This window comes from Serinus canaria, chromosome 15, assembly GCF_022539315.1.
Source record: "Serinus canaria isolate serCan28SL12 chromosome 15, serCan2020, whole genome shotgun sequence".
In the NCBI taxonomy this organism is placed as follows: domain Eukaryota; kingdom Metazoa; phylum Chordata; class Aves; order Passeriformes; family Fringillidae; genus Serinus; species Serinus canaria.
The window spans coordinates 55831-167811 of NC_066329.1; the positions used below are offsets into that span (position 1 = coordinate 55831).

General features: G+C 45.4%; 1 protein-coding gene and 1 long non-coding RNA gene across 19 annotated transcripts; one reads left to right on the forward strand and one right to left on the reverse strand.

Moving 5' to 3' along the window:
• Positions 1 to 44979: 44979 nt before the first annotated feature.
• MORC2 (MORC family CW-type zinc finger 2) lies at positions 44980 to 94424 on the reverse strand. Of its 18 annotated transcripts, none has more exons than XR_007778887.1 (26): positions 94262 to 94424; positions 88028 to 88081; positions 86437 to 86471; positions 85412 to 85501; positions 77231 to 77321; positions 75599 to 75707; positions 74238 to 74397; positions 74045 to 74156; positions 72671 to 72796; positions 68342 to 68421; positions 63421 to 63503; positions 62461 to 62546; positions 59417 to 59557; positions 58836 to 58990; positions 58580 to 58708; positions 57209 to 57314; positions 51580 to 51712; positions 51116 to 51190; positions 50629 to 51003; positions 50061 to 50201; positions 49915 to 49969; positions 49002 to 49143; positions 48486 to 48677; positions 48275 to 48391; positions 46720 to 46908; positions 44980 to 45883 (listed from the first exon to the last, which is right to left on the reverse strand). XR_007778887.1 is itself a non-coding variant. In XM_050980359.1 (26 exons), exons 1-26 carry the CDS (start codon positions 94345 to 94347, stop codon positions 45815 to 45817), a joined length of 3099 nt encoding a protein of 1032 aa, XP_050836316.1. In that variant the 5' UTR covers positions 94348 to 94424; the 3' UTR covers positions 44980 to 45814. The 18 variants fall into 18 exon arrangements, 17 of the variants coding, with proteins under 17 accessions (XP_050836316.1, XP_050836315.1, XP_009090447.2 ...); XM_050980359.1 differs by having other exon boundaries at positions 48298 to 48391; positions 74247 to 74397; XM_050980358.1 differs by having other exon boundaries at positions 48298 to 48391.
• A 210-nt stretch (positions 94425 to 94634) lies between these two features.
• Positions 94635 to 100019, forward strand: LOC127060179 (uncharacterized). Its single transcript, XR_007778888.1, has 2 exons — positions 94635 to 94773; positions 95147 to 100019. It is a non-coding gene; the product is annotated as an uncharacterized LOC127060179 (long non-coding RNA).
• Positions 100020 to 111981: the final 11962 nt, after the last annotated feature.

The following is a 111981-nucleotide window of genomic DNA, read 5'->3' on the forward strand; positions in this document are numbered from 1 at the left end:
TACATCTTCCTTTATGTCCTCTCCCTTCACAGTAACACCTGAGCCTGAGCACTCAAATTCACCTTCAATTTTGCCGAGTGCATCAAATTCTATAAATATTACTCAGAGTACTCCAACTCCAATTGTAATTCCTAAAACCTTCCAAAATCCTCCTTTTTATTTTTCCCCTATATTTCCACCAACCCCTCAAAATCCTATTTTTAGTACTCCCCTTTATATACCCCATGTACTTCAGCAACCTAAAGACCAACGAGAAGAGAAACAATTATTAACAGAAATAGCCTGCTGTTGTAAAAATAGGGAGGAAAATAAAATAAGTGAACCTGACAATCAAGTAGGGGGTCACCCATATAATACTAGATTTCAAACAAGGAAAATGAAGGAAAACCCAGAGAAGGCTGAAAAATTATTTCCTCTAAGAGAAGTACCTATGGGTGGAGCTAGGGGAGGTATAGGGTTTGTGAACGCACCATTGATTGCCTCAGAAGTCAGAAACTTTAGGAAAGAGATCAAACCTCTATTGGAAGACCCCATAGGTATCTCCCAGCAATTGGATCAGTTCTTAGGACCAAATATTTATATGTGGGAGGAGCTAAATTCAATTTTAGACATATAATTTTCCTCGGAAGAAATACAAATGATTAGAGCAGCAGGCATGAAGATATGGGAAAGAGAAAATCGAGGGTGTCCTAGGGGGGAAGATAAAATGCCACTTAATGTACCAGATTGGGATCCAAACGAGGAGGAAGGAAGAATAAACATGAGACAATACAGAACATTAATAATCAGAGGGATATGAGAAGCAGTGCCAAGAACAAATAATGCTAGATTAGCTTTTGACAGTCAACAGGAAAAAGAGGAGTCACCAAGTGCCTGGTTGGAAAGGTTAAAAAGGAATTTCAGGTTATATTCAAGTGTAGACCCAGAAAGTCCAGAGGGACAAGTGTTAGTTAAGATACAATTTGTTACAAAGGCATGGGTTGACATAAGGAGAAAGCTAGAAAAGATAGATGATTGGCAAGAGAAGGGAATGAATGAATTATTGAGAGAGGCACAGAAAGTATATTTGAGGAGAGATGAGGAGAAGACAAGGACAAAGGCAAAAATCATGGTGGCAGTGGCAAGGGAGAGTGTGGGGTTTGGAAACGATGGATCAGTGGGGGGAGAAGGAAATAATTATAATGGACCTAGGGGAAGTGAGCTTAGAGGGGCTAGAACAAGAGAAAATGTAAGATTTGGAGACATGGAGACACCTAAGGAGGGAAAGGATAAATATCTTGGACCAAGGGGACCATATATTGGAAACCCTGGATATAATGAGGACAGTAGAACACAGTGGATAGAAGAGAGACCACCATGGGCAGAAGTTATATGTTTTTATTGTGGAGAAAAAGGGCATACCAGGAATTTTTGCAAAAAAAGAAAGATAGATGATGCTATGTCCCAAGAACAAGATGCATTAGAAAAGAAATTAAGAGGAGATGATTAGGGGTGTCAGGGGCTCTATGCTCTGAGGGATGGAATAGGACATCAAAAAGAGCCCCTGGTAAACTTGGAAATCGGCCCTCAGAGCGAAGAGATTGAATTTTTGGTAGACACTGGAGCAGATAGATCAAGTGTGTCAAAAATACCAAAAGGATGCAAACTAAGTAATAAGACTTGTAAAGTTAGGGGTGCTGAAAATAACCCTTTTGAAGTACCTGTCATAGAAGATGTAACCATAAAAGGAAGTTTTAGAGAAGGCTGTACTGATCTTCTATATATGCCAGAATTTGATTCAAATCTTCTAGGCCGGGACTTACAGGTGCAACTAAAGATAGGAGTGGTACCCGAAGGAAAGCTAAAATGATGGTATTAAAAGAAGAAGATGAGAGAGGAATCAATTCGAATGTGTGGGCAGAGGAAGGAGGACATGGCTTGCTAGACATTCCACCAATAGAAATTAAAATGAAACTGAACCTTTCTCCAATCAGGGTCAAGCAATACCCAATTTCAGTAGAGGGAAAACAAGGACTGAAACCAGTTATAAAAAATCTGATAAAGGAAGGTATATTAGAACCATGTATGTCACCACACAACACACCCATATTACCAATCAAGAAACTGGATGGCACATACCGTCTGGTTCAAGACCTACGAGAAGTAAACAAGCAGAAGGTCACAAGGTATCCCGTGGTTGCCAACCCATATAATCTACTGAGTAAAGTACCAGCAAGCCATGCGTGGTTCAGTGTGGTAGACTTGAAGGATGCATTTTGGTCATGTCCACTAGAGAGAGAAAGCAGGAAATGGTTTGCATTTGAATGGGAAGATGAGGAGACGGGGAGGAAACAACAATTACAGTGGACAAGGTTGCCACAAGGGTTCACGGAGTCACCTAATTTGTTTGGACAGACTCTAGAAGAAATAATGAAACAATTTAAACCAGAAGGTAATTCTCAAGTTCTGCAATATGTAGATGATTTATTAATTTCTGGAGAGCAAAAAGAGGAAGTACAAAAACAACAGTTAACTTGTTGAACTTCCTAGGTGAAAAAGGGTTAAAAGTATCAAACAGAAAATTACAATTTGTGGAACCTGAAGTAAAGTATTTAGGACACTTAATTGAAAAAGGTTACAAGAAATTGGATGCTGATCGGATTCAAGGAATACTCTCGTTACCAGCACCCAAAACAAAAACAGATGTAAGAAAATTATTGGGACTGGTTGGATACTGTAAGTTGTGGATTGATGGTCATACAAAATTAGTCAAATTTCTGTACAATAAATTGGTTGAAGATGAACCTATCAATTGGAATAAAGATGATGATGAGAAATTAGAAGAATTAAAAGAAAAATTAGTGAATGCTCCAGTTTTAAGTCTACCGGACTTAAATAGACTGTTTGAACTGTTTGTTAATGTTGAAGATGGAATAGCTTATGGAGTCATAACACAGGACTGGTGTGGAGTACGGAAGCCTATTGCTTATATTTCAAAATTACTAGACCCAGTTGTCAGAGGTTGGCCTACATGTTCGCAAACAGTAGCCACAACAGTAATTCTCGTAGAAGAAGGCTACAAGTTGACCTTAGGCAATAAAATTAAAGTGTACACACCCCACGATTTGAAAAGCATATTAAACAAACGAGCGTGCCAGTGGATCTCTGATAGCAGACTGTTAAAGTATGAACTGATTTTAAATAATAGTGAAAATATAGAACTATCCACCACAAGAATACAGAACCCTGCTCAATTTCTATATGGAGAACCAAAGGAAGAACTAGAACATCACTGCCTCGAGACTATAGACAAATAAAAGTAAGAGAGGACTTACTAGAACAACTTATAGCAAATAAAAGTAAGAGAGGACTTACTAGAACAACCATTGCTAGAAGGTGAAATACTGTTTGTAGATGAATCATCTCGGGTAGTAGATGGGAAGCGAGCCTCTGGGTATGCTGTAGTAAATGGACATACCATGGCGATTATAGAACAAGGAAAATTACCTGTAAACTGGTCTGCTCAGTGTTGTGAAATCTATGCACTATTAAAAGGACTAAAATGGCTTGAAAAGAAAAGTGGAACTATCTATACTGACTCCAAATATGCTTATGGAGTAGTCCACACCTTTGGCAAAATCTGGGCGGAAAGAGGGTTTATTAATACAAAAGGTAAAACCTTGATTCACGAAGGCCTCATAAAGGCAGTTTTAGAAGCTTTGAAAGGACCTAAGGAAATTGCCATAGTCCATGTAAAAGGACATCAACGAGGGGATACTAAAGAAATAAAAGGGAATAATTTAGCTGATCTTACAGCAAAACGGGAGGCTCTAGAGGACTCAGAAAAGATCTTTAAGCTGAATGAAATAGGAGGTGGGAAAGAAGAGGATAAAGGAATAGAGGAAATTCCTATATTTGATGAAAAAGAACAAGAAGAACTACGAAAACAAGGTGAACACAAAAAGAAACAAGGAAATGGGAAATGCCAGATGGGAGACAAGTACTAAACAAAGCACTCACCAAAAAGATAATGGAAGATCTGCATGCGTCAACTCATTGGGGGACCCAAGCATTGCATGACCATTTCATGAGGACCTATGTATGTATTGGGGTATGGGAAATTGCAAAAATAATAACTAGAGACTGCATGATTTGTCAAAGGATAAATAGAAAAGTGATGAGAAAACCACCTCAAGGGGGAAGAGAGCTAGCTAAAAGACCATTTCAAAGTGTCCAAATAGATTTCACAGAACTACCACAGGTGCAGAGATATAACTATCTATTGGTAATAATAGACCACTTGACCCACTGGGTAGAAGCATATCCAACTACAAGAGAAACTGCAGAAACTGTAAGCAAGATCCTATTGGAACAAATCATACCTCGATACAGAATCATAAATACCATCGATTCAGATAGGGGTCCTCATTTCACAGCTAAAATAATACAACAACTCGTAGAAGCTCTGAACATCACATGGAAATTTCATACACCCTGGAGGCCCCAAAGTTCTGGAAGAGTAGAAAGAATGAATCAAACTCTTAAGAATACGCTTACCAAATTAACAGAGGAAACAAAAATGAATTGGTTAAAATGTCTCCCTTTGGCTTTATTAAGAATAAGAACAAGACCGAGAGCAGATGTAGGAATTTCCCCTTATGAAATGATGTTTGGGCTACCGTTTTTGACAACCTTAGGACATGCAGGAACATATGAGGAAGGAGAAGTGAGCACAAGGAAATATATAAAGACTATCACCACTACTTTAGAAGAACTGAGAGTAAAAGGATATCTCCCTCTAACTACGCCTATAGATTTCAGGCTGCATAGACTTCAACCTGGTGACTGGGTGTTGATCAGAACCTGGAAAGAACAACCCTTAGTCCCACAATGGGAGGGCCCTTTTCAAGTACTATTGACCACTGAAACTGCTATACGGACACAGGAACGGGGGTGGACACATATAACCTGAGTAAAAGGGCCAGTTTCCGCACCCAAGGAGAAGGACTCATAAACTATAATACCTGGAAATTGTTGTATGAGTTTTAAATTAAAAGTTGTTAATATGTTCTAAATGAAGTTAATATTTAATGTAAAGATGCAAAAATTAGTTTCTGGTATCTCTTGTTACAGATCAGAAGATTCAAGAAAAGAGATAGAGCATTCTCCCATGCATCTAGCAATCTGGCCCTAAAAAGAACAGAAGAAGCAAGTTGATACAAAAAGGAAAAAGTGAACTCCTGCCACGGTAATGGGTAAAAGTAACACGTTAAAAGAAAAAGGGGGGGGCGGAAACCGGATCAAGTTACACTCTCGCCTCAAAGAGTTGCTGATCCTCTACGGAGGGGAGACATGACTGGGAGAGTGGCTTGTACTGGACCCCCATTCCTATGTATCCTCCTGCTTATGATCAATGAAGGAGGGACAGAGCCATGCGAAAAGTGTTACTATCCTTTGTATGCAGGAGAATCTCGGACTGCTGTCCTCAGATTTCACACTAACCCAAGTCCAAATTGTATCAACTTTTCATCAGTAACAACTTGTATAGAGGACAGAAGAGCATATTGGCTATTCGAAAATATAGGAAATTTTAAACAAAAATTGTTGGGAGAATGCCCTATGAAAGAGAAGTGGATTTGTTCTGAAAGGAAACCCATGGAAAGACAAGTAAAACATAGAAATTATGAATCTGACTTGATAAAAGAAAAAGAGATAAAAGGGGTGATTAAACAGGGACCGGAAATCCCAACTCTAGGAGGGAAAAATCTATTTCTTGACCTAGCACAGAAAATTAGTCATGAATTTAGCATTTCTAACTGTTGGATTTGTGGGGACACTCGTATGGCCGAGATTTGGCCATGAGAGGGGATTCCTATGAGTCCACAGGATATACTTAGAATTCTAGACAAAGAAGGATCCGAGCAAGACAGCAGACCAGAAGAAGTATGGAACCTGAGATCTGAAGTGATCGGCGAAGAGATCGGAGGCATCCAGAGTACACCGTGTATTTAGGTGAGATCTATTGCAAAAGGTATTTGGTCCAGAAATTAACCCATGTCCCAGTCCAAAAGTGGACCCCATTGATATAAGCTGATTGGGAAAAATTGGTGGAATAACTTATTAAAAGGTGATTGGTGGAAGAAATTATTAATTGTATTAAGTGGTGCTCTAATAAGTGTTATTTTTCTTCCATATATGACCCCATGCCCCATCCGAGTCGTTACGAGAACTGTAATCAACTCCCTCGAGCTCACCCTTAAACGTGGAGAGAAAGAAAACAATCCTAAAGACATTTTAATGCTACAAGAACCAGAGATGGAAGCTGACTCAGTAGCAGAAACTGAAGAATCAGCCATGAAGACTTACAGGAGATGCCAGAAATTAAGACAGTTCAGAAACAAGTTGTTGAAAAGACTGTTTGAAGAAACTGTTTAAAAATAGTTCGAAATGAACTGTTGAAAAGACTGTTTGAAGAAACAAGCTGTTAACTGAAACCAAAGAACTGAGTGGGGTTGATGCGGGCTAAAGCCCGATCAAAGTTTTAGAGGAGGGAGTTGTTATGAGTTTGTTGTTAAAATGTTTGGGGAATGGGGAGTTACTTGTTGTGGGGGAAGGGAAAAGGGGGAGTTATCTGTTGTGGGGTAAGGGAAGGAGTCCAGGACTTGGTGGGGGCAGAAGGTGGACTATTCAGAGAGTGATTGGGCTGGAGCACCAACCAATCACTCGGCGCCCTGGAGAAATGATTGGTCCAAAATGAACATCGATAAGGACCAATCAAAGTGCCCGAATTCCACCAGTCGGTGCACGGATCCAAAACCCACCAATCCTGGACCAGGGATACATATAAAAAGGGGGATTTTCTGTTCACTGGGGCTCTTTTTCTGTTCTGGGCAGTTTGGTTCTGTTCTGTACTGTTCGGTTCTTTTGCTCCTCCTTCGAGCTGTTGTGTGGGGATCTGGGCTTATCCCGGATCCTCTGTTCTCCCCGGCTTGTGTTTTAATAAAACGAGAGCCTTTTTCTATCCCTGAAATCTGGCCTCGTTCACTTTTTATAACACAGATGACCTGTCCGGACTGTTTCGGTCAGAGACGAGACTTTGTTATTCATTCCTTTCCTATTCTTAGCTTAGCCTTCTGATGAAATCTTTTCTTCTATTCTTTTAGTATAGTTTTAATATATTATCTATCATAAAATAATAAATCAAGCTTCTGATACATGGAGTCAACTTTCTCTTCTCTTCCCTCATCCTGGGACCCTTGTGGGCAATACCACATAACTCCTTAAAAGAAGTTAGTACCAAAGAAGTTAAGACAATGCTAAAGAGGCCCAGTAGGGCTACAGAAGTAGCAAAAACTGCCGGGTGACCATGGCTATAGCTTGGACCTGAAGGCAAGGTCCTCGAGGTAAAGATTCACAACGACATCAAGGGTCAAAGAAGGCTGACAACACAAAGCTCATGAGAAAAGGGAGATGGGACGGAACTGCCCTGCCCGGCAAAGGCTCTGCTGAGGCTGAGGAGAAACCATCTCCCTTTACTTCCAGATAGCCTGTCCCACTACAGACCTCTCTGCTAAGCTGATATCAAATTGCTCTTGTGATAGTAAAGGTTTTTCCTCTTCTCTCAACTACTGGCCCCAACACTTAGCTTTTGGAGCAGACAAAATCCATCATCAGTTTTATATGTATATCAAGACATTCTCCACGAGTGTCTTGATGCTGCTGTTTCCAAACTTTGGCTCCAAACCTCCTCACGCTACTTAAGAGAAGAGAGAGAATGTGACTATTGCCCCCAAAAAGAGTAATCCCCGGGACTTCTCTGCACCACGGCCCCAGCTCACCTCAAATCGTGATTCAAATCCAGAAGCTGCCCGGAAGATACCTGCCAAAGAAAAGGTACATACTTAGCATGTTGCTGCAGAAAACTCACCTATGAGTCACCCTGCTTCAACTCCTACTTACCCTCTCTCCTTCGTTCCTTGGCATGCCTAGGGCAGCGACAGCATCTGCAAAGGAACATAGCAAAATAGAATGCTGAGATACTGTGAAAACACCACCTCCCTAATCTTATAATATGCCACACCTGTACCTGAAGCATGCATCCACCAGGCATGGGGCAGCCTCAGCCAGCATATCTAGCAAATGGACCACCTAAAATAAAAGAAGCAAAAAGAGATGCTTAAAGCTGCACCAGAATCTAAGACCTCAGCAATAACAACCACTTCTACACATTACTCAACGCTCACCATGCCCACTCGGCCTTGACTTCCTGAATAAAAAGACAAAGACCAGAGCTGTAACATATAGTTACAATTTGTGCTTCCGCTACAGATACAAATGGTGACTGACCTGTTCATGGGAAGCCCCTCACCTTGGACGGGATGCTCTGCCATGGATTTTATCCATCTGCTTTTGAAAGAAAGGACAAAACTCAATGAGCTGCAAAATAACTTCACAGCTCCAAACATCTTGTGTTCATTTACAAATCCCATCTTGAGTCCATCTACAGCCCACATTAAAAAATGTCAAGTCCTGGGACTGATCTTATTGCACCAGGCTATGCAGCAGGGTGGAGCAGCTCCGGCACAAATATGTGCAAAGACTCATGACACACGACTGGACGTGACCAACAATGAGGACACAACACAGACAGAAATCCCTTGGCAAGGAAAATGACTGCAAGGAGTGAAAGACTGCAAAATGAGAGGAGTGAGGTAAGACTGATGGCAAGCTGATGAGGCTCAGAGAGCCTTGGAGGAAGAAGATGCTAACTGAATGATTTATTCCAAGAACTGCAAAGATGGATGCCTGAAAACCTTACGGTCAGAATCCTCTACCTAACTGCATATTTTTAAAAGTCCTAAACCACCATAATGGATCTTGCAGGGGGCAGCTGTCCATACAGCTCAGAACAAGACCTGAAAAGACATCTGACTGGATGCTTCCAAAGAGAGATGAAATTCTGACAACTGGCGGAGCTTCCGAGTCAAAAGTTCTATGGCATTGGTGTCAAGCCAAGGACCGCAGAGATCGTGGATCCTAAGAATGATGCCAGGGTTTCTGATAGACCTCTCAAAGGGCTAAGGTAAAAGACATGAGATACCCAAACACACCGAATGAACGATAGACAAGTGACACGATACACATTGAGAATGCTCTGCCCTGCTCACCTCAGCTTTGTCATCAAATGTGACACTTGGCCTTTATGGGGCCTAAGGGGCCACTTCATCAACACCCCCATTTCCAAAGCAGATTCACAAAATCCTCCTGGTGGGTCCCAACCCAGCACTCCACTTGCATCTCATCTATAGGTCACAGCCCTCAATTTATCTGTCAGAAACCTGGGGATGCCAGTCCATGTAAGGTGCAAAAGAAGACCACCTCACCATGTGTGAAATTCCTGTGCCACAAGGCTGTTGTCTCTTAGTAGGCTACATTAAAGAAAACCAAGCATCAATGCATGAACTTGGCAGAACATGGGCCAAAAACCTACTGTTGCGGTGTGATGTCATGGTTTGCCTCAGATACTTTGGGTTTCTCCCTTCTTCCCCAGGTGTGTCAATCACCTCTCCTTTTCCCCACTCCTGTTGAGCGCTCTCTATCAATCCTGGCATTTTAGAAGGGCGCTGAGTATTTAGCAGAGTTCAAAAGATGCCTTACACCCCTGGAGGGACATTGGGCCATCCAGGTGTCATTTGTGCCCAGAGACTTCCCCACCTCTACCTGGTTGGTGGGATCCCTACCCTTTCCCTCCCCCTCTCCCTGGGATTAAAAGAGCCAGCAACCACGCAGTTCGGAAAGGTTCTGTTAGAGCTGTTACGGGATTCAGAGGCCTGTGGGCTGAAAGCTCTGTATCAATACCCTCTAGCAGAACCTGACTCTGTCACCAACATGTTCTATGAAAAATCCTTTCCTTAGGATTTTTCCCCTCCTGAGAAGCTGAGAGGCCTCAGGAACAAACTGTAAACAATTCTTATCTGCTGCTGTGGAATGCAACGGGGAATCTGTGATTGGTCTCATCTGGCTGTTTCCAATTAAGGGCGAATCACAGTTCACCTGCCCAGACAGTCTCGGTCAGAGACAAGACTTTGTTGTTCATTCCTTTTCTATTCTTAGCTTAGCCTTCTGATGAAATCCTTTCTTCTATTCTTTTAGTATAGTTTTAATATATTATCTATCATAAAATAATAAATCAAGCCTGATACATGGAGTCAACTTTCTCGTCTCTTCCCTCATCCTGGGACCCTTGTGGACAATACCACATGACTCCTTTTCCTTCACCTTGCCTTGAAGCTTCTCTGCCAGAGGTAAACTGGAGCTCCTACATGTCTAGGCTTGTCTCTAGCGCCCAGCTGCAGCATCCAGATAGCCAAAGGTGTCTCTGAGGTGAAAACACCACAGTTGCCGACTTTTGGTCAAGCAGCAAGCGCCAGTAAAGCCCAGACACATCCTGTCTGGCTAAATTGGTAATTTTTCCAATACCCTGCAATTCTGGTACTCTCCATTCATCTCCTAATATTGCCTAGGTGTTTGGACAGCACTCCTTGGCCATGCTCAGAAGCCGATTCTGTTCTCGCAGGGTACGCCTGGGTTAAGAGGAAGTAAGGAGATATGGATTTGCTGAAACCTGAGGGGACCATCCCTACTTCCCCAACTCACTGCAAAACTTCTGCCATGGCTAAAGGCTATGAGGGTGAAACTTTTAAATAGAAAAGGTGAAGGCTTCATTACTGAGTCCTGGACTACTTCCACAGGGCACACAAGTGCAACAAACCCGTTCCATCAGCCAGTTGGTGACAGGGGCTTGGAATACACCTAATGGATTGCCTAAAGCACCCAAATGAGAATAGATGTTTAGTGTTGCACCAGAAATTGAAACCTCAGCAACAACTACTTCTCTCCACTGGCCACTGCTCACATTGTCCACCTAACCTTGGCTGCTGATATCCAGCTTTACTTCCTAAAAAGATCACTGCTGTAAGAGTCACCATTTACAGTTCCACTGCAGAGAAAAATGGTTACTGACCTGCTCCAGGGAAGCCCGTCACCCAGATTAGGGTGCTTTGCCATGGATTTTATCCTTCTGCATCTGGAAGAAAGTTAGGACAAAAGTCAAAGGGCTGCAGAATAACTGCACAGCTCCAAAAATCTTGTGTCCATCCACAAACGGACAACAAGAAAATTTTTGGGATCTTATGCATTTCTGGAAAGTGCTGCTCACTGGTATTCAAACTGGGGAGGAACTGGCAGAAAGCATGGCACTCTGACAGCAGATGGCAAGTGTCCTCAGAATGAGGTGTGCTCCTTGAATGTAGCACAGCTACAGATCTCAGAGGCAGTATTGGGGTCAGGGTGCTGTCCTGGCAGAGTTTCTCCTTGCAAGACAGTAAAAAAGATTTTCACTGAGATGCAGGCACCAGTTGACGCCAAATATGGCACAACAGAGGTTTCTGAAGATAAGAGCCTGATGTGAAACTCTTTCGGCAGAAGCAGCGCAGTGAGGCCTACTTCTGCCACCGGAGTGACACTTTCTACACTAATACACTTTTTCGGCTCTCTGGAACTTTTGCCATTCTCAAACAATAATAAAAGCATAGGTTTCTTCCAGTTTTGACACAGCTGCATGTAATTCTATCTGCAGCACTTCCTTTTATTTCATGATCTGCTATTGACTTTGAAAAATGAGAGAATTCTGTCAACAACAGTGTTTTCTTCTCTCTGCTTCTGTCTTTCTTACTATTAAGCTTTCTTTTGAGGCACTTTTGAGGCCATGAGTGTAGCAGGTAATTTGATGCGGATGCTGCTTGTAGTTTCACTGTTACTCTTTTCACCATTGTAATGAGGAGAAATTTTCACACAGTGGGAATGGTAAGATCTGTAGTATTTCACCAGGGCTGTGAAGTGTTTTCCTGTAAATACACTATAGTGAAGGAGACCAGAAAAAGCAATTGCTTTTTTGCTTGATCTCCACAATTCCCTTCTTATCACAGTTAGAATCAAGTTACCCTTAGGAAGTGCATGATTCTGTCTGTGCTCAAACAATAAGTCAGAAAAAACACCTGCTACTGTGGGATGGAGGAAAACTGCTCCCTCCATAATTTACTGTTTCCAGCATCAGACCGCTGTTGTTAGTCTTTAATTACTTTCTGGAGGGGTTTCTCAGTTTTTCCAGTTTATTCCTTCCTGACTTGCATGCATCCACTCCAAAGAGTTCACGTTTTTTCATCCTTTGTAATCTCCACACCCTACTAGAGAAAGGCTTGCCCTCTGGAAAGGCTGCTAGGACTCTGTGTTTGTGGGAAAATCTGGACTGAGAGGCTGTGTGGTGGCTCAGAACCTCTTGTCCCAGCGACTTTTATCTAGGAAGAAAGGGGCCATTTCTTCCAGCAGCCTTTGACAGGTGTAGATGAGAGCCCTTGGCTTGGAGAACCTAAAGTAGGACCAAAATGGAGGCAGCAAGTGAGTTCACAGCTAAGCACCATTCTTTTGGCTTTGCTTTCAGTAGTATAATACCGGGTAAATTGGGAAGGAGAATTAACACACGATATCAAAGGCCCTGTGCTGATCATCCCACTAGACTGCTGCAGAACAAGGCACTAATGCCAGAGCTTCACCAGAAGTTTCATTCAGCTGCTGGTGGCATAACCAGGGAGCATCATAGAAAGCCTGAGGTGCTGCTCCCTCTGGGTTTTTGCTGGACCAGTCATCTGAGTTTCATTTCTTCTGCAATAACTCATGGCCTTTTCAAAGCATCACTCCTCCCACACTTTTCATGCTGTTTTGCTTCCCAAAGGTTCATCCTGCATGATTCCCTTGTGCTGGAAAATGAGACACTCCAGCTGCAAGCATTTATTAGCACAAACCCCTTCTACCTTTAAAATGTGGCATTGAGTGGGACAGGGCCCAGTGCCTGGGGAGAGCACTACATGACAGACACGCTGGTTTAAAAACTCTGAGCTGCAATTTGAAGCAGTTTAGGCTTTTACCACTCAACTGTAATGTCCTGTTTACAGCATTTGTCCTTTGGAGCTGGACAGAAATCGACTCTCCCCCTTGTTTGCAGCCATTCTTTTGTATTGGCAGCAGCTCTAAATATGTACCAATTAAACTTAAGTAAACCACTTCTTGTGCACATACAGAACAAATGCTTTAACCTGGATTCTTCATTTATCTTTCACTTTTACATTTTTTAATGTCCATAGCCTTGCCCGCTTTCGTGGAATTTGCCATCCCATTAAAGACCCCCAAAAAATTTAAACTGAGTATTCATGGTCTTATTGATTCATGGAATGGTGTAGGTCAGAAGGGAACCGTAAAATTCATCTTCTGATCCTCTTCCATGGATAGAAACATATTCCCCTAGAACACGCTACTCAGAGCCTGTTCACTGGGTCTCGCACACTTCCAGGGATGGGGCAGCCACAGCTTCTCTGAGTAACACCTTTGCCGAACTTGTTTTTGTAACAAGTGTGCACTAAATATTTGCTTCCACCTTTCCCAAATACTAAGGGATCTTGGCTTGGGCAACAATATTTTAGGAGTGGGAAATGTATAAGTTGTTTTATGTGAATTTTTTACTTGTAATAAAGAATTTGAGGGTTCTTTGCTTTTTCTATTTTTTTTTTAATGGAGGTGGATGGAAATCATATCCTGGTGCTCACCCAACTCTGAGGTTCATGGAAATATTTTATAGAGCCAAGAAAAGTAATGGTTACAATTTTTAAAAATACCATTACTCTAAATTCCCAACTGGTTATTTAGGTCCTTTTTCAGGTGCATTCCTCCAACAAGAGGAGGGGGAGAGCCCAGCCATAGGCAAATGAACCCTTTTTGCAATGGGTCAGATGATAACTATCCCACTTTATGGCACCCACAGCAGGTTGGCAGCTCTGAATGGAAAGTTGTCTCTTTAGACTTGTATTTCAGCCTTGACACCTTATGACAGGTTTTTAACTTTGGCGCAGAAGTGCTTGCAATATTTCACTGCTTTGGGAGCAGTGGGGGTCAGGCAGCCAGATCCAGCTCTTGCCAAGGAGGTGTCAGCAGCTCTGAGCACAACCATCCTTGCCAGTGCTCTTGGGGAGGGAATGACCTGGGACTCTTCAAATGGCCTAACAAGACCTGAGAAAAATATGTGACCTTAAAGTCAGAGTAAGACATCGAAGAAAATGACTGGGTGCTAAGACGTGAATCTGTGTGGCATTATTCAAAAAATAAGTGCTTATAGTTGCAAGACCTTTTTTGTAAAACCAAAGCTGTCTAAAAACTGAAAAACAACAATGTTGGAACGGAAAACTTCCCATTGGGATCAGGTGGTTAACAAAGACATGGGCCCTTCTGGTTTCAGCTGTGCTTATTGTTAGTGGTGGTGGAGGGGAAATAGAAGTTAAATCTTGAAAAATTACCAAAGATCAGTCTACACGTCAGAGTAGCTGAGGAGAGCTACACTTCAGTTGCCAAGAGCTGAGGAGCTAGAGCTGCTGCAGACTTCATGGTCTCAATGGCTTGTTCTGTATTTATCTTCTCAATTCTATCCAGTTAGGCACACAAGAGTGGCACCAAAAAAGGCTTTTGACAACAAGATGTTTCTGCTTTTCCAGTTGCCCTGTGCATTGCTGTGGGGTTTTTGTGGATATATTGTGCTCTGATGAAATGGTCACTGCTGGCAGAGCCTGGTTCCTGGGGCTGCCAAGCACTGGCCCATACTGTTCTCATCTCGCTCCCTGCTATTTCTTAGTCACAAAAAAGAGACTGAGCATGTGAAAGCGACCTTTGAACCAGTTCTATAACTCCAGAGTGTATTTGGGTGATGAGCCACCATGGTCTCCTGCAGCTTTTCCCATCCTGTGGTTCTCTGCATTCATGAGAACTCAATACATCTGAACACCTGCATTCATTAGCCTGTTTGACATTTTATACAACTTTTGCCTCCACCTGTAAGCTACAACTATGGTAATTACAGCAGGCCAGTACTGAGGGAAAGCAGCCATACCCAGCCAGTGTCCTACAGCTGAGACCTCTTCATCCATTTAAAAGAACGTTCTCACTCATTTCTTAAAGCCTTCACAGGCCAAATCCAGGCCAGGGAGTGAACTTGGACAACACTTTTAGACAGGGCTCACCCCTGGGTATGTTCAGCACAGAGGTAATTCTGAAGCTCATGATGGGCTGTGGGGAGCTGTGTTCTCCAAACTCTTCTATCAGCGGGGTGCAGCGTGAGAAGGGCAAGTTGGTCATGGCCAATTTCAGTGACCACCAACAGGAGAAATCTTGCGCCCTTGTTGCTCTCAGATGTTTTAGGAAGGAAAGAGCCCTTAATACCACCTGTAGGTAAGTTTTGGCTTTGGAGTTCCTCCTGTGGCAACTCAGAGAATTACTTAGATGGAGTTGTCTCCAGAGCAGCCAGGGCTGTAGCCATTTTGCCTGTTGCTGGACCATTTAATGAGCAGATTAGTTAGATAAAAGGTTAAACAAACTATCAATTAGCTCAGCTGCCATCATCAGCACTGAGAGCTTTTGATCTTCTGCTCTCCCTGATCTCCTCATGATGTTTAGGCTCCTTGCTACTCCTTCCTTCAGGCCCTTTGGAGGGAAGGAAAGCTGATGTTGCTGGATGTCTCATATGTCCTTGCATCAGGACAACAGCTGGTGTTACCCATAAGAAGAATTCATGCTGACAAAAAAAATTGATTCCTCTTCTCTCTGTAATACCAAAGCCATCCTGCAGCAATGGCAGCATAATTGCAACACTGTTGGCTTCCTCACAGCCACTGATTTATCTTCAGGTTTGATTGTATTGTGTGCTTTTCTGTGATCCATTTGTTTTAATTGAATATTGCTTGGTCTCATTGTGTCAGTAGACACTTGTTGAGTTGCTGCTCCATTTTGGGTTTGCCTCAGAAAATTAAGAGACAACAGGTCAGGATATATAGCCAGACAGACCCAGGATTTCCTTGTTTGTTGCGGGGTGAAGAATAGCATAGGTATTCCAAAAAAAGGGGGAAGATGGGTTCACCTTACAGGATAGAGTGCTGAAAGCAGTCTATGTTATGAATCATTTACGCTTAGTAGGTAATCGTAGTGAAAAACCATCAATAATATACAACTCAGGTTTGCAGCAAGATTTTGAATTGGTACAGCACAGACAAAAAGTTCATTCTAAAAATCCTGAGACAGCCTTATGGGAAGGACATGCAGATTTACTAAAGGAGAGAAGAGGTTGTATTTCTATCATTACAAAGAACCCTGTTAGACACCAATGAAATTGATTCATCTCTGACTTGAGAAGGACAATCTGATCCCTAATATCAACAATGGACCAACAACCAGAGCTATCTGAAAATATCAACTATCCTTAGAATTGTGAATGCTTTTTATTATCTTTGGGTGAGATTAAAATTGTGGATCAGATAGGTGGTGTGAATTTAAAGGAAGGAGTTTACCAAGGTGTAGAGAGTGCAGACATCGGCACTTCCAAAAATTTAAGACCTGCATGGTGTTATCCCAAATGACAGGAATAACGGTAAAATCCCCTGGAACCTGTCAAGAAGCACTGAATTTTTGTGAGTCTTAGGAACAATTGGGACAGGCTTTTCAATGTTGTCATAACAAACTTCTGAAGCTCAAGAAGAACGAGAGAGATCAAAGCCATTGAAAGTGGGAAAGGAATATTTCTTTCTGGGACATAGGGAGTTAGACCTGAGCAGTGGGAACAAACAAAGAGAAGGTGGGAGAAGAACAAAAGGAGATGGAATAGAGGAAGAGCACAAAGAGCAAGAAGCAAAGTTAGTTTCGATTTTATCTCCATTCTCATAGAGGGAAGGTTCTTTAATGATGTTAAGGATGAGGAAAACTCTTAAATTGGACATGCATTGTTTTGTATATCTCTCTCTGTTATATGCGGCAACATCTGTAGTGCAGAAGATATTAACCCACCGGGATCGCATTAACAAAATATGTAGCTTACTTGGGCCAATGCTACCGGGGTGGACTTTTTTTATTGATCCTTAGCCGTGCCGGGACACCCTTCCATCACATGCTTAATTGGTATCCCAATAAGTAACTTGACAGGTTTTGCAATCTTGATAGGGGTTGGAGGAAAACCATTTGTGAAAGAAAATAAACAAGCGATAGTGTAACACAAGCAAGGGTGACACAAAACTGGACATATGCTAAAGGCTGAAGATTAAGCTAAAAATCTTCCGAGTAGGTATAATAGCACAATCACAGAATGAAAGCAGCTTAGAGCCCCAAGAATTAGATTTGTTGGGATCAGTACCTGGAAATTGTTGCCTGTATTTTAAGTACTTTTTAAAAACTCAAAATCAAGTTATGTAATCAATGTCCTAATCCCATTACATAAAAGTAATAGTGTTATCCTTACCTACAATTATCCATTGTATGAAAACATGACCAAATATTGCCAAAAGTGGACTTATCGTGGAAATGCTGGTGCAAATGTGAATATAAGAAAACTTCCACACAGTGTCTTTTTAATCTTAAAGGACAGGGCATGGCCCGCTAGTCTGATTAAGGCATTTAGTAGCCCTTGCTACTTAGGATAAATAAAAATGTTTGCTCAATCAAATTATTTGGAGAGAGGCACATAGCAGGGGAACTAAAAGTACAATCACACGCTTAAGACCTTGTTATAAAAATTGTGTAGAGTTTTGGGGCATTCCAGCAGGAATACTATGACTCTTTATTCCAGGCATTAGTACTGCTCAAGATTTGGCTATGCTCAATTAGTCCAGACACTGGATGGTAAAAACTCTAACATCAGCAATTTTAAATCAGATGCTTGCGGAAGTAGTTAGCATTACACGTGGCACATTGCAAAAAACAGCCACTATTAAGATTTTGGTTGTAACCACTTGAGAACGAGTGGGAGGCGTGTAAAGGGACTTGTACAAAGCTCTCTGACCACTCAAAATCCATTCACAGGCAATTGAAATAATTTAAAGACAGCATGAAAGAATCAACGATGATTCAGACCGGTTTGGGTGAATGGTTTGAGAAACGGAGAAAAAAAAAATCGTGCAAGGGCAGCATGATTATTAAAATAGTCAGTATTAGATTACTATACCATGCAGCATAATTTGAAAATTTGTTGGATTTCTCCAAAACTAAAGGTGCAAGCAACTAGGACCCTGCACATCCTTTAAGCTCCAAAAACCACCTTCCATCTGACACCCAGATGCTGAGGAAATTACTTCTTTTTCCCACAGAAAAGGCCCCCTTTGCGGACACTCGGCCTTGCCGACCTTGCAGTGCCAATCTAGAAATACGCAAACTTTGCTGGATTTCTCCAAAAGTAATGCTGCCAGAAACCAGAACACTACATGTCTTAAGAGTCCCAAACACCACCTTAAATATGATACCCATATCCTGGGAAGATGATTTCTTGTTACCACAGAAAATGGTATCTGTTTGCGTCTACTCAGCCTGGGCGACAGAGGGCACCAAGCTGGAAATTGGCAAACTTTGCTGGATTTCTCTAAAACTAAAGCAGCCAGCAACTTGGACCCTGCAAGTTCTTACAGCTCCAATAGCCACCATTCACCTGACACCCAGACTCTGGGGAAATGACTTCTTTTTCCTCAGAAAATGGCCTCTGCTTGTGGCTACTCAGCCTGGAGGGGGCTAAAATGGAAATTGGCAAATGTTGTTGGATTTCTCTAAAACTAAAGCTGCCAGCAACTAGGACCCTGTACAACCTTTAAGCCCCAAAGGCCAGCTTTAAACAGATACCCAGGCCCTGGGGAAATGACTTCTTTTTTCCTCAGAAAATGGCTTCCATTTGCGGCCACTTGTCCTGGTCAACAGAGAGCACCAAGCTGGAAATTGGCTAACTATGCTGGATTTCTCCAAAGCTAAAGCTGCCAGCAACGAGGACATTGCAAGTCCTTACAGCCCTCAAGGCCGCCTTTAATCTCATACCCAAACCATGGAGAAATGACTTCTTTTTCTCTTGGAAAATGGGCCCTGTTTGGAGCTACTTGGCCTGGTTGATAGATAGCACCAAGACAGAAACTGGCAAATGTTGCTGGATTTCTCCAAAACTGAAGCTTTCCACAACTAGGACCCAGCAATTCCTTAGTGCTCCAGACAGCACCTTTGATCTGATTTCCAGACCCTGGGGATATAACTTCTATTTCCCTCGGAAAGTGGCCTCTCAGCCTGGCCGACAAAGGGTGGCAAGCTAGAAACTGGCAAACTTTGCTGGATTTCTTCACAACTAAATCTGCCAGCAACTAGGGGCCTGCAAGTCTGTAAAGCCCCAAACACCACCTTTCATCTGATACCCAGGCCATGGGGAAATGACTTCTTTTTCTCTCGGAAAACAACCCCCGTTTGAGGCTACTTGGCATGGCCGACAGAGGGTTCCAAGATGGAGACTGGCAAACTTTGCTGGATTTCTCCAAAAATAAAGCTGCCAGCATCAAGGACCCTGAATGTCATTAGGGCCCTAAAGGCCACCTTTACTCTCATATCTAGACCAAGGAGAAATGACTTTTTTTCCCAATTGAAAACGCCTCCGTTTGCCGCTACTCAGCCTGGCGGATAGATGGCACCAAGCTGAAAATAGAGCAACGTTTTAGGATTTCTCCAAAACTACAGCTGCCAGCAACTAGAACCCTGAGAGTCCTTAAAACCCCAAAGGCCAGCTTTAACTGATACCCAGATCCTGGGGAAATGACTTTTTTTTACCAGCAGAAAATGGCCTTCCATTTGCGGCCACTTGGCCTGGCCGAAGAAGGGCACCAAGCTAAAAATTGGCAAATTTTGCTGGATTTCTCCAAAACTAAAGCTTCCTGCAGCTAGGACCCAGCATGTCCTTAGAGCCCCAAAGGCCAGCTTTAAACTGATACCCAGACCCTGCGGAAATGACTTCTTTTTTGCTCAGGATATGGTCTCTGTTTGTGGCCACTCAGCCTGGCCAACCGAGGTTGCCAATCCAGAAAGTGGCAAACTTTGCTGAATTTCTCCATAACTAAAGCTGCCAGCAATGGGGATCGTGCAAGTCATTAGAGCCCTAAAGGCCACCTTTACACTCATACACCAACCATGAAGAAATTACTTATTTTTCTCTTGGAAAACAGCCCCCGTTTGCTGCTACTTGGCATGGCCGACAGACGTCTCCAAGACAGAAACTGGCAAACTTTGCTGGATTTCTCCAAAACTAAAGCTGCCAGCAACTAGGACCCTGCACACCCTTAAAGCCCCAAAGGCCAGCTTTAAACTGATACTCAGACCATGGGGAAATTACTTCTTTTTCCTTCAGAAAATGGCTTTCGTTTGTGGGAACTCAGCCTGGTCGACAGAGAGCGCCAAGCTGGAAATTGGCTAACTGTGCTGCATTACTCAAAACTAAAGCTGCCAGCAATGAGGATCCTGCACATCGTTAGAGCCCTAAAGGCCACATTTACTCTCATACACAAACCATGAAGAAATTACTTTTTCTCTTGGATAACGGCCCCTGTTTGTGGCCACTCGGCCTGGTCGATAGAGGGCTCCAAGCTAGATATCGGCAAACTTTGCTGGATTTCTTCAAAACTAAAGCTTCCTACAACTAGGACCTGGCAATTTCTTAGTGCTCCAGACAGCACCTTTGATCTGATACCCAGACCCTGGGGGTATGACTTCTATTTCCCTCAGAAAGTGGCCTCCGTTTGTGGCCACTCGGCCAGGACAACAAAGGGCACCAAGCTAGATATCGGCATATTTTGCTGCATTTCTTCACAACTAAAGCTGTATGCAACAAGGACCTGTCAAGTCCTTAAAGCCCCAAAGGCCAGCTTTAAATTGATACCTAGACCCTGGGGAAATGACTTCTTTTTCCCCACAGAAAATGGCCACCGTTTGCGGCCATTTGGGCAACAGAGGGCACCAAGCTAGAATTCAGCAAATTTTGCTGGATTTCTCCAAAGCTAAAGCTGCCAGCAACTATGACCCTGCATGTCCTTAGAGCTCCAAATGCCACCTTTTATCTGATTTCCAGACCCTGGGGAAATTACTTCTTTTCCACGCAGAAATTGGCGCCCATTTGCGGCCACTCACCCTGATGGACAGGGCGTCGCCAAGACGGAAACTGTCAAACTTTGCTGGATTTCACCAAAACTAAAGCTGCCAGCAACTAGGACCCTGAAAGCCCTTAGAGCCCCAAACACCATCTTTCATCTCATACCCAGACCCTGGGGAAATAACTTATCTTTCCCACGGAATATGGCCTTCCTTTACTGCTACTCCGCCAGGCTGACAGGGCGGTGCCAAGCCGGAAATTGGCATACTTTGCTGGATTTCTCCAAAACTAAAGCTGCCATCAGCTAGGATCCTGCAAAACCACAGAGCACCAAACACCAACTTTCATCTGATACCCAGACCCTGGTGAAATGATTTCTTGTTCCCCCAGAAAGTGACTTTAGTTTTCTGTCACTCGCCATGGCCGACAGGGCGTCACCAAGCTGGAAATTGGCAAACTTCGCTGGATTTCTTCAGAATTAAAGCTTCCAGCAACTAGGACCCTGCAAGTCCTTAGAGCCCCAAATGCCAACTTTTATCTGATACCAAGGCCCTGGAGAAATACTTTTCCTCAGAAAATTGCCTCCATTTGCAGCCAATCGCCCTGGCCGACAGGGCGGTGCCAAGCTGGAAATTGGCAAACTTTGCTGGATTTCTCCAAAACTAAAGCTGCCAGCAACTAGGATCCTGCAAGTCCTTAGAGCCCTAAAGGCCATCTTTAATCTGACACCCAGACCCTGGTAAATGACTTATTTTTCCCACGGAAAATGGCCTACGTTTGTAGCCACTCGCCCTGGCAGATAGTGCGTTGTAGATGTAGCTCTCATGCACCAACATGCCATGCTTAAATTTTCAGTGACGGTCATTCCTAGCTTCCAGTGACTGATGAATTGCATTTGAAAGATGTCATTTTCTGGATTTCCCACTGTTGCCAGAAAGATGCTAAAATGGTGGACATGGGCATCCTGGATCTTCAGAGTTGCTTCGCACCTTGTTTCTGTAGTGCCCTGCTGCTGTGCTAAGTGACATGGTTAGTCATCGATGAATGATGAGGAGGGGGAAAAACGCAAACCAAACCACCCCTGAGAAGACACATCAGGGGGCACCATACTAAATCAATCAGAAACTGGTGTGGGATTCTAATAAAAGCTGGACTTTTTTGGAGGACAAAAATCATTCCTTTTTTGTCAAACCCTGTTACATACAGGTAAAACTAAATAAAAGAAAGACCTCGTAAAAAATAGTTCAAGCCTTGCTATTCTAACTAAGCTAGCCTGTTAAGTTCCCATAAGAAAATAATTTTAAGAATGAGTATCAGTTTGCTTAACAATCTATTCTTGCGAGAAAACAGTTTGCACCTGCAAAAATAAGATGTCTATCCCATGAGAATCCATGAAGAAAGAATGTAAACACATCTAGAAAGAAAAAAGTTTGATGGACATGTACACTAGCCATTACCAACCAATGAACTGAATTTCTTTGGATTGCTGGCCAACTAAATTCAAACACGATGCCTTCTGCCATATAAAAATGAGCTGTGTGCAATAAAAATTGGGCTATTCTGCACAAAGAAACACGTGTCTTGTCTGTATCAATTGCAACAAAACCCTTGAGTTTTTTGGCTGTGATTCTAGTTTTAGGCAAGGCAATAAGCCTTGCTGCAGTGATAGGTGTTCATTCTCACAAAGGCACCAACACACCAGACTGGAGAGCACAGAGATGTGTTGGTGCCTTTTCTGCCCAGGGAAGGTAAAGGCCAGGACCTTTCTGGCCCCACACCTTTTGTTTGGGAGCAATCCCTAGATGTGTTCAAATTTTGGAGGTGGTATCCAGATTTGGGAGGTGGGCCCATGAAGGAGAAGGACAGTGCCTTCCCTTCCTGGGGGAGGAAAATACCCAGGCCCAGGGTTGGTGGGGCAGATGTTGGGCCCAGGGGAGGTAAAGGCCACTGACAGCTTTTTGCAGTGCTCCACAGTCTCCCCAGTGCTCTCAGGGTCCTCCTCAGGGCTCCCAGTGCCCCTTCCATTGCTCCCTGTCTCCTGCACTGCTCCCAGCGCCCTCTCCAGTGCTCCCAAGTTTGCCTCTGTTCTCCAGTGCTCCTCCTTCCAGTGTTCCCCAGTCTCTCCACTTGGACGGTGGCAATTTGCTGGGCAGTGACATCCCAGCAGGCATCAATGGTCCCATGGGTGATCATTGCTCCCCAGACACCTCTCTCTCTTGGTTCCATATCCCCTGTGCCAGGAAATGCACTCTGGAGCTCTCCCAGATGTCTAGATTCTCCTCCTGTCAGGTACCAGGGGAGGGTGGGGGGCCTGGGGGCTGGCACAGGTCCCCCATGAGGACCAGGGCTTGTGAAGAAGCCTCACCTACCTGTTCCTCCTGAAGAGCAGGTACCTGCAAACATGGCACCTACCTTAGGCTACCCTGAGCAGGAGGCAAAGAGGCAAACCCACTTCCTCACCCTCCTGAAGAACCCGTGTCCCCCCATGAGACCACCCTCCCCATCCCAGCCCCCATGGTCCCAGCCATTACACAGCTTCATCACCAGGCCGAGACCACTCAGTCCAGGTGGGAACAGAGGTATTTATTTTGTATCCACCTGAGGTGGACCTCAGCAGGTGAGCAGCCTCCCAGCCCCATCACCAGCAGCTTCTGCTGCAGACAGAGCTCCAGCCCCAGCCCTTCATGCGCTAGACCAGCACCTGGAGCTGAGGTGAGAGGGAGAGAGAGAAAGAGAGGTGTCAGATCAAACAGGTGGGCAGAAGGCAAAGACTTTCTGTAGGATTGGCTCAGGGCACCTGGGATCAGGTCACATTAAGGTGTCCATGGAGATGCCTCTGGTAATTTCCCCGCCCATGAGAAGGTCCCTGGTGCAGCTGAGGCAAAGCCAGGTTGGGCTGAGACCCTGGGTGTCCCATACAGGTGTCCCCACTCAGGACAAGGTGTTGTGGGGTAGGACTCTGGCAGGGAAGGACACACTCTCACATTTGGGAAGGGGACAGCCTGCCATCAAGGTCCCTCTGTCTTCAGCCAGGACTTTTCTGTCCCGCATGGGAAGCCAATTTTGGGTGTCCAGGTGGGTGCCAGGGGAGTCCAGCCCACAGGCAGCCTCCAGATCCCACTTCCGTCCCCCAGGGCTGCTTCAGCAGAGGAATGTAGGAAATTCCATTCCTGTGGAATTACCTGAAGAACTGCCTCTGCTGCTCCTGCCGCCGTCGGTTGTTCTCAGCCAAAAACATGAAGATGTTCCTTCGTGTCTGATGTGGCTCCAGCCCATGGAGCACCTGGATGGCTCGTGGGGAAAGGTGTCTGCAACAACAGGGAATCATCATCCCAGAGCTGCCAACTGCCTCTCCCCTCACCCCACCCTGTGCCCACACAGTCCCACATCCACCCACCTGGTCCCGCATTCACCCACCTGGTCCCAGGCTGGAATCTCTCTGCCATTTTCTCTGTGGGGAGGGGTGTTCCAGCCGTCCCCCGCCTCATGGTGACCCCTTTTCTTGGGGGCTGGGATGGATGGTGTGAAGCCTGAGCACCTCCAACGCCAAATACCTGCCAAGGAGGGGACACTCTCAGCAAACCAGAAATGCCACTTCCCAGAGGACCCCCAGATATGTGGGAGCCAGGAGACTTGGCACTCCACATCCATGGCTGATGGCTGCTTTTGCCCCCCAGAGTTCTCCCTTGCAGGACATATAGGCAAATTCCTGCCCTGCACCTGGGTGATCCCCAACTGCACCCCTGGGATGCCCATCTCTTTGAGTCCTAAAAGTCCCCCCGAAGCCCCAGGACACCCTAACTCCATCTGAGACACCTCTCTTAATCTGGGTCCCCAGGGACTCCTATGACCTGGGGTCCCAAGAGTCTACACCCAGTCCCTAGGAACTACACCCAAACTAGCCCAGGAGTGCCCAAAAGCCCCCTGGAACACCCTAAGTCCTCCAGAAACATCCAGCCCCTCTCCAAGGGACCTGTCCCATGCCTCATTAGTCCTCTGTGGTCCCTCCTGACCTCCAATTCTACCCTCTGTGCCCCTGTCCCAGAGGGGTTCTATGTCCAGTGAGGGTGACCTGACACAGAGGGTCTCTGCCCCTACCTGCAGCATCTGTTGGTCCTCCCCAGCAGCCCAGGCTTCCCATGCTGCCCATTCCACCTTCTGTTCTCTCCAGTGGGAATTCCCATGGTCCCATCCTGCATACAGCTGCCAGACCTCCTGGAGGTGTCAGGCATGATTAGGTTCAGCTTTTGAGGGTCTTCCTTCAGGAAGGCAAGGACTTTCTGTAGGATTGGCTCAGGGCACCTGGGATCAGGTCACATTAAGGTGTCCATGGAGATGCCTCTGGTAATTTCCCCGCCCATAAGAAGGTCCCTGGTGCAGCTGAGGCAAAGCCAGGTTGGGCTGAGACCCTGGGTGTCCCATACAGGTGTCTGATCCATTTGGCACATACCTGCAGTGCTCTCTGGCAGTTCTCAGAAGCCAGGAGTGTGACATCAGGCCTGGCTGGAGGAGCTAACTCCTGTCCTCCTGCCTCCCTCATCCTCGGAGAGCTGGCCGGGCACGGGGTGAGCGCGCTGCAGAAATACCAGCAGTCATCAGCATGAGCATGGGGCAGATAGGGAACCTGTTTCCCTCAGGGCCAAAACTCCACAGGTGTTCAGGAGAAGTCAGGAGCTAGGGTTGTTCCCATGGACCTTCCTGACTTGCTACACAGTCCGAGTGTCAGAGGGGGATTTCACCCAGGGCGCAAGGATCCCTCCAAACCATTCCCAGAAGAGTTTCACCTAGTAGGTGGCTTTGACCTTGGCTCTTGCTGCCTTGTGCCTGGCCTCTGGTTCGACAGCACGAGGGAAAACTTTCCAGGATGCTCTTGTTCCCCTGAGAAAGGAGAAAACTCTTGGGAGCAGTCTGTGAGGTTGTGTGGTCACAGCTGTGATCACCCCATGTGTGACGGAGCAGCAGGAAGACATTCCATACCTGTTCTGACACTGTGTTTCTCTGCAGCCTTTGTATGTTGGGTGGAAAAAGCATCAGACACAGTGAGCTGAAACCTGGAATCACAGAAGGACAATATCCTGAATTGGAAGGGAACCACAAGAATAAGTGAGCCAACTCCAGAAGCAAATGATGCCACAGGCTTGAGGAATGACAGACCCCACACTCTTCAGGCAATGAAGGAACCAGAAAATCAACAAGGAAATGCACTCACCTGGGGAACATGTGGGCTTGTGCAGCCTGCACACCCTGAGCAGTGGTCACTCCATTGTTGACACCTGAACCTGGCATACTTAGCCTCTGCAGAGTGACAGGGAGCTGTCAGGAGATTTCCATGGAGAAAGCAGACTGGTCTCCTGCTCCTATAGGAGCTACTTCTCCAAACTCCTCTTCCCAAATCTCATTTGTGAGCATCATGGAATCAAAGAACCAATTAGAAGAACCCTTAGAGGCCAACAAGTCCAACAATGGCCACATCCACATGTCTCTTAAATCCCTCCAGGGATGAAGAGTCCACCATTGCCCTGGGCAACCTGTGTTAGGGGTGGACAGCCTCCTACATGAAGAAATTTTCTCTAAAATCCCACCACCTCTCCTGGTGCAATTTGTCTTCTGTTATCTGGGAGAACAAACTGACCCCACCTGGCTTCACCCTCCTTTCATGCAAGATGCAGAGAACAAAAAAGGTCCCCCCTGAGCCTCCTTTTCTTCAGGCTCAGCCCCCACAGCTGCTCCTCATGAGACTTGTGCTTCAAACCCTTTCCCAGCTTCTCTGCCCTTCTCTGGGCACTCTCCAGCACTTCAATGCCCCCAGATTCCAGCTCACCGTGAGCAGCAGAGCCACCCAGGTGTCCTGACTCTCCAGTCCTGCAATGCAGCTGCAGTGGAATTGCATGCACAGGACATTGTCCTGGCAGGACAGGATGCCAATCTTCTCAAAGACGAATGCGGGGCGCTGCCTGTCCCTCAGTTGGAAGGAGTACAAGAGAATGGTCTCCTCCACGCAGCCCCTCACCACATCAGGTGGGAGGGAATTGGTCTGGGACAGCCACCAGTAATCCAGTGGCATGATCATGATGTCACCTGCAAAGAGGAGAGTATTGTCACTACCAAGCTGAGCAAACTTTCACATGAGATTAATGGCAAAATGCGAGAAAGACAGGTTTGGTCTGGGGGCAACTCAAGCTTTCCTCCAGCTTTGGAGGCAATTCCCCCCTCCCCCAAAGAGCAGAGTGCACATAGTGCTCCCATATGTGGAGCTAGATCCCTTCTTACCAGGGATCATCACTGTTGGGAACACCAGCTCCCGTAGACAGGACATGTCCATGTCCAGCTGGAACACAGGTCTTCGAACCACATATACCTCTTCTGTGCTGTTGATTTGCTCAGGGACCACAGCAAAGGTCCCAAGACCTGGGATAAGAACACCCTGCTCAGGGAGAAAACAAAACAGTTGAGATAGCTGTCATATCCCAGACCCTTGAATCCAGGGGTTAAACTCAAGGTTCCTTTACTCTAGCTGGTGCAAAGGAGAAATCCCCACCAGCTATTCTCAAAAGGTGAAAAATCACACAAAAGGCAAAAATATAGAAAACTAAGGAAATTTTGGCAAAGGAATAAAAAACCTAACAAATTCAACATAAACCCACTTATCAATCATCCCATTACTTAGCATTTACCCAAAAAGGTTTCATGAAAAGAGGACTAGAAGGAGAGACAGAAAAGGTACAGCAAAATACACATATAGCTACCAGCTCCCGGGTTCCCCCAGAGTCCCAGACAAGGCACAGTCCACATGCTGGCTACCTTGTGGTCAGCCTGTTTTAAGTCCTTGGGCCTTTGTGGGCTGGTGCCCCAGGTGGGACTGCTGATAGGTGCTATGATTGACAGCCCGGCTGGGGGCAGGACAGGGCTCTGCTTCACTATGCAAAGCCTTGCCTGCCCCTCCCACCAAACACAGACACTGGCATTACAAGAGCAAGTTGTCTTGAGTTGTTGTTCTAATCCAGACTCTGACAAAAGGAAATGTGAAAACTGTAGGAAAAACCCATGCTCTCCATTTTTTTACTTTCCCTCTTCAAAATATTCACAAAAATTCCTCAGCTAAAGAAAAACCCAAGTCATTCCAACCCAGGGAAAGATTCCCAGGGATTATCATTGGCACAGACCCAGCAGGAACCTCCTGTATCTGTCTGCTAGGTCTCTCCACCCCTGGCCAATCAGGGCACACTAAGATGAGTTCTCCAGGGTGGTGCCAGGATGCTTGGGAAGGGGGACCACAGGGGTCCAAGACACCAGCCAACCTTGTCCAGCTTCATCTGTTCTAGGATGTAGGCAGACACAACATTCCAGATGGCCACCACCTCTGAAAAATACCAGAAAGAAACATCAGGTTGCACTCATGGCATTTTGGGGAGCTCTGTGGAGTGATAGATGGGGCTGACAAAAAGCCTGGACTGGACTGTGCCCCTGGTTCTACTCCCCAACAGAGTTGGGTTCTCTCTACTCCCCAAGCAAGATTGGGGCAGAACTGGGGGAATTGGGGCTGTGAAAAGGCCTCAGAACCAGGGCTGTGGTCATCTAACTCCCAAAAGGAGATGGCTACCCAAGATCCAGCTGTCTCCTGAGAGCCCAGTAGAAGCTGTCAGACCTCCAATAAGAGCCAGCACCTCGAGAGGTCAGAGCTCCCACAGCTCAGAAGCTGGCCCTGGTAGGGGGACATGCTGTGCCCATGGGACGCTCAAAGCAGCCCCAACCCTGTCCAACCCTCCTTCTGGCCCCTGGGGGCTCCCAAAACCCTTACCTTTGGTGGAGAGATGCAGGAGTGTGGGGAACAAGTAACTCTGCTTCTTGCTGATGCTGATGGTGCAGCCCCGCTCCATCGTACTCCCCAAATTCCTCTCCGATAAGCCCCTGCCCTGCCTGTCCCTGAGGGCCCTCCCATTAAAGCTCCCACACCCACCAGAACAACCCCCCAACCCTGCTTGAGGCTACAGGCAGTGCCCAGCAGCCCCCAGTTGTCACCATGGTGGGGGGGGGGTGCCACCTTGTGATGTCACTGGTAGACTGGGGAGCTGCATTGTGATGTCAGCAGAAAGATGGCACCTTGGAGATGGGGGAGGGGGGTTGTGGAAGGAAGAGCCTGTCCTGGCCCACCTCAGGTGTCACCAGGTATCAAGAGGTGTCACTGCTGCTGAGCTGGGCTGCCTTCCTAGAGGAAATCATAGCTAACCACCAAAATAAACATATAAAAATAGAAATTATTCAATAATATCTATTAAAAATTATGAGAAATCTGTTTTATGGTCTTTTTTTTTTTGCTATGAAATATGACAGATTATGGGGTTTTATCCTGGCTCACACATTTCCAGGGGTCCTCTAGGAAGTGGCACCTCTGGTTTGCTGAGGGTGTTTCTGTAGCTATTGAGTTAGGGATGGCTGATAGAAAGCAACATTTGACTCAATGGTCAGAAGGCAGAAGAGCAAACTTTATTAGAACTTTGTGGTATTCACATTCTCTGAACAGAGAGACATAATTCTCTCTCTCAGGGTTTTTCCTGGGGAAGGCAGTGAGAAGCTCAGAGAAGAGAAAACAATTTTTATCTCTATTCACTTCTCCTGTTTTTTGGCACATGTGGAACATGTTATGGAGATTGTTTACCAAAGGTGATGGTTGATTGGATTGATTGGCCAGTTGGGTCAAAGCTGTGTTGTGGCTGTCTGCAGAGTCACAGGGATTTCTTGAGTAATTCTTTAGTATAGTTATAGTATAGTATCAGTGTAATATAGAATAGCTTAATAAAGCATTTCCTTCAGCCTTCTGAAATCATGGAGTCAGAGCACATTATTACCATGTTGGGGACTGCCCTGCATCAATAGAACTTCACGTTTTTATAGGCAAAATCGTTCACCCAGAACTTCTGTGTTTTACATTGCCTGAGAGACGCAATGCATCGCCATACACCATTAGATCCTGGATCCAAGATAGGGATTCAGCAGCTAATAAATTTATTTTTAGGGCAATCTAGGGAGATATCAGGTGGAAACTTCAGAAGCTCCAGGGATCAGTGGGAAGGAATTTGGAGGCCTTGCTGGATAAGGCATGGAGGGTTTTCAGCAATCAAGAAGGTTATAAGCAAGGGATGAGAAAGTTAATGCCAGTAGTAAAAGAGGAAGGCAAAGGAAGGTGGAGACAAGGACCACCTAGGCAAGGACCACCCCGGCTGGGCAAAGATCAATGTGCAAATTGCAGAAAATTTGGACACTGGAAAAACAACTGCCCTGAACAAAAAAGAAATGGAAGAGAGAACCAGGGAAAGGAGGTGGTGCTTGCTTGGACAAAAAATGACTGCAGGGGTCTGGGGGACCTTACCCCAGGGGATTCACTGGTTATAAAAATGAAACTGGGGAAGGAGGGAAAAGAGGTGGAATTTTTAGTGGACACAGGGGCAACATTTTCAGTTTTAAATAAAACTTTGGTGCCAGTGGGGAATGAATATGATAGGGTAGGGGGAGCAACTGGCCAATCTGAAATAGCATATTTTTGCAAGCCACTTAAATACAAATATGGAAAACAGTGGGGCATCCATAAATTCTCATACATGCCAAATTCCCTGCATTCGTTCCTAGGGAGAGATTTATTGGAGATGTTGGAGGCAACTATTTCATTTAAAAATTGAGAGGTTACTCTGGAAGTGAATGAGAAAAGATATGTAGAAGTGCTGAGTTTAATTTTGACAGCCATTAAAGCTAAAGAGGAAATTAGTAAGGAGATCCTGCATCAAGTGTTTCTGGGAGTATGAGCATCCAATGTACCAGGGAGGGTGAAAAATGCACCACCAATATAAATTAAGCTTAAGAGAGGAAAACAACTGGTTAGAATGAAACAGTATCCTTTGAGGAAGGAATTAGCCCAATAATTGAAATTCTTTTCAGCTGGGGTTATTGGAGTTCCAATCTGACTTCAACACTCCTATCCTCTCCACAAACCTATGCATCATACCCAGGTGTGCAGGATTTATGGGCTGTTAACAAGATAACTGAGGATCTCTACCCTGTGGTGGCTAACCTGTACACCTTGTTAACGTGTTCAACTTGGTTTACTGCTTTAGACTTGAAGGATGCCTTCATTTGCCTCCCTCTCCATGAAGCCAGCCATAAAATTTTTGCATTTGAGTGGCAAAATTCCAAAAGTGGACAAAAAACTCAGCTCACATGGACAGTCTTACCCCAAGGACCCAAGAACTTGCCCACCCTGTTTGGATAACAACTTGTGAAGGATTTGGAATCCTGGGAAGTTCCACCAGGAGAAGGGAAAATATTGCAGTATGTAGATGACATCCTAAGACCTACCCCTACAGAGGAAGGGTGCACGGCCTGGACAGTAAGCCTTCTTAACTTTTCGGGGCTTCAGGTGTGTAGAGTATCAAAGAAAAAACTCAGGTAGTAAAACAAAAGGTGATCTACCTGGGTTATGAGGTCAGTGCTGGACAACGGACTTTGGGTAAAGAATGCATAGAATCAATAAGCCAAACCCCAAAACCTCAAACAATAAAAGAACTGAGAACCTTCCTGGGCATGATGGGATGGTACAGACTATGGATTTACAACTGCAGAGTACTCATGAAACCTCTATATTCGCTCATTGCAAATGGAAGGAGAGTTCTCCAGTGGACACAGGAAGTCACACAGGCCTTTGGTCAACTGAAAAAGGCCCTCATGTCAGCTCCAGCTTTAGGACTTCCAGATGTGAGTAAACCATTATTTCTCTTCTCTCATGAGAAATAGGGAATTGCCCTGGGAATACTGGCAGAGGGCCTGGGCCCATACAGGAGGGGAGTTGCTTATCTTTCTAAACAGCTGGATGCAGCAGCCAAGGGATGGCCAGGTTGCCTCAGAGGCTGCAGTTGTACTGAACATTCAGAAAGCCCATAAGTTCACCCTAGGCCAGAAAATGACTGTGCTAGTGTCTCATACAGTATCCTCAGTACTGGAAACAAAGTGTGGCCACTGCCTCTCCTCATCATGGCTTCTGAAATATCAAGTTATCATGGTAGAACAGGATGATGTAGAGATAGTGGTAACTAACATTGTCAACACAGCCTCTTTTCTTAGTGGGAACCAAAGAGAGCCAATTCATCGTGACTGCCTGGAGACTATTGAAACCACTTTATCCAGTTGCTCAGACCTGAAGGATACTCCTTTGGATGATGCAGAAACCTGGTTCACCAATGGAAGCAGCTATTTTATCAATAGAAAATGACATGCTGGGTATGCAGTTACCATATCACGGGACCTAATCAAATTAGGACTGTTATCAGCAGGTACCTCTGCACAGAAGGCAGAAATAATTGACATGACCTGTGTATTAGAGTTATCAAAAGGAAAGAAAATAACCATTTATACAGATCCAAGATATACATTTGGAGTAGTGGATGCCCATGGGGCTATCTGGAAAGAAAAGGATCTGTTAAATATGCAAGGGAAGAACACCAAACGTGCACAAGAAATAATACAACTATTGGAAGCAGTCCAAATGCCTGAGAAGGTGGCAATCATGCACATTAAGGCACATCAGAAAGTGAGCTCAGAATTGGAATAGGGAAATGAGCTGGCAGACAGAGAGGCAAAAGAAGAGCAAAAGGTGAGGTAACAGTAGAAAGAGCCTTAATTCCTGATGGCCAAATCTCCCTAGAAGGTAATCCAGTGTATAATTAGAAGGATAGAAAGCTAATTGAGGATCAAAAGGGAACATATAACCAGGAAGGATGGGCTGTTACAGCAGAAAGGAAACTGGTTATCCCCTCCCATTTACTATGGCCATTAGTAAGAGAGGAACAGTGGAACATACACTTGGGAATTGATGCCTTGTATAATTATTTAATAGAAAGAATCACTGCCAGGAACTTATATGCCACTGTTACTCAAGTGGCCCGGTGTAGCCACAGCTCTCTTCATAGAGAGCAGACAGGCACAACTTCCCAAGGATATTTCCTGGGAGTTGCAGCAAGGAACCTCAGAAAAGGAGAAAACAATTCTTATCTCTATTCTCTGCTCCTGTTGTTTTGCACATGTGTTCGGAACACGTGTGTTTTGCACATGTGTTTTGCGAATGTGTTCGGAAGATTGTTTACCTGAAGGGATTTGGTAATTGGATTCTGGTGATGGTTGTCTATATTAATTAAGCAATCACTCGAAGCTGTGTCCTGGCTGTGGCAGACAGTCACGGGTTTTTCTTTTGTGTTCTTTAGTGTCTCTTTGTAGCATAGTATCTCTTTAATATAGTATAGTATAATGTAATATAGTATAGTTTAATAAAGCAATTGTTCAGCATTCTGAATCAATGGAGTCAAATGCCAATCATTCCCTGCGACAGGGGCACCCTGCATTCAACAGCCCAGCGGTATGAACTTTGCCTCAAGACTAACCCAAGAATGCCCCTAAACCGAACCTGCGCCAAATTGGAAAGGACCATGGACCCAGTCAGCAGTGGCAAATTGATTTTTTAGAATTACCAAGAAAAGGGGGGGTATCAATATTTATTGGAACTAACAGATACCTTTTCAGAATGGCCAGAGGCTTTCCCTACCAGGACTGCCAAAACCTGGCAGGTAAACCAAGGTGCTGTTGCAAGAAATAATACCATGCTTTGGAATTCCAGCCACAATATCCTCAGATAGGGGACCATATTTTATTTCTATAATAGTACAGCAGGTCAGTCAACTTCTGGGCATAGGCTGGGAATTTCACACGCCATACCATACCGAGTCAAGCAGCCAAGTTGAGAAAATGAGTTGTTTGATCAAACAACTGTGAGATCAGGACAGGAGGTTAATTTGCCTTGGCCACAGTTCCTACCACTAGCATTGCTGCAACTCCTGACTAAGCCCAGAACTAAAGAAAACCTGAGCCCCTTGGGAATGCTTTACAGGAGAACATATGGTGGGCAGAAAGGGGTATCCACCCAAAGTGGGGAAGAAAGACTAACTGCTTATATGGTAGCCCCAGGGAAGCAACTCAGAGAAATTGAAAAACCTGGCTGGAACTCAGAGCAGAGGGCTAGATGGACCAGTGCATGACATACAGCCTGGGGATTATGTGTATATCAAGTGTCTTACAGAAAAGACCTTGGAGCTGCAGTGGGAAGGACGGTTCCAAGTGCTTCTCACCACTTTCACTGTAATTAAGATCTAAGAGCAGAATGCCTGGATTCACCACTCTTGAGTAAAGAAAGTTCCTGAGGCTCCTTGGAGAGTTACACTGGGTGATGAACTAAGATTCACTCAAACAAAATGAGTATATTGCGGTCAAAAATGTTTAGCAATCTAGATTGCAGGAATTTAATCAAGAAAATTGTTTTGTTAGTGTCCTACGGTGACATTACGGTGCTTGCATCCCCAGTCTGGTGTTCTGTTTATGCTGGCTGTTATATTCTATGCCTTCAAGGCTGGCTCTCACAGCACAGGCGGGGAGAAGAAGAAGCATGGAGTTTCTTTATCAGCTGCACTCTCCCCCACAGTCTGCTGGAACACAGAACTCCACTGTTGTTGTCTGGGCAGACAGGGCAGAACACTGCACTCCTTTTGCTTTTTAGTTAGTTTAGCTAGCTGAGGCAGTCTGAGTTTTCCCTGGACTGTTTTTCTTTCCCTTTTCTTGGAACTGTTCAAACCTGCTCTGGACTGGGACCTGGGGAGCACTGAGAGCTTGCACTTTGTGGCCTACTAGGGTCTGCTTTGGGCAGCAGCCATTCCCAGTGCTGGAGGGACTGATAACAGAGTGACCGCCCCCAGAAGAGACTTTTCTGAATTTGTCCTCTCTTCAGAGTGGTGAATGAGTTTCGTCATCTGGTATTGTTCATTTCTTGTGCTGGGGAGTGCTTTGCCTGTTAAATAAACAGTTTTTTTCCACTTCTCTCCGAGGAAATTCTTTCCTAACCGTCTGGGGGGAGCAACCATGTGAGCTTGCTTTCTGGGGGGCCCCTTTGAAAAATTTCTCCCAAATTTGTCCTAAACCAGGACAGTTAGTAACCATAATTACAATCCTAGAACTAGAAAATACCTCTATCCAGGATACTGCTGAGCAGCCTTGGTCCCAAGCTTTTACTGGATGCACTGGATCCATTCTGATATAAAAAATCGAAACCTGTCAACTGTAGTCATGCAGAAAAACCAAGTATATGGAAGGCAAGAGTGGCAAAGACAAAGGTTATGGTCACTTCAAGGGACTATAGGAGAGGAAATCAGGATAGGATGTCAAATGATTAATGGAACAGATCATAGGAGAGCAATACAAATTAGTGTTTCAACCTCTCCCACAGGCAAACACCGGGAGGTTTGTAGTCCTTCAAGTGATTTAGACTGTTGGTATAACTTTACATTAGTACAGACCACTGAGGTGGTTTGTCTCTGGGCCCATGATACTATTGGGCTCACCTTGAAATTTAAAATTAATGCCACAGATGAGCCCATTACCCCAGCACAAACACAAATCACGCCACCTAGGCCTGAATCCAAAATTTATAAAATCGGCCCATATATAATAAGGAAGACAGGCCAACAGGAGTTGTTGTTTAATCCAGAATTATCTCTTAAGTGTGTTGAATTACTAATGCAAACTAACATCTCTGAAATTCAACCAGCCTGCTCTTCTTTCCTAAAGACATCCTTTGAGGGTTGGCCAACACAGTTGCAAAAGCAGGCATATACCAGAGGTAGAATGTGAAAGAGATCTGACTGGAATATTAGGGAAAGGGCTGAGAGTTCTAAATGGAATTGATTCAGAAATATTAGTGAATAAATTTGCCACTGCAACAAGTGATCTAACAAAATTAAAACAACCCTTCCAGTCATCTTTGTTAGCATTGGGAACCAGTTAGTGGAAGGTTTTAAAAACATTACCAAGTTTGAAAAAAGCGGAAGACCAAGACCATGGATTAATTATAGATGCACTTGCTATGGTTCAAGATAATGTGTCTCCAGCTTTTAGTTCTATAAAGGCACAATTATGGTTGCAATCAACAGCTTCAATTATAAGAGAAGGAAGTAAAGGAGCTTTTCCGATTGAGATTCGAAAAGCCGTTTGGGATAATGCTATGGATTTTGAAAATAAATCTCCATCTTGGTGGACTTTACTAAGCTTCACCTATGACTCAAGTGATAACATAGCTAATGCTTTTGTGCTCAATGTACACAACACCACAGTTTATGTTATTCATCCCATTATAACACTAGGACTAAATCAGTGCTCTACCCTTCAGAACACAAGACATGGGCATGAAGAGTAAATGAAAAATGGCAATCTGTGAATCTAGAATCTTGCATTACCTGGGAACAACAGGGTGATTGTGTTACTCTTCATTTGTGAGAGTAACACAATCAATGCTCAAGATATATGTCTTGATACCGAACAGGGTGTTTGTCTTTTTGAAATTCATCTGAATACTAGTCAAAGGACTGTGCTTGTATATATTGGTTAAGGTTGTGTGTGTTTGGGAACTGCATGCACTTTTGTATAAATAGACAAGAACAATGAACTTTACCTAGTGAGAATCATTTTCAACTTTGTATTTGTAACTTTGTTAAAATTTTAGGGTGTGACTTTCTGTATTTAGCATCAGTTGTATCTCACCAGCAAATTAAGTCTGACAATAAGATGTATCACAGGTTGTCACCCACACCAATTGGAACGAACATCACTCTAATTAGAAAATTAATTAAGCATCAAGACCTTGTCAAAATTCTAAAGAATATTCAGAAAACTGGAGAGAAAACTTTAATTACTGTCCATTGTGACGCAAAGGAAATAAACAAGGTTCTGCAAAAAGTAACAGAAGATGCAAGTCACAATTGGTGGGATTCATTTTTCGGATGGTCACCCACTGCAACTGGGATCCTAAATACATTATGTCACCCCATCATTGTTTTAATAATTGGTATAAGTTTAACACTGTCTTTTGTAATACATATTTGGAATTGGAGACTGTAAAAACAAATAGCAATATTAACCTCTTTATCCCAAGTACATGGTAAAGCATTAAAAAGACACATACCATAAGGATTGGAATTTATACTAAGTAAAAGAATTTACTACTTTATAAAAAACGGGGGACTGAAGCATGGGGTCAGAAACTAGAGGATATATATTAATCACAGAAATTAGAAGGTGTTGATTAAGAATAGGCACATAGATGATGGACATTGCTTAATATTTTCTACATCCTTAATTGTGTGAGAAAGAAAAGGAATACAGGAAAGGAATACGTGCAAAACAGCATGAAAGAATGCAAGGATACCTGATAAGGAGAAGGATGTTTATCAAGAACAGGATACAATATGCAAGGATACTGAGATAACAAGGCTCCTTGGGCCCCTGAAACCAGTTGAATCTGGACTCCTGGCTTGGACAGTGGCCAAAAAAATCAGTAAGCATGTGCAAGGCCGCAGGGTCAGAAGTCAGCCCTGAGAAAGACAACTTTACTTCATCCCCTACGACCCCTGAGACCCCCGAGACAACCACCAGAGACAACTGTGCACCCGCAAAGGACTGATAAGATGATTAGCATATGAAGCAGAGAGGGAGGGAAGCCAGGAAATAATCTATTGTGAAACTTGATGCATATGCGGCATATGCATATTCTAGGGGATAAAAGAAAACCGTGTGTGCAAGGGGTAAGCATGTCTTTGTAGAGATATCCCCATGCATCTGGCCAAATAAAAACATACCTACTTTAAAACTCATTTTGAGTTTTAGAGTCTCTTTCCATGTGTCAATTGAAGCCCTCTCTCTTTAGAGAAAAACAGTCATTTTAGAATATTTTTCTCCCAGAATTTGTGTCCAAACTGAGACTGATAGTCACAGGAGATGCTCTGTGTGATGAAACTTGCTTGCGTCTTTAATGGGGGAGTGTTTGGGTTTAGTATTTTTTCCTTTTGTTTCTTTCTCTCATGGAATTTTGTCCCATCTATCTCTAAGAAAATATGATTGGTACGTAAGAGATACAAAAGAAGTTACCAGACTCAGGGGGGAAGGGCACCTGGCTGCACTTCTCTTACCCTCTACTCCAAGAGGGTTTCTCTCAGAGGGCCAGAGATACTGAGAGAATTGGGCTGGGGAAAATGGGTTTGGGCACAGGTCCTAGCTCTCTTGCTTTCTCGGCTTTCAGAGGGCAAAGAGGCTGCAGTTGCTGTGGGAAGAATTTGCGACCACCACGGGGTTCAGTCTCCTGCTCCCTCCTACCATGTGGAGCTCTGCTCATAAGAATGGCTGTTGCACTGGGACCTTATTAGCACCCTTCCTCAGCGAACACAGGACCCTTCACCATCCGCTGAGGTGCCTCAGGGGAAACCCCAGGATACCTGAGCCCCTTGCCCCTCCATGGGAGCCTCTCCAGGCCCAGTTTGGGAGCCAGTCTGCTGCTGCTCAGCTCCTGCTGTGCCTCCGCTACTACTCCAGGGTTTTTTTTGCAAGACCGTAACCCCACACCCCCTGCCTGCCAAGACACACAGCAGCTCCTGCTACAGCTGCCTCTTGCTTGCTATCCCAGGTGAGCTTGTTCCTGCCATTTCAGCTTGCCACTTCCAAGGTTCCTGCTGAACACTGGGATCGGCTGCCCCTGGAGGTTTGTGGAGCAAGCCCTTTTTCCATCCCTTCCACCTGCATGTCAGCCATTACAATGTGAGAGAGTTGCCCGATCCCCACGTCACAGTGCCCGTGCCCGGCCCAGAGCAGCAGCGCCCCTGCCGGCTGTGCCCTGGACTGCACCAAAGGGGAAATGGCTGTGGCCGAGGGAGGCTGGCACTGGGGCTCTAGCTCTGCTTGTTGTTAATGCCACAGTGCTGTCTGTTTGCCTGTCCTAGGGTGACTGTTATCCCCATTCGTGTGTATGTAATTTATGCTGGATATTTTGTTCTGTGCCTTTAAGACTGGTGGAGTCAAGGTTTGTTTTGGGCCTCTTATCAGCCAGTCAGGCAGGACATCCAGATAGCACCAGTGCATGTTGCTGCTTTTTTGCTTTGTGCCCAGCTTTTTGCTTTCGCTCTTGCTTCTGCTTCGCTTCTGCTTTGCTTGCTCTTGCTTTTTCCCCCTCCTTGTCATTAGATAATTTAGCAAACAGTCCAAATTCCTTTCGGGACTGTTCCCCCCACCCGTTGGACCTGCTGACTGCTCCGCACTGGAATTTGGAACACCGAGAGAGAGTTTACACCTTGTGACTGCAGCAGCTGCCTCAGCGCCGGAGGGACTGATAACAGAGCAAACCCCCAGGAGAGACTTTCTGAATTTGTCATCTTTTTCAGAGCGGTGAAAGAGTGGTGTCTTCAGGTATTGTTCATTTTGTGTGCTGGGGGGTGCTGTGCTTGTCAAACAAACAGGTTCTTTCCACTTCTCTCCGAGGAATTCTTCCCGAACCGGTTGGGGGAGGGGCCGTGTGAGTTTGTTTTTGGAGAAGCCCTTTTTGGGGATTCTCTCCCAAATTTGCCCTAAACCAGGACATTGCCTTGGCATACATACTAGTAAAGAGCTGCTATTCCTTTTCCCACATCTTTGTCTGAAAGCCCCTTAATGTCAAAGTTAAAATAATTCCAAGGGAAGGGGGTGATTGTCACCGACATAGTTTATGAAAAATCCTTTACTTAGGAATTTTCCTCTCCTGAGAGCTAAGAGGTCTCAGGAACAAACTGTAAACAATTCTTATCTGCTGCTGTGGAATGCCACGGGAAAATCTCTGATTGGCCCCGTCGGACTGGGATAGTTGAGAGCCTATCACGGGGCACCTGCCCAGCGTCTCGGGCTGGGAGATTACATTCTTTTCGATTCTTAGGATAGCCTTGGTAGTGAAATCTCTAGCTTTATTCTTTTAGTATAGTTTTTATATCTTATATATCATATCATAATAAATCAAGCCTTCTGATGCATGGAGTCAACTGTCTCGTCTCTTCCCTCATCCTGAGACCCCAGAAAACCATCTAACAAATGGTGAACCTGAGTGAATAAAGGGACATCACCACAGAAGTGGCTTCTAGCCAGAAGCTGAAGAACTGAAGATCCTGAAATTGGACAGAGTTCACAGCCGAGGCTGGCCACAGAGAGAACCTTTTGGAAAGTCTCCGAGACAAGATGTCCGGGTGTCTTCGCGGCACAGAGCAGCCTGCTGAAGCCCAGAGCACACTGTCGCAAGGTAATGTTTACACTGCCCTTCCTAAAAATGCTGCCCTTCGTGCAAGGTGGGCTAAGATGTGGCAGAGGGTGCCTACGGAGGCGGAGGTTCCATTCTCTCCCTCAGAGGAGAAACTTATCGGCCTCTGGAGGAAATGGGGTTGGGAGGACAGCATTCCTATGCTAACGACACATTTCTATGAGTTTTTCCGGTGGGCAAAACACCATGGCTTTTTCTCTGATGTGCTGTATGCCTTTGACTCATATGTTTGGGAATGCATGGAATTCATTATCAGAGATCTTTTCTACGGGGCATTCGGCTTTCCTCAGATCTACCCGCATTTCAGAACTCTCTTCCCAGTTTTGAAACGGAAAGCTTTAGCATATCAGTGGATTGCAAATGCACGGGGCTTGTCTCCCTTCTCGCTGGAGCTGGAAAAAGGCAAGCCTGTCCAAATCCGCAGCCTGCAGTTTCCCATCCCCCCCGACTGGGCACGGGGGTCGACGCTTTGCCCGCGGCAGAAGACAAAATTTTTTCTGCGACCTTGGAGCAGGAGCCGACGGACTGCCTCCCCCCGCTCAGGGGGGAGGTGGGTTGGCTCTTTCACCTGAACCGGGGCCAAGGGCCCCGCCCTTGCCCGCCCTGGAAGAGGGGCCGGTCCCTGCAGCCCCTCCTGCGGGTCCGCCTCCGGCGGGGGTGGACCCATCGCCTCCAGCAGAGCTTGTCCGCGTTTCCGGGGCGAAAGTACCGCCTCCCGCGGCTTCGCCCGAGTTGCTAGGCGACACACTCGACAGCAGCGATGATCGACGGCAGCCCGTCCCGGAGTCGGGGCATGCAGCCCCTGTCCCTTCTCCTTCTGCATCGCAGCCGGCAATTGCGTTCACAGCGGTGCCGGCGGGGGTCGGTCCCACGCCGCGCACACCAGTCCCTCCCGCGCCCGACCCTCCAGCAGAGCCCGTGAGGGCTCTGACCGCGGCGACCACACCCCTGCCGCCCCCCGCGGCTGGCGCGCCGGGGGAGGGAGCGGAAATTGAGAGTCACCCAGCGGAACCGTCATCGGACCTGACCGTGGCGGCTGCCGCGGCGCCCGCCGCGGCGCCGGCAATCAGCCGGGACCTCCCCCCGAGGTTTCCGGGCTGTCCCGAGGCTGCCCCTGCGAGGGGAGCTGGGACAGGGGAAGGGGGTCCCGCCTTGCCCCTCCCTGGGGGGGGCTGTGGGTGGACAGCTGATCGCAGGCTCGGCCCGTCTGCTTGCTTTCAATCTCGGTGTTTTTTGCGGGCTGACCCTGGTCTGGTTCGGGGTTTCCCGCTGGGGGTTGGAATGCCTGACTCCCCCCGCGCGCCCTTGCAGCGTGGGGGAGGTGGCTCCTGAGCCTTCTGCCTCCGGTCCCCAGCCCGCAGGGGGTGGTGCCAAGGGGCAGAAAGAGGGAACACCTTCTGCATTTGCGATGCAGAGGAAGGAGAGACAGTGCAAAGGGAGCATCGCTCATCTGCTGTGGGGACAAAGCACCCCCACATCTGGGGTGTTGTTCCCTTGGAAAGCTTTTCTTCCCCAGCTGCTGGTCTGCATCAGTTCAGCGGGGCTGAAGCATTCGGTCACTCGTGCTGCCCGGATATCGGCAGCTGTGTGCCGGATTGAGAGAACACAGAGCCCGCTCTGCGGGCTGGGTTTGGGCCGTTTGGCTCGGTTCCCTGGGCCAGGGCCTCCCGGCCAGCGCCTGTTGGGTTTGGGGGCTTTAATTCCCCCTCCGGGACCTGGCCCACCGTTCTGTTAGCCGGGTCTGGGGTCCCTGTTCCCTCCACGGGGTGCAGGGCCCCCCGCAAACGGTGGCTGGTGGACCAGCCTGTTTGGGGCCATTGTCTGCTACTGCTCTTTCAAAAAAAAAAAAAAAAAGAAAAGAAAAAAAAAATTAAATAAAAAGGGTTGAAAGAGCTAGCAGCTCAGAAATTTTTGCAAGCCTGTTTCAGGACCAAAAGGGACTTTTCAGCACTGTCAAAGAAGAACATCTTCAGTTTGGACTTTTTCCTGAAACTCAGCTGTTTGGACTTGAAGCAATGACCTTTCCTTGGACTGTTTTTGCATTTTCTTCTATTTTAAGATTGTTTTGGTGATGTGATGGGAATTTGGTGTTTTGCAGGTGAAGGGTATCCCTGATGGTTCCACACCAGCATTTGATTGATCTTTTGATTGCATTTTCTTTTTAATTTACTAAAATAAGAAGGGTGAGATGTCACCAACATAGTTTATGAAAAATCCTTTACTTAGGAATTTTCCTCTCCTGAGAGGTCTCAGGAACAAACTGTAAACAATTCTTATCTGCTGCTGTGGAATGCCACGGGAAAATCTCTGATTGGCCCCGTCGGACTGTTTCCAGTTGAGAGCCTATCACGGGGCACCTGCCCAGCGTCTCGGGCTGGGAGATTACATTCTTTTTGATTCTTAGGATAGCCTTGGTAGTGAAATCTCTAGCTTTATTCTTTTAGTATAGTTTTTATATCTTATATATCATATCATAATAAATCAAGCCTTCTGATGCATGGAGACCGTCTCGTCTCTTCCCTCATCCTGAGACCCCAGAAAACCATGTAACAGGTGATAGTCTCCATTCCAAGGGATGTTCCTGCCTTCCTTGGCAGACACCAAGGCAGACACCTTGGCAGACACTTGTCTTTCAAACCAAGACAAGGTGAAAGCTCTGGTTGAGACATAAAAAGTGCTTCAAGAAGTGCTCCAAAAGGACAGGAAACACACAGTCCTCATTTCCTTGGTAAGAAGCAACTCTAAGAGGAACTCTTAGAGACAATTAACACCTCCAAAACTGCACACACACACCCCTCAGTGTTCTCCATTTCTAAAAAAGATCAGTGTTACACCTCTGCAGAGCTGTGCACACAGGACATCCTCTCCATTTCCACAGCATTTTAGTCCACAGCAACTACCAAGAATTGGCCAATTTCCCAGACTCTACTTTCCTGCAGGCGAGAACGTCAGTCATCTGCTGCTCCTGCTGCTCTCGGAAGCAGATGCAAAGGGAATGTGGCAGAGAGCTTGAAGGAAAAATGCAGGCTCCCCAGAAGAAGTGAGCTGGCATGAAGTATCCAGCTGACAGCTCTGGGAGAAATTTCAACTATGGAATGTATAAAGAAGGGATTAGGCTGGCATAATGAGGGGGACGGGAATGTTGTGCAAAATGAAACTCATGTCCTTAGTTATTTCTGCTGTAAGAAACAGATGAAACTGAAGAGGAAGATTTAGGGGAACATCTGAGGCATCAAGAGGCTTAAATGCAGGACGGAGGTGTCATGACAGGGTTACAGGCAGGGGATGGGTTTTTCATGGCAGCTGGAATGACCTTCAAGATGTGATAGGGGCATCCCTGTGTGATACCAGGGAAGAACATCCATGAGAGTAGTATGTGGTGCAGAGCTGTGGGGCAGTCTCCACCCCTGATCTCCACCCCTAATTTTAAGAGCTCAACAGGAAATGCCCTGAACCAGTTGATAAAGCTTTGGAGTATACCCCACTTGGAGCCAGGAGTTTGGATCCCCTCTGGAGGTATTCTGAGACTATGGGTTTTAGAGGTGTTACTAAAACCTGATGTTACACACAGACTTGCTTAACAAATTTACAGAAACAAAATCAAGAAAAACAAAAAAGCAGCTGCAGAGCATTTTCCAAAAGAGTTTGAGAATGAAATTTTTTTTTTACTGGCACTTAAAAGTTCTTGGCTTGTCTTCCTAGCAAAAACCTTAGTAGAAGATCAAAAAAATTAAATGCATTGAAAAACAATAGTTAAAATTGGAAATGAGAAGTTCCACAAAACAGAGGGGGAAAAAACAAACCTCAAAACAATTGCACTTTCCTAACATGGGAGAAGTAGGAAATCAAACTCTTCCAGGAAGCTCAAGAACTATGTAAGAACAGTTAGCCCCATACTGGTGCCCAATGGATGTCAGAAATTAAAGCCTACGTGCAGCAGCAGCTCTGAACTGCAATATAACAAAATCTCCTTCTTTAGAATGTCTGCTGTCTCTTGGGAAGGACAAAGACTACTTTCACCTTAATAAAAAATGCATCTTCTCCAGATTAATTTCATCAGAAACTGTAGTGTATCATCACAACTAATAAACCTCCAATATGTGTGAGGAAATGGAGACTGGTAGAACCTGTTCCTTTGCTTAAGGAATGCTGCCCCTTTGTGCAGGAAGGTGTATGAGGAGAGGGGAATACTCCTTACCTTTCACGTGGGATGTCAGGCCCAGATTCTGGACAGAAGCAGTCTCACCATGTGCTGTGACAAGCACCTGGAATTCAGGTAATAAGCAAAAGCCCTCCCCCTCTTCTGTGTTGCATAGAAACTTGGGAGTTCTTCAGGATTATAAACAATTAGCGCCAAAGATTTTTGGTGCAAGATATTTAATTTGGAAGGGTTTGCTGCAAAACATCTATTAGACATCCACGTGTCAATTCCCAGGGTCCATCCCACCTGACTTCCCTGGTAGTGGGTACCTCTTGCTTTACACCATGTTTACAACCATCTGGCTTTGCAGGGGACTTGAGTACACAGACACTTTATCCTAGCAGACCTGAGAAGCTGCTGGCCAGCTGACAAGCTCTGATTGAATCCCCTTGGCCACAAGCGGCCTACCTGGAGTTGGCTGCAGCTGAAAGATAAGAGACAGGTGTTTTCCTTGCTGCAGGCACAGGGCCAGATGCCAATTAGCGGTGTAGGGCTCCAAAGGCTCCAAAGAGCGCCCCTCTAATAATTAGAAATCTCTAATAATAAAATTACCTGGTAGAGCAAATTGATCAAAGCAACACAAAACTGAGGGGGTGAAAATAGAACAGGGGTCATTTTATTGTCAGGTGGACGAGGAGTTCTTCTGATGCTGTACTTATGTCCCAAAGAAACAGCAGCAGAAGTGAGTGATAAAGTGACTGCAAGCAGAGAACCCAAACACCAGCATTCTTCGTCTGATGCTCACAGCGCACTGTGAGCAGACCAGGAGGTGATCCTCTTCTAGAAGGACCTCAGCCTCTTAGCTGTAACCACAGAGGCAGTTTCACCCACTTGCAGAAACCTCCTGTTCAGGAAGCTCACTGCAGGCGCCAGTGCCAAATTTCTGAGTTCCACCAATGTTCCATCCCCTCTACTCATACTCATACAAGGACATCTCCTTTCTATAGCTCCAATTCATGGCTTGCCTTTCTCTACCTCAAGTTCAGTATCTTCCACAAAAAAAGCCTGACCCCCTCTGCCACAACCCAAGGCTTATTTTTTAATTACTGCCAGGTTCTTGCTGGAGAACCGGTAAGATAAGCAGGGTGCTCTGAGCTCCCAGGTATAGCATATGAATATACTTGAGTTGCAAAAGGGGTACTCACACTTCTACATCACTAAAAACACCCATTGTATCAGGCACAGTTCCCATTTCTTTTAAAAATAAATATTTATAAACAAAAGGAAGAGATTCAGAGAACTACAAAGTTAAAAATTTTCCAGCCAACAGCACAAATGTTTCTCATGTACAGTCACAGGAACAAGTTGTACACCAACATGAGCACTGTCTACAAAACTCTCTCCTCATCAGCTGCCTCAGTCCACCTGCACAGAGATCCACATCTCCCTTTGCAGCAGCCAGCTCTTCCACGACTTTTACTGGAGCTGCTCAGTCTCCTTTCATGATCAAGTCCTCAATATATGCATCCAGTTCATCATCTGTATTAATATCAATGTCCTGAAACCAAAGCAACAAGGAATACCAGTGAGAAGTGAATACTGAGAAAAGAGGAGCCAGAGCAGCTTAGCACTCTCTGTTACATCTGGCCTGCTCAACCTTTATGCTCCAACCTAAAGCACCCTCCAGCTGCTGACAGCTTGCAGTGACAGCACCCCTAGAATTCCCTGCCAGCATCCCAAAGACAACACAGGAAACCCATCAGCACCTGACACTCAAACAACACACTCAAGTGATGGATTGACTGTACTGATTTTGGTCAAGGCAGATTTGTTGGGGTTCTTTTAATATGTTTCCCTAACAGGGTGAAACTGCTTCCAGATGCTTTCAGTAGCCTTTCCAGGTTGATCCTGATTTTATTAAAGTAGTTTTTTAGTTTAGAGTTAGTTTATTTATTTAAATGTTTGAATTATATATTTTCTATTTTAATTTAATAGTATAACTAATATATCAATTTCACCACAATACTTTTTTATGTTGTTTGTTTAAAGGTTTGCATTTCTATATGTGCAGTTCAGAATCTGCCCAAGAATGTGGCAAAAATTCCCTGATGAGCACTACCTATGCCTGGGGAAATTCTCAAGCAGCCTCACAGCAGAGAACAAACAGAACCAGTGCATTACATACACACCGTGAGAAATCATTCTGTGAGAATTAACACATATCAGACTCTCAGGGCTTGGATCCCAAGTGTGGGCAGTGACAGCCAAGCCGTTCCCAACTGAGGAAGTAGGAGCCCAGTGAGACACTGGAGTGAAACACTTGTAATGCCTGGAGGGGATGAGCCAGGCGGCTACTCTGAGACAGCTCTGGGTTTGCTGCTACTCCTTACCCACCTCCTGCACTTTCTGCAGAAGGGCCATGATATTAGTCCTCAACTTCTGCAGTTTCTCCTCTGTTTCCCTCAGCTTCCTTTCTAAGTTCCGGAGGTTTTCCTCACAGGCTTTGGCCCGGGCATCGGCACGTGTCTGATATGAATTGCACAGGTTCTGCAGACCCACCTCATATTGCTTAAAATATTCTTTCTGTAGTAGACAAAATACAACAGATATCACCTTAAGAGAAAGCATCAAGCATCACAAAAACATGAGCAGTCACAGGCTGTAGAAGATCCAAACTTCTGGCCTCCATGATCAAATCCTCCCTGCAGTGTGCCCCTGCACACTCTGCCAACGCTCGTATTTACATATGATTTGCCTACACCAGCCAGCACAGAATTTACACAGCTTTTCATGTTCTTCCAATACCAGAACTGCCCCCAAAGCTGCCTGAATTTGGATTAAGGGTGCAGTGTACTTTAAAAAGCATGAACCCACAGGTGTGCTGCAGGCCTGATATTGCCTGTAAACTGTGAGTATCCTTGGTACAGATCACCCAGACATCACAGCCTCTCACTGCAAGGTAGGGACAGCTACACTAACCAAAAGCCCCAGACATAACCAAGGTGTCCTGTGGAAGAAGCAGGAATAGCAACTCCAGCAAATGGCAACAGATGCCTGAGTTAAGAGAAGGGGAGGAGACGAGAAAGTCAATACATGCACTGCGAGTCTGGGAGTGCAAAACAGAACTGGCTTTGGTCATCTGCTCATCTGCAGGTGGCTTTTTACATGTGCCTCCTTGGAAAGGTCTCGCTTGGTGGTATGTTGGAGAAGGAACAATAAGAGAGGCCAGTTCCCTTGTCCTGCATTCCAGCCAGCACTGGTACCAGGTAACATTCCTCCCAGTACCAGGCTGCTGGTGGAAGCTCAGTCCCACCTGTCCTGTGCTCAAATAAACAGAGGTCAAAAGTCTTATAGTGAGCATCTGACTTACTGCCAGTCAATCTGCTCTCCCGGGGAAGTGGGAAGGGGTTTAGTTCCATGTTCTCTCACACTAAAGTAAATGGCCCATAAAGGGATTGAATCCACACTAACGTTGTGGGCTCAAACCCTGTATGGGCCATTTACCTAAGAGTTCGGCTCAATGATCCTTGTGGCTTCCTTCCAAATCAGAATATTCTGTGAATCTGGGGATAATTATTTGTTATTATTTATAATTTTTAAGATTGTCTCCAGGTAAGTTATAAGGCTGGGTGCAAAACAAACAGATATGTCTACCTCTTGCTTCTACAAACCTGTAACCTGGTTCTCTTTTTTAGAAGTTTAATAGCAATGGTTAAGAATTTAAGATAGTAGCAGCCAACAGCATTCCCACACACATGCATGGTAATTAGAAAAATCCTCAGACAACTCTTACAAGACTCAAGGAATCTCTCAGAGCTCTCATTCTTTTCCTCAGCTATCTTAGTCTGTCAAGGATCCAAATTATTTTTTCAAGAGTGCGCTACTGCATTAGCAAGACGCACATTTGCCACAAGAATGGAATATGTGTGGGGAAAACACATAAACTTACTTTTCCAGAAGTACTGAACTCACCAAGGGAAATGCCAACAACCCTTCTGAGCTCATGGAACTCAGCTCATTCTTGGAGACTGGAAAACTTGGAGGCAAGAAGTATCGCAAACAATTCCTGTGCAGGAAAACAAAATGCAAAGCCAGAGCTGGGAGTTTAACAGACTGAAGCAATCAGACTGCAAAGCTCACAAGCTCTGCAGTGAACCTACCGAAGCATCTGGACTAATAAGTCAACTGTTTCTTGGCTGCTGCTGGGACCAGTGGTGTCAGGCTCGATTCTGATGCAATCCGAGGTAGAAGGTTCAGCCATGACCACCTCCTCTTCCTGCTGTGTGTCTGGAGCCTGGTACTCAGGAGAGGGAGGCTTCATAAGCCTTACATCCTCACTGCCCTTCTCTACCCTGAGAAAAAGTATTAAGGGAACATCAGGAATCTTTTTTTACATTGGACATACCTGAAACACCTGAAACATCAGAACCTGCACCCAAGTGTCACACAGTACCTCTAGACACACAACAGCTGCCTCCAGGGCAGGCATCAGAGTGACAGATGGATGGAGTCTGTCATACCCATTCCTTATGAAGCCCTGGACAGTCTTGACCTCACATGTTTCCTGACATGACAGCAGCGTATTTGTCTTCAGGATCTATGGCAATAAAACAGGCCTTTCCTCCCCCCCCCAAAAAAAAACAAGCCTCCAAAATTCAGTAGCTCAAGATAGTTACCAGCGATCCCTTGGTGTGGTGTCTGTAGGGACATAATCAAACTTCACCTTCCACCGGATTGCATGCCTGACCCTTTCCACAGCTGTGACACGGCCTGTGAACCATTCTTTGTTCACACGCACTTCCACGTGCAGCCCCTTATCTGTGAGGGGGAAGCAAAGGTGTTTGTAAACATTCAGCTGCTGGAAAGGTCACTCTACAGGAGCTCTAGAGATTCAGGCACCTCAGCAAGGAGCACACCTGAACCTGTGACAATGCCCTCAAACAGTTTGGACACCATCAAAACACAATGGGCACACAGGTTAGCTCCTGCTGAGAAACATGAAGATGGCATGGAAATGAGCTAGCAATTCCAGATGGAAGGTTTCTCCTGTACTCCAAACTGTTTGACATTGGCATTATAGCCTCATGATGTGCTCATGACAGGGACAATTTGCCACATGTCCCTAGTGGGCCACTTTCCAGACAGCTCCCTGGAGGCATGCTGAAAAGACGCCCTGCTCTGGCAGATAGTGCAGTACCACCCCAGCTATCACCTTTCCTGGGATCTCCCAGTCACTCTTCTCTCACAGCAGTGCAGATCTGGATACAGTCCTGAGCATTTTCAGCTGGCATGGCCACATGATCCACTCAGGATGGGTGAATATGCCATCAGCTACACCCTGCAGCACAGCCCCACCCTTGACAACATGACACAACCATTGATCACAGACCTTTCCATGCCACAATTGCCACTGGTCTAATCAAAGGATTATCAGCCAAAATTTTTCATGCAAGTTAGAGTAATCTTGGGGTTTGGAATTCAAATCTACACTATTTTATTTTAAAATCTCATTAATGAAAGCACACGTTGAACTGGTACAACAGTTCTTTTTTACGTCAGATACTGGCAGCCCAAGGGCTCATTTCTCACCTTTCTGTGCTTTCTTCAGTTCCAACAACTCTTCCTCTCCAGCACTGTCTGTGAGCTGTGAGCAGAGAGAGCTCAAATTAGTCACCTCCCACCAAGATTATAAACACCTGACAAATACCTTCTGCTGGGTAAACCAGCACTCTTACCTCAACCACCACCTCACTGGAATCCTTCTCTTCTTTCACTGCCAAAAATTTTCCTCGTTTTGTCCTCTCCTTTTTGGGCTCACCCTCCTCCTCAGACCCATCCTCTGGGATGTTCAAGGCCCGCTTTCGAGTGCTGGAGGCCTGAAGGAAGCAAACAGGCTCTAGCTATTAATTCCAGCCTGCTTCCAACCAAAACCTTCTTGCAGCCAAGTTAAAAAACACAAAAAAACCCACCCCCATCCCAAAACAAAAAAAAAACCCCAACATCCAGTATTTAATTTGGTAGTTAATGAGCTTTTCTGGAAGGTTTTAGAGGTGCTACATCATCATGCAAACACTCACCCCACCACTCCACGCACTTTTTTTTCCCCGGGGAAACAATCTGATCTAACAGGAAAGAGGTAAGACCAGTCTTCTTAAGGGGTGTAAATGGCACCCAAACCCAAGAGTAAAGTAGAAGTTCTCTTGTCCTGTGCAGTGCCCACAGTGCACATATCACAATACAGAACAAACAGGCTTACAGGACAGTCGGTGAGGAGCTGAGGGGTTTCATCCCATTGATTCTTACCTGTAAACATCTGCCAGAGGCAGATTTCCTTACTGCTGGCACCTTGGCTGCTTTTGGATTGGGTGTCTCACGTGAGCTTTTGGGGCTCTGTTGGCCAGAGAGTGACTTCATGCTTGTACCTGGTTTGGCAAGAGTTTTTAAAGTGCTGTTAGACTTCCCAGCTGTCACAGTGTGATGATGCATCCTGGAAGTGCTGGCCTCCTCCTTGAAGAGCATGCTGGCTAGCTTGGAGGAGCTGGTATTTGGACGCTCTGAAGAGCTCTTTTTCAGCTGAGTGCAGGACTTGTTAGGAGGTGAAGATCCTGGTGGCCTGCTGGGAGCATTCTTGATTACATCAGGCAGAGGAGGAGATCGTGGGCGCTGAGTTCGGGTGTGCTGAAACAAAGGAGGGTAGAAAGAGAGGAAGGGTAGAGGAGTGGGGAACTGCTGTTCAGAACAGCTAAGGAAGCATAAAAGAGTGAAAAGGCTACAGCAGGATCCCATTTACCTCCCTTGAAGGCCGTGTAGTCACTTCCAGAGGCAGTTTCTTTAAGTCAGCCTGAGATAGAATTGGAGTGGTTTTCTACAAAAAACAACAACAAAAAAACAAAACAAAAACCCAATCACAAAACCAAACAAACAAAAACAAAAATCCAAAACCAAACAAAACAACAACAAAAAATCAGAAAGTTCATGTTTACAAGCTACCAGGGGCTGCCTGAACCCATCCCAAGCAGTTTTCCAGGCTAAATCAAACAATTATATGATGTGTTCTGTGTTCTTCAAGAGACATCCCTTCAGCTGTCATTTCCATTTTCCCAACAGAAAATGCAAGCTGAGGTGGTCAATTTCTGTTATTACAACAGCCCCAGCCCTATGAAGGAGCATAGATGGTTTCAGACTCAGCAGCAGTCCTTTGCACAAGGAAGTCCATCACACCTGCTCTGCTTAGCTGGAGACCTCCAGACTAACCTGTAGAGCTTCCAGCTTTTTCTGCTGCTGGCGGATTTTCTCTGTCAGCTGTTTCTGCTTTTCCTCATTTGATTTCAAGTCTTTTTTTAGAGTTCCCAGTGGTACCTTCTGCTTCTGCTCTGCAGCCTCACATCTAGAATGGAGGGAATGCAAGACAACCTCAGCAAGGACAGCAGAACCTGTATCATATCATGCAGGATTATCCCAACATCCCATTCCAAATGCAGCAGGAAAGCCACTTGCCTTTCTGCAGTAGTCACAATCTCAAAAGCAGTGGTTTTCATCTTGGAAAAGAGATATGAATTAAGGATCAAAAGCATAGTTGCTAATAAAAAGGCATTTATGCTGGAAATCACCAATTCAGAGCCTAGGAACTGTGACAGTTGTGACAGCTTCTGTACTGCATCTGTACTCCAGACTTTTTCAGCAGTTTTCCTTCCTATCAGTTTACTTCTCCATATCAGCTCTTCTTTCTACAGGCTTCTTTCCCTTCATAAAGGAAAGCACAGTACCAGAAACCCATGACTAAGATGTTACCACAAGCCTTCCAGTCTCAGATGCCTTCTGCCTTGCCATTCAAGGCCAGGCACTGTCCTTTGCAACATCCTGTAGCTATTTGCTTTGTCCTTTGCTTTCCTGTAGCTGTTCAGCCCAAATGAGGCAGAGTGGAAATTTTCCAGGGTAGAAATCCATTTTGATTTAGGTGAAATGTACATTTTTGAGTTGTCTGTAGCTTGCTGTTTAGTCTGACTGCCTGTTCTCTCCAACAGACTGTGCTTGGAAGGAGTAAGGACTGCTTCAGCCTAAGGGCAAGAGATAAGAGAAGGGGGGGGGGGGGCAGACAGAGCAAGGCAACCTGACCCAGGAATTCTTTCTGAAGAATTAGTAGTAAGTGTCACTGAAATCAGTGGAATGAATATGTATGAACCTATTGTGAAATTGCATGCATATGTATTTGAGAGGGAGATAAAAAGAGACCTGAAGTTCCCAGAAGTACACATGTCATTTTAGGGGAAGGATTCCCACATGCGTCCAGCGCTGTAATAAACATACCAGCTTCACAACTTTCACAAAAGTTGTGGAGTTTTGTTTATCTCTGCAAAATGCATGGCCTACAACAGTGATGAGTATCGTGCTCTCCCAGGTCCTCTCAGGTGCAGAATCCTGGAAGAGTCCTTGAGAGAGAAGGCAAACAGAGGTAGGAAGAACTCCCTCAAATGGACTGGCATCACCTTTGAAGTGCTGGATGAGCAGCTGGCCTTCAGGAGCACTGCCAGAGGAGGAAGAGGAACTGAGCTCAGGCTCATCTCCTATCACCAGAGTCATGGAAAGACAGACAAGGATCAGTACTGCTGGGGTAAAGTCATGGAAGAATGATTTGAACCAGGAAAGCAGCAGAAAACCCTTTTACAACACAAGAGATCCAGCAGATCTCACTGGGCAGTGGAATCAAGCTGGTAACCTGCAGATGTAAGTCTCACTAGTAAAGGGAGAGCCCTGCTCTCACTGTAGAAGACTCGAAGCTCCAAGAGGCTGAGGAGAGATTATTCTATCAAGATCTCTATCTACCAGATACACTCTGATCAGCTTTGTGAGTGAGAAGGAACACAAGCAGCAGTTCCTCCATCAGCCTCTTCCCTGCTGAAGCACTTTCCAGAGTGGTTACTTCCCTGGCTAAGGAAGTCTGTGTCATCACTGCAAAATGACTGCCTATGACAGGAAACCTGCAGTTCCCAAAGATAAAGCTGAACAAGTGGCACCATAAACAGGTTTCCCAGCACAGAAATGCATCTTCCAGCTCATGGCAAGGCTGTAAGCATTGCCAAACTGTGTCATACAGCACAGTAAAGAACAAAAGCACCTTGAGTTCTGTGACAAGAAAAATTCAGACTACTTATGGCATCCAAACCCAGGGAATGCATCACTGGAGGCAGCAAATCAGAACAAATGTATTATCTTGGTAGTCAGAATGGACTAAAACCAAGACTCTGATAGTGCTCAAGGAGCTTTGAGACACACAATCATCTTCAGCTGCTGCTTCAGCCACCCATACAAACAACATTTGTGATCCAGCTGGATGTCAGACAGGAGAATAGAGGCAAGCAAGCCTGACATCATTTCACAGTGTGAAACAGCGACTGCCTTCTCTGCAACAAAGTGAGTGATAGTGGCACCTGGTTGCTGACCTCAATAGAGACAGTGGCACTGGAGGGAGTGACTGCTTCTCATGACGCAGACTGAGAAGGGCATTCAGCTCCCATGATCTGGAACACCATGCCACGAGCAGCCACTGAAGTGTAGGTAGACAAACCACAAGGGCAGGGAACAGCTCAGTGCCAATAGACACTGCCCTGAGGTACCCAAAACTACCATATGACCTCTGATGCCAGAAGAGTCTCAACACTTGATTGCTCTGACATTGCTTCATTTCTAATTTGGCTGCATGAGATCCTGCACAGAGCCTCACAGTACACAAGCTCGAGGATGACACCCATGTGCTTCTCAAATCCTGTCATCCATCAGATACTACAAATACCTGTAATGGTCAGGACACAGATGTGAGGGTGTCCAAACTCTGCACATGGACTCAACAGTGCAGCACCTGGAATGTGCTCCAGCCAAAAGCCAGGAGTGCTGGACAAACTTCTACTTCATATAAAGGACTGGAAAGCACATGTAAGCCTACTTAATCAAGAAATGTCCTGGAGTTATTTATTCTCCCAGAGTAAGACTCCTGAGATCCCTTTCAAATCTAAAATGACCAGAAGTTTGGCTCACCAGCGCCAAGTGCCCCACCTGCCCTTTCCCAGCTTCCTACATGAGGGATGTAGGATGGCACAGCATGCACTGCAGAGGTACTCGGACTCATTACAAACACCTCAATGTGAAAAGCAGCCACTCACCCCCAATTTTCAAGGTATTGCAAATAAAAAATCTGAATTCTTTCATCAGTAAATCAAGTTCCTGGTAGGTGATACAATAAAGACCCCCACGTCTGCAGACAGAAGTGCACAAATATAATGGCAGGTGAGGGGACCTGAATAACACCCTTCCATGGCTATCCTCAGGCCATCCCAGGAACTGCCATCTCAGAAGCTAACAGCCTATCTAGGGTCCATTTCCAGAAAAGCAGCTCAGGGGATGTGAACTGGGCTTGTTGGGAATTGTGGATTGCAAATATGTTCAGAGAAACAGAAACCCCTTTTGGGGTTCTGCCAAGACTGTCCTACGGCTGCCTCAGCTCCAGTGTCTGGTCAATGGGGGCAGCCCTCTGAAATATCTTTTGGACCAACACGAGGAACCAAAAGCAAGTAAAGGAAAGGACTGAGATTATTTGGAAAGAACAAATATGGGAAAAATACACTATAACAATGGCCAGTTGTACATAAACCTTTGACTGCTCAGAACACCTCTGTGTACTAACCTCCACATCTCCCCCTTTCCTAGGCAAGGGCCTCTGTTCTGCATGCACACCTGTGTACTGGAGTGCAAGTGTCAGCAGCTGGAGAGGGACCACCGGTCCCAGTGACTCATATGCCTGAGTGCCACCAGCTGCTGTGACTCCAGGCAAGTGAATGAATATGAGCCACAGGAATGTCAGGGCAGAGGAGCTAACCAGAAGCCTACCTGGGAGCAGGGGAGGGGATGTCAAAGGGTGACCCACAGGAGCTGATCACTGGAGACATGGGTGAGTCTCCCATCTGATGGAGATGGGTATAGGGGTGTAGGTGGAACTGTGGATGTCTCTAGGCAGAAAGCAAATGGGGAATAGCAAGGATCCCAATCCAATCTTGACAAAGAGATCCTCAGTGTGAGACACTGGGAGGTCTGGAGTGTGTGTGTGCTATGTGTAACCACAGAAGGAGGTCTGTACACCTCCATCCTGGGACTGCAGGCCTCAGGGCCCATGCATCCCAGCAGAAGTAACCAGAGGCACGGGATCTGAAGGCCAGGTACGGACACGAGTATTTCCACTAGTGGTCCTTCATCCTGACGAGCCAAGAGGGAAAAGGATGAAGCTGCTGGTGTGGTCTGTGGGAGCACTGCACATGCCCACTTGTGCTATCTGTGGGGCTGGATGTGTGTACCTACATGGTCTGTCTGTGTTTGTGTGTGCCTACAAGCACCATCTTCCGAACCTCACTACTCCTTCCACCCGAAGGGCTGGGGATGTGCCAGCCCCTGAGGTTCAGGCTCAGCCCTGCTCCAGCATTTTGTCCAGGAACATCCTCAGCACTGCCACACTCCTCAGAGCTCTACAGCAGGAGCTCTACATACACATGGAGCAGACAGAGTAGTCAGCACAGGCATTCTTCCACTGGGAGGTACCAAAAGGAAGAACCCAGAAAGTCAGTACTTTGAAATAGCATCAATATTCTGTAAAATTTTCAGGCATAGATGTTAAATTTTTTATTCCAATCAAAAGTTACTGCCTGGATTCATACCCTTTGTCTTTAAGCCCTGCGCCAAGGGACCTGAGTTACAGAGGAGCAGCTTCCCTTCCTTACACAATACAAACAAGAACTGGCTTCCAGCAGTGCTGCTTTCCACAGAGAAGCAACCTAGAGCAATCATTTTCCTCACTCAATTTTGTGACTGTAACACACATCACTGGAAAGTGAACCATTGTGCTGCTTCCTCAAGCATGCAAAATGTCCCTCCTGGGTTCATCCCAACCAACTGGAATTGCTGCAGTTTGGTGTTTGATGGGTGGGAGCAGTAAGAGCAATAAAGACAATTGCAAAGCCCCCCTGAACTCACCTAACTCCCAGCCTCCACCATGACAGTTCTCCAACTGCCATCTATCCTGTGCATGGCAAAATGAATATAATTTAAACCTAGAATAGTATTTCCAGTGCCAGTGCAGAAAAACAACCAATGATTCAAATTTCACCATATCATTAGGTTGCTAGGCTAGAGGCAGCTCTGGGGTCTACCTGGTTCCAACCTGCTCAGGCAGGGCCACCCAGGACCAGGAGCCAGGACCACATCCTGGATTGTCTCCAAGGATTGGAGACTGCACAATCTCCCTGAGACACCTGGGCCAGGATGTGGTCACCCTCATGGGGAAAAGTGTTTCTGATGTGCAGAGGGACCCTCCAGCATTCCTGTTTGTGCTCCTGGTGTCCAGTCCTGCCACTGGGCACCACTGGGAAGAGCCAGGCTCAGTCCTATTTGCAGCCTGCCTTTATATGTTTCTATACATTGATGAGAACACCCTGAGGCTGATCAGCTCTGGGATGGACAGCACACACCAGTGGTGGGGCTGTCCTCCCCAAGGACAGGACTTTGCATTTTCCTAGTTGAATGTCAGGATAGGTTTCTGCTGGCCCATTTCTGCAACCTGCAGGTCCCTCTGGAGGGATCTGTGACTGCCTGGTCTGTCAGCTGCTCCTCCCAGTTTGGTGTCACCTGTCACTTGCCGAGGATGTCCTCTGCAATTTGCACATTGCAAATGCCCACTCAGCACCCTATACAATTGCCATTGCTGCCTTTTCACAGACTGTGAGTACAACTTAAAGGTACAGAATCCCTCCAACTGTTTTCAAAGAACAGACAACCAGAAAAAAGTTTCAAAAGTGCAGATAAAGCACCTTGCAGAAAAGCCTTAATATTAACTGATTCTTACCTGTCTTGTTCAGGATCAGGGTTCATGGAACACACCCAGCTGTCAGGGTAGTTCTTCTCCACTGAGCTCAGCTGGAATGGGAGAGTCCGCCACTTCAGACAGACATCTGTCAGACAGACATTTTGCAAGTCAGAAATACACAACCTGAGACATCATTTTTTCCCATAGCCCATTTAATGTCCAAGGACCACACCAAAGTGTTTCCAACAACAGTAAGACTAGTGGCAAAAAAAAAAAAAAAAAGTGAGACAGTCACAGAATATACTGAGTCAATTACTTCTTTGTGCTCACAAAACACTTGAATGAAACCCTCAAAGACAACCCTAACAAGAATGCAATGAAGCCTGGCACCAACCAACACCAGAGGACCTCACACTCCTGCTGTAACTATGACATATACAAACTGAATTGAACAGCCAATCCAGACATCACAGCTCAGCCCAGCAGTCAGGCTGTCTCTCAATGATACCAAAGTAACACAAATCACAGACATATGCACTTAAAACACTTAAAAAAATTCTACTAAATTTCTGATGAACCAGGAACACAAATTTGTCTTCCAGAGTATTGCTAGCCTACCAGGAAACCAACGGCTTCACAAAATCAAGTTCTGCCAAGAAAATCCAAATGCCTTTAAATCAGGCTCTGGAAGGATATCAACAAAGGAAGACCAGAAGAAGGAGAGTAAAGCCCGTCCTCCTTCAGAAGAACCCTTAAAAGACTGAGACAACCATCAAGGCAGAAGAGCCTAACAAATAATTCCACAAAAATGGCTTCACACTCCTTCCTACAACCATATCCCTCAAGTCCTGGGGAGAAAATAAGGGAGTTTGCTGTCCCTCCCTTTGTCACTGTCCCAAGTGACAAAGTGACGGTGTGGAGCTTCTAGCAAGGGCTTAGCCAGAGCTGTTTAGAGGGGCACAGAAGAGAACTTGCATTAAATTCCAAGGTAACTGTAAAAGGTTCCCTCTGTGCTGACACAGCACAGGCCAGTGCATCAGGGTACAAATTACTTGGCCACTTCTCATTGCCTGTGAGGATGTTTCAGATCTTATTCTGGTGCTGGGATGGGTGCCTTTGGCGAGTTCCAGTTCATATGACATTTCCAAGCCTGCTCTCAACACTGCTACTGGCCATACGTGCCCTGCTCTGTCAGAAGATCAGTTATGAAGATCAGTTAGTGAACTGTGTAGGAAAGGAGCTTGGATGTCACAGAATACCACTGAGTGCAGACAAAGGCAAACTGCAGAGGAGACAGGCCCTAGGAAGGGATGACAGTCCATCCCAAATCTCCTATGGATTCAACTGTCCCCATCTGCAGCCAGGAGCGTCCCCCCCTTCCCCAGAGAGAAGCAGCTGGATCAGACGCACCGCACTGAATTGTGGTGGGGATCTCCATGGCTCTCCTGCGCTTGTAGCGCAGTTCATTAGACGGAGGCTGGTTCCAGTTTGCTGATAAATAACCAAATTCATCCCAGAACTTGATGATACCTCTCTGGGCTGGAAAACAAACCACATCCTGCTCAATATGGAGCCATTATCACAAAATCACCATCTACACTTTTGGCTGACCTCCAGCCACCCAAATTTCTCCTTCCAGACTCTGGTAATTGTGAAGCTTCATTACCTATTGCAACATCCTTCCAATACTGAGCCAAATGCTCTCCCATGGCCTTCAGCAAGTGTCGATACTCCTTGGCATCAGCAAAGTCTTGTTTATTATGGGTTGGCTCCAGAACCAAATAGGGCACATCCACCACGCCTACCACTCCTCCGCATGCCCTGGAAGAGGGACACAGAGTGATACAGAGGGACACAGATTAAACTGACAGGCTGGCAACCTGAACTGTCATGCAAAATGTCAGATGGGCTCAAACATTTGTACTTGCTATCAAGACCTATTTTGCTGTCTCTGGAATAAGGCACTAGTACTACCAGCACTCATCAGCACCAAATGCCAAGCACCTCATACTGCTGCAGGGTTGACTAAAATTTGTGTAAAGAACTCTCTATCAAGAAACCAGGGAAATATGCGGCAGTATTAAATATAATTTATTTGTCAGAATGCAAATTGGAGGCTGACAAAATGAGCAGGCCTCAGGCTCATGAAGAATGATTAATGCAAAACATGGTTATTGCACAGCCCACGTCAGATACAGAAATGTGCCAAGCTTAAGCAAAGACTGCAGAAAAATCTTCAGGACTCACATGCCACCCTCCAGCTGTGGGCCCACCTTCTCATACATCTTGATCAGCCGACTGCAGTTATAAATGAACATGCCATCCAGCTCACGCTGCTCAATGTTCACCCCAAAGATAAAATTCAGCTCCTTGGGTTCCTTCAGTGCCCTGTAGGGGACAAAACAGAGCCTCTAGGGATGCTGGAAATAAAGCATACTATTCGCTGGTGTCAGAGAAAGGGCATGGAAATCCAGCACCCTTGAGCACTGAACTGCTACTTCTGAAAAATACAAATCATTTGCTGAAAGAGCATCACAACCTAATATGAACAAAATACAAAAACTTTGCAATACAAATACTAATTTAGTCTGGACAGATAATTTTTCATTTGAATATGTTTCCTCCTTCAGAACAGATTCTGGTTTTTACTTCAGATGTTTTTATTCAGTGAATTAGTTTTATGAGAGCACTGTTGCATCCAGACTGGTCCTACCCCATGGTATTTTGGTTTGTATTTTCCAGTTATATATCTCTTTCTAGATAAAGCATGGAAATTCAGATTCCAATACAAAACTACAGCCTTGATATTCTGATTCTGGAAGGTTATCCTAATTCCAAATTTTGCAAGACTGCTCCTTAAGTTCAAAAGCTGGAGGATACAACATACAGCCCAAGCAGAGCTTTTTTTCTGGAATGTCAGGATATCAATTTGCATTTCTCCCTTATCTATGCAGCAGATGACTCCACCGGAAGTTGGCCTTGAGTATGTTTGTGAGCCCATAGGGATTTCTCAATCTGAATCTTTGGTTACCAGGAATTCTATCTCCATTAAGGCCAAAAGCCTTGAGATTTTCATCTCTTTGTGCTATAAATCAAACAAAATCCCTGTGTCTCACAAACAAATCCTGCTCTTCAACATAGTAAATTAATTAGGTTCCACAGCTTCCCTGATACCCATGCTGAGGATTTTTCATAAGAAGGATCCTCAGTCTCAAGATGAAAGTATCCTCAAATGTGAGGTCCAAACCAGTAACTACTGCAAGGCAGAGCCTATACCATGGTCCTGCCCACCCCTCTCAATTTTGACCTGCTTTATATCCCCCCACAACTGCCCCCATCAAGTCCTTTGCAATTATGTATCTTATCTTAATGAGGAATTTGACTTCTGCTTAAATGGTTAGCTGAAGATAGTGGAATTCTTTAAAATGTTCTGTTGAGTGTCTACTAATATCAAATATTAGGAAGACCTGAACCATACATGCATGAGCCCTACACAATGATCACCTGCAGGTATGAGATCTGAGCCTGTCCTAATGGTGAAACTTTTCAAAATAAATACAAAAAACAAATAAAATTAATATTCACTGTTTGTTTAAGGCCATCATCCCTCACACAGATGCAATGGTATCCTGTGACACAACTTCATTTAAAACAGGTGACTGTAGTACATTCCTAGGAAAACACCTGAAATAGCAGCTTTCAGTAATTTCAAATCAAAACCTTTGCCAAGAGTTTTGAACACTGCCAACTGCTGAGCTGGAATGTGACCCTTTGGTCTCAGCTCACTGAGGCAGAAAACCATGATTCAAAAGCATGAGCAAGTGTGGCAAAACACTCATCTCGGGGATTAATTTTCTTTTTCTGACTTCTGGAAAAGAATGTAGAGCCTTGTACTTCAAGAAATAGCATGTACTCACCTACAAAACAAAAAGGACATCTCATTTTTATCAGAGAGGACAGGAAGTAAAATTATCATCCAAACCATGGAAAATGAAGTGGTGGGTCAAAAGCCAAGGATTTAATTACTAGAAATTTAGTACTGTCCTACTGTCTGGATTCAGAGCCAACCTGATCTTACATAGCCTTTGGAAACCAGAAAGCACTTCTTTCATTGATGCACCCAGCATCAGGGAAACAGCAGAAAACCGTCCTAGGACATCCTCTGTAACTCAAGAATTTTCCAAAAGACAAAATGGATTGGTCAGTACAGAAACTATCCTATTATACACATCTTTCAGGATTTTTTTTTTGCTTTCTGAATGAAGTACAATGCTGTGGAAAAGCATAATCCTCTGAACTGCTTCTGATCACCAGTGATGAATGCAGGGACATAGGGAAAGCCATGTACCTGCCCAGAGCAGCTTTTTGCTGATCAGCTTAGTAACAGGAAGAAGTATTTTGCCCATGGGCAGGAAGGGCAGAAGACTATTCACAAAATTTTTCATTGCACACTAATGTCACCAAACCCAAGAATTACAGAACAAAGGTGCAGATCGAAAATATGTGGAAGCTGAAGGAAACAGGTTTTCTCACAAACTTCTGCATCATTCAAATCCTAGCTCTAGCACTTTTAACTTAAAGTTGTATTTATTTATTTCTTTTCAGCATCTGAAGATGCATTAGATCTATCTCTGGCAACAAGCCTGGGATAGTTCTGACCTAGGCAGCCATGTAAATGGGCATGCATACACATAGGTGGGAATGTAGATGTTCTGGATCCAAATCCCCAACTTCCTCAAACTTAGCATTTGTTTTAAGAGCATTTGTTTCTGGTTTTAACTTCATTTGAGAAATGCAAAACAAACATATATGAAGAGTGAAATATTCCTGTGAGTACATCAAAAACCAAAGTTAATTGTCACCAGAGCTAAGCTAGAAGAATGCCTTTGGATTTCACAGCACTGACTACACCAAAACTCAGTCTTTTTTAGAAAGCATCCCTAAAATTCCCAAAGCTGTTTCACTGTAACTTGCAAACATTTGTTCATCAGCCTGAATCTTATCTGCAAGTGAAAACGCAAGAGTGAAAAAAACTGATGTGAAAACCAGGTAAATATTTACAGCAAACAACCCAATCCAGAGACCACATGTCTTCCAGCAGGTTAGAAGGGAATACCAGAGGTAACCAGAATAGTACCCCAGCTGCTCAAGTTAACAGCCCAGGCATATAAAATGCCCATGGATATTTAAGCTTTGAGCTGAACCAAAAATACATGCAAAATAGGAGAGCTATATGAGCACCTGGAGCAAACAACCTAGGTACTCCAGAGTTTGGAAGCCCCTGCACTCACCGCTGCTTTGCATCCTTAATCCTTTTCTTGACATCAGCCTCCCGCCGCATGGTGATGGCCGAGTTCTGGACCTGACGCAACATCACCTGCAAACAAGCATTGCATAGTCAAAGTGGGAAATTCATAAAATTCACTCAATTTATGATTTTCTGCTCTTTCAGGAAGAGCTGCAAAATGTTTTAAATGTAAAGAAGTCACAACAGGTAGACAGTGACAACCAGTGTGTTTCCACATGTAGGGCAAACTTATGCTAGATTGTTTAAGCAGCTACACAGCTTCTTGGAGGAAAATGTCCACATGTAAAAAAAGGGATTAAGAAATTGAAAACAGTGGCAATGGAGCACAAGGAAACATCCAGGGCACATGGATACTATTGTTTCCATGACATACCAAAAGGAAGCTCAGTGATTTGCAACTGGTGTTACTTGCTGACCTTCCTGGTGTCCCTGCCAGCCCTGGTCCCAACTCCTGGCGCCAGGGCTCAGCCTTGCCCCTCAAAGCCACAGTCCCACTGGAAAGAAGCAAAGAGGCCCTCTCCAAAAGCCCCTGGCCAAATGCCGCAGAGACAGCTGCACAGGCAGCAGGGAACAACCAAAAAGCCCGTAGCTCTAGTTCTGTTCCCCAGGCCACGTCCATAGAGGCTGTCAGCAAACAGCACCCGGAGTCTGGGAGTCACCTTCCCACACAGGATGTATTGGGTGTGTAGGCAGGGGAATGCCAGCACACTTCTCACTTGGGCTGCACACCATCTGAAGATGGTGAAACACATCCAGTGGTGATGAAGCCATGGAGATGCCTAAATGTTGCTGGAAGTCCACTGCTGACTGGAGCCACCACCTGCTTAACCAGCACAGGCATGCTGCCATGGGGTGCTGCCCAGTCAGCATCACTCCACTGCCAGTGCTCCGAACATCCACTGGTGCTCAAAACACGACATGCTACCAAAAGCACAAGGCTCACCCTGGACTCCCGCGTGAGATCCCCTCCGAGGCGTAGCTCGAGGGCACGGGCTTTGCTCTCCGCCTCACGAGCCTTCTCTTCCGCTGAAACATACAGGGACAAGGATGCTGTCAGCCATTTGGTACAGACAGACATCATCAGGCATTCACCCAAAGAGAGCAATTCCAGAGAGCCTTTGCTGCACTGATGTGTGCAAGGGTACAAAGGAAACACAAAAAAGTACAAAAAAATCAAACCTAACATGAGAGGGTCCCACTGACATGCTCAGAGGTCACAGTCAACACTGACACAATAGCAGGGATAAACTGTGCAAAAGCACATTTGAAGGAAGGATCTGTGAGGAAGACAACAAGGAACTGGAAAGTCTAATGATGCCTGTGGCCCTGCCTGCTCTGCTTGGTAGTGTGATTCAGAGAAAGGTTCTCACAAAACCAAGACTAAGTTCAGGCTTGAAAAGGAGTTCCAAAGAGGTAATTTTCTTGCAAAGATTAAGGGAAAGGACTACTCTCAGAAACGCTTTTTTCTCTAATAATTGCCAAATTTTGACTGGAAAAAAACCAAATCTGTGCTACACATTACATAGGACCCAGCATTCGGAAAACCTACCCTGCACATGATCCCCGGATGCAAGAAACTTAACCATGTAAAAGGAACTGCCCTTTTTGCCTGTCTCCTAGACAAACAGGAATGCTGACAATGGGCACATATTACCCTTGTATTACTTAAGATTCATTCAATAAACCTCATTTTCTGCAAGGAGAATGGACTGAGAGCAGTCCTGAGTAAGAAGGAATTGGGAGTGCTGGTGGATGAAAGCTGGACCTGTCCCAACTGTTTGCTCTGGCCCCCAGAAACTTTCCATGCCCTGGGCTGATCCCACAGCATGTGCAGCAGGGGAGGGGGAGATTCTGCCCCTGTGCCCCATCCAGATGAGACCCCACTTGCAGAGCTGCCTTCAGCCCTGGGGCCCAGCACAGGAAAGACCTGGAGCTGCTGGAGAGTGCCTAGAGGAGGCCATGAAGATGCTCCAAGGGTTGCAGCACCTCTGCTCTGGAGACAGGCTTGTAAAGCTGGGAGTGTTCAGCCTGGAGAAGGAGAGGCTTTAGACAAAAAGAGCTTTAAGATCCCTTCCAATACAAGTCATCCTGTGATTCTGTACTTTGGCAATACAAAGGGTGCATGCTGAGGGATGGCATAGCTCACACCAAGGCAAACAAAGCCTGCATCCCCACACGTGCAGGTCCAGCAGACTGGTTACAGCACACCAAAAAGCCATCTCCTTCCCTGCCCTCTTCACAGGGAGACAGACTGTGAGACTGTGAGTGGCTGTGAGACACTCAGAAGGAAACACACCAGTGGAGGAACGACCTTGACTAAGATTTACATAGGATGAGGTAAGCAAGAAGATGACAGGCTAGCAATTGGCTCCTAGGGATTACCAGTATCTCTCCAAAAAGCAGCACTCGGGCGCCAGCCAGAAGGAAACTGGAGTCTGTAGCCAGTCAGTTCACTTAGACCACTACAACACAAATCCCTTTTCCTTTCTATGCATTGTCCCATTGGAGTTTTGTTCCCCTCATTCCCACAGCAGCATGCTCTGGGGTTCACAGCTGCTTACCAAAGACTGTGCTGTGTGACTAGCCATCATCAAGAGACAGTCTGGCTAAATCAAGCCAACAGGAGACTGCTTAAAGCACTTAGTCCACTTCAATCAGAGCTTGTAGGCTAAACATATTTGTGGCTAGTGGAAAGAACACAGCGGTAACTCAGAAGGGCACAGGTCAAACCTGCTCCACTAATGCAGTGACAACTGAGACAGCTGACAGGGACCGATACAGTTACAGGGCTGAGGCTCCAAGGCATAAAGATGGGTGTCCTATGCAAGACAGTGAGCACACAGCAGCTGAAACCCATATACACATTTTCCCAGGGGACAACAGGCATGGTGTACCCGTGGCACTGCCAAGCACGTCACTGGACACATCAAAATAATCTGAAATAATACCTAGAGCAGCACAGAGGTGTTAGCTTCCAGTACTTGACACCTGCATGACTCCTCACCTCTTCATTTTTTTGCCTTCCCAGCTTTGGAAGAGGATTTCCAGAAGTGAGGCAATAGCAATGCCAAGGTGCCTCAGTGCAGTACTCAGCCTCAGTTCAAAAGAACACAGAAAGCAGGTGATGGTTTTTCACAGCCACCTTGCCTAGGAATGGTAGTTTCCTCCTAGGTCTACCCACTCAGGAATCTGGATACTACAGCTTTTTGCTTGAGGCAGGAAGTTAGTTCCTGGGGAATGAAAAGTGGCTTTTCCTCATCTTAAATATATGTATGTCTTCACTCCTGAGCCATAGCTCTTTTTAGATATGCCAAAGCCATGCCACCAATACTCACTGCTGCTCATACATCTTGCCCATTCAGCTATTTTTTGGTTATCATGTTTTGATTCCACAAGCTCATAAGCTACTTCCAGAGACTCGGCAGTCTCTCAGTCTGACTGATTCCAACACATTCCCTGTAGGCAGGTATCTCTGGCATTCTGGAGCTGCTGTTTGCTCAGCTGAGACCCACCATTTGTCACAAAGTACTCCTGTTTAAAAGAGCAAACTGCAAATAATTCCTGGGTTTAAAAGAGCAAACTGCAAATAATTCCTGGGTGATGATCCCTCTGGAGTACTGGAGACCATGAGAAATTAATCATTTCTACCAGCAGGAGAACAAAAAAGCTTGGTGCTACAGATTAAATCTATTTTCCTACAAGTAAAGCAAAGTAAAGATGTAGGCCCCAGAAGATAATAACCTGAGCATGTTTTAGTCCTGGAGGCTCCATTTGTGCTCCAATCTTGCAGTAGCAGTCTGAGGTCAGGTGGGAGTTTTCACCACAGTGTCCTAAGCCCTTTCCTCAGCACCCTCTTTCTCCCAGAGGCACCAGGCCCATTCAGCGATCCCTGCACTACCTGAAGCACTGGGCTGGTTTGGTGATCCCTGCACACCAAAAGCACTGGGCCGGTTCACAGAATCACAGAATCAATTAGGTTGGAAAAGACCTCTGAGATCATGGAGTCCAACCTGTGACCAACACCATCATGCCAACTGGACCACAACACTAAGTGCCACATCCAGTCCTTCCTTAAACACCTCCAGGGATGGTGACTCCACTACCTTCCTGGGCAGTCCATTCCAATATCTTACGACCCCTTCTGTGAAGAAATTAATCCTAATGTCCAACTTAAACCTCTCCTGGGGCACCTTCAGACTATGTCTTCTCATCCTGTGACTACTTGCCTGGGAGCAGAGACCTACCCCCACCTGGCTACAGCATCCTTTCAGGTAGTTTTATTTGAGTCTCCTTCTCTCGAAGCTAAACCACCCCAGCTCTCCTCATAGGACATGCACTCCAGACCCTTCACCAGCTCTGTTGCCCTTCTCTGGACTCACTATTAACACCTCAATGTCCTTCTTGAACTGAGGGGCCCAGAACTGGACACAGTACTTGAGGTGTTGCCTCACCAGTGCTGAGTACCAGGCCGGGGGCAAGAATCACTTCCCTGGTCTTACTGGCCACACTATTTCTAGCACAAGCCAGGATGTCATTGGCCTTCTTGGCCCCCTGGGCACACTGCAGGTTCAGTGATCCCCGCACACCCAAAGGCACCAGGCTGGTTTGGTGATAGAAATGTGTGACATTTTAAGGCCAATGGGACCTGCTGTCAGCACTGGGACAACAATGGACACCATTTTTCAGTGCCATACACTGAACTGCACTTTTAAGTGTCATGAAAGCCTCATAGACTGCTTCAGGGAAGAAGCTTCTCTAAATCCTGCTCTTTGCATCTTCTTGAAAAGCAATGGGAGTATGTGCTCAAGACCTGCCCTAGCTATAGGGCTCAATGTAAAAATAAATTCACCTATGAGGACTGAGGCACACAATAAAATCTGTCTAAGCTTCATCATACCAAGTCTATCTTGCCAGGCTGTGCTTCCTAAAGGAGGAACAGGGAACATAGCAGTTCACACCATTTCACTCTGCTGCTTTTCTTTGGGGCAGGGTCACAATCACACTGCCCTCTGTGATGCTGCACAGGCTGAATGCGGCACCATCCCTTGTATATATGACCTGCAGCCACATGCAGACACGCCTAAAGCACCTCTGACACAGGGACAGAGGACATATGTCTCCAAGTGATTTATGTAGTTGATTTATGAAACCTACCAGAAGATACAGGTCACATACAAATCACAACTTCCAAGATTCTTCCTTCACTACAGTATTTTTGCATCAAGGGTTAGGGAGGGATGCTGCTTTTTGTGCTAAATTTCTGGAGATTTAATGCAGTTATAATACAGTTTAATGCTGTATTTATATGTTTGTGTGATTTCTATATGCTGAATATCCAATTATGACAAACTGAGTTTTCCCTGAGGATTACAGGACTTAACAGGAAAGGAAGATTAGATGGGCAAAAGGTATGCCTGGAAGGGTTAAAACCAAACAAACCAGGGCTCCCTTGAACACCCAGACCAATCCCCACATTAAAAGACAGAATAAAAAACTACTTTTTTAACTGCCTTAACAGGAAAAGTGCAGAATGAAAGCACAACCAAAAGTTCATAATATCTTAAAAGTGAGAGAAGAACTGTAGGATGACAGGGCTCAGCCAGGCTTCTGCTGGAGTGAGGGCAAACTGCTGGGACTCTAAGGGTTATCCTGTACTTCTGTTACTCAGATGATGAAATGGTCTCTGGGAACAATTTACATTCCTTCCATTGCATGAACGTAAGTCTGTGTCATCTCTAGTTGCTGCAGTAATTCAGTTCCTGAGCAATTCCAGTGATCCCAGAGACAGTCAAACCCAGGTCCCATCAGTCAAGGGTTTAGTCCTCCCCTTAGCAATAGATGAATGCATACACCTGATGACTCACCTATCCTGGCCATGTGCTCTGCTTTCTTCACCTCTTGCTCTGCACGGGTCTTGAAACGGTTTGAAGTGTATTTGTACATCCTGTGTCGATCAAAATTTATTAATCAGCAAACTCAGCAGTAAGGTCAAACCAAAATTTCATCACTGTACAAGAGAACAAGGTCCCCACATGTTACTTTACTACTCCCAACCGATTTAATAAATGGAGGAGGTTTACATATCAAGAACTGGACATTTTTGGATGAAGCTATGCAAAATCTTTTGAAGTCAGAGATATTTTAGTAGTAGTTCCAACCACAATATCCTCTCTTCTTCTGCATTAACCAGTGGGGGTGAAATATATCCATATTCTTGTAGCAAATCTCTAGACTTAGAGAAATAATTTCTTCAGAAGTGAAAAGGAGGAGTGAATATATAGGGAAAGCTTCTCAAAACCCTCCCAACAGAACGAAATAATCTTTCCTGTGAACAGTTCTCCACAGGTGCAGTCTGACAGGTCCATCTCACACAGGGCTATCTCAAAGTAGAACAACAATTTGATAAGAACTTCAAGTTTCAGGACACTTCTGTGTGTTTTGTATCCGACTCACAACCTTGTAAATTGTGCTGGAGATGGAGCAGCTTGTTTCACCTTCCCTGTATGCTAACATGCCAAATACAGATCCAAATTCACTCTGACTGCTGCAGAGTGAGAGATTGGTGTTCGTGAGGCAGAAGCTCATGAATGTGTATGACCTCCAAGTACGTCACAAGGAAAGATGACACCTAGGACAAGCAGAGCCTGCAGATCACCTTAAGACATGAGGATTTGGATGTACCAAGAGGAAAATCCCATCCCAAATGGATGGGATTAACTTTTCCAGTATTTATCTAAAGCAAAAGCCACTAGAAATGCTGTTTTTACAGAGAGGCAAAAACACATGGGGATGTAACACTTGACTGACCGACCGACTGGAATCACACTTAGATCCTAATGAGAGACAAAATTCCCCCCAAACAGCAGATAAACTGTCAGGATTCACAAGAAACAACCTTGCACTTATGAAAAGTTTTGTTTAGGTTTGTTTCTGTGGGTGAGCACACATGGTACTGACATCAGACATAATCTCACCAACAGGAATCCCTCACTCCCAAATCTAGAAAATTAAGACCACAAGCACAGTTCCCGGAAATACATTTTGCTAAACTCATCTTCTGCTATTTTTAAGGATTTCCTCTTTGGGGAAAAAGTAGGCTGGTGCTAAGACTACCAGAAATCACAGTTGGTGAATTCATCATGTCAGGAGCTAAAGAGTCAGGATTTTGGTGGTGTCATCTCTAACCTATGTAAGGTTGATGAAAGCTATTTGGGCCCAGGAGACAGCACACACTGAAAGCCAGGCAGCTTTCAACATGTTGGCATAACTACATTACTTCACCCACACCTGCCTCACTTCTAAGGGGAAAATAAAAAGACAGAGAAGCAGAGTGAAGCTGAATCATCCCCCCACGCCCAGCCCAGCAGACAGGGCAGCACTAGGGGGGACCATAGGGACAGCATTCCTTTGCTGTAGGGAACACTGTAAGCAACTGCCGGATGTCCTAGATGATGGCACCATGAACCATCATGACCTTCAAGTCACTCATTTCAACTGCCCTGGAGTGTCCTTGTGGAGGCACACACAGGCCTTGCATGTGGCGAGGCTATTTCTACCTGCACAGCCCATATTGCTATAAAAGCTCCAACAGCTACGGGGGAAGAGATGGAAGCAATCCTTCAGGAGACACAGGCCACTCCCAGGGAAGCTGAGAACGTAGCAACACAACCGCAAAGACTGGTGAAGGATCTGCACAAAACCAGCCAGTCCCTGTCACCAGGATATTATCTGCTCCAGAAAGGTGAGAAGCCTTTCCCACAGAAACATGGGTGGTAACGAACAGAAAACAAGTGTCCTGCTCAGGAGATGCACTGTTATTCCTGAAAAACAGTGCAAGGACTGCAAAACCTTTTTTCAGTAAAGGCACTTACATACCCTAAATCCACAGTGGATTTCCATTCATTGTCCACTAACACCAACACTGGAACCTGCAGACAGGCTGCTATGCAGGCTTTTCCTTCAGAGATAAAGGCAACCTGACTGACAGCAGGAGGGAGCCCGCTCTGAAAGAAAAGAGCCCTTCAGATGTCCCAGACAAGCACACCAGCTACTCAGGCTGTAAGGCAGCAGCACCTCCACTGTCTGTTCCCCACCCCTTTGCTTGACCAGGAAGGTTCAAGATTTACCTGGCCCAGGCTACTGGACCAGAAACACAGCCATGCTAAAGAGCTGAGCATCATGGCTACATCAGCTGACCTCAAAGGAACACCATAATGGAGGTCCCTTCCCCTGTGCACCCACACACAAAACAGTGCCAGCATAAATGCAAGGGATTAACCCAGTATTACCCTGTGGAGCACTCAAAGCCTAGTAGATAAATGGGGATGGTGAGCGCTGGCTTCAGCTCTAACGGGAAAGTGAGGGCATACGTGACCCTTTTCAGCAGGTTCAGGGAGAAAAATGTAAAAAAAACGCACACCTATGGCAGTAAAAGCAAAGTAACCACTTTCAGAATGGACTGATTTACTGGTTTTCCCTTTAGAAAGAGCCACCCAAGGCAGACTTGAGCTCTCCTAAGGAAAAAGACAGCTTCCTCAACACGCCCACAGCATGGCATCTACCCCAAGAGCAGTGCTGGCTCTCAGAACCCACAGTAAAGGCTTTGATGGCTTGTCCTGATGGCCCGCAGCTTCTAGAGCCCAAAGCTGGCAGCCAGAAGGAAGCAGTCTGGACACTCTCCAGAGAGGCCCAGTAAAGCCACAACAATTGCCACAAGACTGAGAAGATTTACACTGTGCTCTGCAGGAAAGCCTTGCAGTCTTTACTGCTCTGTTGCAGGAATGGGGATTTTAAATGTAAATGTCTTTACAATGCTCAGGAATTTGTACTGGCCTATCACTATAAGCAGATCTACAGGAGTCTGCTCAGATGTGGCACAAGCAGATCTGTCAGATACACCTGCCACCAGCACACATTAGTTTGGGGCTCCTTAGAATAGATTACTGACCACTTGAAGAAGACACTGAGACAGATGAACATCTGGGGTGACCTGGGATACCTAATATTGTCATGACACTGGCAGCATCACCCACAATGATGGCATCCTGTCTATGAGTCTCGCAAGAAGCTTGTCTCTGGTGAGATAAAAATCTGTGTCCTCCCCTGGTTTCTCTCCCTAGTACTTTTGATGGACTACAGCACAAGCAGAATCAGCACAAAGCCCTCACATGTAGATAAAACACAGTCAAAAATACAGAAATCCTGAGATTCTCTATCCAATAAATCAGGATATACAGTGGTAAGTTCCCTGCCTTCCGCAGGGAAACAACTGGCCTGGCCAGCATGAGGAGCAGTGGGTGTGTAAGATTCTTTTATTTTGGTCAAGTTTCTGATACCATTTCACACAGTCTTATGTAAGGAGCTAAGAAAGCCTAAGGTAAAAACTAGCCAGGCTCTTCAGGCACTGTCAGTGGTGTGACACTGGCCTGTGGCTGCTAACAGTGCTTAGTAGGCTGAGAGTGAGCCCAAAATGCTATACTAAAAAATCCACAAATACTCTACAAAATTACAACTATTTGATTCAAATAAATTATGCCAGGGTATCTAGAATGCGGACTGCGTGCTCCCAGAGAGAGTCTGCCTCAAGCAGACTGAAATACAGGTTTCCCTGTATTTCAGTCTGCTTGTATTTCCCTTTCCCCTCCCATCCCAGTAACCTTTTCCAGTCTCCCTTCAGTCAACTGACAGCACACCCCAGCTCACAGTCACATATTTTGTTTAAGGAAATCTAAAAGGAATATAGGGAAAGCTTTTTCTCAATTTCTATTCAAACCTGGATTAGTTACATATAAAAGCAACTCATATAAAAGTTTCAAAGCATTTGGTCTAGTTTCTTTTTGGAAATAATCCTAACACCCACCATCTATATTTCCTTCTTCTGCTCAACAACAACATAGTTACTCAACAGTTTTGTATGAATATGGTATTTCATACAACCAGGATCTTAATTTCTTTGTTTGCTATGAAAGGGAGCCAAATTGCACCAATGACTCATGCAATTTTCAAAGGCATTCGATTTTCCACTATGTATCTCTCTTCCCATGATGTCAACAGCACATGCCATTCTCTTATGGCTTGATTCTGTGGCGTTAGGAATGGAATTTTGCAAGATACACCTGGAGAGCAAAACACTACACCTTTTCTCTATCTCCAAATGGTCCCACACACCCGCAGATCTTGGATCCAACACTTACCTTGGCTTGTAGAGGCAGCATGAGAGTCGTTTGGTTTGTACTTTGTGTCCATTGATGAAGATCCTCATCCTGGGATCAATATAAAGTACAGCAGCATAGGCACGGAAGGAGCGGCGCTCCGGCTTGCTGCAAGAGAGCCATCTACTTCAGAATATGCCCAAGAGATACCCTTAGCAAAACACACAGGTGAAAACAAAGGTCTTTCTGTTTTAATTACCATGAAGCTATATTAAGTAAAGCTTTTCTTTAATTTTTTTTTAACCTATGTTTTCTCCAAACTCTTTGTTGAGCTGTACATCATAACTACTGCTACAAGACACTCATACTCATGATACTGCAACGTGAAGAGGGAGTTTGCATACATTTGGAAAATAATGGCCAAAGCTATAAACTGGCCTATTTAACACTAAAAGTGTGCCCACCTACCAGAGCGTTTCCACCCTTCAGTGAGTCAGTGGTACACTGCCTCAGAACCTGTACTACTCACCGACACACATGGTACCACAATATCAGAAAGAAGAGGCTGTGATCAGTGGCAATCACGCCTGCCTTACAAACAGGCATTAAAGATGCTGAGATCCCTTGGAGTGCCCCAAGGAATTTGCTCAGTAACGTCACTCTAATACATAGACAATATAGAGATGCTTTACAGGGTCTGAAACTTCCTCTGGAAAATTCATGCACTGTAGAGAAGAAGCATGTAATCTTATCAAAAAGGTAAAGCTTGCCAGGTGTGTCCATGGAGCTCTGGGACTTAACCAAGCACTTGGCTCATTTCAGTTCAGTTTTTTGTTTTCAAGCCTTCCAGTGATCAACTCAGCAAACACTCAGCTCACTCTAAACAGGGGCCTGTGCTCTTCCAGCTGCCCACTGAGCATATCCTTCTTGCCCTCTGCAGGAAGAAGTCCTCCCTTGCTCCCTGACAGATGTGATGATACACCCCACCTGTCTTCCATACTATCCACCCCTAGAGGCTGACCTGTGCAGCGCCTCATGTTTTGCCACAAAACTGAACAGCAATTTGGGAGCAGCACTGACTCACAACCAGCTCTCATTCTGATGAAAACATCTTTGATAGGTATAGAAAATTAAACATAAAGCTTAGGTCTCCTTTTTTTATGGTGCCTAAAGGACACCAAGTCTTCTGCTTTGGCTAAGCTGAGATCAGCCATTGCAGGCCTTTACCCCAAACACAGCCTCAACACCCATGGGCTGACACACACATGCACCCCAAACAGCTTAAGAACAAACTACAGATCTTCGAAATTCTCTAATTCACTAGAAAAAGAGAATCTTAAAAAAGCCCCATGCACACAGTATATAGCCAAACCTACACCCAATTTGATCAGGGCCAGCTACACCAGTCACACTTACGTTCCCTCTGGGGGTGTTTCTGCCATCTGAATATCTTGAGGGTCAGAAGTCACATCCAGCTCTGGCTCTCCATTATCCATTAGTTTGAGGTTAAAGATGATCACCAGAGTGCCTGAGAAAGTAACAAGTCAACCAGGTGAATCGCAACCAAACCCCAAATACCTCACTTGTGACCTGCATCATCCACATGTACCTTTCTCACCACGTATCTTATTGAACTGGTCCATCACTTCCCATTCTGATTTGAAAGGGGAATATTTGTAAATGAGCTCCGTCTCGATAGCAAATTTCTCCATGTTGTCCGTCACGGGTTCACGGCTCCGTGCGTTCCAGGTGGGTAGGGGAACGATGACCTGCAAATCCCATTGTACTGAGAGTGACTCAGGCTCTCCCATTCCAATCAGCCCCTCCTGCAGGTCATGGTCCAGTGACTTACCCCTAACTGACAGCCCCCTAAGTCACCATGAGAGCCTTTCCAGCTCTTCAGTAGTTTGCATGTCTGTCAAATGCTCACAGACGCTCTTTGCCAGCCTGTGAGTTGCCTTCTTAAAATACCAGTATCAGAGTGAACCACTCCTAAGTCACATGTATGGTACTGGCTACTCACGCACTCAATGGCTTTTTTCCCCTTGTCATGTAGCAACTTTCATAATACTAAAAAAACCACTCTGGCTTAATTCCTCTCTTGAATTCAGATATCTTTCACTCATATTTATCCTGATCTCAGTCTTTGATTTTTTTAAAGGATGCTAGCAAGGTGGTTTCTGCCATTTAGAGTAAAAATATAGATAGAATCATAAACTGCAGCTGCACATCAAGGACACAAATCCCATTCCAGAATTGTGGTCAAGCCAAAAAAGTAGAGCTCCTGTGGGAATTAGACTTACTTTACTCTTCCCAACCTGCTTCAGTCATGGGCTGGCTACCAGCATGCACTGACCCTCCCCAGCTTCTCTGCACAGGTCCCTTCACCCCCTCCCTCATACTAGAAGATGCTTTCTGAGATACCAGCCCAGTGCAAACCTAAATTATCGACCCTGCCTGGAACATTGCCTGAGTTATCTATTAAAATATACAAGTTTTTCATAAGTAGAACTACACTGACTTTTTATTAAAAATCAAAAATATCTGTAAGAAGACACACCTGCTTAATGACCTATGGGTAGCAACTTCAAACACCTTTAATTCTCTACACAAAACCAAATCAGTGCAGTAAAATTAAACACATCTCAAACTCAAATTTTGTGGGAAAAGGAAAATGCAAGATGTCTGGGCATGTCCTGAACTTAGCATAAGCACACCTTTAAGTGACTGAAATAAGCCCTTCAAAGTTGCTCTACTCTAGAGAGACTTCTGAATTAGAATTAAAACCAAAAGGAGAAAAAAAAATTGTTGACTTTGCAGAAGCCCTACAGCATAATGTCAAAAGAAAACCATACACTGATCCCACCACAGTCACAAACAGCCCTGACACAGACTCTTCTGAGAGAGCTGGGCAAGTTCAGATGAGGCAGCATTCACTATATTACTTCATTACAAGAAGCACATGCAAACCTCATCGATGCCTTCTTCCTCATGGAATGTCCGTGATAAGAGGAGGCAAGTCATGGTGTTATCTTTCTTTGTGAACAGGATAAAATCCTTCCCAATCCGCATGGAACCCCTGTAGGCAGAGGTCAAACTGTGTGTTACACCTGATGCACCATACTGTTCAGAATGCAGGCCACATTACTGAGCTTTCTTCCATTATGTTCAGTTATGAGATGCCAAAACCAGATTAGGCAGAAGGGCTGAAACAGCAACTATTATTTCTCTCTAAACATCTCATTCCTTTTAGAAGGCATATCAATCTGGGAATTTTCACAATGTTTCAAAACATTTAACACCAGTCACAATTAAAAGGTCCACAGCATTGCAGACTCATGCTACGTAGAAGGTTTAAACAAAAAATTTTTAAAAAATTTAAAAGACAACTGAAGTGAGCTGTGACAATAACCTTCAAATCTCTGAGCAGAAATGTCAGTGAGAAAGGAAGCACATTCCTCATTTCACTGTACCCAGAATCAAGTGCAACAGTCTGGAGACAGAAAATTCATTTCCTAACCTAACTAAAGCCTTACTGACACTTCAGCTAAGGCAGCTTAGCAACTTGTTGTCAAAAAAAGGGACGGTCCCTTCTTTCTCCCCACTCTCCTAAGTTATCCTGTTAACAAGCTGATCCAAAACACCTTAACAGGTAACAACATTGCATTGAAAGACGTATTGGTCTTATGTCAGCACATTTCTCTTCAGACTGCCTTAAGTCCATACCACAGCAATTCCATAACCTACCTTTATGCTGGGGCTTCAGGCAGCATTTCTCTGACGTAATAAAGTACACCTCTTGCTCAAGGTTAAGAAAGGACAGAGATCTGTCCTGGAAGCATACAGTCAGGATCTGGGATCTGTCCTGCACTGCAGCTGAACTGACAGTGTCTCAAGATGCCCTAATTTTCCCCCCAGGTTACTGAGTCCCACTGATTTCCCAATAGGATGCAAATAATCAAGCCACATGGGTGAACACAAAGCAGAACAGCCAGAGTAAGTCACAAAGCCCTGTAACTTTTCCAAAGACAGAGCAAACTTCTCCCTCTTTCCTAGCAAATCCACTCCAACCGGTAGGATTCCTTTCCCATATGTGCTCCTCTGCACTTAATACTACCCCTCCTCTCATTGCTTACATCATCTGCCTTCTCCCTGCATTTGTTTGGTTTAAGAACAAAAAGAAATGGTTTAAGTCCATCTGCCTTGCACCAGATAACTTTCCTGTTGGGAGACTGAAGCACTATTTTGCTCAAATTTTACTACCTGACTGTAACAGGGAGATGACCATTTTGTTTCCAGCTCTTCCATTATTTTCCCCAAGCTCTTCCATTATTTCCACCAAGCTCCTACCTGTACCCTCTGCCTTATACAAACATAGTCCCAAATCACTGTTGTCAGCAGTACAGAGCCTTCTTGGCCACTGGAAAACTACAGCAGATGTTGAGAGAGCTCCGGTCTATCAAACCAGGGGATGTAAGAGTTCATCTGCTTTTTTTTTTTTTTTTCCTGGGAAAAAAGCTATACACCTCTTAGCAAAAAGTACATCGATCACCTGGACTATGACCTCCCCAGCCTCAGGAGGCTGGCTCTTGTTGTACCTACGATTTCAAGCCATTCCCGTACTGTCCGATTTGAGTGGACTCAGGTGATCGCTTGGCTGATTTACCAAACTGGATAACACTGGCAGCTTCATCTGCAACAAGAGACAGGGAACAGAAAATGCTTATTTCAGTGTACAGACACACACAGACACATCTTTTAGATAAAGAAGGAAGGTATCTCCTTCACCACTGGAAATAGGGCCAGAACCCAAGCTGAAGCTGCATTCTGAAGCTGTACCACAGAGCCCTGTAAGATACATGCTACTTGAGGGCACTGATGTTACCAGAAGATCTGTACAGGTGCCATGATGCTGACAGAAAGGTTTCAGTCTAGTTCACTGTCCCATCTGAACTGCATGAAGACCATCCTTTTTGTAAAAAAAAAAAAAAAAAAAAAAAAAAAATTATCTACTTTGTCTATCACAGCTGTCAATTCTTATAAATTAAGACCCTAGGATTCAGTGGGTCTGTTGTATCCCATGTCCCACTGACACCACACACTTGAGAGCACTGGCACTACAGCATAAGTCAGGACTATTAAAAAGGTCAGGAATCCAGAATAAACACTGCTATTTCTTCACAGTGATGAACTGAACACTCTGGTTAATTAAAGCACTAGTAGGACACAAGCTAACTTTGGCAACAGATTGCTGGACCCCTGGCAGCAGGACAGCTGGGCAGAAAGTCAACACAAGCAGGTCCTACAGCAATTAGCAGAGGATTTCATTAGCACAGCAGAAAATGAAAGGACACAATGGCTTTACAGCTGAGAGGGTCTGTCATTTTTAGTTCTAGCCTTTTTATTGTTCAGGGATAAGACTTTTAACATCGTCCCTAGGACAGAATGATTCCTTTCCCTTCCCCCAAGAGATAGTAATCACTTCACCAGAGTTTACTGGGAGAAAAAAAGTTTAATTCCAGAGACAAGGAACACAAAGTGCCTTACTGTGAGGGTTAAAAACAAATGCATACACAAGCTATAAGGGAGCATAAGACATCATTCACCACACCAGGCAACTATGGGGACGCTGAGCCCGTGGACAAGCTAGATTTCAGCACGCAGGAGACACACAGGCCTATCAGCATTGACCAGTTTTACAATAAAATATTCAGTACTAACACCATTGCCTGACATGACATCTCTGAGCTAGTGTCAGAACACCATTTTTAGTTGAAACTATATTCAGATTTAAAGACACAAATACACAAGAACAACTGTGCAAACATCTTGCTGCCTCAACTGCAGCTGTTCTCAATGGAACTCCACAGCTATTCCAGAAACAGCTTTGGACTGGATAAGGGAACCTCTGCCTTCCCTTCAGCCTACTGTAATATTTTCTAGCCAAAGAAAGAAAACACTGGAATGTTTTGTATTTGAGATCTGGGTAAGGATGTTGGTGATGATGATCATCATCTTCATCCAATTATTATTACTCTAAGTACTATTACTGTGTTATTTTAAATGCCTGGTAAGGAAAGTAGATACAGGATATTAAAAAGAGAAAGACTATCAGAACTTTTTTGGTCCACAAACGTTTTTCAGTAACTATTTTAAGAAATAGTTACTGAAAAATAGTTACTATTTTAGAAAGCCTAAAAAGGGTAAAGAGTAATTATCAAAGCACTTCCCCTCTCAGGAAAGGTGACCAGATGGTTTATCACTCAATGTTGAATGTCTGAAACCACCCTATTATGACTCCTCTTTCAGGTCAGAGGGATGAAGGTGATGCTGAGCAGAGGGGAATGTGAGGTAACGACTCTCTCCAGGCTATCCTTAGGAGAGATTTAATATTTATATCCTCCCAATAATCAAGACACAACTTTTTTTTTTTCCCAGTTCTTTATAGGCTCTGGACAGTGTTTTCACTTAAGACTATTTTAGTCACACTATTTTTGTTTTGTTGTGCCTCAGAGTTACTGGATTTAAAAAAGCTAAACTCCCCAGCAAGAAAAATAGAGAAGGGAGATCTATGCAAAACAAAGAAGAGAAAAAACAAGCTGAAAAAATTCACTCAAGATGGTCAAGATGGCAGGATTTAATTCATTACCTGGGGGAAATTAACCTAAAGCCAAGTTGAACTTTCCTGAGGATAGGGGAACAAGGGAAAAGCTGTGAGGTCCTTGGTCACTGTAACAAACACAGGACACCAACCCCACATGGGGCAATGACTGGAAACAGACAGTGACTGATAAATCGCTTTGATACATGTTCCTGTAATTTGTTTTAAAAATCTGTTAACTTCAGAGGAAACATCAATGTTTAGGTTAAAGACTTAATCTTAAACAAGGTTAAAGAGACATTTTCTCCTAAGAATTTTGTAGACTGCTCTCCTAAAAGTGGCCCCCAAGAGTCACTGTCCACACACACAAGTGTGTACACACTCTAAAGTAGGAGTTGGAGTTGCAGTTAAACATCGTTCCTCACCATTGTGTGCCTTGGATAAACACTATTTTTTAAATACAAATAAAGCAACTACTAAAATACTAAAGAGCAAATACTAAATACTAAAATACTAATAAAGCAACCAACATACTACTACTTAATTAACTGCTTCCATTAAAACAAAAGCTGTTTTGAGCTTCCAAACTTCAAAAATACAGTTGGAAAAAAAACAAGACCTGATATATTTGCTTCAATCTCTCAAAAAGCAAAGGCAAGTCACACCTGACTGATTTGGTCACCTTCTACAAGGCAGCACTTTCTGTCCCTATAGAGAGAGTAGTGGGTATTGTTTGGCTGGACTTCAATGAAGTGTTGGACACAGTTTAATACAGCCTGTTCCTGGACAAACTGGGGAGACACAGACCAGGCAAGCGGTATACAAAACAAGTAGGGAACTAGCTCATGGGTCATGCTCAGAAGTGACCATCAATGGTTTTCACTCCAGCTGGCAGGCTGTCACAAGCAGAGACCCCAGGGACTGACGCTGGACCCCACACTGCTCAACATCTCCATACAGGATCTGGACAGTGGGGTGCTTTTGAATTCTCACCAACTTCCTTGATGGGGGTAAACTGGAATGCTTTTTAGACACCTGGGCTGGCTGAAATAGTGGGCAAGCAAAATTGTGTCTAAGTTCAAAGGAACTGAAGTGCAGCACCTGGGATTAAATAACCCAAGAGCCCAGCACAGACTGGAATCTGCAGGTTGGGAAGAACAGCCTTGCTGGAAGGATCCTGGAAGACAACAAGCTGAGTATGATCCAGCAGTGTCCCACAACAGCAACTGAGGCAAACAGGATCCTGGACTGTATCCACAGGGACATTGCCAAAGAGATGGAAATGTGATTAGCCCACTCAACTTTGTGTTTGTCAGGTCCCACCTGCTGTACTGTGTCCAGTTCTGTCTCCTCAATTCAGGAAAGATGCAGACAGACTCAACAGGATTTAAAGGAGATGATCAGAGGGCTGCAGAAACTGCCCTATGAGAAGAATTAGGTCTCCTTCCTTGAGAAGAGAGGGCCCAGGTATCACTTGACTATCTCATCATAGTATTACAGTACTTGAAGGGTAGCTACAAAGGCTACCCTTCCCTAGGAGCCACATGAAAAAGAGGCAATAGATACAAGTTGCACTAGGAGAGGTTTCTTCTTAAAATAAGTAAGAAATGTTTTAGAGATCAATCACTCACTTAATCAACCTCCCCAGGTGTGTGATGGAGTCCCCCATCACTGGAGAGACAGGGTGTTAGATCATCTATTCCCTTTCCCATGAAAGGTTGGAACAAATAATCTTTGAGGTACTTTCCATCCTGAGCACTTCTGTGATGAAAATGCCAGGTAGAGACTTATTTTCTTCAATTGCTTAAGAATAAAACTACAGTCACTTCCTAAACTAGTTGTTATACTTTCTCAACCTACAAGTTGATTCGTTGAATCATTCAACCTGTATTTTGATTCCTTAAATTCATGCAGCACTTCCAGAGCCAGGCATTAGGTAAAATTTCAAGCCTGACTAGTGAATTCACAGATATATGAGAAATGTGATGCACTGCATGAGACCTATTATTTGGTTTCCTATGGACTCCTATGTAGTTCCTTACAAAAGAGCCAAAGTTTTGGACCAGTACTATTATTCTGTGTTGGGTATTTACTGGATAATAATATATTTATTAATATTGGAAATCAGAAAAAGGTTCTTCACCAAAAGGGTGGTCAGGCACTGGAACAGACTTCTCAGGGCAGTGGTCATGGTCTCAAGCCTGACAGAGGCCCAGGAGCATTTGGACAACTCTCTCAGGCACAGGACACCCCAAAATCCCATCCTTCCAACTCAGAAGATGCTATAATTCTGATACCTCTCTGCAGGATATCATTGTTCCTTTGAAAAGAGCTGTCCTGTAACATCACTGAATCCTTGGACCTTATGATAACTCATGACTACAATGTGAGATGTTTCCAGCTTGAGAACAAATGTATTTTGATCTTGAGACCACAAAACCCAGAGTGATCAGTAAGAGAGCCAATGCAGTGAGTACTGAATGCAACTGCAGCAGGAATCACTTGACAAACACCCCTAATTTTTAGAAATGAGAAGTTTTTTATTTGGCTTGCTAATCAGAAGCTATCAGACAGAGCACTCAAATCTGACCAACTGCCTCACTATACACTGTTTTCAGTTTTCAGAGCCTGCCAGAAAAATCTAGAATTGCCCAAGACAGAACAAGACCAAAGAGAACAGCAACAAGACAGAGTAACACAAACTGTTACTGGAACAGTTAACTTGAGCCCTTCAGCTCTTCCCTCCATTTAGAAATGCCCAGACGCAACTGGGTTTATACACTCATCATCCCCAGATGGTGCCCCATCCAGCCTTCCAAGCCTGAGGTGTCAGGTGTTCCCAAGTCATCCTTTCAGGTGACTTGGGAAGATCCCACACTAGCACGGGCTACAACAGCACTACAGCAAGTCATGGAGGTATTCTTTTTAACATGTCAGCTTTATGTACAATAAAAACAATTTTTAATTGAAGCTATCATGCACAAAAATAAAACACTCCCAAGATCCAAGATTTCTGTTGAAGCAAAGTCTGTATTGAGGGAGAAAAGTCCAATAAAAAGTTTTCTGCTGACATCTCTTAAAGTCAGATAGGAGATCTTCAGGATACCTTTAAAACTGATAGACCCTGCATCCCTACAGCCAGGGATGAAACCAGAGCGCCCCATGCAGGAGTTTAAATGAAGACTCTCCTCAGCTGCTTCTGTCCCTGCTGATAGGCAAATGGTGCAGCACACAGAGCTTCCACCTGGCTGCCCTTGGTCAAGCATCAAGACAGTCAAACAACCTGAATGAAATGGTATTTGCTATATTCAATGCATAGCACTGTGAAACACCCCTGCAATGCACAGTATCTGCCAATCTTCTTTACTGAGCATTTCAGGCTATCAGGATAAAATTCTTCAACATTTACCTGAAAGATCAGTCAAAAGAAGCTGCCCTAGGAAACCCAAATATTTTTTTTTTCATATCCATCTGTGCTCAAAATCGAAAGTCTCTTTAAGACCCAGCGGCACAGCCAGAATCAGAACCACAGGTCTGAAGATGGGGGCAGGCAAGTGTCAAGCTTTTTGAAGTCAAGGCATTCAGGCAGACCACTGTCTCTCCCCTCATAGCTTTTGCTCAAGGCAGAGGCTCTGCTTTGGGGTTTTTTTCCTCTCTGTTTCTCTCTGACCTCCAGAGGGGGTTGTTTCAGGTAGCTTTTCTGTGCTCACAACAGTAGCAACTGTTACTACAAAATGGGACCCAGCCTGTCATAATCAAAAACTGTTTCAGAGTGAATTTTGCAGTATCTGCCTGCAGCTGTAGCAAGGTGCTAGGAGAAGTGAAGGGGCCCCGGTCCCTGCAGCTGCCGCAGCTGCCAGCAGCAGCCAGCTGACACGAGAAGACACAGAGTCTGAGTAACCTTAGAGGGCTGCCCTGCCATCCTCTGCCAAGATGAAGGTGAAGCCCTTCACAGGTTCTAGTCCTTGACCAAGTACCAGCCACCAGAGCGTGTTGCCACCAGAGAGATAAGAGGGAGGGCTGTCCTCCCTTTGTCTCCCCCACACGGTTGCACATGGCAAGTATCATCTTGGGGAAAGATGTCACTGCCATTTTGAGTTTCTCTTTGTTCCCAGGGAGTCCATGACATTTAGCAATTTTGTATCTAGTGATTATTTACTGTTAGTTTGTGCCTGTTGCTGTTTTGCTTGTTAGTAAACTGGTTTTTTTCACTTATTTTTACATATTTATTTCCTGTGGAAAGGGATTGGTTAAAACTAAGGGGATAGAACTCATTTCAGAGCATCCTCCTTAAATTGTCTTAAACCAAGACAATAGCCAATACTTAAATCCCATTTTGTCACAAAACCAGCACTACAGAAGCAATAACGGTATAAAACCTGCCATAAAATTCTGTGGCATTAGAACAGACACCTGGCACCTTCCAGAGAAACATGCAGTTTTCAACACAGGCAGAGAAGGTTGTATTTTCCTCTCTCTGATCCTAAGGACTATTAGAGGGCCACACTTCAACCTCAGAGCTTTTATTTTGTGGATGGGGCTTTACTGTTTCCTTCAGCTAAACTGATGGCAGAAAAGTATTCTTGGGAGACCTGTTTAGCATCCTTAATTGTATTCCAAAGAATATACAGAAGGTATCTAGAGTTCAAACCAAATTCCTTTATTGAAGTCACAAATCTGTGTATCAAAGGCCAAACTAAATTGAATGAAATGCTTCATATCTATATGGGTTTGGGCTGGGATAGAGTTCAATCTCTCCATGCTAACTTGCATGGGACTGTATTTTAGAGAAGTGTTGCTAATATATGGTTTCCATTAGTGCTGAACTCAGCTTACACAGCATCAAGGTCCTTTCTGCTTCTCAAATTACACCACCAGCAAGCAGGCTGGGTTGCACAAGGACTTGGGAGGGGACAAGTCTGGGATGGCTGATCCCAACTGTCCCAAGGATTTCCAGACAGTATCATAAAATCCCAGAATGGTTTGGATTAGAACAGGCCTTGAAGACCATCTGGTTCCACTCCCTGCCATGGGCAAGGACACCTACCACTAGACCAGGTTGCTCCAAGCTTCATGCATCTTGGTGTAGTGATCACCAGATAAAGCTGGGGAAGCAGGAGGAAGAGGGGCACATGTGGCCTTGCAGCATTCACTTTCCCAGGTCACTGTTTTACATGATGCTCTCCTGGGCGTGGCTGAACAATTGCCTGCCCACTGGAAGTGGGGAATGAATTTCTTGGTTTGCTGTGCTTGTGTGCACAGCTTTTGTTTTCCCTACTGCACTGTCTTTATTTCAACCCATTAAGTGTTCACATTTTACCCTTCTGATTCTCTCCACCATCCCAGTGGAGATGCAGTAAGCAGCTGTGTAGGACTGAGTTGCCAGCTAGGATTGAACTATGAAAATATCACAAGAGGAACTTAAAGTACTGAGGAATCAGTGCAAAAATGTTAATTGTTGCTTATTTACCCATTTCCTTTGTCTTCTCCAAATTCACCTCCAAGTTTCACCCAATTTTTCTGCCCTGTATGGAACTCCTCACAGGATGACTTACCAGTCCTCAGGACTCAAAGGTGGATTGACATTGCTGCACATTGGTGCTAAAGTAAAGCAGAAAAGCTTTTAGCTTTCTCCTGCTAGATACAACACCAATTTACAGCAATTCTTACAAGGCAGAAATACATTTGCTATATTCCCATATTACTAAGGTTTTATATTGTCCAGTATTGATCTCAAACACAATGTCCATGATGAAACAATGGCAAACTGTTTTCAAAGCAGAACCTTAATTTCTGCCATGGCACACCTTCTGGTTAGGGCTGAGATACACTGATCATCTGGCAGCCAGATGGGGAAAAGGCTTATGCCATCAAACCTTCTGCTTCTATCCCTTCTTGCTCCACTATTCTCCCTTCAGCCCCAAGGCCAACTTCAGTGTATTGGGAAATTTCAAGCCAGACTGACCCAACTCTATAATGCAGCAAAAACAATTTTCTTTTGACTAGTTTTCTGCAATGGAAGAGGTAAATGGTTTGATATGTAATATGGTGTGAAAGAGCAGGTGGAGAGGCAGAAACAGGCATGGAACACGTCCTTTTCAATGAACTAAGCTGTTAATTCAACCTAAACCATAACATGAAACTTCAGCTTGCAAACCCAGGTGTAACCTTCTGTCACTTACTAGAATCCATTCCTGTTCCATCATCCAAAAAACATAGCATGAATCCACCTTGTAGATCCTCTCGTCTCTCTGCAAGAGAAGAGTTATTCACTGCTCCCATAAGCAGAAGTTTGAAGTTCCATAAAATGGGATCAGTGTTAACAACAAAAGTAACACAACAAATAGGACTTTTAAACCTGCAATATGGCTAAGCTGTAAGAAAGAGCACCAGATTTTTGTTACGGAATTACTAAGAATTTCTTCACTAAAAAACTGTATTGTGTCAGTGGAGTTTTTTAGAATTCACTACAAAGAGCAACTCACTTCACCTGACCCCAGGTGAAGGCTGACTTAATTGCTTCCCCAAATATTTGCAAAGATACTCCTTTTTGAAAGACAACCAGCACTATGGCACAGAAGAAATGGTAGAACAATAGAATAATTCAGGTTGGAAAACACTCTTAATATCATCAAGTCCAACCACAAATGTAACACAGCTGAGTTCACTAAACTATGTCCCTAAACAGCAGATCTACACATTTTTTAAAATATAGGTAGATAGTGACTTTCCCACTGCCCTGGGCAGCCTGTTCCAGTGTCTGACTACACTTTCAGTGAAGAAATTTTCCCTAATATCCAATCTAAACTTCTCCTGGTACAACCTGTGGCTGTTTTCTCTTATTACTGTCTCTTGTTACCTGGGAGAAGAGCCCAACCTCTACCTGGCTGCACTCTCCTGGCAGGGAATTGTAGAATCAAGAAGACCCTTCACAAACCTCCTTTTGTCCAGGCTGAGCTCCCCAGCTTCCTTAGCCACTTCTCATCAGACTTGTGCTTCAGCCCCTTCTTCAGCTCCCTTACCCTTCTCTGGACATGCGCCAGTCCCTCAATATCTTTCTTGTCTTGAGGGGCCCAGTACTGACCCCAGGATGGGCATAAGCACTCTCGCTGTTATTCAATCAAGGACAACATACATTTGCGGCCTAAATCCAAGTTAACTACTGGCTTAATTGCTGACATGCCAGGAAGAAGCATGAGTGACTTACCAGTATAAATGTCTATTCTCGTGGCATCTGCATCTCTACAAAGAAATAAAACCACAATTGATATCCAAACGTTAAACAGAAATGAAGCTAAAAATCCAGGCACACACAAGCATTTCCAAAATAACTGGCAGTATAGATCCAAGTCCACAGGGGCCCCGCAGTCATCAGCGACAGAAAACATTGTCTTGCATTTTGTCTATTTGAACCTAAACTCCAGCATAAGATATTGCTAGCACACAAACAATTCTAGTGACAGGAAGTACCACCAGCATTCTAACAAAAGTCATTCTGGGGCTGGGAATCAAATGAGTACACACTTCTGAGCTCCCTCCTGTACAAAACAAACAACACCTATAGTTGTTTTATCGAGCTGCCAACAAAAAGTTTAGTAACTCAACATAAAGCTTCATTCCAATACATTCAAGATTGTTGCAGGAAACTGTCATTACAAGATCACTGAAGTAAGGCCCTTCACACACTGCATCCTCCTCTGTATTTGAAAGTACAGCACATACCGCACTACTGCCCTCTTCCCAAACCAACCTTGGTTTGCTGACCAGAGGCGTGGCACTACAGAGCTGTAACAAAACCCCACTTGACAAATGCCACAGACACTTTGTTTCAATTTTGTACCTCCAGCCCAGGTAAGTATTTCTTCCCAAAAGACAACCTCTCTACAGCCAGAGGGGAATCAAGAAGTGAAGGGAAAACCACCCCCAAAGACCCTACTTTTTCTTACCTTGTTGCAACCATGAACACAGCATCAGCTCACATGCGTGCACACACACACACACACACACACACACACACACAGAGCTGATTCCCTAAACAGAAGCTTTCCAAATCAAAAATGCCTGTTTCAGCTCCTTACATCACAAAATGCACACTGTGACAAATCACATTTGAGAGAAAATAATCCCAAAAATATTTCCACAGTGCTTCATGACAGTACTTCCTCTAGCTCGAGACAAAAGCATGCAAGGCTTGGGAGGCCTCTATAGCAGGGATTCTCTCCAGTAAGAGGTGAGACAGGTGGGCCAACACCTGCAATTTCCAAAGACCCTATTTCCTGAAGTGTCAAAATTCCTTTAGCAGTTCTTGCTCTATTTTTCAGCATCCCACTTCTGATTTGATTTTCATTGTCATGTTTGATACTATGACTTTTTAGATATCAGAAGAGTCACAGCTCCTGTAATATTTATTTTAGCAATTTCTTTACACAAAAAGGCAGATTAGTTTTTTCTTTAAATCTCTCTTGTGTCTGCTATGAATTTCCTTTCCAATATGAGTTGCTCCAGGATTCATTCAAACCAGCCTTTCCAGGAATAATTATTTTCTTTTAGGGGGCTGATGTGGCAATGTAAGAGGAATAAGTGAAATACTCATACTAAATTAAATTTTATTTTAATAAAATTTAATTTTATTTTCTTGTAAAATCTACAAGATTTTTTTTGCATGCATAGCTTTTTTTCTGCTACTATTTTCTTGTAAAATCTACTAGAAGTGAATATTGCTTAAGATCAACTAATACATAGGTGAATTAAATCTTAACCAAAGTTACGTTGGGAACTAGGCAGTTTCAGGTACATACCTGGCGTTATCTACAAGTTCAGCAAGGGCACCAAACAAGAACTCATGGGTAGTTCTGCAATGAAACAGAAATCAGCAGAGTTACACCAACACTTAAAAAAAGAAGAGACCTTTAAATAAATTAGAATCTCAACTACATTTTAAATCAAATCCAGTCAAATGGGTACAACACTTCAGTCTGGCTGACAGCAGATTGGGAACAAATGATTTACTGTCTGCCAGAGGCAGCCATGCAGCAGCCAGTCTGCCCCAAATTGCAGCTTACTGTGGTCTAAAACATATCTCAGCTACACAGACATGACAGAGAACATGATGATCCAATGAACCAGCCTATGACCCAGTCAACAGTTCATGCAAGTCCTTATAAAGCAGAGTGACAGGTCTTTTCACAGCAACTCAATACTGCCTATAAGTAAATATGGCCAGATAAGGATTATCATAGAATCACACAACAGTTTGAGTTGGAAGGGACCTGAAAGCTAATTTCATTCCAGTCCTCCTGCAATGGGTAAGGACACCTTGCTCCAAGCCCTGTCCAACCTGGCCTTGAACACTTCTGGGGATGTGGTAGCCACAGCCACTCTAGACAACAAGACATGAACAACGTTATGAACAAGGTGAGTGTGCCCCATGCACGCAGTCCCATTGCAGAAGTTATTTGTGACAGAAAAATGCTTCCAGATCCTGGCTAACATCCAGCAGATGCAACTGCTACTAATCCAGAGAAAGTCTTCTGACACCATTGTACCACACCACCTTCCCAAATTAACACTAAAATAATGAACCCAGCTATCACTTCAGCACAATCTCAAGAGATATGTTTAGTTTCCAGACTCTGAACTGCCACCTCTTTTAAGCAGCTCCCATTTGGAAGCCATTAGTTATATGCCTCAACATTGAAACAGATGGTGAGAAAAACTTAAGCAGCTAATAAAAATCACTATAATACACTGCCTGTTGACATAAATGCCATACCTCCACTTCATGCCCAAGCTGGCAACCTAACTTCAAAATCTAACAATTTTTTCAAACATAGAGGTTAACGGCAAAGATTTGGAGAAACAGTTGATGGAATTTGTTACTCCTATAGGTTGTTCAATGAAGAGACTAAGACTTCAGAAACCAGTTTTATCAACATGTTTCAGTTTGCACAAAACCCTCACATACAGCTAACAGGTGACCAAAAAGCAGATATTTCTTCATATTTTCAGCCTTCCTAGAACAGACACACAGGTACTTCCCACACATAAAATATATAGCTGTCCACACTGTTAATGACCACAAAACATGCTTTCATAGCCATCTTCAGGGTGATCACACTGAACTCATCAAAAGAGCTCCAGTCAGAGGAAAACACATCAGGTTTTAAAGTTACCACTAAAACCATGAGAACAGAGACTTCCATACCTCCACTCTCCTGCAGAGACAAGACCAATGGGAACAGTGTTTGAAAGACTATCTACCCAATCAGAAAGCTTCCACAGAAACACAATCTTGGAATTCCTTCCTTTGAACAGGATTTCCTGCTGTCCTGGTTTCAGCAGGGATAGAGTTAATTTTCTTCTCAGTAGGTGTTGAGAGTTGTGTTTTGGATTCAGTGGGAGTATAATATTGATAACACACCAATGTCTGGGGCCAAGCCAGGCATACCCTAAGTCAATGACTTTTCACTGTCCTGCACTAGCCAGCTATACAAGAAGCTGGAGGGGAGCATGGTCAAAACAGCTGACCCAAACAGGCCAGAGGAATATTCCATACCACAGAATGTTCTTCTCAGTTTACAAACCAGGGGAGCTGACCAAGAGGGGCCAATCACTCTTGGGGGACAAGTGGGGCATGGGTCAGTGGGCGCTGAGCAATTGTACTGAGCATCACTTGACTTTTGGGGTTTATTCCTCTCTTTCTTTTTCCTATTATTATCATATGTTTCTTCACTCTAATATTTGAAATGTTCTTATCTCAGCCCATGGGTTTTAGCCTTATAGCATTCACCTCCCCATTCCATTCAGGAGGTGAGTGAGCAGATATGTAAGATGATTACACATTTCAAGTGTTCTCTTGAGTTAACAAGTGTCTATTCAACTCCGCAGATCAACATCATCAAAGTCTATTTAAGAAGTAACCCATAAGCAAATGCATGCTTTAGCACTAATAACAATGCTTTATGAGCACTTTTTACTGCACAATTTAAGAATACTTCAAAGAAAGTCTGCAAATAAGATACAAATAAGGATTTCCAAAGAAAGATGCTGGAATGAAACAATTGATAGCACAGTTATAGATGACAAGAAAGACAAAACAAAACATCTCCACATAGCCTGACTCTACTGATCTTGACCATCTCCCAAAACTGCAACCTCTTGTGCTGACACAAGCAAAGGGAAACCTTGCTACAAGTCAATGAAATTCACTCCAGCTATTTATCACTAACAGAAATGAATATATACTATAAAAGTCTTCTATTCAATTTATGAATTTGAACACACTTGTCAACATCTAACTTAAGTCAGATTAACTGCTTTGGCCTGATTTAATCACCTAATCTTAAACAAACCCATTGGTCTTGCCTTACAGTCAAAAGTGCCTGAAATATTTCATACCCATCATAATCAATCAGTGACCATTTCTCACATCTCAAAAAAGTTCGGGATTATTTTACTTGCAGCACAACTTTAAAAAAACAAGAAAAACTGTTGGCAAAATTAAGCCTATCAGAGCTTGCTAGTAACCTGCAAACAAGGTGAACTTAATTTAGACAGGCATCATCAGAGGCCACAACAACCTGCATCAGAGTACCCAAAATACAACTATTACTGCCATACAACGGGTGAAACAACAAATAGAAGGGAGGAAAGTAGTATCAAAATCCATACTGTCAACAACAGCTCATCTGGGTAGACAAAGACTGGCCTGGATCATCCCACAACACGCACTTCCATTTGAGCCAGCTCCACGCAGAACTGGAGGCTTGATTAGGAATCTAAAAGGGGAGTCCAACAGTGGTAATTTATCGAAACAGAAGTGACAAAAGGTCAAGTCAGATGGCTCTAAAACATGTCTAACTTCAAACACCTCTACAAAGAATCATTTGGAGTAATGTCCCAAGGGAAGAAAAACTTGTTTTGTGAGAAGTTCCTACAGGAACCTCCTGCTTGAACCTAGGTGGACTCTAGACCCTGCAGTAATGAGAGACTTTAAGACTTCACTTTTCTTCTGAAGGAGGGCACATCTGGGAAAATGTTTTATTTTGGCACATGCATCAGGAAAAACAGCCATTTTCTAAATAATGCACTCTGTTTCAGGCCAAAATAGACAAAAAGCATAAGAAGAAGAGGGAATTTTGGCGGGGGGTGGGGAGGGGTAGGGAAATATTGTTTTTCTGCTATTACTAGTTTTCCTCAAGTCCATCATTTAGTCATCTTGAAGTCTATTTGAGTGACCTTCTTCCACTCCAACTGTATTCACCAGGACAATTCCAGTTACACAACACACAAGTTGCAAGCTAAAGGTCATCTACTGCCAGAAGACAATTACAGGTCCTCAACTTCTAATAAAATCATTCAATTTTTTAATTTAAAAATATTCAAAACATGCAAATACAAATTGGCTGCTGTCTGTTATATTTTTGGCACCATCTCAACTTTGGAAGTATCTTAATGTAATAGCATTTAATTGTTAAGGAAAATACCAAGGCAAAGGCAAGCAGGTGACGCTGGAAAGTCATAAAACAATGCACATGTAATTTTCATGTGCTAATGCACACTGATTTTCATTCTAGGATTTAAAAAAACTTTAACATAGAAACATAAGAGTTGAAAAACACCTTTAAAGGTCATCTAGTCCAACTTCCAGCCATGGGCAGGAACATCTTCCACTAGGCCAGGTTGCTCCAAGCCCCATCTAACCTGGCCTTGGACATTTTGAGGGATGGGGCAGCCACAGCTTCTCTGGGCACTCTGTTCCAGGGCCTCCCCACCTACACAGGGAAGAACGTCTTCCTTCTATCCAGTGTGAATCTACACTTTTAGGTTAAAGCCATTGCCCTCTGTCTCATCAATACAGAACTTAATAAAAAGTCTGTCTCCACTCAACTATTCATCAAGTAAAGCAGTTGGAAAAGCACAGCAATATTTTTACTTTTAAAAAACATGGCAACTGAATCTATTCACATAGATGCTGGAGGCTCAACTCCATGCATCATCACGTAAGCATTAAACTGCTATTGGAAAGATCTGCTGCAGGTCCTCAAGCTCAGGGACCTGATCAACTGTCTCCTGTAGAGCACTTCAGACTGAGTGCTCTGAGTCAGACATATGGAAACTTTCCTGAAAGAAGGTCTTAAAAAGGAAGGAGGAAAAAAAAAAGTTTAAAAAAAAGGCATGGTTTTCTTCTGCACCCTAGCAGCCAGATGGTTGCTCTTTCATTGCAATTTAAAGAATTTCCACCTCTTTGATTATGAGAACACACTTAGCACTGAACTCGAATTTATCTAAGATGGGATAGTCTTCCTCAGCAAAAGAGCAGTCCAGAGGAGACCAGTCTCCTCTATCTAAATCTCTATACTGGCCTTGGGTTGATTTGGGGATTAGCTTGTTTTCTTTTTTGCTCATTTTTTTTTCCTGGAAGAGCAGGAGAAGTTGTTTGTTATGGGTCAGTTTGCTGCTTTCTTTGTTTTTACAATGACTTCCATTACTCCCACTGCCATTCTTAGGGAAGCATTTCACTTACGCACTGATTCACTGATTCTCATAACCTCAAAAGGCTCTTTGCTCACAATGGACAAGGAGCTCTGGCTTTGGCTTATCCAAGCATTGGCTTACAGCTCTTTCCAAGAATTTGGTAGTGCAGATATCACTGCAGACATGCAGCACACCACAAGCAGAGAGCAGTATAATCACAACAGCAACATGAAGTAGCTTCAATATACTTGAGAACAGCAGCAACAACTCAGTCTTTAGCAGAGGTTTTATCTTCTTATGAAGATGGGCAGAGTTCTGGAGCTTTGCAGGCAAACACAAGCTGCTGAAAGAGCACTGCCATCATCTGCACAGTCTTCTTATCCATAAAGAAAGATTGTCTTCTGGAGCTGGACATGAGAATTTCACAAAACAACAACAGCAGCACAACATGACTTAGTATTGTCCATCTTCAGGCACCAGATTGTTCACTCCACATGCAACTGCCACCATCCAAGCTAAAGAGCAGACCCAAATGTGACATGGAGCCATTACTAGGTTTATTTCCCTATTCAAAGCCCATTACTTTCCTGATTCTGAAAATAAATGGATTCTAATGGTCTTCGCATATGTAAGATTGGTCTTAACTGTTCTTGCATTGCTCTTGTAGGTGTATCGCATTACCAACAGAACCAGACAAAAATCCTTTGAAATCAAGCTGCCCATATTTCTGTGCCTTCTTTAGACTGCTGTAGACCACTGTCATCCTTCACATGTTGAAAAAGGAAACAAAAAGACAAACCTACACTTTATTTATTCTTCAATTGATGGATAACAGTAAGTCAACTCTTCCACAGAACATCAACAGACAATCTTACACTGCTGACCGGCTGATCAAAATGAAGCAATGCCAAATGGTTCCAGAGAGTTCTTCCAGTTCAGGCAGAACAAGTTCTTCCATCTCTTCTATACATGCCATTACAAGGCTCAGGAGCAGCAGGCAGGTGTTGATGGGTGCCTGATCCTGCTTAAGTGCTGCTCCCTGCTGGTGCTCCTCATTTTCTAGACATGCGCCCACAAGAAACTCATCTTAAAGAACGTCTTTGCCTTTTCTCAAGACGTGTTATTTTGGGGAATTCACTGGAGACATGCAAAAATCTGACCGGAAAAAAAGTATCATAATCCTGTTAAAAATAAACCTGCAAAACACTCAGTCATACACAAAGCCAGATGCTGCAGAGGGATGGTGGCCAGCACGACAGCGCACACACACTGCTCTGCAGAGGTCAGAGCCGACCATGTGGGTTTGGGTGCCCAAGGGGACTACCCGTTCCTCCCGGGGTCTCTTGTCCCCACGCACAGGCTCTCCGTGACCCGCGGACCTGTCCGCGGTACAAAAGCCAGTCCCCAGAAGGACCACGAAGCGCTCGGGCCGGGGATAGGGAACTGCTCAGCCCCATCGGCCCGCGGGGCTTCGTCCAGGCCAGGCCCATCGCACTGAGCCGGGGTCCCGAGCAGATCAGTTGCCGCGGGCCCGCCCCACCCCAGCCGGTACTCACGAGTTGGTGTGCAGGTATTCGAAGGTAAGCTGGGCCCTGTTCAGGCTGCTGTAATTACCCAGGGACATGGCGGCAGTAGCCGCCATCGGGCCTGGGCCTGGGCCTGCGCCCACGCCGCATGCACTGGCGGCCGCGAGCGCCTCCGCCCCGCCCCCTGCCGCCCCGCCCCGCCCCCTGCCGGTTGGCGCTGCACTGCACTGCGTTATGCCGCCCCCCGGCGGTGCGGTGCGGTGCGGTGCGGTGCGGTGCGGTGCGGTGCGGTGCGGTGCGGTGCGGTGCGGTGCGGTGCGGTGCGGTGCGGTGCGGTGCGGTGCGGGCCTGCTTTGTCTCCACTGCTCTGGGATCGCACCCGGCACCGCAACTGCCCCCGCGGGGGGGGGGGGGGGGAGGAGCCACGCGGCTGTCCCCCCATTGGTGAAGAAGAGGCACATGATGCAAGTGCCTCGGTGCGGCCGATGTGTTCTCTACGCCCCCGCGTGATGGACGCGCGCGGCCGGGTGGGAGCGGCGCAGGTGGGTGAGTGCGGCGGGGCCGCTCCGGGACCCTTCGCTGGATCCTCTTTTTCCCTCAGGCTTTGTCCCGCTAGCAACGGAGCGCCTCAGCGCCGCGGGAGTGGCCGCCGCGGCCTCCTAGGGCGGGGAACCGGCTGTGGTGGGGTCGGGCTGCGGGGTGAGGTGGCCTGGGAGCGGGAGCCCCCTCCGACTTTGCCGACCTCGCCGGAGCCGGGGCGCCCGATCGCCGCGGTGCCGGCGGCGTGAGCGGAGAGTACTAGCTGGCGGTGACTGCTGGGTGCCAGGTTGGAGCGGGTAAGGCCCGCCGGTCCCGAACGGCGGGAGTGGCTCCGGGATCCATGTGGATGAAAGGATCCCGCCTCTCATCTCTTAGGAAGGTTCCGCGCGGATTTCGGCTGGTCCTGCTGCGCTGGTGAAGGCTCTGCGAGGTCACCGAGGAGAAGCTCCTGAAAGTGCCCGTACTTACCAAAAAACATTAATGTAAAGGGTATATAAAATCATAAATATTCTTGCTTCAATTCTGTGCTTTTTGTTCATCTTGAAATGTGAAAGGATTCAGCTCAAGGGCTGTCCTATCTCTGTCCTGCACCCATCGTTCTCCCTCCCTTCCACCCCTGCGAAATGCAGCCTGAACACGGGAGCCTTGAAGACTAGGAATATTTGTCTCAGCATTTGACTTGTCCAATGGAAAAACAACTCCAATCATTCTTCTGAAATGGACGCTGAAACAGCATGGCTGTGTCTTGGATAATAGGAATCTGAACTTAATATCCAAAATCTGAAGGAATTCATTCTGTGCAGAAATTATTGTGGTATATTTCTTCTTGAAGAATGTCCAGCAAGAATGAAACACGTAAGACTGCAGATTTAAAAAGGATAAACATTATCTGATACTTTATTTATAGAGCACCAAAGGGAAAAGGTAAAGGTTTTGTTAAAAAAAAGAGAAGCACTTTAATTTTGTCTGACAATTTTCCAATAGAATCTAATTCATTAGAGGAAAAAAAAAGAAGGCTATGGGAGTTGGGATTATTCAGCCTGGGAAAGAGAAGCATCCAGGGTGACCTTACTGCAGTCTTTCAGTACCTCAGGGCTCTCCAAGGGAGCTGGAGAGGGACCTTGGACAAGGGGTAATGGCTTCCCACTGCCAGAGGGCAGGGTTATTGGAATAATGAGAAGAACTTCCATGGGAGAGTGGCGAGGCCCTGGCACGGTGTGCCCATAGAAGCTCTTGCTGCTCCATCCCTCAAAGTGTGCAAGGCCAGGTTGGACAGGGCTTTTGAAGCAACATAGCCTAGTAGAAAGTGTCCCTGCCCATGGCAGGGTATATAACTAGATGAGTTTTAAGATCCTTTCCATCCCAAACCATTCCATGATTCTGTGGTATCCAAAGCATGTGGTGAAAAGTTAAATTTAAATCTGTTCCTCATTGGTAAATGGCTAAAACCTGAGTTTCATATTTGAGTTGTTTGACCCCCATCCCCAGTTGTGTATGAGCCTGAGCTAACAAGTCTGCAGCTTTGGCCTGAGAACTTCACTTCCCAGAACAGCATTTAGTTCTGTTTATCCTCAGTTTGGCATGTTAAGGCTAGCAAGTTGTATCATTCTACCTGGCAGGGATTTCTCTGTGTGTTAGAGAAAACGCCTTGTGAAGGCATCAAAAAATCACTGTGCATGTGTGTGCAGTGGCTTTTTTAAGCCTTATCTCTGAAAAGCTGTGCACAGCAGATCATTGACCTGCATGAAAGAATTAGGAAAATTACTGTCAAGAACTGTGTTTAGGTGTATTAGCTTATAACAATCAATGAGTCTATTACAGATTGTAGCATCATCTGTTGTGCTCAGTTTTTATTTTGTTACATTGTAGTCAATGTCAGCAGCCGATGTTCAAAAGTAATATAAATCCTATCAGTGTAAGGGCAGGGTAATCACCCAAATGTGTGTTCCTGAGGAACATGAGCTTGAACTTATGTATCATATCAACCTTGTCCTCTTAGGTAATCAGACTGTCTCTGTACCTACCAGGAACTTTGTCTCATCATCTTCAGGAAGGAACCAGTGTTTCTTTCCTGGTGTTGGAGAGGTTAACAATATTGTCTGAGTACTAAATCACTGTGGACAGAGCAGTTGAACACCTTCCTGCTGCTCCTATGGGAACTGACCTGTTCTGTGCATGGGCTGGCTGGATGCCAGTCCTTTCCATCTGGCCCTTAGCAGAAGACCAGAGAAATGCAGTTCTATTTCATTTGGCCAGCCCAGGTAGGAAATTGGTCATTGCCATCTCACCATTTGGTGGTGATCAATTTGACAAAAGTGAAGTGACAATTCTTACACTTTCCCTAGCTGTTCTGCAGTAGGTTTCAGACATGTTCCTGACTTCTGCTCTTTGGTCTCTCTTGCTCAAGTCTTGAAAGATTTATACCTTCATTTGCTGGCTCTCTCAGCTGCCAGATATTGGCCCAAGGTGTAATGAAATTAATTCACCTTTTGCAAAGCAGCATTTAGATTACATCACAGCTCTGCCTTGGCCACAGCAGAGCCATGCTTTGATAGGAACCTCTCTGTCCATGGATGGAGACATAACAGGCTTGTTTGGCCTGTGTCCCACTGCTGCAAACTGCTGAATTTCTCAGTACTTTAGAGATGAAAGTCTTCCCACTGGAAATTCACCTTTGTCCTCTTTGGGGGCAGCTGTTTTTCCTTGGAATCTCTCTCCCTAAACTTTGTTTAAATAGTTCTAGATCTTTCAGTTATACTGATTATGACAGGCAACCTCCCTTTTTGTGTTTTTTTTTTCTTCTGCTACCAGCACCATTTCCCTGAATTTCTGTTCCTAGAGTCCTAGGATCTCTGCATCTTACAGTAATGAGCAAAACAAGTCTGGCTGCTCAGGTGTCACAGGCAGTACTCCCTCATTTTTGAAGTCTCCAGTGCAGTAGAAGGCAGCAGTTTGCTCTGGTGCACATAGCTTTCCTCATAAATTACTTGTGGGTTGGTGGTTTGTGCAGCCGGTACAAGTGGAGCTTGGGGCAAACTGTACTGCTCTTCTTTAACCCTAAGGCTAAGTTTCTTACTCTGAAATAATCCCCAAGTCCCCTTGTTAAACTAGTCTTTTGATTCCACACTGTTCAAAATCTACGTTTCTAGGCTGTGGTGTGAATTCCCATGCAGTCCCATGTAGTGTTTGCTGGGCCTTACCCTGGCACAGCATTTTGTTAAGCCTCTTTCCACTGGAGTCCAGGCCATAGCCTGAGGTCATTGAAGAGTTTATTTATATGGCCATTGTTCTGCAAGTTGAAGGTAACTTCTTCTACATCTGTGTGGGCCTTGAGTCAACAACTGTTCTTTTTCTCCCCCATTTTTCAAGAAGCTAGCCTGCTAAGCCAATACTTAATGCAGGAGTCTTCATAGTGGTAAGTACTAGATTCTGCACCAGACAAGTGCCATGAGTGCAGCAAAGTGTCTTTTTCACACAGCTGTGAGGTCTCCCAAGTTAACTGTTTGTAGCTTTATTCTGTGTTTATGTACATGAAAAAATGTAAAACTTTGCATTGTAGAAATGAGGTTTTCAGTGTCCAAGTGAAATAAGCAGGCAGTGAAAAATAAATCTGAGACATCACAAGTAATCCCCAGGTGTTTACTGGTCCTGCCTTTATCCTTTTTTTTTCTGGAAGGAAAAAATGGCATTGCCTTTGGATGCAAAGTCCTCTGTCTATCTCATGATGGAAGCTGCTGATGTTCTAGGTCAGTGCTGGTCTACTGAACATTCAACTTGGTACTTCTAAGAAGACTGGGTGCAGTTGCAAGCCCCAGTAATCAGATTGGCATGGACCTCTTTTCCATTGCCCTGAGTTTGTAGAAAGAATTTCAAAGCAGTTTCCTGTAATGAGCCTGAAGTCATGTTGCCTCACAGCTTTTTGGTTCATTGTTTCATGTCATGCCGTATGCTGCCTCTGCTGTGTGAGGAGTTCTCATTGTCTTCCAGTACAGAATGGGAACTTCTGCTGTGAAAACAGAATGCTGCTCCCTCCAACGTGGGGTGTTCTCCTTTAGACAGATTATGCCAGTCTCACTCCACAGAGAAGAGCTATGTCAAAAAGCATCAGAAGCATTCCTTTTCTTGGGCATGAGTTGTATCTCCATGTCAATTCAATACAATCCAAGAACACAACCCTGAAGTCAAACATTTAGAAGGAAGTGTTTTCCTCCTGGCTTCTCCTAGTAAGGACTTATTCCCTATATGGCCTGGGGCAGCCCTATTTCTTGTGTTCATAGTTAACACAAGAAACAGGGCTGCCCCAGGTCATACAGGGCAAGAAGCTGCACAAGAAGCTGCCCAGTTTCTCCATAGTTTGTATCAAGTAACAGAGCAATTTGCTAACTAAATGTAAGTATCATGAAGTTGGAACTCTCTTCATTGAAGTGTCTTTCTCTCCTATGTTGGAAAGCCTAAATCCTGCAGTCCTTCTCTGGAACAGTAGTTCTATAAACAGTCTGTGTATCTGTCCTTACAAGACATGCAGAGCAAGATGTTCAAAGATGAGCACCTAAACATGTACTGGCATAGCAGTTCAGAGACCTTTTCTGTAGTGCCAGGTGTCACTCTCTCGATGTTTTGTTTTCAGGGAATGTCACGTCATGGATTTAAATTCATTAGTTCACTCTAGGTACCATTCTCAGTGAGACACTGTTTGTCAGAAATTACTTTGTAAATGAGTTTGCCGAAGAGTGGAAAGAGTGATTGAGAGCAGGGAGACATCTTGGAGTGAATTGTCAGCAGGATGGTGAACAGAGAGGATCTTCTACTGCCAGTCAGGCTCCCAGTGTCCTGAGCCCAGGTTTGATTAATGAATTAATAACATGAAAAAAAATGTCACAGCTGTTACAGCATTATGTCACCACCTCAGTTCCACTGCAGAAAACATTCTGTGCCTTGGCAGGAAAGACAGGCAGAAGAGCCTATGAGAAGATGGTAAAAAAGGAGCGATTGTGATGTCTTACAAGACTTTTCTTCACAAACTTGAAAGAGTTATGGATGGCATGAAGTCATTGTCAGAAATTAATAGTTTGGTCAAGGTTGGTCCACAGGGATGCTGCAAAGGACCTGAGCCCAGAGGCTTTCTGCTCTGAACTGTAACTATGATGTTTTTAGTGGCTTTGACCAATGTAAGGTGTGCAGGCTTCTTAACAAGGTAACTAACTAGTACAATTCTTTTTATGAATAAATAGTTTTTCCTCTCTCGTTATTTGAAATATGTGGACTGTGTTTCTTGTGGGTTTGGTCCAATTCAGAGTGTCTGTTTAACCCAGGCTGATGGATGTGTGCCTGACATGGGTAGTTCAGGTAATTTCAGTCTGGCAACTTGAAAGCAACCAAAAATATACTCTTATAATGAAAAGCTTATGGAAATCTCTTGGATATCTCATGGAAGCAGCATCCAAGTAGATTGAGCTGTGGTACCAATGAAGAGATGAACAGATGTATCACTACATGTGGTACAGAACACACATGGGGAGTGCTACAGAGAGGGCTTTACCAGTCATTCCCATCAATGCATCTCTGAGTGGTGACTAGATAACTGCTCCTCTAGCATTTGCTGGGAATACCACCATGGATCAAATTTCTTTTGTCATCTCTGAAGGCATTCATCTCTCCTAGCTTTAGCTCTAGACAAATGCAAGGTGCACAAGAACCCCAGGCTGCCCTTCTGCCTTATAGGAATCTGACATCAACATGAAGAGCTGACTGCATGGTGGGAGAGAATGAGGGGAACTTCGCAGATGTGTAATATATTCCCTGGAATGTCATGGTTTGTGGGAAGCTGGTCAGTCTGGCAGTCAAGAGATGGTGTGAGGAGCAGAAGTACTGCAGGAAAAAGCTGTCAGCACTCTGTCAGTAGACAGCTCTGGGGACGGTCCCTAGCCTGAGCTAGTTCTATCAGGAAGTTGGGAAGTTCTTGGGAGGCGAAAAAAAGAATCTGTGAGGCAGTGTCATTTTTTTAGCAGCTTCACCCTGAAGTTAGTTCTTGTCACTCAGATCATCCATCCAAACCTAGTTATTTTCTTTAAGAGAAACAAACTCGGGAAATGTTTTATCAGTACAGTTGGATCATCTCATGATGGTTTGACCAGTCCTCATCAATCCTATAATCCCATCCATTTGGAAGATGTGTGATATCGTCTTGCTTGTTCAATACATCTTAAGCCTTGATTCTTTGTCCTGCGTTGGTGATCTGCATAATACATAATCTGCATAATATTTTGAAAAGACAAAGGATTTTGTTTTGTAAAAGTGGTTTTGCCTGTGTGCCTCTCCCAAATTCCTTCCCTAACTGTGCTGCACCTAATGTAAGGAAGAGCAGAGTATCCATAGGCTCCCAGTAGTATTATGGTGGCTTGTTTCCTACTGGCATGTGGGTTAATGGGTATGTGAAAGCCAATGAAGAGACTCCAGCCTCTTGAAAGTCAGTTTTGGTGCATCAGGTGGCACTGGCTAAAACGTAGGAAAATACCAGCATTAATGACAGTAGTGCAAAATGTAAAGGAGGTGTCTGGCTCTGGGCTGAGGTCAAATGGAGAAGTGACTGCTAGGCCAAAGAGATGCCTGCCCTGTCCAAAGGCTGAACAAAGAGAAAGAAGTAGCCAGACAAAGGGGTGAGTCAGCAGTGTTGCCTGACTGGGATCACTCACCAAGGCTACAATCACAGAACAAGGGTGCAAAATCAGCAGAAATTGAGCCTGAGAGAGAAAGAACTGGGCTAGGTTGTTCATAAGGTAGGGGAAATGGGGGCAAAATAGAAGGCAAAGCATGTGATGAGGCTGCTTGGGGCCAGGGTGAGCATCAGCTTGGGAGCATGACACCAAAACTGCTAGGGTTCTGTGGGTGGGTTTGCCTTACTTCTGCAGCCATGGTAATGGGATGTGACCCCCATCACTGAACAATTCTCCTGACATGGCAGCTTTGACTTAAATTAGCAGCTCAGTTCATCAGAATCTCAGAAAAGGCCATTTAAGGAATCTCATTTGTGTCCACATCCCTGTGCAGCTCTCCAGACAGGACTGAAAGACAGAGGAAGGTGATAAACTGTCCTCCCGCTTCCCAGGAAGCGTTCTGCAGGCCCTTTCCCAAGCTGTGGCTGGCAGGGTCTTTGAAGTTGGCAGCACGTCTTACACTCCAGCACACCCCACACTCCAGCACACCCAACCATTTGGTTCAAACTGGGAGGTGACCCTTGCCAGGAGGGATTCACCATTTCCAGGCCACAAGGATACATGCCACCAGACCTGTCAGTGCAGCTCAGTCCCACCTGAAGTCATCCCAACTCCAAACACTAAATGGAGAAGCTGCCTGAAAAATGAGGGAGCACTTTTGCATCAGGAATTACTCAAGGCTTTGGTACTGTTCTCAAATATTTGTTTCAGTGTTCTTATAAATGTTCTTTTTGAAGAAAAATATTGTAATTAGCCAATATTCCACAGAATCTAAATATTTTGCTCTAAGACTACTTCCTTTCCCTGACTCATAGAGATTTAATCTTTTGCTGATTATGTGGCTCAGGTTCTGGCCATGATGAGGGCTTCCCTCCACTGTTCACATATAGCTAAGTTCTTAATCCAGTCACTGTCATAGCAAGGGGGAGAAAAGAATTTATCCTTAGTTAATCCTGGGAAGAGTTTTCCATCTGACTTATGCACTCAGAATGTGGAGTATGAAAGAATGCACATCGGAAGAGGATGGGAGAATTAGGAGACAGAAACCAAGCCTCCCTGCCCCCCTGCATCAGCTGTGCAGAGAAGGGGTCACTTGCCAGGAATGGGGAGCCCTTGAAAGAGAGGCCATGGGATCTCAGAGCATGTGAGATCCCTGGAGCTCACAGCATGATGAAAAGCAGGCAGTGTGGGTCAAGTGCCACAACTGGAATTTGTCCCTGCCTGCTCCTCCTTGAGGTTCTCCAAAGCCTTTGCTTGTTGAGGGACTTTCCTTCCCACTGCATGGCAAAGGTGCTGCCCAGTTTCATAGTGTGGAAAGGGGTTTAGGCATACCACATGGTCCCTGCTGTGGAGAAACATCCTGCCCTGCACCCAGGGCTCTGCAGTGTTCACAAGTGTCTGCTGGATTCATGGTCTGGATATGCACTAGGCAGAGAGGAGTTGTTGTATTCCTCAAGGAGTGTGAGCCTGCACTGAGGGATACACCTTGGCATGACTGCCAATGGACCACACAAGTGGTTGGCCATGCTCTCCCCTCTCCCAGATTTGTGGCAGAGCTGACATCTGGCTGCTGGGCTGTAGCTGTTGAAATGAGCAGGCACCAGCTTCCAGGTATGCAGATGTGTGAAGCCCAACTTCCTTTTGGGATGCCAGTAACTGATAGGAGCTGGGTGTCTCTTGAGCAAGTGCTTCCCTGAAACATGGAGAAAAATGAGAGGACTGGAGGCCAAAGGGATTCAAGAGAAGAAGTAACAGCATGCAGCATGTTTGTGCAAGTTCTGCCCAGCATGGGGAAGCACATTCAGCTGGGAGCCCACCACCCCAGCCTCGTGTTGAGGTGTAGCTGATGGGTTTTGGACCAACTGGATGCTCCTGCTGCCACTGAGGCTGAGCCACAAGGCATAGGATGTGGGTTCAAGGGAACCTGAAGCAATGCTGTCTGTCAATCATGGTAGTTGGCGGGACAAGCTGCCTGCTCTTTTTGCTTTCGGTGGGAAGTTTGGCAGTTACAGTGTGTTCTGTGGCGTTTCCTCAGTGACCAGTCTGGCAGTACCTGCTGTGTTTCCATGGAGTAGTTTGAGAAGTCCACTGTAGGAGCATCTTAAGAATTATGTGAGGAATTTTTGTAACATCAGATGGAGACTTTGATCCATTTTATGATCTTGGTGGATGTTGATGATATCCTTCATTATTCTGCTGGTTCACTTTACCATGTGTACCTGGGGGCAGGAACATCTTAACAGGTACTGGGAGAAGAGAAGGAGCCTTGTAACACCATCTGCTGATAAGCAGGATGTTAAAGGTGTGAGACAGAGTAGAAATTTTCCAGGTTCCAGGGTAGAAGTCCTTTTGATTTAAGTTAAATGTACATCTTTTAGTTAAGCCTTAGAATCTTAGTCTGAACTCAGAACATTGCACCAGTGAAGGGCAGAGATAAGGCGGGGGGGGGGGGGGGGGGGGGAGAGATGGGTCAACTTGGCCTAGGAATTTTTCTGATAACAAAAGAACTAGCGCTAAATGTCATGAGAAGTGTGTAAAATGAATATGTATGAACCTATTGTGAAATTGTATGCATATGTATTTGGGGAGAAGGATAAAAAGGGGACCTGAAGATCCCAGAGGTATGCATGCCTTTTAAAGGGAGTAATCCCCGCATGCATCCAGTGCTGCAATAAACATACCGGCTTTACAACTTTTACAAAGTTGTGGAGTTTTTGATTTTCTCCGCAAAACAGGTGTGTGGCATTAAGAATAAAACATAAATGCTGTGAGGTGATTAAAAGAAGCTTTGCTTTGTGACAGCTGGTTTTTGTGTCCCACATCATAGCTGCTGGAGTGGGGACAGGAATGGGGCATGGTTTGGGTGGCAGGCAGAGCAGCTTCTTGAGGAACCAAACACAGCATAAGAGACATTGAAATGCGGGCACAACTTGCGAGGAATGGCAGAATTTTTGTGAAAGGTTATTTTAAGATTTCTCTGTGTGCCATTATTGCACTGAGGAAGGAGATAGCTGGATTGGGATGCACCTGACAGCTGTAAATTAGTCAAAAGGAGCAAAGTGCTGGTTTTTAACCACCATACAAACTGCAGTTAACCATAGTTCAGTGACTGACTGAAATTGGGACTTAAGAGAATGACCTTCAGAAAAGGGAAGGGCGGGAAAGCACTTCACGGGGAGCCAGCAGAGCATCATGGGATGCTGGTGGGAGTTTTTGCTGCATACTTGTTCATACTGGCTTTGCAGTGGATAAATTAATCCTCTATCTCTAATTAATTGGAGACCACCTATGAAATGCTGAAAGGAGTACTAGCAGTCTCAGTTGGTCAGTTACTAGCATGGTGCTAGTAACTCCAAGGCTGTGGGTTTGATCCTCCTATGGGCCATTCACTTAAGAGTTGGACTTGATGATCCTTCTGGGTCCCTTCCATCTCAGACTATTCTGTGATTCTGTGAAAAGCTCTGTGAATCTCATTGTGTATGGATAGGGCATTTTAATGCAACAGCTCAGCCTGCCTGCTGTATATTAGGCATAGCAGCAAGGATTAGGAGTCCAATGCAAGTGTTGGCAGAATCACAGCTGGGCAGGGAAGACTCCTAACCAGGTGGGGGTTCTTTCTTACATAAGCCATCTAGACAAGAAGACAAGAAGAAGCAATGCCCTGGCATGAGAGTATTGCTCCCTACACAGATGGTCTCCAGTCTACAGCTTTCATATCTGAGCTTGTGCATAGCAGGGAGGGAACAGAAAAAGGGTGTTGGTAGTGCAGCCAGCTATGCATCAGAGAAAAGTCTGCAAACCACTATAAAAATAATGGAAAATAACAGTAACTAGTGAGATTTATTACAGCTAGGAAAACATCTGATGTTTTGCATGCAGAAGGTGCAGCATTGCCAAGAAATATCTCCTCATGGTGAGCCCACAAAACTCAAGTAGTGCAAGCGGACACAGCATGGAGCTGCAGGAAAGGAGAAGGACGGTCCTGGGGAGGAGCAGCCGTGAAGAATATACTCAGGAATATTTTTCCAAGTCTTCTTAATTCCTTGTGATTGTTCCAGGGAGGATCAAGCATCTACAAGGAGAAAATATGTTCAGAAAAGAGTCTGGTCTTGAAATAGTTTACATGGTAAATGGGCCCCTGCCTGAGACAGATGCAGAGGCAAATAGACCTGTCACCAGAGAATAACAGATGAAACCTCATCCTCTTGATCCATAAGGACATAGTAGTCCTGGAGCATGGGGCAGCCATCACAGGCAGCAGAAAGCCCAGAGGTGTGACACACACACAGCCAGGCCCTCCACCTATTGGTAGGACATAACCCATTGGGAGCAGCACACCCAGCTGCCTTGTGTCAGCGTGTGATGTGGCTCATTAGCAAATAGCAGGTCTGGTCATGTACAGGTGCTCCATAACATTACAGCTTTCAGGTTTCTTGGGGTCATATAGCACTGGTGCCTGTGATGCGGTTTCCACACTGCCAGTGACCACAAGAGAGCAACTTCTGAGTGCTGAGGCAGATTTGTCCCCAGTTCCTCAGTCCTGGAGGTAAAATTGTGTCTGTAGCCAGGGCTGCCTGCAGCCAGCCTGTGAGTGTGGACCGTGCTGAACCCTGCACTTGGGGCTGTGTCTCCCTCCATGCAGGCAGTGTCACAGCTCCAGGACACCCTGTTTGCCTTGGCACAAGGCTGCAGAGAAGACTTGGGCAGTCCAGGGGGTTTGGCCACCTCTACCCAGGTCTGTTTGGCCTTGCTTATGGCAAGTGGCACTTGCTTGTGGCACAGTAGTGCTACTTTGGCCTCTAGTCCCAGTGATTTGGGTGACCTTCCCCAAACCCATCCCTGCAAGAAGAGTCATCTTGCTGTTCATATACAACTTGTAAATAAAGTCATTTTTTAGGGCAATTCCTTGATTGCCTCCCAGTGTATTGGTGGTCAAAACCCCTAACTCCTAACTGACAGGCAGGATTCTTGGAGATGCAGATGCCTACTCTAGTCTTCTGAGTAAGCCTTGAAAGGGTTGGTGTGTTTCACAAAATAGTTCTGGCTGGAAGGGACCTCAAAGCTCATTTCATTTCATTTCATTCCCCTGCCATGGGCAGAAGCACCTTCCATTATCCCATGTTGTTCCAAGACCTGTCCAGCCTGGCCCAGAACTACAGAGATGGGGCAGCCACAGCTTCTCTGGGCAATGTGCCAGTGCTTTGCCATCCTCAGAGGGAAAAATTTCTTCCTAATATCTTATCTAAATCTTTCCTCTGTCAGTTTTAAACCATTTCCCCTTATCCTATCACTACCTGCCCCCACTAAGTACTGGAAGGTGTCCCTAGAGCCTTCTCTTCTTCAGGCTGAGCAGTATTTGGAGATGTCTGGAGCCTGGGTTTTAGGGATAAGTGACCAGGAGTGGCATCTTTCCTGAACCCCTGTTTTTTTTTTCAAATCCTTCCTTTCTTGGCCACAGCAGATCTCAACAACTGATTTATGGGCTTTTGAGGTGTCTCAAAAAGGGAAAAAAAAAGAGCTGTGTTCATTCAGTATGACAGAGAAATTGGAAAGGCAGGAGGGAAGATTGCTGTCAGGTCACCTGTCAGGAATGTCTTGTCTGTGGAAATACTGAAGCAGCCTCCCCCCGTGTAGCACACAGCCAGGGCTTCATGTGAGATCCCAGAGCTGCAGCTGAGCTGGAGCCTCCCTTGGTTCTGATAGCACAAAGATATTTCTCTCCAGCGTCAGGTGGAGTGTCTGACATGGCCAGGAGCTAAGGTCCCCCTGGGACCCTGTTTCTTACCACTGCTCAAGGTGCAGAGAAAAGCAGGATGAGAGTCATGTGGGTCAGCACGGTGGGAGGATTACAACCCCTTGGAGGAAGGACAGTCAGACAAGGGACATTTGGAGGTCTGTGCAGGCTGGAGGGGAAATTCTGCAGCCTACCAGTGCCATCTAAGCAGGGGCATAGTTCCGTGGGAAATTCAGATGCCACAGAGCACCTCTGCAGGCCCTGGCAGCAGTGGCTGTGCAGCAGGACAGGGACCATGCGCTCAGCCTGGGTACACATGTTGCCATGCACAGATCCATCTGGAAATGCCAGCATACAGCAGGGAAGGGAGGTTCCCACTCTTCTTTGCAGACTGGCAGCCCTGTCGTTGCTGGAGATGCTTACACCAAGGCCCTGCCAGTTTTCAAGCACTCTAGTCATCTGGGCCCACAGCCAGGGAACAGGCTGCAGCCTGGGGAGTCATGTCCTGAGCAGATGCTAGTTCCATGGCAGCCTCTGCCTGTGAGCTCCCTCTGCTTCTGGTGGACATGGCTTGTGGCTGCATCCTGCACTGTGGGGTGCTACACAGTGCCCTGGGCTCCTGGGCTCCTGCAGTTCTGGGTACTGAGAGTGTTTCCCTCTCCCCTCCTTCCTGAATCACAGGCAAGGCAAACTTTTGGCCAAGAGGTGCCCAGGTAGGAACAGGCTGTGTCAAAGGCACTGCAGCAGAAGCATATCCAGGCTCCTGTGGCGGATGTGGTGCTGAAGGATAGACCCACTGACTCCTGTGGCAGGGCAGGGAATGGGACAGACTGTGCTCGCTTCTCAGGATCCTTGGGGGATTCTGTGCAGGACAGGGGCCAAAGGTCAATAGAGGGAAATGGATTCACTTATCTGGGCTTTAACTCCTACAAGCCAAGGCTGTGGTGGGGCAGGAGCTCAGTGCCCCAGTGCTGCAACCCCCACAGCACAAATTGAGCTGGACCAGGGTGGGCATGGACAGGAAGGGCGCTAACCCAGCACCTCGTGTGTGGACCTACCCTCTGGAGAAGCTCCACCAGGAGCACAGGTGCATGTCCTGAGCAGACTGAGCCCCCAAGTACCAGCATTACTCCTGTAAGAGCACAAGCAACAGACAAGAGGCTGCAGACAGAGGGATAGACCTGCCCGTTCTCTTCCTCTATGCAGATAAAGAGGCAGAACAGAGATCCAGCCCCCCGAGACCCACACCTGGGGCAAATTGCTTCTAGCTCATGGGGAAGTGGTGTGTGCTTTCTGCATGCTGGTCCCCATACCAGCCAGCCAAGAGGGACAACTGGAGCCCTCTGTATGTGGCAGCACTGATCCTCCTTGGGCAATGTAGCCCCCCAAAAGTGAGACAGACCTTTCTCTTCCTCTATGCAGATAAAGAGGCAGAACAGAGATCCAGCCCCCCGAGACCCACACCTGGGGCAAATTGCTTCTAGCTCATGGGGAAGTGGTGTGTGCTTTCTGCATGCTGGTCCCCATACCAGCCAGCCAAGAGGGACAACTGGAGCCCTCTGTATGTGGCAGCACTGATCCTCCTTGGGCAATGTAGCCCCCCAAAAGTGAGACAGACCTTCCTTGTCACATGGCTCCTTCCTATCCCAGATGAAACAGCACCTCTAGGCAGGTAGGAGGCTGCCCAGTGCCCCTGCCAGCAGCAGGATGTGAGAGATTCATCACACCTGATCCTGCTGCTGGCTCCTAGCAGGATGTGAGTCATGCCTGAGAAATGGGGACATGTTTAGGCATGAGTACCCTGTCCTAAGCAAGTGGTACCAGTTCTGTGAAGGCAGGTGGTCCCTGTGGCTGGTCTGGCTGCAGCAGAGCTGGCATACTGCTACCCTCCTGCTGCTGCTGCCCTCCAGCTGCCGTGTGTCCCAGGACACCTTCCTCTGCATCACCCTGGCCACTCTGTGCTGCCCAGCCTCCTTCCACACCCAAGGGCAGCCCTTAACCCATCCCTTGTCCTGACCCATCTCTGGGTTGTGCCCATACCCAGGTTCTGCCATCTCTAGGAGGGCACAGCACTAAATCCATCCCAGGTCCTGCTGCTCTGGCCTCTCTTCATGCCAGCCTCTGAATTAAACAAGCTGCATAGTTTCCAGGGACCTAATGTCAAGGAGGATCTTGGCACATCATCACACCCAAGGCTGCAATTCTCAGGAGTGAGAGGAGGAAGAGGAGGCAAGGAGAGCCCAATTTCTCCTGCAGCCCTAGGCAGATGAAGGAGATTTTCTCCTGCCCCAAGGAGCTGGGAACCACGGGGGTACTCTGCCATGGGAGGCCCTTGGGAGGTAGTTCTGAGAGCTCCAAAACTCAACCACCATGATGTCACTGTTGATAATAGCATGGTGTCCTGTGGGAGCTGCCCTGTTGTCAGCATACAGAGGAGTTGCAGCATCGGTTCACATGTGCATGCCATGGGCAAACAGCACTGTGCAGTGAAGCCAAGAACTATCCTTCTCCTCCCCTTTTTCCTCCTCCTCCTCCTCCTTCTCCTCCCATGCACCCCCCCTCCACCCACCCCCACTTAGCTCATTCCTGCTGCTTTGGTCAGTCAGGAGTGTGTGCCTGGCCCAAACATCCACCTGGGGTGACAGGTCTCCCCTCCCTGGCTTCCTCTGGGACTGAGGCCAGTCAGGTCAAGCCAATTTGTGATTCTGGGAGCAGTCACAAAATATTGAGTGTGTGGACAGTGGGATGGACAAAGGTATGTGCATGTCAGAAGATCCCAGGAGAGGAGGTATGAAATCAGGAAAGCTTCAGGAGGAAGAAGAAGAGATGGATTCCAGGACCCTCCTTTGCCCACTGCAGCCTGTGTGGCCCTGCACTGCCAGAGGGTATGTGCTGCCAGAACAGCAGGGTAATACTGGCCTCACACTGTGCTCCTGTGCCCAGAGGAAGGGCTATGTCCCAAATGAGGAATTGAATTGAATTGAATTGAATTGAATTGAATTGAATTGAATTGAATTGAATTGAATTGAATTGAATTGAATTGAATTGAATTGAATTGAATTGAATTGATTGAATTCTCCCTGCCTGGCACTATAGTCACGTCTCTACCCTTGTCTGCATTGTCCCATCCCTAAGTCAGGCAGGTGCCCAGATCAGTTCCAGATATGTGCTTGCACAATAAAATTCCATCACTGCTATCTAACATTATGTTAAGCATCCCCAAAGGGAACCCAAAGTATTCTTGCCCCTCCTCCCTTTGCTACACTTGTCCCCTGGCTGAGGGAGCCCCCAGGACCTGTGCACCCACCCAGGCCTCTGGCCCCTGATGCAGGTTCATCCCATCTACTGGGTAATATGACCACCTTTGTCAGCAAACACACAAAACATGCTGTGATTGCTGCAAACTGATGAGATCAGTCCCTCACCTGCCCTGCACCAATGCATAGGGCAGCCTCCGCACAGCCCTCCCAGAGCCAGGCCTGGAGCTGGAGCCCTGGGCTCTCCAAGGAGTTTGTAAATATCTCCTTGCTCCACTTCATGGAATAAGGAGGTCTGCTTGGAGTCTGTGTTTGGCTGGCTTCATGTCCACCTCACACCCGGGGAGCCCTGCATATGGTGTATGGTGGGTGGTGATCCTGGGGGTGTGGCAGTGGGTCATTGAGGATGTCACAGGGTCACTACCTGGGGACATGGAGCCAGGAGTGGTGCAGACCTGTGGGAGTACAAGCAGGATAAGTGCTGCTGCACATGCTGAGAGCTGTACACCCAAGACTACTTTATCCACAAAGCTCAGCATGCTTCTGCTTCCAGTTGCTCCATATGGGAAGACCACGCACAGATCCATCTGGAAATGCCAGCATACAGGAGGGAAGGGAGGTTCCCCTCCATGCTGCCAGCCACACATCAGTATCCATTGCCCTGCCCAGTGCTGCTGCTGGCAGAGGGGCTGGGGGACAAACCTGATGTAACTTCAACAGCTTAAGGTTGGCAGTGAGGTCCCCCCCATACTTCAAGGGCAGATGAGCTGCCTCCACCTGTGCTGCATGAAGGCCAGGAGCTGGGTATGTGGCAGTGCCTGCTCCCACGTGACAGCAGAGCTGCAAGTGATGCAGACCCCTGAGTGTGCTGGTGCCTGGTCCCTGAGGGGCTGTGTGACAGCAGAGATGGAGGGCACAGCAGACCCCAGACGCCTGTGTGGCAGCTGTGGCAGACATGGCAGGGATCATCCAGCAAGTGAAGATGATGATGCTCCTGCCAAGACTGGCAGAGGGTGATGTTATGTTGGGTGGCACAGTGCTTGGATGGGGTGGCTTTAGGGTAGTTGCTCAGGCAGGGGCTGTCATGCTCCAGTGGAGCCCAATGCTGTTCAGGCCTGGAGAGTGGAGAGCTGCTGAGGAACCTAGGGCAGCAGAGGGCTCTGGGATGCCAGTGCAGCTGGAGACCCACCCTGGCAAACAGGCCTGAAGTGAGACATTTGAACCAACACTCCCAGTATGGAAACTGCTGGACCTTCTAGTTACCTCTACCACACCCCATCTTTCTGGCCTACCATGGTGGGTTCTTCCCTGTGTCAGATGATGCTGTGGTCCTGCTCCATCCCATCCATCTTCCCAGATCACTGGGAACTCCCAGAAAAAAAAGCAGTGAACCTAATCTCTATGACCTTCTACGGAGAAGCCCTTTAGTCTCTGGGTTGCTGGACAAGGCAGGGAGCAGCACCTCTCCCCCTCACCTAGGAGCTGGAGGCAGATGACAGCTGCCTG

What these genes read in the sequence shown, in the direction of transcription:
- MORC2 (XM_050980358.1), bottom strand. Translation starts at nt 94,347, where the DNA reads ATGGCGGCTACTGCCGCCATGTCCCTGGGTAATTACAGCAGCCTGAAC. An exon ending in GAGAATAGACATTTATACTG is followed by an intron (nt 85,502 to 86,436) that starts GTAAGTCACTCA and finishes TTATGGGAGCAG; the next exon opens with TGAATAACTCTTCTCTTGCA. An exon ending in TTGGAAGGATGTTGCAATAG is followed by an intron (nt 58,709 to 58,835) that starts GTAATGAAGCTT and finishes TTTGTTTTCCAG; the next exon opens with CCCAGAGAGGTATCATCAAG.